Source organism: Canis lupus, chromosome X, assembly GCF_011100685.1.
Source record: "Canis lupus familiaris isolate Mischka breed German Shepherd chromosome X, alternate assembly UU_Cfam_GSD_1.0, whole genome shotgun sequence".
NCBI lineage: Eukaryota > Metazoa > Chordata > Mammalia > Carnivora > Canidae > Canis > Canis lupus.
Genome location: NC_049260.1, coordinates 57643720 through 57767633, shown reverse-complemented (window position 1 = coordinate 57767633; position 123914 = coordinate 57643720). Strand labels below are relative to the sequence as shown.

The following is a 123914-nucleotide window of genomic DNA, read 5'->3' as shown; positions in this document are numbered from 1 at the left end:
TAGAACAAATTTGGAAGTTTTCCATCCATTTCTATTTTTCAATATAGTTTGAGAAGAATAGGTATTAACTCTTCTTTAAATATTTGGTGGAATTCCCCTATGAAGACTTCTGGCCCTGGACTTTGTTGCGAGATTTTTGATTACTGACTCAATTTCTTTGGTTGTTATTGGTCAATTCAAATTTTCTATTTCTTCCTATTTTGATTTAGATATAAACTATGTTTCTAAGAATTTATCCATTTCTTCCAGGTTGCCCAATTTGTTGGCATATGTTTTTTCATAATATTCTTCTATAGTTGCTTGTATTTCTGTGGTGTTGGTTGTTATTTCTCCTCTCTCATTACTGATTTTATTTATTTAGGGCCTTTCTCTATTCTTTTTGATAAGTCTGGCTATGGGCTTATCAATTTTACTAAGTTTTTCAACTAACCAGCTCCTGGTTTCATTGATGTGTTCTCTTTTTTTAGATTATTTATTTATTTGTTTGTTTGTTTATTTATTTGTTTATTTATTTATTTACGAGAGAGAGAGAGGCAGAGACATAGGCAGAGGAAGAATCAGGCTCCCCACAAGGAGCCCAATGTGGGACTCAATCCCGGATCCTGGGATCACTCCCTGAGCCAAAGGCAGATGCTCAACCACTGAGCCATCCAGGTGTCCCCTCATTGATGTGTTCTATTGTTTTTGTTTTAGTTTCTATGTCATCTATTTCTGCTCTTATCTTTATTATTTCCTTCCTTCTGCTGGCTTTAGCTTTATCCGTTGTTCTTTTTCCAGCTCCTTGAGGTGTAGTTAGGCTGTTTATTTGAGATTTTTCTTCCTTCTTAAGGTATGTCTGTATTGCCATACTTCCCTCTTAGGATTGCTTTTGCTGCCTCCCAAAGGTTTTAGACCATTGTGTTTTCAGTTTCATTTATTTCCACATTTTAAAAAAATTTCTTCTTTGATTTCCCAGTTGACCCATTCATTCTTTAGTAGCATGTTATTTAACCTCCATGTATTTGTGTTTTTTCTTTTTAAAAATTATTTTATTTATTTGAGAGAGAGAGAGAGAGATTAAGAGAGCACAGAGGCAATGACAGAGGCAGAGGGAGAAGCAGGCTCCCTGCCAAGAAGGGAGCTGAGCCCAACACTTGAGCCCAGGACCCTAGGATCATGACCTGAGCTGAAGACAGATGCTTACCCAAACTAAGCCACCCAGGCATCCCTGTATTTGTGTTTTTCTAAATATTTTCTTGTGGTTTCTTTCTAGTTTCATAGCCTTATGGTCAGAAAAGATGCATGGTATGATTTCAATCTTTTATATTTGTTGAGGCCTGATTTGTGACCTAGTATGTGATCTATTCTGGAGAATGTCCCATGTGCACTTGAAAAGAATGTGTATTCTGCTGTTTTAGAATGAAATGTTCTATATAGGGCAGGCTGGATGGCTCGGCGGTTTAGTGTCGCCTTCAGCCCAGGGCCTGATCCTAGAGACCCAGGATCAAGTCCCACATCAGGCTTCCTGCATGGAGCCTGCTTCCCCCTCTGCCTGTGTCTCTGCCTCTGTGTGTGTGTGTGTGTGTGTGTGTCTCATGAATAAATAAAATCTTTTTTAAAAAAGAAATGTTCTGTATATATCTTTTAAGTCCCTCTGGTCCAGTATGTCACTCAAAGCCATGGTTTCCTAGTTGATTCTCTGTTTAGTAGAAGATCTGTCCATTGATGTAAGTAAGGTATTAAAGTCCTACTATTATGGTATTATTATGAATGAGTTCCTTTATATTTGTAATTAACTGTTTTATATATTTGAGTGCTCCCATGTAGGGTGCATATAGGTTTGTAATTGTTAGTATTTCTTGTTGGATTGTCCCCTTTATTATGATATAATGCCTTTCTTCATCTCTTGTTGTAGTCTTTGCTTTAAAGTTTAGTTTCTCCGGTGTAAGTATTGCTACCCCAGCTTTCTTTTGATATCCATTTATGTGATAAATATTTCTCCATCCCTTCACTTTCATTTTTTAAAGATTTTATTTATTTATTCATGAGAGACACAGAGAGAGAGAGAGGCAGAGACATAGGCAGAGGGAGAAGCTGGCTCCCCACAAGGAGCCTGATATAGGACTCAATACCGGATCCTGGGATCAGGACCTGAGCCAAAGGCAGATGCTCAACCACTGAGTCATCCAGGCGTCCCATCCCTTCACTTTCAATTGGCAGGTACCCTAGGTCTAAAATGAGTGTCTTGTAGGCAGCATATAGATGGGTCTTATTTTTTTAATCCATTCTGATGCCCCATGTCTTTTGATTAGAGTGTTTAGTCCATTTACATTCAGCTTAATTATTTATGCATATGTATTTACTGCCATTTTATCACTTTTTTTGTCATTGGTCCTGGAGAGATTTTCTCTCTTCCTTTCTTGCATCTTTTTACATGTATATTTTTCCACATGATTTAAGGGATCAGGTTGTCTAGTTCAAAAACCAATCAAATAAAGAAACCATGTAAGTATATTTGTTAGGAACTGTTAAATTGTCAATTAAGAAAAAATGACATCTTTATAAATTATTTTCTGAAAATTATCATGAAATATACATAGATGCTCTGCTCTAATAGAGCATATTTTTAACATATACAGTAATAATAATAACAAATCAACGTTCATTTACCCACACTAGAAATACAACTAAAAGTATTACTTTCACTATTGTTTATTCTTTTTTTTTTTTTTTTATGATAGTCACACAGAGAGAGGGAGAGAGAGGCAGAGACACAGGCAGAGGGAGAAGCAGGCTCCACGCAGGGAGCCCGACGTGGGATTCGATCCTGAGTCTCCAGGATCGTGCCCTGGGCCAAGGCAGGCGCCAAACCACTGCGCCACCCAGGGATCCCCACTATTGTTTATTCTTAATTAATTAAAGAATTAATTCTTAATTCATATAATATTTACCATCTCAACCATTTTTCCAGCTTTATTAAGGTATAATGAACATGTAAAATTACATATATTTATTTATTATTTATTTATTTTAAATTTTATTTATTTATTCACGAGAGACAGAGAGAGAGAGAGAGAGAGAGAGAGGGAGAGACACAGGCAGAGGGAGAAGCAGGCTCCATGCAGGGAGCCTGACGTGGGACTCGATGATCCCGGGTCTCCAGGATGACGCCCTAGGCCGAAGGCAGGTGCTAAGCCGCTGAGCCACCCGGGAATCCCCTTATTTTTTTTAAAGATTTTATTTATGTATTTATTCATAAGAGACGCAGAGAGAGAGGCAGAGACACAGGCAGAGGGAGAAGCAGACTCCCTGTGTGGAGCCTGATGAGGGACTTGATCCCAAGACCTCAGGATCACGATCTGAGCTAAAGGCAGAGCTCAACCACTGAGCCACCCAGGTGCCCCAAATTACATATATATTTAATGTGTACAACTTGATGATTTAATGTACATATGCATTGTAAAATGATTACGACAATCAAGTTAATTAACAAATAACCTCACAATCGCCTTTTTATTTATTTATTTATTTATTTATTTATTTATTTATTTATTTATGTTTGGTTAGCATGCTCAAGATCTATTCTCTTAGCAAGTTTCAAGAACACAATACAATGTTATAACTACAGCCACTAAGTTGCACATTAGATCCTCAGAACTTATTCATTTTATAATTGAATGTTTGTTTCCTTTCACCAATATCTCCCCATATATGCCCCACCACTCAGCTACTGGTAACCATCATTGTACTATTTGCTTCTGTGAATTTACTTTTTTTTTAAGATTCCACATATAGATGACACCACACAGTATTTGTCTTTCTCTTTCCAGCTTTCTTCGCTTTATAATGCTCTCCAGTTTCATCTATGTTGATGCAAATAGCAGAATTTCCTTCTTTTTCACGACCAAATAATATTCACATTTTCTTTTTTTATTAAAGTATAATGGAGATACAATATTATATTAGTTTCAGGTGTAGAACACATTAATTTAGCAAGTCTATATGCTACTTAATGCTGCACAATAAGTGTAGTCAACATCTGTCATATACAATGTCATTATAATATCATTGACTGTATTCTTTATGCTGTATTTTCATCTCCGTGACCCTCATTTTCCTCATCCATACAACACTTTGTTTCCATGTCTTGGCTACTGTGAATGATGTTTTAGTCAACATGGGGGTGCAGATATCTCTTTGAAATCCTGTTTTCATTTCCTTTGGATATACACCCAAAAGTGGGATTGCAATGTACAATGTACATTGTAATTATACTTTAAATTTTTTTGAAAAAAAAAAATGACTATCAATTTACATTTCTACCAGTGTACAGGGGTTCTATTTTCTCCACATCCTTGACAATACTTGATATCTTTTTTCTTTTTTATATTAACAATTCTGTCAGATAATATTTCATTGTGATTTTGATTTACATTTCCGTGATGTTTAGTGATATTGAGCAATATTTCATATAACCTGTTAGCCATTTGTATATCTTTGGAAAGATATTCAAGTCCTTTGTCCATTTTTAATCAGATTATTTTTTGCTATTTAATTCATTGTATAAATGTTTTATATATTTTGGATATTAACACTTTATCAGATACATAGTGTGCAAATATTTTTTCCCATTTTGTAGGTTGCCTTTTCATTTTGTTGAACCATGTAAAATTTGCCCTCATGTGTCTGGGTTATTTCGCTTAGCATAATATCTTCAGGGTCCATCCATCTCATGGTACATGTCAGAATTTCCTTCCTTGTTAAGGCTGAATAATATTCCATTGTATGTATATGCCACATTTTATTGATTTATTCCTCGTTGATGGGCACTTTGGTTGCTTCCACCTCTTAGCTACTGTGAACTATATATGCTACATACAAATATTTCTTCAGAACCCTACTTTCAATTATTTTGGATATATCCCCAAAAGTGGAATTGCTGAGTCATATGCTAATATTATTTTTAATTTTTTGAGGAGCTGCCATACTAGATTTTTATCTTTATTTTATCTTTGAAAACTTTTTGTCTTTATCCTCAAAGCCCAGGAAATCACTACCTCTAGGGCAAGATGTTTTATCACCAGTGTATGTAGAGAACTTTCTTAATTTTAGGCATTCACTGAATTAAAAACTGAATCACTGCTACCCTCATATAATATATCACCTTCATCTCTAGTGTCAATGACATTATTATTTTCACAAAGTGCACACAGTTTTCACTGCTCTTCATCAATTCATTATATCTGATCTAGTATCTGATATCATTTTTCTCTTCTTGAAGAACATTCTTTAGAACTTCCTTTAGTTCCACTGTTCTAGTGGCAAAATCTTTCAGTTTTTGTTTCACTGGAGATGTCCATTTTTATCTTATCACTACTATTTTTGTCATGCCAAATCATTTACTTTCTATTCACATTTTTATTATGAAAAAATTCAAACACAGAAAAGCTAAAAGAATAATGCAGTGTACTCTGTATACCACTATGTGAATTCAACAAATGTTAACATCTTGTCATATTTGATTTAATGTCTCTCTGTTCATGTGTGTGTGTGTGTGTATGCATGTGTATGTATAAAATCCATGAGGAATTCATAGAAACAGAAAGTAAAAAATGGTGGTTACCAGGGACTGAGGATTGGGGGGAAATAGAGTTATTGTTTATTTTTTATTTTATTTTATTTTTGAGAGTTCTTGTTTAGTGGGTGTGGAATTTTAGTTTTGTAAGATGAAAAACTTCTGACTGGATTGTGTGTTTTTATCCATTCTTTTAATCTCTGTGAATATACTTAACACTACTGAACTATACACTTAAAAGTGATTAAGATGGTAAAATTTATGTTAACGCTTTTTATCACAATTTTTTAAAAACCCTAGAAAAGTTTTTTTATGAATATCTAAAGCACAACAAAATACATGGCTCTACAAATATATGGTAAGAAGAAAAATTGGGGGAAAATATGATGCTGTACCAGTCATCTTATCAATCACAACATTAATTCTTCCAACATAGTTCCAGATGGTCTAACTTGTACTCTGTTATGAATATAGTGGCTTAGAGTCATCTGTATTTAAAATGGAGCAGTGGTCTAATAAGCTGTAATGAAAGGGGATATGTTACTTCTTGTTCACTCTCGTCCCTGGGGTGCAGCTTTTTGAAGTCTGTGCTGCTCCTGGCTGTGTTTGCCTTCAAAACTATTCTATTTTTCCTGCTCTCAGCCTCTTGGAGAAAAGTCTCCATGGTTGGGAGGAAGAAAGATGCCAGGGCATTTCTCTGAATTTTGGGCAGCTTCTCTGGCAGTGACTCATTTCTCTATCTTCATTTCTTCATACCTTAGTCAATAAGATATAACTGTACTGAATCTTTTTTTAATATATAATTATATTTTTGTTTCCTGTAAAGTTTCTTGATTTAAAGTCTATTTTGGGGGCACCTGGATGGCTCAGTCAGTTAGGCAGCTGTCTTTGGCTCAGGTCATGATCTCAGGGTCCTGGAATCAAGCCCCATGTCAGGTCCCTGCTCAGCAGGAAGTCTGCTTCTCCCTCTGCCCCGTCCCTGCCTGTGCTTTCTCTCTCTCTCTCAAATAAAAGTAAGTAAGTAAATAAATAAATAAATAAATAAATAAATAAATAAATAAATAAATAAAATATTTGTAAAAACAGTTTTTAAAAATAAAAATAAATTAAGTCTATTTTGGCTGATATTAGTATGGTCATCCCTGATCTCTTTTGGTTATAATTTGCATGGAATACCTTTTTCCATGCTTTCACTTCCAATGTATTTGTATCTTTATATCTAAAATGAGTCTCTTGTAAGAACAAACTGATGGTTACCAGAGGGGAGGAGAGTAGCCGAATGGGTTAAACAGGTGACGGGGATTAAGAAGTCCACTTGTTCTGATGAGCACTGAGTCATGTATAGAATTGTTGAATCACATGAAACTAATATAACACTGTTTGTTAACTGAGTGAAATTAAAATAAAAACTTTTAATTAATTAATTAATTAATTGATTTAAAAATTAATCTCTTGTAGACAGTATATAGTTGGCTCGTGTGTTTTTATCCATTCTTTCCTTTTGACAGAGTTTAACCATTTACACTTAAGGTAATTACTGATAAGGAGGGACTTCTGCATTTTACAATCTGTTTTCTATATATCTTATAGCTTTTGTCCCTCGTCGCATGCATTACTGTATTATTTTGTGTTTAGTTGATTTTTGTAGTGAAATGTTTAATTTCCTTCCTCATTTCCTTTTATGTATTTTCTGTAGCTATTTAATTTGCAGTTACCAAGGGTTACATTTAGCATCCTAATTTTAATATATAACTGCTTAACTTGGGGATCCCTGGGTGGCTCAGCGGTTTGGCGCCTGCCTTTAGCCCAGGGCGCGATCCAGGAGTCTCGGGATCGAGTCCTGCGTCGGGCTCCTGGCATGGAGCCTGCTTCTCTCTCTGCCTGTGTCTCTGCCTCTCTATCTATCATCTATCTATCTATTATCTATCTATCTATCTATCTATCTATCTATCTATCTATCATCTCTATCATGAATAAATAAACAAAATCTTTAAAAAAAATAACTGCTTAACTTTGATAACATACAAAGATTCTGTTCCTTCACAACTCTATCTCCACCTCTTTCAGTTGTCAATGTGACAAAATTATCTTTATACACTGTGTGTCACAAAACACAAACTAATAATCTTTTAAAATGTGTTAGCTTCTTAAATCATGTAGAAAAAATTTTGGAGTTACAAATCAAAGTTATAATAATAGTACCTCTTATAATTGCCTATTATTAAAATCTTTAGGGATGCCTGGGTGGCTCAGCGGTTGAGCATCTGCCTTTGGCTCAGGGCGTGGTCCTGGAGTCCTGGGATCCAGTCCCACTTCAGGCTTCCTGCATGGAGCCTGCTTCTCCCTCTGCCTGTGTCTCTGCTTCTCTCTCTCTCTGTGTCTCTCATGAATAAATACATAAATTCTTTTTAAAAAAACTCAGCTTTTATCTGGGAATGTCTTAATTTCTCCCTCACTTTTGAAGGACAATTTTACTGAATATAGAATCTTTGCTTCCTGGGACTTTTCTTTGAATATATCAGGATACCGCCTCTGATCTCCAAAGTTTTTGATGAGAAACCTGCTGATAATATGTATTGAAGATTCCCTTGTATGTGATGAGTTGCTTCTCTCTTGCTGCTTTCAATATTCTCTTTTCCTTTGGCATTTGTAAGTTTGATCCCTTTGAGTTCATCTTACTTAGAATTCTTTGAGCATCTTGGATGTTTGTATTCATATCTTTCATCAAATTTGGGCTATCTCCAGCCATTATTTCTTCAAATAATCTCTCTGCTCCTTTCTTCTCTCTTCTCCCTCTGAAACTCCCACAATGTGTAAAAAAGCTTCTTAATGGCATCTCGCAGGTCCCTTCAGCTCATGTTCACTTTTCATTATTCTTTTTATTTCTGTTAATCAAACTCAATACCTTCCATTGCCCCATCTTGAAGTTTACTGATTATTTTTTATGTCTGTTCAAATCTGCCTTTGAATCCTTCTGGTGATTTTTAAATTTTAGTTATTGTGCTTTTCAGCTCCAGAATTTCTTTTTTGGTTTCTTTTTAGATTTTTTCTTTTTTTAAGATTTTATTTATTTATTCATGAGAGACACACACACACACAGAGAAGGGGGCAGAGACACAAGCAGAGGGAGAAGCAGGCTCCATGCAGGGATCCTGATGTGGGACTAGATCCCAGGACTCCAGGATCACACCCTGGGCCAAAGGCAGGCGCTAAACCACTGAACCACCCAGGGATCCCCCCTTTTTAGATTTTCTGTCTCCTTAATGATACTTCCATTTTGCTATTCATTATTTTTATGACTTTCTCCACATCTTCCTTTAATTAACTGAACATCTTTAAGACTGTTGCTTAAAATATTTTTCTAGTAGATTTGACACCAAGTGTTTTTCAGGGACAATTTTTGTTGATTTTTTTCCCTTTGAATACTTCTTTTCTTTATATGGCTTGTGATTTTTTGTTGTTGAAAACTAGACATTTGAATCTAATAATGTAGTAATTCCAAAAATCAGATTCTCCCTCTTCCACAGATTTTGCTGTCTTTTGCTATAATTGTTTTAGGCTGTCTCTATGCTGAGTTTCAGCCTGTGGTAGGAACTTAAGATCTTCTCATGTCTTTTTTGAGCCTTTCTGTGGGCATGCATGCTCACTCTCTAATTTCCCCATACATAAAGTTGTTTTTACATTTCCTGATCTCTAATATCTGGCTCTCTAAAGGAGAAAAATGAGGAATCAAAGGGGAGAGGAGGGGAAAAGGCACCAGCCCTTTAAATCCACTGAGAGTCACTTCAGCCAAAGAGGATGGGATTTGTAACAATACAGGGAGATGCAACAACAGTGGCCACTGCTTTTTTGTCTGTATCTCTATGATTCAAACCAACAGTTGATGATCAGAAGGCAGATCACTGATAGTTGGAGAACATGGTCTTTTTTGCCTACCATGGCTCCTGCAAGCTGTGTGTAAGCTGCTCCAGGGACACATGCATAGCTGCCTGCCTTTGGCTGGGGATGGGAAATGAGTGGCTGCTACCATTTTAAGAACTGAAATTGACCAAAATTAACTTCAATTTGCTATCCAAGCCTTCCCCTGGAAGTTTTGATCTTTCAATACACTCCAGAATTCCAAAATAGTTACATCAGACAGTTTCTGCCAGTGCAGTTGTCTAGGAGGGAAGACAGATTCCTGATGCTTCCTACCCAACCATCTTCCCAGAATCCTCTCACCCAAGAGCCCTAATGTTTAATACACTTTAATTTTTAGAAGTGTTAGACTTACAAAAAAAGGGGAATATAGTATAGGGAGTCACCATATACCTTGCACCCAGTTTCCCCTATTATTAACAGTTTTTATCAGTATGGTACATTTGTTATAATTAATGAACCAATATTGATACTTAATTATTAACTAACATCCATAATTCATTCAGATTCCCTTACTTTTAAACTAATGTCCTTTTTCTCTTCCAAGATTCTATACAGGATATCTCATTATATTTACTTGTCATGTCTCATCATGACTCATCTTGACTGTGATCATTTTGACACTTCCCTTATTTTTGATGACTTTGACAGTTTGGGGGAGTACAGGTCATATATTTTGTAGGAATCCTTTCTCTCAGAATTTATCTGATGTTTTTCTCAAGATTAGACTAGGGTTACATGTTTGTAGGAGAAAGATGGCAAGGTAAAGTGTTGTTTTAATCATATTATATAAAGGGTACAGGGATGCCTGGATGGCTCAGTGCTTAAGTACCTGCCTTCAGTCCACGGTGTGATCCTGGGGTTCGGGATCAAGTCCCACATTGGGACCTCCTGAGGGGAGCCTACTTCTCCCTCTACCTGTGTCTCTGCCTCTCTCTTTCTGTATCTCTCATGAATAAATAAAATATTTTTAAAGGGTATATACTTCAATATCACTCATCATCACTGAACTGCAAATCAAAAACTACAATGAGATATCACCTTACACCTGTAAGAATGGCTAAAATCAAAAACACAAAAAAATAAGAAGTTTTGGCAAGGATGTGGAGAAAAAAAAGGAACCCTTGCTCACTGTTGGTGGGAATGCAAACTGGTAAAGTCACTCTGGAAAACAATATGGAGATTCCTCAAAGAGCTTTAAAATAGAACTACTCTACAAACCAGTAATCATAGTACTGGGTATTTACCCCCAAAATACAAAAACACTAATTCAAGGGGATACACATACCCTCATGTTTATTGAAGTATCATTTATAATAGCCAAATTATGGAAGCAGTCCTAGTGTCCATCAATAAGTAAATGGAGAAAGAAGATGTGGTGTATACATACATATAATGGAATATTACTCAGCCATAAAAAGGAATGAAATCTTGCCATTTTCAATGACATGAATGGAACTAGAGAGTATAATGCTACGCATAATAAATTAGAGAAAGACTGATCTCACTCATATGTGAAATTTAAGAGACAAAACAAATGAGCGAAGCAACAATAAAAGAGAGAAAAGCAAACCAAGAAACATACTCTAGAGAACAAGCATGGTTACCATAAGGGAAATGGGTGAGGGGGTAGATGAAATAGGTAATGGGAACTAAAGAATATACTTATTGTGATGAGCCCTGAATAATGTACAGAACTGCTGAATCACTATATTGTACACCTGAAACTACTATACACTGTATGTTAATTATACTAGAATTAAAATAAAAAAACTTAATTAAAAATGTGTACCTACTATCAACATTATTTGTGACTGTGCATGTTGAAATTGATCACCTGTTTTAGGTAGTGTTTGTCAGGTTTTTCCATTGTGAAGCTCTATTTTTTAAAATTAAACTTTTCATTGTAGGACAATCATAGATTTACATATAGTTGTTAGAAGTAATACATAAATATCGCATGTACCCAGTTTTCCCCAATGGTTACATAAAAATATAGTGCAATATCACAACTAGAAAAGTGGCATTGATACAGTCAAAACTCAGACATTTCCATCACCATTTGCATCCTTTATGTTATGCTTCTATAGCCGCACCCACTTTCTTCTCACTCTCACTCCCTACTTAATCCTCGATGATCATTAATTTGTTATCCATTTCTCTAACTGTATGATTTCCCAAATGTTACATAAACAGCATCATACAGTATATGATCTTTGGGAATTGGCCTTTTTTCAGTCAATATTATTTCTCTGGAGATTCGTCTACATTTTTTTATGAATTGATAGTTTATTCTTTCTTATTTTGAGTAATAATGCATTATGGCTATACTACAATTTGACCATACACTCATTGAAGGGCAGCTGCATTGTTTCCATTTATTGGCAAATAAAGCTGCTATAAGCATTTGTGTACAGGCTTTTTTACGTGAAGTATTCATTATTCTGGTTACATGCCCAAGAGTACAATTGCTAGGTTGTATGGTGGTTGCATGTGTACTTTTTAAAGAAGCTGCCAAACTATTTTCAAGAGTGGCTGTACCATTTTATATTCCTACCAGCAACGTATAAATAATTCAATTTCTCTACATTCTTGCCAACATTTGATGTTGCCACTATTTTTTTTAATTTTAGCAACCCTGATAAGTATGTTGTGATATCTTACTGTGGTTTTAGCTTGCATTTCCCTAGTGGATAATGATATTGAATATCTTAATGTTTCTTTATTTGACATCTGTATATTTTCTTTAGTGAGAAGTCTCTTCATGTGTTTTACCCATTTTGTAACTGGGTTGTTCAAATTTGCAACTGTTGAGTTTTAAGAGTTGTTTTATATATTCTAAATACTAGTCCTTTCTTGGATATGTGGTTTATACATATTTTCTACAATTCTGCAGCTTGTCTTTTCATTCTGTCTGTTGGATATTTCAGAGCAAAAGCTTCAAAATTTCATGTCCAATTTATCAATTTTTCCTTTGGTTGTGTTTTTGTTGTTATGCTTAGGAACTCATTACTTACCCATAGATCCCAAAAACTTTTTTTCCTAAAAGTATTATAGTTTACATTTTACAATTGAGTGTGTGGTTGTTTTTAATTGATTTTTGTCTAAGATTCCTTTTTCTTTACTCCATTAAACTGATTCTACTCCTTTTTTAAAGATTTATTTATTTGTTCATGAGAAACACAGAGAGAGAGAGAGAGAGAGAGAGACAGGAAGAGGGAGAAGCAGGCTCCATGCAAGGAGCCCAATGCAGAACTCGATCCTGGGACTCCAGGATCATGCCCTGGGCCGAAGACAGGCGCTAAACCACTGAGCCACCCAGGTATCCCCTGATTCTACACCTTTATCACAGTTCAGTTGGGCATATTTATAAGAATCGACTTCTGTGTTTTCTGTTCTATTATATTGATCTACACATATCTATATCTCCACCTATACCACTCAGTTTTGATTACTATGGCAATTAAATAAGTCTTGAAACTGGATAGACCAATTGCTCCCACTTTATTCTTGTTTTTCAAAATTGTTTTAGCTATTCTACTTCCTTTCCCTTTGCCTGTAAGTGAATAATCTATATATACAAAAAAAATCTTGCTGAGATTTCTATAGGATTTGCATCAACTTGTTTCTCCATTTATTTAGGCCTTTGATTTCTTTCATCAGCGTTTTGTACCTTTCAGCATACAATTGTTTTTTTTCAGCATACAATTATTGTACATGTTTATTAAATTGACACTTAGATATTTCTCTCTTTTGAGTGATTAAAACTAGTATTCCTTTTTTAGTTGCAGTATTTGTTGCTAGTATATGGAAATACAATAGATTTTTGTGTTTTTCTTCTATCTTCCAACTTTGTTGAAATTATTAGTTCTAGGAAGGGTCTTTTGGAGATTACTTGGGATTTTCTACATAGACAATCATGTCACCTGCCAACAGGAAGAATTTTAGTTGTTTCTCTCCAATTTGTATGCCTTCCATTTCCCACTATTACCTTATTGCAGTAACTTGAACTACCCTCACTATGTTGAATAAGAGTCGTGAGAGCTGATATCCTTGCCTTTTTCTTGATCTCCAAAAAAAAGCATTCTGTCTTTCACTATTAAATATGTTAACTGTAGTTTTTTTTTGTAGATGTTCTTTATCATGTTGAGGAAGTTCCCCTATATTCCTATTTTTCTGAGAGCTTATATCATGAATGAATATTGGATTTTATCAAATGCCTTTCCTGCATTAATTTACATGAGTATGTGGTTTTTTCTTTAGTTTATTTATACATTGGCTTATATTTATGGATTTTTGAATCCTGAACCAATCTTGTGTCCTTGGGAAGAAATCTCATTTGGGTATGATATATAATTCGTTTGATATATTGCTGAATTTTATTTGCTAATATTTTGTCAAAGATTTTTGCATTATATTCATAAGAGATATTGATCTGTGGTTTTGTTTTTTGTTCTGTCATTGTCTAATTTTTTATTAAGGTAATTCTAGTTTTATAAAATGTATTGGGAAATGTTCCTTGCTCTTCTATTTTCTATATTCCCAGGCTGCCTCCCCCCGGACCTTTGGCTAGTGAAAGTGGACTTCTCTTGAGGCTTTTTATTGGTGTGAATTGGTATGAATTCTTTCTCAAAAATTTGATAGAATTTTACAGTGACATCATATGTGCCTGGAGATTTTTTGAGGGGGAATATTTATTTACTAATTCAATTTCCTTAATAGCTGAAGAGCTAGTCACATTACCCATTTTATATTGGGTGAGTTGTGATAGCTTGTGTTTTTCAAAGAATTGGTCCATTTCATCTAAGTTGTACAATTCATGTGTGTATAGTTTCTTATCATAATCCTTTATTATTCCTTTGATGTCTGCAGGCTTGATAGTGATATCCCCTATTTCATGCCCGATATTGATAATTTATCTCTCCTCTTTTTTTTTCTTGGTTAGTTTTGCTGGAGCTTTTATCAATTTTTAAAATCTTTTCAAAAAGCCACTTCATTACTGATGGGCTTTCTCTGCACAGCACTCCAACTGAGATGCTGGGGCACTTTGTTGCAGCATTATCAGGGTAAGCCTAGGCTCCCCATTAGGCTTTTGCTGGTGGTGGGTGGGGCCATAGTTTTACTTGTGATGTTCGGCTGAAGTAAAGCAATTATTGTATAAAAGTTTTCTATCTTTCTAGGCTGCCTCTCTCCTGGTCCTTTGGCTAGTGAAAGCAGGCTTTTGTTGGGCCTTTATTTCTGTGCCTGTTAAAATTTCTTCAGCTTCAAGTTCAGGATATATGAGGCAAAAAAAAAAAAAAAAAGAAAAGAGAAAAGAAAACAGGGAACTCACTGCAATGTAGTTCCTTTGATCCAAAGGCCTTTACCCATCTTTTTCTATCTTTCAGAGTCTTCTCATGTTTGTTTTATAATGTTTGAGGTTTCTACTGCACTGAATGGGAATAGGTAAAAGTGCATCTATTCAATCTTCTTGGAAGAAGAAGCCCCATTAGCCCTATTTTAAGATTTATTTATTTATTTATTTATTTATTTATTTATTTATTTATTTATTTAATGAGAGACACAGAGAGAGGCAGAGACATAGGCAGAGGGAGACATAGGCTCCCTGCAGGGAGCCTGATGCGGGACTTGATTCCAGCACCCTGGGATCATGACCTGAGCCAAAGGCAGACGCTCAACTCGCTGAGGTGCCCCCTTATTTTAAGTTAAAGAGATGTTCTGTTATTTCGTTTTTAAATTAGAAAGGAACTTGAATTTGATTAAAATTTTTTTTGCCTCTATTAAGATAATGTGCTTTCCAGTTTGTATCTACAAATATGAGAATATAAACAGCTTTAACTGAACTTCTGTGGTGAATGTTGTTTATCCCCAAGCATACAGCAAAGGTTATAGACTCAAGCAACTAGAGGAGCCTGGCAGGTAAAGTTAATGAGAAAGGAACTGCTTGTTGGGTTTTTGCAAGATTATGGGGAAGAGGGGATGGGGACATGTGACCTGCCTATAGGGAGAAAATGCTACTCACCTTCAGCTGAAAGCTTCCACCCAGAAATGGGTGACTATTGCTTCCTGATCTTTATGTTCTAGAGAGATCAGAAATGAGAATTTCTACAGAAAATGTTGCAATTTTTAAATGTTGGCATCTAATTCATGAATATTGTTAAACAACGTGTAGGTCAGACTAAACATAGTATGGATCTGATTTAGTAAAAGGGCTACCATTTTGTAACTTCTGACACAGGGATACTAATGAGTCAAAGTAGGGCTTCCTTTCCTCCCAAAATAGAAAAAAAATGCCCAGAAGGAATGTAAAGAAGACTTCAATGTTAAATGTGTTCTTTAAAAGCAACATAGTGTATTTTCCCCCTCCAACTCTGGGCCAATCTCCTGAGGACATGGGAAATGAAACTCCAGATTGTTTAGGGGGATTCAAATGCAGAGATCTGTGTTTCTCCTTTCCTAGAGCTCAGCATGAGTCTCAGTGATAAGACTGGAGAATTGTTTGGCTCAGAGTGATATAGGGGTTTCATGTTGAGTCTTAGAAGATTGAAATGAGGATTGCCTCACTTAGGGGCTGAGAGTGTGAGTGTGCCGGAGTTTATCTTGTTGCAACAGCACACAAAGACAGAATCAATTTCTAAGGAACCCAATACAGTCACAGAAGTTGAAACTCAGCTGCACTGAAGGGATCTTTTAGATGGGAATGAAAGATTACACATGAAGTTTTATGGAGATTCATAAAAGAAATTGGCTTCAGTTATAAAATCAGTTAAATTTCCTTGACCTCATGAGTTTATAGACCAAAAATTGTACCCTGTACACTATCTTTTCTAATATAAATTCTATCATATCCTAGGCATGACATGAAGTTATTACTTTACAAATAATTTTTCTATTACAACTTCAATTATAGTTACTTCTCCCATCCCAGGTTTTATTTAGAATTTAAAAGTACCTTTTCTAAGTTATAGATTCTCAATTGTTTTTCAGATTTGATTTTTTTAAAGATTTTATTTATTCATGAGACACACACAGAGAGAAGTGGCTCCACGCAGGGAGCCTGATGCGGGACTGGATCTCGGGACTCCAGGATTACACCCTGGGCTGAAGGCAGACGCTTAACCACTGAACCACCCAGGCATCTCTCAGATTTGATTTAAGAATAGATTCCAGCATTTGAAACAACATTTTTATATCTGTGACAACACACTTTTCAGAAACTCCTAAATATAAATATAATTTTCCTATCTATGCAAATGGATCTTTTTAATCGTCGAAGTCCCAATCAATGTTTAATGTCAATGTTTATATTTGTTCTCTTAGATTTGAAAAACATGTAAGTCCAAACTTTGTCATAAATATGTTTATGTCAACCACTTGCTGTTAAGGTTTTTTTTTTTTTTTTTTTCATTTCTCATTGCTCTCTCTCTTTCAAAACTACTTACATACATTATACACATTTTCTGGTTTATTTTCATTAAAGTGTATACTCTATGTAGGGCCAGATAGAGATATCTTTCAACATTATTTAAAAGCTAATGAAATCAGATAATTCAAAGCAATCAATATATAGTAAAGTTAAAATTACTTTGGCAAGGTCATAGACATTTTTAGAATCAGCTTTATTTATCAATGAATCTCTGAAGAAATGTCACTTCCTCAGGGTGCCTTGTGCATCTAAGACAGAAACACATGTCCCCTCCCCAGCACATTCTATCCTTCTACCTGGTGTTTTTTTTCTCTGTAGCAATTTATCTTCACTGACACTCTATATTATTTGTTAATAGATTCTAGGCCTATGTTCCCAAACTTGATCTGATTTGTTCACTGATATATCCCCAATTCCTCCATAGTGGCTGGCACACAGTAGTAGTTTGTTACATGTTAAATCAAAGTATGAAGACCCTAGAAGTTGCCTAATGCCTAGTATGACTGTCCAATAATCAGATTCACCAGTGGCGCGGAAACACATTACAGTATAAGACATCTAAAAGTGAACAACTTTTTTTGAGATTTTTCCAGCCGTTTCCTCCTTCAACGTGGTAATTAAAGCTCACTGACCTGGAATTAGCCTCCATTTATCAACTTTTGGTCAGTGAAGAGGTTTCAGAGAAAATAATACAATTATCAATCAGTAAACGGAAGAGGGGGAAGACAAAGGGGAAATATTAAGCGGTGGCCTCAATGGGGCATTCCCGGGCCAGATGTCCCGACTCGCCACAACGGTAACAGTTGACTTCACTCGTTTTGCTGCAGTTGATGGCCACGTGGCCTGTCTCGCCACAACGGTAACACTTAACTTGGGTGCAGTCTTTCTGAATGTGGCCATATTCACCGCAAGAGTAGCACTTCTGCTCTTCCTGACGGTCACAATCACGAGCCAGATGGCCTGGTCGGCCACAAGTGTAACAGCACTGCTCTCTCTCTCTTTTAGGCTCAATACAGTCTTTAGCGATGTGGCCACTTCTCCCACAGTTGTAGCAGATGTCCTCGAGAAGGTCACAATTCTTAGCATGATGACCAGACTTACCACAGCGGTAACAGATGTCAGGTAGGTTGGTGGAACTGCACGGAGAACCTCTGCCACGGCCTCTAGCTCCGCGCCCTCGACTCCCTCCTACTCTAGGGCATCCCCTGGCCCAGTGGCCAGAGCGTCCACACCTGAAACATTCTTTACTGCTCATGGTGGCAGTGAGATCTTAGGGTGAGCGGGCCCACCACTGCCCCGGAGGCTCAGACGCAACTCCCCTTAGGGCGGCTTAGAAACAAGTGGCCGTTTTTCTCTAGGGGCCTCAGCAACGTCACACAAGGTTTGCGTATGGCCCCAATTATGTGTCACCGGCATTCCAGCTGCCCTTCCCCCCCTGACTTTTTCTATCCTTGAAGCCAAAAGCAGGGCTGAGTGTTGGTGTTTTTTAAAATGATAAACACTTGGATCTTTAAGTTTGTTTGAATCCCTCCCAGTCCAGAAAATATACCCTGTACGGTTCCTTGTAATTAAGAGTTAGGTCTTCTTTGTGATCTAGTGGATGACGTTTTTGTATATTCCCTACGTACATACGAAAAATCTGTATGAGATTAATCTAGTAAAGGAAAGAAATTATAGCAAATTAGACTAACGTCCTTTTTGTTTTAAAAAATAAAATACAAATGTTCATAAAGATATAAGTAAGGTATGTAAGGTAGAAAAAATCTTTAAAATGCCACGGTAAGGGGCACCTGGGTGGCTGAGTCAGTTAAGCGCCATAGGCTCAGGTTATTATCACTGGGTTCCTGGATCCAGCCCCCAGTCAGATTCCCTGCTTAGCGCAGGATCTGCTTCTCCCTCTGCCTCTCCCCCTGCTTCCTGCTCTCTCCCTCTCTCTCTGTCAAATAAATAAATAAAATCTTTAAAAATAAATAAGAGACATCCCATGTGGCTCAGCGGTTTAGCTCCGACTTCAGTCCAGGGTATGATCCTGGAGTCTCAGAATCGAGTCCCATGTCAGACTTCCTGCGTAGAGCCTGTTTCTCCCTCTGCCTGTGTCTCTGCCTCTCTCTCTCTGTCTCTCATGAATAAATAAATAAAATATTTTTAAAAAATTAAAAATAAATAAATAAATAAAATGCCACAGTGGGATTTACTCACAATCTTTCATATTTTATTGAAGGAATCCTAGTTTTCAACATAATCATCACCACTTAAGTTAAAAAACATAACAGGGGTGAAGCAGTCAGTATAAAGAACAGATTATTAATTGGAAAATAAGTTATACAACCATAATTTAAAATTGGACACATTTCCTCTTTATTGTTTTCTAAATTGTTTGTCTTATATAAACTACATCAAGATTTACGGACATGTTCATTTATATAGATATACAAATAAGTATGGAATATTAGACACTGAAATATCAACCATAGCTATTTTGGGTTTTTATGATTGAATACAATTTTTTTCTTTGTATTTTCCTTCCCTGTACTTTACTATTTTTGAAATGAGTTTAGTTTGTTGGTAATTTAAAAAACTCACAATAAATATTTTTCTTTAAGTTACTAGTTAACTATATGTTTTGCATCTGAATTTTTATCAGACAGGCAATACAAACATATTTGGTAAAACACAGACATAAGAATCGCATGTGTAGCCGTTGGTCTTTATTTTCAAAATGACTTGGTTGGAATGTGCCACCAGTTCCATAAATGCAATGACAAAGATAAATATTTTCTTTTTTATTTACTTTTAGTTTTTAAATTTTTTTATTGGAGTTCAATTTGCCAACATATAGCATAACACCCAGTGCTCATCCCGCCAAGTGCCCCCCTCAGTGCCCATCACCCAGTCACCACAAACCCCCGCCCACTTCCCCTTCCACTGCCCCTTGTTGATTTCCCAGAGTTAGGTGTCTCTCATGTTTTGTCACCCTCACTGATATTTTCACTCATTTTCTCTCCTTTCCCTTTATTCCCTTTCACTATTTTTTATATTCCCCAAATGAGTGAGACCATATAATGTTTGTCCTTCTCTGATTGACTTATTTCACTCAGCATAATACCCTCCAGTTCCATCCACATCGAAGCAAATGGTGGGTATTTGTCGTTTCTAATGGCTGAGTAATACTCCATTGTATACATAGACCACATCTTCTTTATCCATTCATCTTTCGATGGACACCGAGGCCCCTTCCACAGTTTGGCTGTTGTGGACATTGCTGCTATAAACATCAGGGTGCAGGTGTCCCAGTGTTTCACTGCATCTGTATCTTTGGGGTAAATCCCCAGCTGTGCAATTGCTGGGTCATAGGGCAGATCTATTTTGAACTCTTTGAGGAACCTCAAAGAGTTCAAAGCCACCATTTTCCAGAGTGGCTGTACCAGTTCACATTCCCACCAACAGTGCAAGAGGGTTCCCCTTTCTCCACATCCTCTCCAACATTTGTTGTTTCCTGCCTTAATTTTCCCCATTCTCACTGGTGTGAGGTGGTATCTCATTGTGGTTTGGATTTGTATTTCCCTGATGGCCAGTGATGTGGAGCATTTTCTCATGTGCTTGTTGGCCATGTCTATGTCTTCCTCTGTGAAATTTCTGTTCATGTCTTCGGCCCATTTCATGATTGGATTGTTTGTTTCTTTGCTGTTGAGTTAATAAATTCTTGATAGATCTTGGATACTAGCCCTTTATCTGATAGGTCATTTGCAAATATCTTCCCCCATTCTGTAGGTTGTCTTTTAGTTTTGTGGACTGTTTCTTTTGCTGTGCAGAAGCTTCTTATCTTGATGAAGTCCCAATAATTCATTTTTGCTTTTCTCTTGCCTTCATGGATGTATCTTGCAAGAAGTTGCTGTTGCCAGGTTCAAAAAGGGTGTTGCCTGTGTTCTCCTCTAGGATTTTGATGGAATCTTGTCTCACATTTAGATCTTTCATCCATTTTGAGTAAAGATAAATATTTTCAAAAATTAATGAATGTTTACAGCCAAAAAGCATGAGCTGTTGCCATATATACATAGTAATGAAAAGAGTTTTATTCCTAACAATTAAATGATGCTGCATAAATGGTTGCAAAAGGCAAAAATTCTCTCTGTGGTTCAAAACTTGATATATACGTATTAAATTAACCTTATTAATTATCACATTTATATCTCCCTTAAGGTTTATACTTTTATAGAAGTAATATATGTCCATAGCTTAAGTATTGATTTTCAAACAATTTTAAGACATGAAGATATGCATATTACATCACAATAGAAGATATGTGTGTTAGAACTCAAAAAATTTAAGAAAAAAATTTACTTTTAATGTGTGCAATGCACTTTGATGTTTTTTATTTTAGATATTAAAAGAATCATTTATTTATGCCAATAAATTTGATAACCTAATAAAATGGACAAATTTCTTATAATACACAAACTACCATAACTTGATACAACTAGATACAACTAGAAAATCTAACAAGTTCTCTATCCATTAACTATTTTTTTTTTAATTTAGGGATGCCTGCATTGGCACCTGTCTTCGGCCCAGGACATGATCCTGAAGACCTGGATCGAGTCCCACATCGGGCTCCCTGCATAAAGCCTGCTTCTCCCTCTGCCTATGTCTCTGCCTCTCTCTGTGTGTCTCTCTTGAATAAATACATAAGACCTTAAAATTTTTTTTAATTTAGAAATTTCCAATATATTTAAAATATTTAAAATAGACTCACCTAAAAATTAGGATCATATAATAATGTAAGCTACACACACTGGAATGTGCATACGGCATAATAGTGCATACGGCAAAAGGGAACTTAAAATGATGAAGTAACTATGAAATTTATATGTCTATATCTATATATCTTAGGTTCATTATACCACCAGCTGTGTTTCCTAGCCTAGGACTGCTGGGTAAGAAAAGAAGAAAGAGGAAATAATATTCATTCTATATGTATAGAACACTAGACACTATGACATAAAGTTTGAATTAGGAGAGCAAATTATTTCTTTTTTAAAAAATATTTTATTTATTTATTTGAGAGGGAGAGCCAGAGCTGGGTGAGAAGCAGAGGGAAAAGTAGACTCCCTGCTGAACAGAAAGCCCAACTGATGTGTGGCTGGATCCCAGGACTCCTGGACCATGATCCAAGACAAAGGCAGACACTTAACCGACTGAACCACCCAGGGGCCCCACAAATGATTTCTATAAGGAAATATATTCTTTCCTGTTTTTCTTGAGACTTGAGATCCTGAAAATCTAATTCAGTTTAATATATGGGAAGACAACATGAAATTTTGGATTTAGGTGATGAATTTGTGAGCACCCGCAACTCTTTTCCCCCCTTGAGGCAAATACCTTTTTATTTTTTTTCTTTTTAAAGTTTTAATTAAATTCCGGTTAGTTAATATACAATGTAATATTAGTTTCAGGTGTAGAATTTAGTGACTCTTCATTTACGTGCAACACCCAGTGCTCATCACTACAAGTGCCCTCCTTAATACCCATCATCTATTTAACCTGTCCCTTGACCTACCTCCCGTTCAGTAACTCTCAGCTTGTTCTGCATAGTTAAGTCTGTTTCCTGGTTTGCCTCTTCCCCCCCCCAACAATGTTCCTCTGTTTTGTTTCTTAAATTCTATATATGAGTGAAATCATATGGTGTTTGTGTTTCTCTGACTGACTTATTTCACTAGCATACTACTTTCTAGCTCCATCCACTTTGTTGCAAGTGGCAAGAATTCATTCTTCACACCATTTATATATATACACATATTCTTTATCCATTCATCAGTTGATGGACATTTGGGTTCTTTCCATAATTTGTCTATGATATTTTCTATTCATGTTGTAGTAACTGCTGGTGGTGACCTATTAAACTGATCTCTCAAATACATTAAATGATTGTAACTCACAGTTTAAAACACTGATTTAAAGAGTCATAACTATAAATACTACTTATGAGTTCTTGATGTTACAACTTTAGATGTTTCAATTTATATATGATTTTTCATTTCAGAGAATGAACATTTAGCCCTCTCTTACCTATACCATCTTTTGGTCTACACCAAAAGATGTACACTTACACTTACACATTTCAAATTCTCCACCCCAACCCCCTCCACCACCACTGCTTCACCTTTCTCTTTTTCGTGGCCAGTCCAGCTAAAGATTTTTTCAATTTTCCTGATCTTTGAAAAAGCCACTTTTGGCTTTGTCAATTTTCTCTAGTTTTTTTTTAACTCTTTATTTCATTTATTTTCACTCTAATCTTTATTCTTTCCTTCTGCTGCTTTAAACTTAGCTTGATCTTCTATGTTCAGTTTCTTAAGGTGGAGGATTAGGTTATTGACTTGAGATCTCTCCTGTTTTTATTTTTATTTATATATTTTTAAAGATTTTATTTATTCATGAGAGAGAGAGAGAGAGGCAGAGACAGAGGGAGAAGCAGGCTCCATGCAGGGAGCCCTATGTGGGACTTGATCCAGGTCTTCAGGATCATGCCCTGGGTCGAAGGCGGCGCTAAACCGCTGAGCCACCCTGGCTGCCCCTCTCCTGTTTTTATATGGGTATTTACAGCTATATATATCCCTCTGAGCACTACTCCCATATTTCACTGCTATGTCCTCTGAGCTGCATGCCACAAATTTTGGTATGTTGTGTTTTCTTTTCCATTTATCTCAAAGTGTTTATTAATTTTCTTTGTGATTACTTTTTTAAGCCATTGGATATTCAGGACTGCAATATTGAATTACCACATTTCTGTAATTTCCCCAAATTTCCTTCTATTATTGATTTGTAATTTTATTCCATTATGATTAGAGAATATATTTTGTATGATTTCAATCATTTTACATTTATTGAAGCTTGCTTTATGGTCTAGCATATGGTCTGTCTTGGAAAATGTTTCATGAGTGCTTGAGAAGAATGTTTGTTCTGCATTCCCTAGCATGTTATTTTGGAGTATTCTCTAGATGTCAATTAGATCAATTTGGCTGGTAGTATTGTTCCAGTTTTCTATATCATTGCTGATTTTCCGTCTACTTGTAGGATCCATTATTGAGAATAGAATATTAAAGTCTCCCATTATTAGTGTTGGATTATTCATTCACCTATTCAATGTTGTCTGTTTTTTCCCATTTGGGGGATCTTTTGTTAGGTTCATATATGTTTTTAGTTGTCGTGGTTTCTTGATAAATCACCCCCTTTATCATTACAAAATGCTTTAACATTTTAAATATTTCTCTAAGGCATAACATTTCTCTCATCCCACAACTCCTCTAAAGCAGGTCTACATTATCTCTTAACCAAGTGATTTTCTAAAATGCAAAGTTGACCACATCATTCTCTTGCTTAAAATCTTTCTCTTCAATAATTACTAGATAAACTCTGTTAAGCCCAAAAGAAGAAGTAATCTTCCCAAGATCAAGTTAAGACAGTGACAGAGCTAGGACTACATCTCTTGTTTCCCAACTCCCGGTTGAATAATCCCTTTATTGTATGTACCACTGAGCTGGGTACTCTGAACTGGCTTACTCAATCTTCATTTAATTATCCTTCTTTTTTTAAGATTTTATTTATTTATTCATGAGAGACACAGAAAGAGAAGCAGAGACATAGGCAAAGGGAGAAGCAGGCTCCCTGTGGGGAGCCCAATGTGGGACTTGATCCCAGAACCCTGGGATCATGCCTTGAGCTGAAGGCAGACTCTCAACCAATGCCACCCAGGCGTTCCTTAATTATTATTCTTGTTTGAGAAGTTGGAAAGTCAAAAAGTCCACTTTCTGTACTCATTTGTAGCCATAGTTCTGGAAGTAAAATAGGGTTTATCAATTAGAAGAATTGATGTTGCAGTTCAAGTCTAAAGGCTATGTGCTGGCAGAATTCTCTCTTGCTTGGGGAAGGTTAGTCTTTTCTTCTATTCAGGCCTTCAACTAATGGATAAGGCCACCCACCTTATGGAAGGTAATCTGCTTCACTCAAAGTCCACAGATTTAAATGTTAATCTCATCCAAAACCACCCTCACAGAAACATCCAGAATAATATTTGACCACATATCTGGGCACCATGGCCCAGCCAAGTTGGCATATAAAATTAACCATCACATCCTCTAAGAGAGGGTATAAGGTGAGTGAAAAGAGGGAAATATAGCCTCAGAATGTTAGCCTAAAATGGGCAGATACACCAGAGGTCTCCAAATTTCTCCTTTACCACTTCTGAGGAACTGCTTATGAATTGGAAAGTTCAGACAAATAGGTAGGCCCAAGACTCTATTTTATAGGGTTCAAAATTAACAGCTTATGCCTCCTTTTTAAATTTCTTTTCAGATGGGACCATTGTAGATTAGGGAAATTTTATCAAAAGGAAGAGAAGTGGAAAGAGCAAGTAACTACATCTGCAAGAATTATTATATGCTGACTTCAATTTTACAATACTTAAAAAATGAATGCCCATTTATTTAAAAAGATAAATATAAGAATTAGAAACATGGAAAAATAGTTAGAATGACACATTGTTACAGTTATAAAAACAAAAATGTCGATGTTAAAACATTACATGTTTAAACAAAAATGTAAAGAACACAAAGATACGTTAATAGTGTGAGGTTTCTTTTTCTAAGGGAAATTCTAAAATGGTGGTGATGGCTGTACAACTATGTCAATATACTAAAATCCATTGCATTGTACACCTTCAGGTGGGGCACTGTATGACACAAAATTATATCTCAATAAAACTTACGACGAAAAGAATACAAAGAGCAAATAAAGGCAGCCAACAGGGGACTTAGCAATGAAACGCTGAGCTAAGAATAGGAGAGGGATTGACAAAGGGAAAATGGGCTAAAGAAGGGATGGTGATGGAGGCCGGTGAGACCAAGGAGAGGAAAAGGTGAAGAAGCAGGATAGGCTAGAGCCCTGGGCCCTGGGGAAAAGGTGAAGCGGGCCAAAAGGTTAACCTCGGAAAAGCGGTAGTGGGTGGGGGTGGAGAGAAGAGGGCGTACTCAGCGCATGCGCCAGACGCAAACTGCGGCGACCCTGGAGAGGCAGTCCTTTAACTGGCATCAGCGCTGCGGCTGGAGGCGCGGGTGTCGCTCAGTTGACTGTCCAGTTCTACCTTGGTCTGTGCAGCAGCCCTAGATCTGCGAACTCTGTGCCGCCGCTCCCTGTACCCTGTCTTGAGGCAGCAAGCGCTAAGAATTCATGCTACGACACTCGATTCTGCCCGGAGGTAGGAAAAGAACATGGAGGGCGGCGGAGGGAACTCGTAGCAGGGAGATCCTTGATCTGTGTGTTCTTCCGGTTCACAGGAGGAAAAAGTGGGGGAGAGCATGGGTTTCAGACCTACAAAAGGATGTTGAGCGTTTACTTTCTACTGTGAAAGACTATAGACTCCTCTCCTCTCTAATCAGGGTTGAGGTACATGAGCGTCGGTATTTTTCATAATGTTCTGTTTAAAAATTTGGGGTTCCTCGTATTCAGCAGAAAGTGTATTTAAAGGATTGGTTTAGGACTGGGCTCATCCAATTATGAGAGCTTTCTCTGCCTTTGTTCTGGGTGGTGGATCTAATTAGGGACTCTGAGGATACTCCAGCTCCTCCCTGGGGGCCGGGGCGGATTCCATCTAGATTTGCTCTCTGCGGTTACCAGCAATGCCGTCTTTCCAGTATTCCACTTCCCTAGTTTATCACACCTACCCCAATGAGGAAATGCTGGTAGTGTCTCTCCTTGAGTAGTGAGGCACAACTATGGCGAGAAATACGTCCAGATAGCATCAGGCGTGTATATCTAAGAAACGTAGGAGGGAGGGCAGGGAATAGGAGAGGCTCGTGTTGCTGCGCATGTGTATTTGAGAGGTTGGGGGAGGCGCGGGATCGCGCTCGTATATTTGAGAAGGTCTGATGTGAGGGGGAAGGGGCCCCAGTTGGGGAGAGTGGGAGGTAAGCACGCCCAAGCTTGGGGCGTTGGGGGCGGGGGCCGTCAATTGCATATCTAAGAAAGCAAAGTTTCTAGTACGCAATTGGCAGCCGCAGTTGGGAGAGTGAAGTAGCGCATGCGTATTTGAGACGACATTGTGACGGTTGGCTTTGGGAGGAGAGAGTAGCGCAGGCGTGTTTCAGACGGAATGACGGGGAGGGGAGGCGCGCACCCTAGTGTAATTAAGATTGCAAAATGGCGAGGGGGTAGGTAAGTTGTCTTTGCTTGGCCATCTTGGGCTAGGGAGCCCTGCAGAGAAATAGAATCTACCTTTCTGGTTGGGTGATCTACTGAGTGGGAGTTGTCCTAGGCTGTGGCCAAATCCACTAGAAATTAACCCAGAATCTAAGCCTTTCGCTGGCCCATTGATAAGTCTGGGTTTGAAAATGCAGAGGCGATGATGACTCTCAAAGGTTTCGGCAGCTGGCTGTGTGTGGAAAACGGAAGCATTGGAGACAGGCCACATTCCAGCAATACACATTTGGAGGGCTCTGTCAGACTTTGGGCCGCTGTACTTAGCTCTGGACACGTTCTCTCATCCCATCAGAGTAGCAGAACACAGTGATTGCAGTATCGTGAGAATTCTGTTATGTTGTCAGAAGCCCTTGATTTCCACCCGCTGCAGAATATAGGGGTGAGGATTTGGCTGTGTTTAAACCTAGGATTTGGGTAAATGGTAATGATGGTATGAAGGTGACCAGGGTTCATATCCTTTCCTCTAAATTATTTTTTTCTCTGAAACTGTAGCCTAGGGGGAAGATTTTTTTTTTTTTTTTTTTTTTAGGTTGCTGTACCGTTGTGGATCTCAGAGGGCTGTCAGTGAGGATCTACTGTAAATCGCTAAAAATAATAGTTTAGCGCTTAAATATGTAGCACAAACATTCAAAATTGAAGAGACAGTTCTTTCCCAGTAATCCTGGCTGTGATCTCATATTGGTTCTTTTCCTTCCCTGGGTCTATTTCTCTGCTTATAGTAATAATTATATTTAAACGTCTATAGCACTTAAAACTATGTGCCAGGTACTGATCTACGTGCTTTTTACACATGCCTTACCTCATTTAGTACCCTTGACAATCTTATGAAGTAGCAGTGCCATTATTTATATTTTAAAAATGAGAAATATGGGGGACACAAGATCAAGTAACTTGTCCAAGGCTTTACATCCATTTGGATGGCTGAAACTGGATTTTTATCCAGGTTGTATGACTTCGTAATGCTGTGCTCTTAATTATGCTTTAATCGCCTGAGATGAGGGTTCACATTTAAAGGACCCTTTTATGATTTCAAATTTTGTTTGCAATTTACCTATGCTTTTTAAGCTAGGAGACCTGTTTGCACTTGGCTACTTTTTTACTCAGTGCCTCATACAGGGTTACATATGTAGAAGACAAAAAGTAACGAATTGTTGGTTGGGAGCCTACTGGGGTGGCTATCTTCATCTACCCTTGTCTTCTATGCTTTTTGTTCTGCAGAGGGTTTAAAATGGCCGACTGCCGCAGACTGGACACACCCTTCTTGTTTTGCCTGATTTGAGATCTGGTCAAATGCTTTTGACACAGCAGTCTTTTGCTGCAGTAGAGATTTTTTTTTACACATTATTAATATTTTGGTGTGGTAATACAAATGTCCAATAATAAAGGAAAGGTTATTGCTTTTTTTCTTACAATAAAATACTGAAAATACATGCATTTCTTTTATTATTGGTTGGAATAGATTCACTGAAGGGCAATTACTATGTCAACACCTTTAACAGTATGTATTGACAGATTTCATTCTGTAAAGGTCGTACCAATTTTTACTTAAACAAGCATTGAGTGGTGTTTATTTTTAAAAAATATATATGTTATGGACAAAAACTAGTATTATTTTAATTTTGCATTTCTTTGGTTATTAGTGAGTTTGGATTCCTTTTTCCTCCACGTATTTCTTAGCAGTTTAATTTTCTTTCATGTGATGTTAGTTCAGATCTTGTACTGATTTATCTGTTGGAGTTTTAGTTTAGTGTTATTATTATCTGTTTGAAAGTGTTCTTCAAATAAAGGGTATTACTCAGATTTCTGCAATGTTATATACTCCATGCTATTGTTTGCCTTTTAATTGTTGTATTTAAATTTTGGATTAGGAGAGATTCAAGCAAGTGGTCAAATCTTTTTCCTATTCTGTGATTTTTCTTCCATTGTTTAAGTTTGAATAGTTCCCTCAATCTAGAAATTGGTAGATAGTCATTGCAGCTTTGTCTGAGGATAACCATCAAGTTTGGGGGAAAAGGATCTGTACTTTGACCTCCTAGAGATAACCCTGTGTTTATAAATGTGTTCACATCTTTTCATTCCCTGCATTTTTCTACAGTTGATCATAAATTTGTACTATTTTATGTTGTGTTTTGTTTAACATTATAACATACATTTTTCCACATTAAACATTCTTTGTAATTGTCATCTAATGGTTTCATGATATCTTGTTGTATGGAAATATTTTTAAATTTTCAGTATTTTAAATGATGTGATGAATGTCTTTTCATTTTCATTTAGTTTTATTGTTTACCTATTTTGAGTTATTTCTTTATAGGATGGAGTTCCAGAATTAGAATTGTTCATCAAAAAGTTTGAACATTATTAAGACTTGCTATAGTAACATTCCAGAATATTATGTCATTTTTTTTGTACCTGGTTATTTAGAAGAATTTTTTTGCTACCCTGTATGTAAGAGAATGGTATCTTTGTTTTATTATCCACTTCTCTGATTCCTGGTGAGACTGGATTCTCAAATGTTAATTATTAGTTCTTCCCTTTGTGAACTATTCAGTTTGGGTCTGAATGTATGTATTTGTAAGAGCTGTATATTGTGTGTTCTGTATAAGGATTTATTATCCCTTGTCATTTATTGCAAATGACAAAAGCGGTTTGTTGCACATATACTTCTGGCATGTATTGCCATTGAGTCTTAAGAAATGATGTGATTCCAAAGACAACTGCTTTGTGGTATACATGTCAGATTCTTGCTATCCACTTGGTGATAACATTTGTCTTCCTTTAAACAGATAGCCATGTCTTTGGCTATGGGTGTGGGAAGAAGACATGGCAACATCTTGTCTTTAAAAAGAAACCAACTTAGACAAGACACAAAACAGAACCTTCTCCCCCATCTGATCTGGGACTGATCTTCCTTTGAATACTTCTGAGTGATCTGGAGGAGGATGTGGACATAGTGTAACATCCACATTTATAGGTAACATTAAGCTCTGGGGGTGTAAAATGCTAGTAGGAACAAACTGCAACACAAGAGAAGGCATTGTGAGTGTGGGCTGACAGTGGCAGAATGGAACAGTGTAGGCAAGAGCAATATAATGACTTTGGGGGGAAAATAGTATATTAAGCTTATAAAATAGTGGCCTCAGAGACAGGGATCTCAGTGTAAATGGCAACAATCTGTTGATGTCATCAGCTCAATTTGCTGGCAAAGGGACAAAAGAGCCATTAAAACCCTAGGCCTTATTAAGAACAGTATGGGACACAAAAATTCCATCCTTTGTATAAAACCATCTGAACCAAATGACTAGTTAACACCAGTAATCTCTCCTCAAGGAGTCTCTTACTATTATCACTCAATGTTGAAAAGCAGTTGGGAAGAGTGTATTGCCTCCTTTCTTATTTATTTTCTTATTATATAGGTAATTTAGAATAGATATTCTTAAAGGTTTTGGGGTGGGGTGTCTTAGAAGGTTTCCTGAAACTGGGTCTGTTATTTGTGGTTCGGAGAATCTGTTTAATTATATTTATTAAGTAAACCTTTCTAAATTATCATTCCCAAAACATGAGCTATGTACTATCTTATATATTTAATAACATTCTAATTTTCACTTTTTCAAAAGTGAAGGGTGGGAATTATAGGATTTAGAAGTGCCAAGTGATTTGTTACTTATTGCTCCTTGCCATCCAGTTACACTGGGTTATTCCAGTTATACATAAGCTCCATTTTTCCATTTTTCAGCATTTTGTTAGTTGCAGATGTTAAATGAGGCTTACATGTATGGGGGTGGTCAAGGGATGTATAATAAGCAAAACAAAACAGCAGAGTTTATACTGTAGAGGAGGTGGTTGAGAAGATTCTTTAATGGATGTCTTTGCTTATTTTAAGTGTAGGAGTCCCATTTTACAACAAGCCAGTGTCTAGTTCCCAAACCCATCTCTGATCAGGAATTAGGGAGAGCCTGAATATTTGAAATAGCCTAAAAGCCTTTAACTTTTGATATTTATAATTTGTTTTGTTCCTCCCTTCTCTTGATGTTACAGCCAGCAGCAGCCTGGAGCAGCGCCCTCTGGGAAGAAATTTTACATCGGCCATTATAATACAACCTGATAAGTGTTGTAGCACTTACCAGGTTGTATTGTAATTGTCTGTGTATATGCCTGTCTCCCTTCCTGTGTTCTCAACTAGACTGTAAGCTCCTTGAGGGCAGGGACAATGTCTTCTTCTCCAGAGCCCAGCCTGGCACATTAGTAGGCCTCAGTAAATGTTTATTGGATGAATAAATGAATGACTCATCAACAAACATTTATCGTGTGCCTGCTAAGGTGATCTCCACAGGCTCTGGACTGTCAACTGTTTAATCAAAATGCATGTGGTCAGAAGCTTGCTATTTCTTTCTAGTTCTGTATTTGTCTTAGGAGTTTTTCTGAGATGATGCTATTTTTGTGTTTGAATTTCAGTCCTTGGTATTTACAGATGTTGCTATTGTTGCTGCTGCTGACCATCTCTTCCTTGGTGGGGCCTGGGTAACAGATCAGGAGCCTCATCCTCACTGCCCAGTGTTTGCTAAATGGTTCCTATCTGTAGATTCATCTCCTTTTCACTCCTCCTCATGTCATCCTTCAAATGGTGTTCCTAGGTAGAGCTGCACATTCTAGATCAGGGGTAGGTAAATACAACCCATGGACTGCTTGGTTTTGCAAATACAGTTATACTGGAACACATGTTATTTGTTGATATTTCTCTGTGGCTTTTTAAAAATTTTATCTATTCATAAGAGACAGAGAGAGAGAGAGAGGCAGAGAGAGATGCAGGGAGCCCAATGCAGGACTCAGTCCCAGGATCCCAGGATCATGCCCTGGGCCGAAGGCAGACCCCCAACCGCTGAGCCCCAGGCGGTCCCTCTTTGTGGCCTTTTTTGGCCTGCAACAGCAAAGTTGAGTAGCTACATCAGACCTGGTGGCACATAACACCTGTCCTTTACAGAAAAAGAATGCCTCCCTGATGGTTTCATGTTCCTCTCCATTCACCAAAGATATTTTTAGCATCTCAGAAACTCATTTATTTATTTACCTCATTTGTTATTGCTTATAACAGGTCTTTTTCCTATTTTGCAGGTGGGCCTGCTAGAACACACTTCAAACTAGATTGATTATAAGGCCTTCACCAGGGTCCTACAGTTAGTCAGTTATACCATGTACTTCAACATCAAGTTTGGAGCTTCATTTCTAGAAATTCCTTTTGTTATATCCTAACCTGAAGAATTCACTTCGTTCACCATATCATACCTTGGTGCCTTATCCCTTAACACCCCCCCCTTCCTACACAGCTCTTTGCCATGAGAATATGGAAAGTAACAAACTGATGTGAGATAAGGCAGAATGGTAGGCCAAGGCAAATGTTTACAGGGTCTGAATGCTAATACACAAAGAAATGGAGTTTCTGAAATACTCACTTACTTAGACTTCTTAATACAGTTAGGAAGCCTAGACTTCCAAGAGCTTAGGGCCTTCCCCATTACCCTCCCTAACCTCCCACACATTGTCTTGGGAACCTGCCTGTGGGTATATTGTGATTCATTTCATGTCATTAAAAAGTTGAGAGCTCCCAAGTCCCAAGTCAAGAAAGCTAGATCTAAAACAAAACAAAAAGGAAAGAATATAGTCTCATTCTAGGAGTAAAATAGGGCAAAAGGCCCTTACAGCCTTGTTTTTCAAGCTGCTTGTTGGATTTTCCCCTGTATTGTCTTATGAAAAAAATCAAATATACATATAAAGAGGTTGAAAAATTGTACATTGAAACCTATCTACCTACCAACTGGATGTTACAATGAACAATTTGCTATATTTGCTTTATTGCATACCCATCCATCTTTGTTGGATAGGCTTTTAAAATGCTTGTGGTAGTGTCCAATTTGAGCTCATCTGTATCTGACTCGTGGTACTGAAAAAGTTTCTTTTTATTCTTATCTGTATTTTTCAAGTTGGAATGGATACTACTGCAGCCTAACAATGCATAAGCAGATCTGCCTGGCAGTGAGATTGCAGGAAGAGAAGCCATTTGGTGTCTGAAAGAAAGTGATTACAGCTCACTGTTTACTGGAAATGGTAGGAAAAGGAAAGATGGAAGTCCAGGCCCAGAGTCAAGTGAAACTTTCCCATAATACATTGCCCTATTTCATTCACTTCACTGCCTGGGCGGAGGGATGACAGGTCATTTTCTGAGCAGCTTCTACTTGGTGCTTAACTTTTAGACTTGATGAAGGAAAACAACAAAGTCACATCAAAATACCACTGAGGTGATTTAGCATTAGTACAATTCCTTGGAATTTTAGCAGATAGATTTTTAACTTGGAGTACTTTCAAATAATATTTTTTTTAGATCTTTTCTATTAGCAATAGATGCAGAGTCAATTTAGGAAGCACCATGAACTGAAATTTTAATTTGTCTCCATCATGAACATAACAATGGTAAATGTTACCTGTTTGTGTCTGTCTCCCTTCATTTAAGCTCAAGGGCAGAGACTGTATCTTACTCGTCTTTGTAATTCTCTTAAGTAATAAATGTTTGTACTCATAAAAAATGCATTATGGCATTTGATATCTATCACATGGGCAATTATTAAAAAATGCTATACTAGTGTTGGTGAGGTTATCCAGTTTGAGTGTAATCCTTCGTAGGGGCAGTTTGGCAATACATGTTGTAGCAGAATAAATATTGTATGTCTTTTGACCATGCAATTTCATTTCTAGGGGTATACCCTGAAATATGCTAAAATCCTAAAGAACTATTCTAAGGATATTCTAAAAGATGTAGGTTTGGGAATGTTTACAACATTCATAGCAATAAAAATGGAAGGAAAACTTAGCTATTCATGAATAATAATTTGGGTAGATAAATTTTGATGTATTCATGTGATATTACAACGTGGCGTTAAAAATAAAAAGTAGTCTTGTAGATGAATATTTTACTTGGAATATTTTCAAATATATTAATTGAAAAAGAGCTAGAGAGCAGTAGTATGGTTTTCAGCCAATTTTTGTAAAATAAAAATCAGTGTTTGTGTTCATGAAAGTAATTGGAAGAACATACTCTGAGTGTTAAACATTCTGGAATTCTGGATTTTTTTTCACAGTGTGCATTTAGGACTTTCAAAGTTAGACAAACATTGAAAGTATTTCTATTTTGAAATTTGTTGACCTAAACAGAAGTGAAATAAATTGGGCAGCAAGGGGGCTGGAAACCAGAGAAGTTAGTTTAGTTTAGAAAAGAGCCAGGTGGAGTGGGAGAAAGGAGTGGTGGAAATCAGATCTCTGTCTTCAGAAAAAGGCACTAACTACTTGGCTTGCTTCTTTGTGCAGGCATTTCACGGTAGTGAGTCCACATTTACATTTACAGTTACCATTTCTTTCCCAAGTATGCCCTCCACAAATTTCTTTCCCATTCTTGTCCCCATGGGCTTTAATAAGCTAAATAATTGCTAGTGGCAGCTGCCACTTTGTAGGTGTGCAGATCCTGCTCTAGTAATGGCTGCTTTACTTTATCCAACAAAGAGATGGCTCAAACTCCTCAAGGCTTCTGCTCCCCTTCCCCAATGCTTGGCAGCATGAAATCTTCCCCACTTAATGGCAGGAGAGCTTTCTGCCTGGCCCTTGTGATTAGTAGATTGTAAGACAGTTTACTGATGGGAAATGAGACAGTTAAAAATGAGCCCTGAGAAACGGCTCCTTGAATTTTCCTGGGCCTCGAGGGTTGTCTGCCTCACTGGGTAACAGGAAACGAAGTTTGCATTAGCTGGTGTTGTCAGCATCTAATGATTTTTTAAAAGACTGTATTTATTTATTCATGAGAGACACAGAGAGAGGGAGAGGCAGGCTCCCTGCATGGAGCCTGCTTCAGGACTCGATCTTGGGAGTCCAGGATCATGCCCTGAGCTGAAGCCAGACACTTTAACTGCTGAGCCACCCAGCCGTTCCGCATCTACTGATTTTCATAGCCATTGCTGGATTGCCAGATTTCTGTGTTGCTTTTCATGCTAAGCAGCTAGGGACTGGGAAACTTAGAGGCAGTAGGTTGCTTTCTTAGAAAGAAAGGACCCTTGGGGATCTTTGACTTATCCTGTGTGGGTCTTAGGTCTCAGAGTCCCGTTCCTCCTAGTTGTTGAATCTTAGGGGAGTAGCCATTGGTCTACCTAGGGCCCTTTGATCATTTTTGTAACCCAGGCAGCTCATAAGGCAATAGATATGTTCAGTTCCTTTTAACATACAGGGAAAGTGAGTCCTGGTGGGATTTGAGATTGTGAATGGCAGGCCTTGGCCCATAGCCCAGGGTTTTGTTATCTTTCCTCATTAGTGTGAACCAAATGCCATCCACTGGCTAGATAGATGGAGGTTTCATCCACTTTAAGGGAACTCTTTAAGCCAGGATTATAGAATGGAGGGTCATTCATAATTGCCAGATGCAGAAGGGTCCCTAAGAAATCAAGTTTATCCTCCCTCAGAGGAGGGATATTGAAGTCTAAAGAGGGGAAAGACTTGCAGGCAGCTAGGAAGATCAGCATTAGAATAGATGAGTTCTAACCCTTGGAGACAGCCAGTTACTTGGTGCCTCTGTACCCAAGTTATCTCATTTAAAATGAATATAAGAATCCTTATTAAAAAATAGTTGTAGAAAAAAATAGTTGTGGGTATTGCAGCAGTCTGCCAGATAAAAACAAAGTCTGAGGTCCATGGTATGGGCTGGGTTACTTGACTAAGGTGGTAAAAGTAAATCGAAGCTATATCTCAAACCTTGGCTATTCTGCCTTACATTTGTTTCTTCTTCCTTCTTTCTTATCCTACAGGTGACACCAGATGTGATCAGAAGCCATGCCATTGGTGAAGAGGTATATTGAGCCCCGTCTAGCCCAGTGAGGTTACTAGAAAATTGGGAGAGGCTTAAACCAACATCCTGCACATGGTTATCAAATCGTTGTGAAGTCTGGTAAGTGGCTTTGGCAGGCTAGCCCAGTTAGTGGAAAGGTGCAGGGAAGGTAATGTTAGTAGGTATTAGGCAATTAATTGATATTTTCCCCATTGTGGTATGAATAAAAAAGGTCTTAAAATGTTTAGACTACACTAGAAAGTAATGTATCTAACCTTTCATTTTTTTCATTCTCCCATTTTTGCTGATGGGGGAATTGCTTATCGTGCCTAAGATTATAACTAGTGTAGGCAGTGGATTTAAATATAAGCCAGGTACTGTGTCTTCTACCCAGTGCTTCCTTTAGGTTCCATTTGAGTCCAGGGAAGCCATGTGAGACAGAAATGTTTTCATTCCAGGACGCTTGGGTGGCTCAGCTGTTGGGCGTCTGTCTTTGGCTTGGGACATGATCCTGGGGTTCCGGGATTGAGTCCCACATCCGGCACCCTATGGGGAGCCTGCTTCTCCCTCTGCCTATGTCTCTCTGTCTTTCATGAATAAATAAATAAAATATTTTTTTTAAAGAAATGTTTTCATTCCACAGTGAAACATTTTTTTTATAATAGCCTCTGAGATTGTTCCTGCCCAATGAAGGAAATGTTCATGGTGTAAAATTTGTTTATGCAGAAAATCACCTAGGATGCCTCTAAAAATGCAGATTCCTGGGCAGCCAGAAACCTTGTCCTTGGTCAACACTACCACCTACCTGTCACTTATATTGCGGCTTCCTGCCCAGTGGGTTCATCAGCAAGCCAGAATGAATCTCCTCCATTGCCATAGATGTCCTTGTGAGGTGGAAGCCTTGGTAAGTTGCCAGTGGTTTGGGTGGGGGTTCCCTAGTTGGTGGTAGAGAAGAGATGGTTGTGATGTGGCACTTTTTCCCTTCTTTCAACAGATAGTTATTAAGTGCTCACTAGGGGCCAGAGACCATTCTAGATATTAACAAAGTTCTGCCATCGTGGAACTTTTATTCTCATGAGAGTAGACAAAGGAATAACGAACTACTAAAAGCATAAAGTATCATAAATGTTACATCACAAGTTTTTCCATTACGGTATAAAAATTATGTTTAAAACGGGTGGTTTGGACTAAGGAACACCTTGTGTTTTTTCTCTGCTTCTCATTCTCCCTTCTTTTTAAAGGATTTGATTTATTTATTTGAGAGAGAGAGCAAGTGAGTGAGCATGAGTTAGGGGAAGGGCTGAGAGAGAGACAGAGAGAGAGAATCTCAAGCAGATGCCCCACTGAGCTCAGAGCTCCACATGGCGCTCGATTTCATGACCCTGAGATCATGACCTGAACCAAAATCAAGTTTCTCGAGTCAGACGCTTAACTCACTGAGCCACACAGAACGCCTCCCTCCCCTCTCCATTCTTCCTTTTAATACTTGCTACTGTCTTTTAGTACAGTGGAGGCTGACCGAGCTGAGAATGGGAGGGTCATAGATGATGAAAGCAATCTTTTTCCTTCTTGTAACCCCTCACTAGACTGAATTCTGAAAGATGTCTTTTGGAAAGTGTTTTAGAAGGTCTACCAGCTCTTCTACATGAGTCCACGTGTAGCAGAAGAGGGGATATTCTTGGTGAATAAGGTAACACAATGAATTAGGTAGATAGGGGAAGAAAGGATGATTGCCTTGACTCCTGTCAGGGAAACTCATAGAAATGTGATTTTCAGGAGCCAATACCTTTAAAGCCTATAGTTTATTCTGTAGTATATTCTCCTCAAAACAATTGGGGGTAAATTACATGCTTACCCAGTCTGTGATCACCCCTACAAAGGATTGGAACTAAAAGGGTTCCCAAGTATAATACTAATAATACTAATTATATTCTCCTTATGGGGAGAGTCTATTCTTTTTAACCAGACTTGTTGGGAGTTTATATTGAGAGTGGAACTTTATACATGTTGTCAAAATTCTGGCCATAGCAGAGGCTCATTATTTCAGCATCAGTGAAGTATATAGCACTTTGGATTACTAATTTCAGAGGCAGCAGGGTCTTCTGGATTGCACTCAAACCATTTGGACTGGTATTCATTTTTGGCTCCTAAGGGGTCAGTCCCCTGATAGGCTTCAGGGAGCACTTAAATGATCCAGAGTTAAAATAGACAGCATATATAATATGACCATTCCTGTGATATCTCTGCAGAGGCCACCACTACTTTAAGCTTTTTTAAGGAATGCCAGATCATTCCTTGGTGTCTGCCATTTTTATAAAAGTAATAAGGGTCATCTTTTCCTATGAGCATGGTCTTGAGATGGTGCCTTCATAGCATAAGTTCCTTATAAACTCTCTGGAGTATTTGGATAATTCCTACTGACAGAGTTAGATCATTAGCCTGCACAGGGAACCTGAATGATAGGAAAATGGTCTTTTCCCTAAGGAGAAGCCTGAGACAGTCTGGTTTTTTTTTTTAAGATTTTATTTATTAATGAGAGACACAGACAGACAGAGAGGCAGAGACACAGGCAGAGGGAGAAGCAGGTTCCATGCAGGGAGCCCGACATGGCACTCGATCTGGGGTCTCCAGGATCATGCCCTGGGCTGAAGGCGCTAAACCGCTGAGCCACCCGGGCTGCCCGATAGTCTTTGATATAAAGGGAGTTTCCACGTTCTATGTCCTTCACAACTTATATTAAAATGATGTTGGTTTTGTATAAGGATATGAATGTTAGCATGCTGTCAAAAAACAAGTCTTCCGTCTTTCTCTATATGGGCCAAAATCGGTTGTATAAATCTGGCTTCTATCTGAACTCCAGTTCTTTCCCTGGGGTTTCCCTGTCCCCATTATCTGCTCTTTATTTTCTTTTAAGATTTTTATTTATTTATTGGACAGAGTGCACAAGGAGGGGAAGCTGCTAAGGGAGAGGAAAAGCAGGCGCCCCACCGTGCAGGGGAGCCACCAGGACCATGGGATCATGACCCAAGCCAGAGGCAGATGTTTAACCGACTGAGCCACCCAGGCGCCTCTGCTTTTTATTTTTGCGACAGCAAGTCTGTTGTGGTTCTTTTTTTCTTTTGTCTCTCTCTTTAGATTAGCCATTACCCCTGTAGTAGCACTCATGCACAACTTCTGAAAATTTTCTGCCTGAGGTCATAATAATAACGGTGATTATCAGTTAGTTATAAATGCCTTTTAATGTTCTAAGTGAGAACTTTACACATATTTGTTGTCTCATTTTAACTTAACAGTAACTCTGGGAAGTATGATTTGTTTCTACTTTACAAATAATAAAACTGAGAATTGGAAAGGTGAGGTCACCAACATGCTACAGGGAGCCAGTGGTGGAGCTGTATGTGTCATACTCCAAAGATCTTAACTACCTTACTATACTTGAAGCACTAGAATGTAGCGAGCATATTTCTTCGTTGTTGAGAATGCCTGCCTCCTCATGGGTCCCTTATCACTGTCTTCTTCCAGTACATAGGGGCACATGTGAAGAGTTTGTTTTCAAAGGTGGATTCAGATGTGCAAGAGAGATGGCACGAGGGATGTGTAGGTCCCTTTAGTTTCTAGAAATAACCACTTTGGATGAACTAGTATTTATTTTTTCCCCCAGCTATGCACTGTGTGCTTATCTTTGTCTTTTCACCTTTTATTATTACTCCCATCCTCCTGCATGATGTTTATGTCAGAAAATTTCTATGAGGCTATGTTTTCCTCTATACCAAACAAAAAGGAATAGCAAGAGTTGGAGTCACAACTGAAAATCCATTGCTTATAGAATGTTAACTCAGGTGCAGGTGCATCAAGAGCTAGAGCAGCTTGCTGTGCAGATCAGTATGTCCCAGCTGGAATTCAACATAAACATTGCATTCTGCCAGCAAACAGTGCTGATAAAATTACTCTGTATGTATCAAGTGGAAAATAACAGGGATACCTATCAATTAATACTTAGGTAAATTTTGTTGCTGGTAAAGTGATAGTGTCCAGATAGTTGGCATAGACTAAGGTCTAGCATTCTATAGCCCACATGGCAGCAACTTGTTTTTGTAAATACAGTTTCACTGGAACACAGGATCATGCTTGTTCTCTATTGTCTGTGGTTGCCTTTTGTGTTACAGTAGTGTTGAGTAGTTGTGATGGGCTGTATGGGCCACAGCCTGAATTATTATCATCTGGCCCTTCACAGAAAGTTTCCCAACTCCTGGCATAGGTTAAATGTACTGTGTCTACAAATCTTTGTCTTCCCCCCACTCACCCCCATCCATTTTTCTCTTCTGTGGGACTTGAATTTAGAACTAGCTAATCCTAGAAAGTACAGAATTTCATAATGGTCAGTTTGCCTCTGGATTTCTTCCCACTCAGATTAAGTTCACCAAAAACAGCACATTCCCAAATTGGTCTGTGTATACAGAAAGAACTGTTTTTATATGCCTCATTGTAGTTAATAATTTATCATACATGGTTCCCCCAGTTTTTCCCTTTCAGGAATAACCATTTTAAAACTTAGACATTCTCAGGTATCCAAGAAGTTATAACTCATGTTTCCTAATTATGACTTTATCTAATTTTAATACATCTCCCCACTCCATAGCATGAAAGCAGATGTAGACAGTATGGAAACAAATGCGCAGGGCTGCATTCCAAGAAAAATGTCATTTACAAAAACAGGCTGGATTCAGCCCATGGGTATGCCATCCCCACTCTACATGATACATATGAGAAGAACAAGAAGATTTGAGGTGATACATTAAGGCAAACACTGAAGGTGATTTTTATTCATAACTCCTGTGATACAGTAACACAACTGCACTTGCATCAGCACTGAAAAGTGTCTTGTGATCTGTGCATGATGCCCATGACTTAAAAGTCATCTAAATATTGGCTTGATTTCTTGGTAGAGTAATAGCATTTTCATGGGGCATGTTATTACCATCCCTTAGAGGATCCTCTTCCTTGCCATGGAGTTTCCTTTATATATTTTTTGATGAAGTCTAGTTGACACAATGTTACATTAGTCTCAGGTATACAACATAGTGATTTGGCAAGCCTATATGTTACACTGTGTTCGCCACAGGCATAGCTACCTTCTGTCACTATACAATGCCGTTACAGTACCATTGACTGTATTCCCTATACTGTACCTTTTATCCCTCTGACTTACTCCTTCCATAACTGGAAGCCTGTATCTCCCACTCCCCTGCACCCATTCTGCCTGTCCTTCTACTCTCCTCCCTGCTGGCAAACACTAGTTTGTTCTCTGTATTTATAGGTCCTTTTCTGCTTTTTGTTCATTTGTTTGTTTTTTTAGATTCCACATGTAAGTGGAATCACATGGTATTTGTCTTTGTCTGACTTATTCTGCTTAGTGTCATACCCTCTAGGTCCAAGTTGTTGCAAATGCCAGGATCCCATTCTTTTCTATGGCTGAGTAATATTTGTGTGTGTGTGTGTGTGTGTGTGTGCGCGCGTGTGCACACATACACCCTGAGATCACGACCTGAGCTGAAACCAAGAGTCAAACAATTAACTGACTGTGCCTCTCAGGCACCTCCCACCATGTAAATTTTAGTATTATTCTAGTTCTATAAAAAATACTGTTGCTATTTTGTTAGGAATTACATTGAATCTGTAGATTGCTTTGGGTAGCATGTACCTTTGAACTATTAATTCTCTCACTACGTGAGCATGGGATGTGCTTCCATTTGTGTCGTCTTCAGTTTTTTTTTTTATCAACATTTTATAGTTTCCAAAGTACAGGTCTTTCATCTCCTTGGTTACGTTTATTCGTATGTATTATTTTTGGCATAGTTGTAAATGGGATTGTTTTCTTAATTTCTCTTTCTGCTACTTCATAATTAGTATATAGAAACAGAACTGATTTCTGTGTTGCTAGGGCTTTCACTACTATGTTGAATAAAAGTGGTAAGAGTGAACATCCTTGTCCTGTTCCTGCTTTCAGTGGAAAAGCTCTCAGGTTTTCACAATTGAGTATGATGTTAAGGTTTTCCATATATGGCTTTATTTATGTTGAGATATGTTCTCTCTAAACCCACTTCATTGAGAGTTCATGTCATGAATGGATGTTGAATTTTGTCAAGTGCTTTTTCTGCATTTATTGAGACAGTCTTATGATTTTTAGCCTTTGTTTAGTTAATGGTGATGTATCACATTGACTTTGCAAATATTGAACCATCCTTGCCCCCTGGAATAAATCCCACTTGATCGTGGTTAATGATCCTTTATTGTTGAGTGTGATTTGCTATTCGCCTGAAGTTTTCTTTTTTTGTAGCATCTTTGTCTGGTTTTAATACAGTAGGTTTTTCTTTGCATGACTCGGAATATATATGCCATTTTTTTTCTTATCCTTACATTATCAACTCTATAGTGTTTGTTTACCTTCTTCACCAGCCTATATATTCTACACTACTTAGGCCCATAAGTGAGTCTAACACAGAAATTACATTAGATGTATCACTATCCTAAGTCAAGGTAGGAGGCTGTGATTTGGGTAATTTGCTGTGTCAAAACCTAAATTTCTCATTCGGGATAGGAGGAATTAATCCTTCCAGTGATACCCAAAAATGTGATCTGGACAAAGGAACAGATATCTCAGTCACGTAAGTGATTATTTTGACATGGAAGTGAATTTTTTTACTTTTTGTTGTATTATATTTAATAGCTTTCTTAATAATGAACTTACCTTGCATTTCTAGAAGAAAAGCTTTTACTTTTCAAGGATTTTTAAGTAAGTTTCCTAAATTTGCTATTCTCAATGTTATTTTTTATTTTTATTTTTATTTTTTTTTTACTATTTTGTTTCTGTTTTGTTTGGAGCAGCAATCTTTTTCATTCAGATTTTTTGTAGAATTTAGGATCATTAATGAAATCTTGTTGCCTGATCTTTTCAACTTAGCAGATCTCAAACATGTGCCATGCCATTAAATATACTTTAATAACATTTTTTAAATGACACATAATATACTACTACATTAATGAAAAATTTTAATTTTTATTGGGTTCTTGTTCAATTAATGCTCTTTTAATATGCAAATGATACTGATGTGAATCTCTCTGTACATAAATCTCTGCACGTATCCATATTTGTTTCCTAAGGTTTAATTACATGTACACTCCCTCTAATAACGTAGGAAAATGCCTATTTTTTTCATGTCCTCCCCAATACACTGTATTAGAGTTTTGTAAAAATCTGCCAATTGCAAAGGTGATGTCTTAGTTTTTATTTCTTTGATTCTGAATGAGAGAAAAATTTAAAAACTTCCTTGGGACTTCTTTTTGAGTTTCTTTTTCATTCAGATTTTTTTTAAAGATTTTATTTATTTATTCATAGAGACAGAGAGAGAGAGGCAGAGACACAGGCAGAGGGAGAAGCAGGCACCATACAGAGAGCCTGACGTGGGACTCGATCCGGGGGTCTCCAGGATCACGCCCTGGGCTGCAGGCGGCGCTAAACCGCTGTGCCACCAGGGCTGCCCTTCATTCAGATTTTGAATCTGCTATATGTTGCAAATATTTTCCCCAATTTGGTATAGAAATTGTTTTTTATTTTATTTGTTTTTATTCAAGTATAATTAAACATACAGTGTTATTAGTTTCAGGTATACAATGTAATGATTCAGCGATTCTGTATATTACTCCATGCTCATCATGGTAAGTGTTCTTTTAATCTCCTTCACCCATTTCTCCCATATCCCCACCCATCTCCCCTTTGTCAACCACCAGTTTGTTCTCTATATTTTTAAGAGTGTTTAGTGATTTGTTTGTCCACTCTTACTACTCTGCTTGTTTTTGGCCCTGCTTCATTTCTTCTGGCTTCTAATGCATCCATTAACAACTGGCTTCTCCACCTTCTGGGGTTTCAGTTGCAGATGCCTATGGGGTCAATGTGTAACATGTTTCTGATCTTTATTTTCTTTTTTCTTCAAATGCTGCTTAAGGGTTTTTGTGGGGGGGTGCAGGGGAGCTTTTCTTTTGTTATCTACTTTTGATAGAGACCTTGGAAAGGGATTTCTCTACTCTTAAAAACAAGAGTACAAATTGGATGGTAAAGAGCAGCTGATACTTCTGAAAGGATTAGTAGGGAGTGTTTGGGATTGTGGGTCCATGGAACAGGAACCTTTGATACAAAGGAGGTCATTATTCCTTGGCTCGATTGTTGCCTAGTGGGAAAACAGCCCAATATTGACAGGATTTTCAGCTCTCTACAAGGAGCCTGACTTTGAGCTATTAGTCTGCTTTAAAAAAAAATCCACAGGCTAACACAGCATGTTTATAAATGCTTTTATGACCTCATAGCTTCTGCTGCTTCATAATTTTGGCTTATTCATAGTGTTCCCTTTTTCACATATGGTGTGAAAAATGGGCATGTCACACTACCCATTCAACTTCACCTGGGGGTTGGCAGTTTCCCTTTGGTAGTGTTCTTTAAAACTAGGTCACGGGCACCTGGGAGACACAGTAGCTGAGCATCTGCCTTCAGCTCAGGTTGTGATCCTAGGGTCCTGGGATTGAGTTCTGCATCGGGCTCCCCACAGGGAGCCTGCTTCTCCTTCTGCCTAGGTCTCTGCCCTCTCTCTGTGTCTCTCATGAATAAATAAATAAAATCTTTATAAATAAATAAATAAAATAACTAGCCTTTCCATTTGACAAGATTTAAAAACAGATTAACTGTGCTATCTTGACATAATTCACTTTAGGAGGTAATCCTCTTTGCCCATTATCAGAAATTAAAGGACTTGCTGTAACCTCTTTGATGCACTTTCCTGGTAAAGTTTAAAATGTTGAGGAACCTGGGTGGCTCAGTTGGTTAAACATCCAACTCTTGGTTTTGATTCGGATCATGATCTTGGGATCAAGCCCTGGGTCAGGCTCCCGCTCATCAGGAAGTCTGCTTGTCTCTCCTCCTCTCTGCCCCTCCCCTGGTTCATGTTTTCTCTCTTTCTCAAATAAATAAGTAAATCTTTAAAAAATGTTGGTATCTGCACACCAAAATGTTCACATTGCTTATCTTCTGATATGGGATTAGATAATTAATTGTTGTTTTGGTTTCCTTGATTCTCTTATTCTTAGTGAAAATACACTATATTGAGAGAAAGTGAATAATGTACTTATTTGGTAGTTTAACAATGAGAAATTGATAGTGTTCTGACACCATCTGACTGTCCTGCAATTAGTTCATTTCTGAGGCTAACTACCCCAAGTTAATGCCACATCCTATAGTTAAGGGCAGAACCTTCCTAAAGACTGCCTTCCCTTCAGCAAGTCTTAGGTCCACGTATTTCTGACCAACTGGCCAAATTCAGAGGTTCCCATGATCATCTCAGGTTTGTTAATTTGCTAGGACAATTTTCAGAACTCTCTCAAAGCTCTATACTTAAACAGTTTTATTATAAAGGGTATAGCTCAGGAATAGCCAAATGAAAGAGATAACACAGAACAGGGTCTCAGGGGCATCATAGATAAGGAGCTTCTGTGCTCTCTTGCTTTGGACTCTAGTACCATCACCTTTTTGGCACATCAATGTGTTTACCAATCAGGAAGCTCCTTGAGGTCTGGGTGTCCAGAGATTTATTGCGTCTTATTATGTCCTTGGCCACTTCATTAAGTGCAGTCTCCAGCCCTTCTCTCCTTAGAGGTCTAGGTGGTGGGGTTGAAAGTTCCAGCCTGTGCTTGGTCTTTCTGGCATGGCCATCCCTTCTCTCTGGAAACTATCCTAGGGCCCACCTTGAGTCATCTCATAAGCATAAACTCAGGTGTGGTCAAAAGGGGCTTCTGATTAATAACAAAAGAATATTCCTTTTCTCTAAAGTTTTTTGGAGCTCTGAGCTACCAAAAGGGGACAAAAACCAGACTTATTATACAGTTTCATCCAACCGGAGGGGGGGGGGTGTCATAATTTGCAAGGCTACAGGGGATAACGGGAGGTAGGGATTTTAGTGGAAATCCATGAAATGAACCGGTGAGTAGGTTATACCTCCCTGGGATGAGAACTAGAAAACCATCAGGAAATGGAGACATTTGGAAAACCCCTCTATATTTCTTTATTGGCCATATTTGGTCTGCATTTCTGCTCTGTCATCACCTTGCCTCTGATTGTTTTTGTTCCCTCCCCATCTCCTTCTTTACCATAGAGCTTTTGCTACCTCACAGTTTCTTTTTTTAATTATATATTTTTTTAATTATATTTTTTACATTTTAATTCCAGAATAATTAACATATAGTGTTATTAGTTTCAAATGTACCATAGAGCGATTCAACAACTATATTTAGTACTCAGTGCTCATCAAGATAAATGTACGCTTAATCTTTTTAACCTATTTCACCCATCCCCTACCCACCTCCCATCTGGTAACCAATTTGTTATCTATAGTTAAGAGTCTGTTTTTGGCTCTCTTTTTTTTCATTTGCTTTGTTTCTTAAATTGCACATATGAAAAAAAATTAAAAAAAAAAGAAAAAGAAAAAAAAAATTGCACATATGAGTGAGATCATATAGTGTTTGTCTTTCTCTGACTCATTTTACTTAGTATTATACTCTCTAGCTCCATCTGTGTTGTTGCAAATAGCCAGCTTTCATTTTTTTCTTTTTTCTTTTTTCAATTTTTTAATTGGAGTTCAATTTGCCAACATAGAGCATAACACCCAGTGCTCATCCTGCCAAGTGCCCCCCTCATTCCCCATCACCCATTACCCCAACCCCCCGCCCACTTCCCCTTTCACTACCCCTCGTTCATTTCCCAGAGTTAGGTGTCTCTCATGTTTTGTCACCCTCACTGATATTTTCACTCACTTTCTCTCCTTTCCCCTTTATTCCCTTTCACTAATTTTTATATTCCCCAAATGAATGAGACCATATGGTCATCAGAGAGGGAGACAAAACATGAGAGACTCTTAACTCTGGGAAACGAACTTGGGTGGTAGAAAGGGAGGTGGGCAGGGGATGGGGGTGACTGGGTGACAGGCACTGAGGGGGGCACTTGATGGTATGAGCACTGGGTGTTATTCTATATGTTGGCAAATTGAACACCAATAAAAAATAAATTTATAAAAAAGAAAAAAGAAGCCAAAAGAGTAACTGATGTTAATCAGCATCAATTTAGCAGTATCTTACTATTTTTAGATACTCATGTCCTTGACCTAAATAATTTCACTTCTCAGTACCCACAGAAATAGTTATACATGCACAAAAATATGTCTAAAGGTGGTCATTTATTCTGCATTTTTTTAAATACTAAAGAAATGGAAATGCCTTTAACATTCACCAATAGATGGGAATCTAAAAATACAATAATCTATCTATGGAATGAAACACAACATCTACAAGAGGATTTTCTAGGGCACTGTTAAGTGAATAATTTATTATGTAAAAATCATATAAGTGATATATGTATGCAATGCATAGAAAACAGCCTGTTGACATACACACCTTGTACTGCATTAAATAGTGTCCCGCAAAAATTCATGTCTTTCTGGAACTCTAAAATGTGATCTTATATAGAAACAAGAGTCTTCACAGATAGAATCAGCTAAGTAAAAATGAGGTCACAGGATTAGGATTAGGGTGGGCCCTCAATCCAATGATTGGTATACAAAGGTCATATGAAGACCTACAGGAAAAAGGCCATGTGAAGATGGAGACATGGTGTGACATTAGCTACCAGTCAATGAATGGCAAGGCCTAATGGCAACCACCAGAAATTAGGAGAGAAGCATGGAACAGATTCTCCCTCAGAGGCGCCGGAAGGAACCAACTTTGCCAATACTTTACTTTGAACTTCTAGCCTCCTGAACTGTGAGAGAGAAAAAATCCTGTGTTTTTTAAGCCACTCATTTTATGGTAACTTGTTATGGTAGTTCTAGGAAGCTAATTATATACCTGTTTAACAATGGTTTGCTCTAAGGAAGAGATTCTATGTATTTCTATATGCTTGAACATTTTACATTGAGAGTTTATTATTGCATTCCTCACTTTTTGCCAATAAAAATAAATTATCCAAAAAAATAAATAAATAAATTATCCACAAAAAAAATGTTTGTCCTTTTCCGATTGACTTATTTTACTCAGCATAATACCCTCCAGGTCCCTCCACGTCGAAGCAAATAGTGGGTATTTGTCGTTTCTGATGGCTGAGTAATATTCCATTATATACATAGACCACATCTTCTTTATCCATTCATCGTTCGATGGACACCGAGGCCCCTTCCACAGTTTTGGCTGTTGTGGACATTGCTGCTAGAAACATTGGGGTGCAGGTGTCCTGACATTTCACTGCATCTGTATCTTTGGGGTAAATCCCCAGCAGTGCAATTGCTGGGTCGTAGGGCAGATCTATTTTGAACTCTTTGAGGAACCTCCATACCATTTTCCAGAGTGGCTGTACCAGTTCACATTCCCACCAACAGTGCAAGAGGGTTCCCGTTTCTCCACATCCTCTCCAACATTTGTTGTTTTCTGTCTTGTTAATTTTCCCCATTCTCACTGGTATGAGGTGGTATCTCATTGTGGTTTGGATTTGTATTTCCCTGATGGCCAGTGATGTGGAGCATTTTCTCATGTGCTTGTTGGCCATGTCTATGTCTTCCTCTGTGAAATTTCTGTTCATGTCTTTGGCCCATTTCATGATTGGATTGTTTGTTTCTTTGCTGTTGAGTTAATAAATTCTTTATAGATCTTGGATACTAGCCCTTTATCTGATAGGTCATTTGCAAATATCTTCTTCCATTGTCATTTAGTTTTGTGGACTGTTTCTTTTGCTGTGCAGAAGCTTTTTCTCGTGATGAAGTCCCAATAATTGATTTTTGCTTTTGTTTCTCTTGCCTTCATGGATGTATCTTGCAAGAAGTTGCTGTTGCCAAGTTCAAAAAGGGTGTTGCCTGTGTTCTTGTCTAGGATTTTGATGGAATCTTGTCTCACAGTTAGATCTTTCATCCATTTTGAGTTTATCTTGTGAAAATGTCCACGCTACCCAGGGCAATTTACACATTTAATGCAATCCCTATCAAAATACCATGGACTTTCTTCAGAGAGTTGGAACACATCATCTTAAGATTTGTGTGGAGTCAGAAAAGACCCCGAATAGCCAGGGGAATATTGAAAAAGAAAACCAGAGCCGCGGGCATCACAATGCCAGATTTCAGGTTGTACTACAAAGCTGTGGTCATCAAGACAGTGTGGTACTGGCACAAAAACAGACACATAGATCAATGGAACAGAATAGAGAATCCAGAAGTGGACCCTCAACTTTATGGTCAACTAATATTCGACAAAGCCCGAAAGACTATCCACTGGAAAAAAGTCTCTTCAGTAAATGGTGCTGGGAAAATTGGACATCCACATGCAGAAGAATGAAACTAGACCATTCTCTTACATCATTTTTTATGGCTGAATAATATTCCTTTGTGTATATATACAAGATCTTCTTTATCCATTTATCTATAGATAGATAATTGGGCTGCTTCCATAATTTGGCTACTGTAAATAATGCTGCAGTTGGGGATCCCTGGGTGGCTCAGCGGTTTAGCGCGTGCCTTCCGCCCAGAGTGTGATCCTGGAGTCCCAGGATCGAGTCTTTTTCTCCCTGTCTTTGCCAACACTTGTTTCTTATGTTGTTGATTTTAGCCATTCTTACAGGTGTGAAGTGGTACCTCATTGTGGTTTTTGACTTGTATTTCCCTAATGATGAATGCTGTTGAGCGTCTTTTCATGTGTCTGTTGGTCATCTGTCTATCTTTGTTTTTTTTTTTTTTTCATCTGTCTATCTTTGAAGAAATGTCTGTTCATGTCTTCTGCCCATTTTTGATTGGATTATTTGGGGGCTTTTGTGTTGAGTTGTGTAAGTTCTTAATATATTTTTATTCTAACCCTTTATCAGATGCATTTCTATACACTAATAATGAAGCAGCAGAAGGAGGGATTAAGAAAACAGCCCCATTAACAACTGCACCAAAAATAATAAAATACGTAGGAATAAACTTAAAGAGGTGAAAGACCTATACTCTGAAAACTATAAGACATTGATAAAAGAAATTGAAGATAACACAAATGGAAAGATACTCCATACTCATGGATTGGAAGAACAGGAATCGTTAAAATGCCCATACTGCCCAAAGCAATCCACAGATTCAGTCCTTTTTTTTTTTTTTAATTGATTCAGAGAGAGAGAGAGACAGAGAAGACAGAGACACAGGCAGAGGGAGAAGCAGGGAGCCCGACGTGGGACTTGATCCCGGGCCTCCAGGATCACACCCCGCAGCTAAACCGCTGCGCCACTGGGGCTGCCCCACAGATTCAGTCCTTATCAGAATGCCACAGCATTTTTCACAGAGCTAGAACAAACAATCCTAAAATTTGGGACACAAAAGACTCTGAATAGCCAAAGTGCTTTAATCTTGAAAAAGCTGGAAGTATCACAATTCAAGAGTTTCAGGTTATACTACAAGCTGTAGTAATCAAAACCGTATGGTGCTGATACAAAATAAACACACAGTTCAATGGACAGGATATAAAGCCCAGAAACAAACCCATGATTATATGGTCAATTAATTTTCAACAAAATAGGCAAGAATATACAATGGGGAAAAGATAGTCTCTTCAACAAATGGTGCTGGGAAAACTGGACAGCTACATGCAAAAGAATGAAACTGGACCACTTTCTTACACCATACACAAAATAAACTCAACTGGATTAAGGCCCTAAATGTGAAACCTCAAACCATAAAAATCCTGGAATAGAGCTCAAGCAGTAATTTCTCTGACATTGGCCATAGCAACATTTTTCTAGATAGGTCTCCTGGACAAGGAAAACAAAAGCAAAAATAAATGATTGAGACTGCATCACAATAAAAAGCCTCTGCACAGCAAAGGAAACAACAAAACTAAAAGACAACCCACTGAATGGGAGAAGATTAATTTGCCAATGGCGTATCCAATGAAGGGTTAGTATCCAGAATGCTTATTCATGATTTATCTTCCTCACCAAGTAGATCCAGTTCTAGTTCTTACTTGGCTATGCATATTAAAACTTGAGTGCTTATCAGTTGTAAGCCTTTCATTGTGACCCTTTCTCCTAGGCTAGTCAGCCAGGAATTGGGAATACTAGTCTTGGGCTCGGGAGACAGAAACTTCCCATAGAAGCCAAGTGAAGACAGGCTTATTACAATGGAAATCACTTCTAAAACAACATTAAAATATTATTCTTTAAAGAGTACCTAAAATATTAAGGATATTAAGGTTGTCCATCATTTCATAATACCAAAAGCAAAATTCTTAATATAAAGGATTGATAAATGTCATGACATAAAATTTAATCAACTTGGAAATATTACGTGTTTGACTTTGTATTTTTTTTAAGATTTTATTTGAGAGAGAGAGCAGATGCAGGGACAAGGGGTAGAAGGAGAGGGAGAAGCAGACTCCTGGCCAAGCAGGGAGCCTGATACGGGGCTTGATTCCAGGACTCTGGGATCATGACCTGACCCAAAGGCAGATGCTTAATTGACTGAACCATCCAGGAGCCCCTGGATGTATTTTTAGAAGCAAATTCTAAATGCCAAGACCAAGTCATACTTGCGAAACCATAGTTTAAAATGAACAATGAGCCTGAACAGACAATGCATAGAAAAACAAACGACAATGAAACCTATGAAAGAAAGTTCAATCTCATAAGAGGAATGTAAAATAAAACTAAAGAAATTTAACATTTGAGAACTTTATTGGAAGGAATTATGGGAAAAATGGCATTCATGGAATGTTTGTTGTAGAGCAAAATTGTATAATTCTTATAGAGGGCACGTCCGGAGATATTTATCAAAATTGTAGTTGCCCCTCTTCTAGAAATTATCCTACATATCTGAAAATGTGAAACAAATTGCCTGTGTAACATTAAAGAATGTTTTATAATAGCAAAAGATTGGAAACAATCCAGGGGCCCATCCATGTGGGACTAGATAAACTAGTACATTAACACAGTGGAATACTAGGTAAAAATGAATGAGGAAGCAGTCTGGCACTGGAATGTCTTTAAGTGAAACTAGTGAAATATACATGCTTATGTTTGAAAAAAACAGATTATATAAAAGTGGTTACCTGTTGCTGCTGGGGGAATGGGGTGGGTGCATCCAAGGATAATGGCAAGGATTTTCTATATATAATTTTTTGGAGGGGGAAGGTAGCAGAATTGATACGTTTAGAAGTTTCCAGTGACAAAATACACCTTTAATTTTTGCTCTAACTTTCATATATTTGTGTATATTTCTAAGTGGATTGTATTCACTGACCTATTGATTTCTTTTACCTACTGGTCTTTAATATGTGTTGGTTTTTTTTAAAGATTGATTCATTTATTCATTAGAGACACAGAAAGAGAGAAGCAGAGACACAGGCAGAGGGAGAAGCAGGCCTCCCGCAGGGAGCCTGATGTGTGGGACTTGATCCTGGATCCCGGGACCATACCCTGAGCTGAAGGCAGATGCCCAACCACTGAGCCACCCAGGTGTCCCTAATATGTGTTTTTTTTTTTAATTGTAGGTATGGTCTCTCATTTACTTGACTAGCTTTTTGTTCAACTTGTATAAATTCAGTGCCTCCCATGCCATGGCTACTGGACATACACCTGTGCATGTAGTAATTTCTAAGTTTTCTCAGAGTTCAGTAAGCTAGGGGAAGTATAATAGAGTTAAGTGTAAGGTATGTAGGAAGGTTGCCTAACAGTATAGAAGATATAAAGCCAAGGTAGAAAGGACAGGAAGACTTTGTAACGTTGTATCTCGGGAATTTTTACCAAAGTGACATACTAAGGTAGAATCCCACTTTGGAAACAGCTAAGCAGGCTAACATTGGTAGATCTTATTATTCTCTGAAGAACTTCTGGTATTGTCACAATGGACTTTGCACTATATATATATTTCAACTTTTAGAGGTTCCAGAAGACCTGATTTTGTACATTAGGTGTTCTGCTAAAATTACTGTAATTTTGCATAAGCAATCATGTCCTATCGTAAGTGAAGCCTTCGTGATGTCCCTAGATAAAATTTTGTCCATTTTTATTTCATGTTAAGCTGTTGTTGGTCATCATCCATTCCTTTCTCTCGGAGTCATGGTACTTTGGTAACCTGGAGTAATTTCCAGATTATTTTCATTTTGTAGAAATTTAAAAACCTGTTGAAGTAATGTTAAGTGTCTGACTTAAGTTCTGCTTGGGCATTTCTTTGACCCAGAATGGTCCCTCTGACATTAGGCCAAATAAAGATCCCAAGGGGTCAAGTAGTAATTTTAGGGACTGATCTTTAATTGGTAATTTGATACTTTGGGATTATTTTCTAATTAAGAGACTACATGATATGTCTGTCAGTACCTGGGATCGAATAATTGTTATATTATCTAAGCATTATAGCCTGAATCTGAAATTACATCGTTGTAATGTAAGCTATAGACTTCACCACTTTCAATAGGTCATATGAATCTCTTAAAACCAATGAATTTCTACCAGAGTCCTGGAGGTCAAAGGTATTTTAGAATTTGTAGAAGTCTACTAAGCATTAACACTCGAGACTGGTTAGGTTGGAATTATATAAGGTGGCCTGCCATGTTTGGTGTATTTTTGTAGAACACCTGATTGATTTGGTAACCTAGTGGCTATTTGGTTGCTGTTGCTGATATATAAGCTTCTTGATGATATATACAAGGATTTGTGCATTTGTAGACAGAGGATTTTTGTCCTTTTAGAATGTTGTGATTCTCACTCTTAAAACTGCCCAGCATGTAGTAGATGCTCATTAAATGTTGAATAAACATTAATATGGCTATAATACATATATATAGGTATCATATATATTAGTATCATACATATATATATATGATACTATGTGTATCATCCCTTAAATGCAAACAATGTGTTGCACATTTATATTTTTACATATCTTATATAGTTGTTTTTGGGTAGTTGCACTAGTAATTCTATATCATGATTTATGAGTAAAGAGTATGTAGTTTTAATAATTTGATTCATTAGGTTGCTGGATATCCTTTGAAATGTTCCAGTTGTACTCTCATACATTATTAGTGTTTTCAAAAACAATAGTACATGCACATGGTAAATAATATAAAATTAAATTTGCAAAAAAAAATTAAATTTGCACTAGAGTTAATATAGTTAAAAGTTTCCTTTCCACCTCTGGTTTTCTAGTCCTCAATCTTCTTTTTTTTTTCTCAATCTTCCTTCTTTCCAGATACAAGTATTGTTACTAATTTCAGAGATAGTCTCTGCATGTATAAGTCAATAGTCGTTATAAAGTCAGCATATTGTAGAAAAATAGCCTGATAAAAACTGAAAAATAAATCTGTAGACCAACTTCTGGTAGTGATATACAAGCAAAGAACCCAAATATAAATTTGGTGAGAAGAATCCACAAGCAAATTCATGAGTAGTATACAGGAAAGTGATATTCATGCCAGCAGTGCAAGGATGGTTCAGTTTTAGGAAATCTGTGAATATAATATAGGACATTGTAGGTCAAAGGAAAACCCATCATATGAGTAGCTCTACAAGTTGAACTTCTTTTTAGTATTTTTATGGTTTAATTAAAATTACTGCTGCATTTGTATCATATTTTGATGTCAGTCATCATATAATCTCACATTTGATTTTAAAGGGCCAGCCATTTATCCAGTACTATGTATTGAAAACCTATCCTTTGCTTACTCATTTAAAATTATATGTTAAAAAAAGTAAATAAAATTATATATGTTAAATACTAAATTCTCATAATTTGAGTCTCCTTTGGGGCTCACTGGTTTCTGTCGTTAACTCTTTTCCTGTGACAGTTATGGAATTATTTTGATTTATAAGTATTATAAATGTCACTAATAGCTGTGGCCATTTGCTGCCTGTCCATATTTAGATTCATTTGTGATGCAATTTCGTATATTCCAAATTTCTTGGTTCTACACAATAATGACTATGCATTGTGATCCCTGACTTCCTCACTTCAGCAATTTACTAAAATAGGCTCCATCTTGACCTTTTTCATTATTCTATTTTGTGTCAATTCTGCCAGGGTTTTGTTTTTTTTTAAGGATCTTATTTATTCATGATAGAGAGAGAGAGGCAGACACAGGCAGAGGGAGAAGCAGGCTCCATCCAGGGAGCCTGACGTGGGACTCGATCCCATGTCTCCAGGATCAGGCCCTGGGCTGAAGGCGGTTCTAAACCGCTAAGCCACCCAGGCTGCCCCTGTTCCTTTCTCTTTCACAGAATGATATGCTTCTAATGATCATAAGATTATTTTACCCTTTTAGTTAGTTTTTCCAGCACTTCCTACCAAATTCAACTGTTTTTTTCTCATTTCAGTACTTCTTAATTACTTCTTATCTATTTGTTCTATTTCAGAAAGGCAGCATTCCATTTTTTAAAAAGATTTTATTGTATTATTTATTCATGAGAGATACAGAGAGAGAGGGAGGCAGAGATACAGGCAGAGGGAGAAGCAGGCTCCATGCAGGGAGCCTGATGCAGGACTCAATCCCGGGACTCCAGGATCATGCCCTGGGCCGAAGGCAGGCGTCAAACCACTGAGCCACCCAGGGATCCCAGCAGCATTCCATTTTATGCAGTATTCTTTTTCTATAGTAGTCTTTTGGTAACAATAGTTCACTTTAACTGAGCACACGTGATAAGTGTTACACACTGTTGTATGTGTCATTCACTCAGTTTTAATGCTCAGGAGTACATTCTAATAATTATCTCCTATTTTTTCATATAAGGTAATTGAGGTCAGTTACACTTAGTAACATTGCCCCCAAATGTCACAGTCAGGCACTTTGGCCTCAAAGTCTCTGTTCTTGTAGGCTCTCTTTTTTAAAAATGATGCTTCAGTTGTGAGTTAAAAAAAAAAAAAAGGTCCTTTTCAGTATCTGGTGGTGACTGTGCTCCTAGGAAGATCAGTAACTCTTTTTAAGAATTGCCTTTTAAAAATATATATACTTATTTATTTTAGAGCAAGCGAGTGTGGGGGAGAGAGAGAATCTCAAGTAGACTCCCCGGTGAGCATAGAACCCAAAACAGGGCTCAATCCCACAACCCTGAGATCATGACCTGAGCCAAAATCAAGAGCTTAGACGCTTAACCAGACTGAGCCACCAAGGCGACCCAAGAATTGGCTTTTCTTTTTTTTAAGTGTAAATGCTGGGCCAGTGTAATAGTTACAGTCAGAGGAGTTTATAGGATAGGTGTACATATCAGAAGATGATTGAAATTGGTCCAAAGTCCTTTTAGGTCACTGTCACTACCAGAGCTGTTTTGGTTTGGACAGTGCTTCTCCCAAGCCTCAAGGTAGAGGTGTGCAGTTTGAGAGAAGGAATACAAGTCCATAGTCTATAGAGTATTACATCTAAATAGATGATTGCGTGATTAGGCCTCAGCAGTTTTTATGTGTGAACGCTGAGGTTTGGGGTAGCTTGTCCAGCCTTCCTTGGGCTCAGTTAAAAACTGAAGCAAACCATGTGAGCCCTTCCAGTATTTTTGCTTTTGATGTTTAAGGGGTTTTTAGAATCTTGGCTTCCCATCTAATAAAAAACAGGAGGGAAATAGGGAGTAAATGTGGCATAGTGAATAGCTGGTCAACATTTCCAGTCATGCAGGTTGATGCTATTAGGACTTTTTATTTGAGTTACTGGGTAGGAAAGATGCCTAGGGGTGAGGGCCTGAGGGTTTGAGACAAGAGGGAAAGAAGAGGAGGGGATGGAGGATCCAGATGGATCTTGTTTCAAAGAAGAGAGGCAGTGTTCTAAAGAAATCAAGCATCAGAGTCCAAGAAGAAATGTGATCCCAGCAGCCATCTTCACATCACCCCATTTCCTTGTCAAGGCCCAGCTTCACCTCTGTCTCCTTAATGGTTCTATGTTATTTGTGGGTCAGTGATGTTCTGTAACTGGGTGAATCCAAGGACTGGGACAGGAACCACTTCTGGTGGTCACTTAGGCCCCTCGAGTAGTAGGGGAGAAGTGGTTTCCTGTGGGATGGGGAGCAGCAGAGATCAGTGTGATGGGGAGCAGCAGAGATGTTTGGGGCAGCATGGAAGAAAGGGTGCATATCCTGTAGGAATCGGGGCACAGGTTTTTGTCACCTAATATGTGCCCCCAAAGTCAGAGATGGTTGCAGCTCTGTTACCCAGCTCTATCTAGTAGACACTGTAGTTGTGAGCAGTGACTATGAAAAAAACTATTCCTTTGCCACATCACAGTTTATAACTCCAAAACTTCTCAGTATTTTGAAAAGTTTGTGGACCATCATCTTGGAATAGTCAAGTCCCAACTTGAGAATCCTCCATTATATCTGAGCATCCTCGCTTCCCTTTCCCTGTCTTGTGCGTTATGAGATTGATGGGCCAGGCTGTGTCCTACCACAGTGTTGAATTTGGAGGTTGATGGGAGAGGAGTCGAGGACTACAATGGGGAATTCGGTGTGGTAAGATCTTAACATTTTTTTGTGGACTTCTCATGCTTCAAAAAATCTTACAGGATATTTAAGCAACAAATAGAACTACAGACATTAGATTGTGGGCCATCTGCTTCAGTAACTTGACTTTAAGCACTTCTTAGTTCCTATGGTTTATACTGGAGGATAAGGTTAAGAGAAGTAAACTTACTAAGAAGTTTGAATTGAAGCTGAAACTGTATTTACCTGAGATAGGAAGCCAGTATTCTTCAAAGATAAGAATGCCTCTACAAGGTAGTGGGAACCACCACCCAATGTTTGTTCCCTTGGGAGTGGTATACTATGTAAACAAGGCCCTAGGTCTTCTAAGGGTTCTCTTATATATTGATGAAATTCCAACTGTCTTTTGGAATGGATGTCCTTGGCTTAGCTGTACTTTGACTGGCTTCTACTTATCAGGACCAGAAGGTTGTCCAGATAGATGCTGCTTTACTGAACGCTTGGTGTTCATCTCAGGGACTCACTACCCTAGTGCCTTTTAACTAAGTGCAGTAGTGCAGTGTGTAAGGAGATCTTGGATAAAATTCCAAAATAAAAGATTTAAGAAATCCCATAGCTTATTTTAGAATGAGAGCATGTGGTAAAGAATGTAGTGAGGGGGACGCCTGGGTGGCTCAGTGGTTGAGCGTCTGCCTTTGGCTCAGGATGTGATCCCGGGGTTCTAGGATCAAGTCCCACATTGGGCTCCTACATGGAGCCTGCTTTTCCTTTCTCTGCCTATGTCTCTGCCTCTCTCTGTGTCTCTCATAAATAAATAATAAAATCTTAAAGAATGTAGTGAGGTGGCTTTTAGCCAGCAGGATGTTGTGGGCAATGACCTCAAGAATAATCCAGAACAGTTTTGCAATAAAATGAACAAAAACTAGCCCTGCTTTCATCGGGAGGAAGGATAAGCCTGGTGCCTTTTGTTTGTGGTACACTTAGCCCAAAATGCTTTTTAATGCCCACAAACATTGGTAAAGGTAATTTTTGATAACTGCCAGCCAGAATGGCCAGTTCACTTTTACCTTCCCTATATTGAGTTGTCTGCCCCTTGGATGAGGTACTTTTACTGTGCTTGGCTTTTAAAAGGGCCCTGAAAGGTTCCCTTTCATTTCCTGGCTCACATCTCGCCATCAATTACCTGTCAAAAAGATTTGGTTTATTTTAAGCTTTAAAAGTGATAGTGGCAGAGATGGGAATAAAACCAGCTTCTGAGTTGTCAGTTTTAGACTCCACAAAATAGAGAAGGAAAAAACAGGCATTTTTAAATGAAAAGCATCTGGTTTTATGCATGGGTTAACTATAAACTGGGCAAGCTTTCCGCAAGAAGGGAGGAATATATATTTTTTTACCATGTCCTTGGAGTGTGGGTGGGATTCATGAATACACTTCCGCTACTTGGCCATTTTAATGATTAAAAGAAGCCCCCCCCCATGCTGTGCCTGAAGATTTCATGCTCAGAAATTAAGGTTAGTTTACCTTCATTGCTCCCTTCCTATTTTTTACTAGAGTATGTGAATCCGAACACATAGGTTGGGGTGCCTGGATGGCTCAGTCAGTTGAATGTCTGCTTTTGGCTCAGGTCATGATCTCAGAGTTTTGGAATCAAGCCCCTCCACAGGCTCCCTCCTCAGCGGGGAGTCTGCTTCTCCCTCTCCCCCCTATAAGTTCTCTTGCTCTCTCTCTCAAGTAAGTAAAAATCTTTTTTTTTTAATCTATTTTTTTAGTGGCGCCTAGAAGGTTCAGTGGTTGAGCATCTGCCTTTGGTTCAGGGCGTGATCCCAGAGTCCTGGGATCAAGTCCCATATTGGGCTTCCCATGGTGAGCCTGCTTCTCCCTTTGCCTATGTCTCTGCCTCTCTCTCTCTCTCTCTCTCTCTCTCTCTCTGTGTGTGTGTGTGTGTGTGTGTGTGTCTCTCATGAATAAATAAATCTTTAAAAAAATAAAATCTATTTTTTTTAAAAAAGGTAGGTCTCCCAGTAGTCTGGGACCCATACATACAATGGTTCTTTCTAGGACCCCTCGGCATATTGTGAAGTACCTCCCATCACACCTCAATACTAATAAGAAATTAGAATTGCCTAACATCTCTTACTATTAGTAGCCATTGTTCCTTTCAAGCATTCTCCTGCCTAAGACATATTACTTAAATTTTCATAAAGTTAAGATTTTATAGCCAATTCCCTACATTGGTAGTGCAACTAAGCCTAGCAATTTTTTAATAAATGCTTTTGGAACATTTTGTTTTCTTGAAAGTGTGCTGCTGCCATGCCTCTTTTCTGATTATCCATCTGTCCTTCCTAAGTATGCTCTTGTAGACACTCCTTTGTTGTATTGCCAACAGCCACCTCTGGAGAATTGCTGTCCTGAAATAGGATGCCCATCTCAGACATGGTGTGGCTTTTATTTTTCTAGCTTAATTCGTTCTTCAGACAGGATTTAACACCTGGTCAGCAGCTAAACTCAGCAAATAATTATCTTGCCATGTATATGGTTGTAATGAATTTCCAGTTTTGGTGTCTTTGTGGACAAATGAGAAGCAAATAAATATTTTGTATGTAATTGTGACCTTGTCCTTTGGAAATTTCTAGTGCACAGCTCTGTTCCAAAGTTTAGACCTAGTAAACATTTTTTTCCTAGTAAAATTTTAGTAAAAATTTGCTGCTTCTTAAAAAAAGACTGTTGGATCTTAAGGGCTTTTGATTTTTCATTCATATACATATAAACACATAGCAATACACCAGTCACTATATTTTTAGGTGCAGTGTTTAATTTTACTTAGAAAACCTATTACCTAGTTGGGCTGTTTCCATCCTGGGCAAATAGTACAGTCATGTTACCCAATAAGGTTACAGATTGGACACCCATTTTCAAAATATTGAGACATTAACTGGATTTTATAGTGCAATAATACAGAGTTTTGCTATCAGATACCAGTATTCTGTGGGAAATTTGGCATTCTCATCAGACACTATGATAGATATATAAAAAACCTAGATAGCTATACTTTTACATATTTATGTATTTACACTAACTCGTATTACTAATGTCCTATACTATGACTTCAGTCCTCTTTCCTTTATTTGACGATGTTGTCTCAAGACTTACAAATAGCAGTGTGGCTTTATGGAGTTCTCATGGTCCACTCTGCCTTGTCTCTCTATGGGTGGCATTACATGTCAACTTTTCAGGGTATTTTCCAGTTGCATTTCCTTAGAATCCCTCAATTCTATACCAATACAATGAGGCTTTTAAAGAATTTGCTGCAAATTATTGTGCTTTAATGTTGTCACCTATGTTGCTCAGCACATTATAATGTGTCATGTATATAACTGTTCATGGTTTACCTTTAGTTCAGTGTTGCTATTCTAACAGTATTAACTATTTAGCTGCCCTTTGCCCCTTCAGTTGACTGCCTGGGATTTTGTCTATTAGTAAAACATTAAGTATTAGGTAGGATCTGCCACCTATGGGTTGAGTGGTTCTGGAAGTACTGTTATTTGCCGTTTTATGAAACCATAGGTCCGTAAGTTGTTAATACTGCTGCCATTGTTCACTTAATCAAAAAATGTACCCAGAATTTTATCATGGTGAGCCATCATTTGTTGAATAGTATTAATCTAAACCATAGTCACCAAGATGATTCAAATATATTTGGTAAGTCTCAGAGTTTTTCCACATTAAGAAGATTTTGGTATTCTGTTGTCTTGTTTGGTTGTGAGTTGTCATATTTTCCTATCTGCCAGAAATATATGCTGTCTAGTTATTGATTCAGCAGTTCCTCTGTATTATAGATATGATCCTGCTGAGATTTTTCTTTTTACCACCTGTGGTCAAATGTAGGCATACCTTCTGTTTTTGAGGTTCTTTTAGTGACTGTTCTTTGTCAAGTCTTGACTCTGCTACTTCACTACTAGATTGTTATTTAGCCCAATTATAATATGGGATCATCTTTTGACTTCATGATGTTAAAACTTAAATCATGGAAAACTGTCATGGAAAACTTACATCTCCTAGTGGATGAAAACATTTCAATGATAGGGCTGATCTCCATGTGGTATTTATCTCTAATCTTTGCTTACATGTTTACATGTTATGCCTATTACCGGGCAGTTTGATGCTTAATACTTTACTTTCACTCATGGCCAGGATACTGGTAACCACTATTTGGAGGCAACCAGTCAATGGAGTTATAGCTAACAAGTGTCCTCTCAATTTTGTAATAAGATTAAATGTCTATCTTAGCAACCCTGCTAATCAGTGTGACTGAATATGGCAACTAACTTCTTGTAAAGAATTATTATTATTATTGTGACATAATTCATATACTATGAGATTACTCTCCACATTTCAGTGGCTTTTAGTATATTCACAGAATTGTTGCAATCATCATTTCTATATTACTGTAAAACATTTTTATCACCTCAGAAAGAAGCCCCATTAGTGGTAATTCCTCATTTTCTTCTTTCACAATCTCTGCAACCACTAATCTAACTTCTGTCCCTATGGATTGGTCTATTCTAGACATTCATTTGAATGGAATATATGGCCTTTATGTCTGGCTTCTATCATTTAGCATGTTTTGGTGGTTTATCCATATTATAGTATATATATATTCATACTTCATCCGTTTTATGTCTGAATAAATTCTACTTTATGGATTTAACGTCATTTCATTTATTCATCTGTTGAAGGACATTTGGGTTTCCACCTTTTGTCTGTTATAAATAGCACTGTAAACATTCACATACAAGTTTTTATGTGGACATATTTTCATTTCCCTTGGTATACATACACTTAGCAGTGGAATTTCTTTGTAATATGGCAACTCTGTTTTAATGTTGTAATTTTGACAAACCTTATTAAAGTGGCTGCACCATTTTACAATATCACCAGCAGTGTATGAGGATTTCAACTTACTCCCTTCTCCCTTGTTACTTTCTTTTATAATAGCCACCCTAGTGGATGTGAAGTATCTCTTTGTGGTTTTGACTAGTATTTCTGTGTTGAGCAACTTTTTATCTGCTTATTGGCCATTTGTATTTCTTTGCAGAAATGTTTATTCAAATACTTTGTTCATTAGAATTGGGTTATAGGTCTTTTTGTTCATTGTTGTGAGAATTCTTTATATAACTGGATAATAGACTCCTACTGGGTATGTGATTTGCAAATATTTTCCCCCATTTTCTATGTTGTCTTTTAACTTTGTTTACAGAATGTAAATTTTTAATATTGATGAAATCCATTTTACCTATTTTTTGGTCGCTTTTGATTTTGGTGTCATAACAAAGAAACAAACCATTATCTTACATTGAAGTCTAATCCATTTGGCATTTATTTTTATATGTGGTGTGAGGTAGAAGTACAACTTTATCCTTTAGCATGTAGATATTTAATTGTCCTACCACCACTAATTGAAAAGACTATCCTATTGAATTATCTTGACACCTGTATTGAAAATTCATTGATTCGAAATTCAGGGGTTTATTTTGGGCCTGTAAGTTCTTTTTCATTTGTCTCTATATCCTTATACCCAGATCACACAGTTTTGATTATTTTAGTTTTGTAGTAAATTTTGAAATCTGGAAATATGAATCCTCCAACTTGGTTCATGATTATTGGATGCTGAGTTTCCATATGAATTTTAGGATCATTTTGTCACTTGCTATAAAATATCTGGAATCTTGATGAAGGTCGTGTTAAACTTGTAGATTGCTTTGTGGAATATTGCCATGTTAACTCTCTCAGTCTGTTAATATGGGATATCTTTCCATTCATTTAGTCTTTAATTTCTTTAACATTGTAATATTTAGGATAAGAAGTATTGCATTTCTGTTTTAAAAAAGTATTCTAAATGTTCTGCTTTTCTTATGATATTGAAAATAGAATTGTTCTCATTTCATTTTGATTGTTCATTGCTAGTATATAGAAGTAAAAATATTTTTAATTGATATTGTGTATTCTAAGCTTTTTGAACTGCTTAGAGTTGCTTCTTTTTATTCTAATAGTTTTAATATTAGGTGGGGTATGGTTTTTTTGGTAGATTCCTTAGGATTTTTATGTATAAGATTATATCCCCTACAAATACAGATCATTGTACTTCTTTCTTTCTAATCTCATTGAGTTTTATTTCTTTTTTCTGCCTAATTACTCTGGCTAAAAATCTCCTGTACAGTATTGGCAAGAGCAGTCTTCCTGGTCTTGGTGGAAATACACTTACTTTCTCCCATAAATCACAATGATGGCTATACGTTTTTTGTAGATGTCCTTTGTCAAGTATAGAAAGTTCCCTTCTGTTGTTTGCTGAGGTTTTCATTTTTTAAATCAAGAGTGGTTGTCATGAAATTTATCAAATGCTTTTTTTCTACATTTGTTGATATGATCATGAGATTTCCTCTTTATTCTGTAACTACAGTGTATTTGATTCATTGATTTTCAGATATTAAACCAACTTTGCTTTACTGAGGTAAATCTGACTTGGTCATGGTATATAATCATTTTCGTTTCTAGATCTAGTGTGCTAGTGTTATACTGGACGTTTTTGGAAATCTGTACTCAAAAGGTAGCTTGCTCTGTAGTTTTCTCATTTTATCTTTGGCTTTGGTATCAGACTAATACTGACCTCATAGAATGAGTTGAAAAGTTTCCTTCTCAAAATTTTTTTGAACTTTAAGCAAGGGATTGGTATTAAATCTTTAAACGTTTCACTGAATTTACCATTAAAGCCATCTGTTCAAGGACTCTTCTTTTGGGGACTTTTATGGATTGATTATCTAATGTATTTTTATAGTCTATTTAGATTTTTCTTCTTGAGTCAGATTCAGTTGTTTGTGTCTTTCAAGGAATGTGCCCATTTCATCTAAGATATCTAATTGGCATACACTTTTATATAGTATTTCCTTGTGATTCTTTTATTCCTATAAGGTTGGTAATGTCTCCTCTCTTATTCCTGGTCATATTTATTTGAGATTTTTCCTCTCTTTTTCATGAACAACCATGAAAAAAAATGTTAAAAAACACAGTAAAAGAAACAAAGGGAAAAAAAGAAACAAAGGAATTAAAATGGTAAAGAAACTACTTAACATAAAAGGCAGTACTAGATGAACAGAGAAACAAAAAGACATAAGACACTAGGAAAACAAATAGGAAAACAGCAAACATCAGTCCTACTTTATCAGTATGTTTAACTATATTAAACATAAATCTGCCCCACCCGCGTGTCTCTCATGAATAAATAAGTAAAATATTTTAAAAATTAAAAAGGATATTTTATTAAAATGGAAGGATCAATCCATCAAAAAATATAAGCACCATAAACATATATATATACACACAGTATGTAATTGTATATACTGTAGCTGTAATTACCTGTATTAAAATGAAGATCTCCAATCAATAAGCAAACTTCCTTAAGAAATTTAAAAAGAACACACTAAACCAAGTGAATCAGGAAGACGGAAATAATACAGTTGGAATAGGAATAAATGAAAAAAAGAATAGGAAAAAAAAATCGGGGGAACTAAATTTGGTTTTTTGAAACCATAACAATAAAAGACAAACCTGTAGCTAATCTCCCATTGTTATTGCTGAATTATCTATTTTTTTCTTGTTTCCATCTTTTTTTTTCTTACTTTAGTTGCTCTTTTGTTAGGGGTGTGTGTGTGTGTATGTTTATGGTGCTTATATTTTTTGATGGACTGATCCTTCCATTTTAATAAAATACCTTTTTAATTTTTTAAAGATTTTACTTATTTATTCATGAGAGACACACGGGTGGGGCAGATTTATGTTTTTTGGGGTTTTTTTAAGATTTTATTTATTCATGAGAGACACAGAGAGAGAGAGAAGCAGAAACACAGGCAGAGGGAGAAGCAGGCTCCATGTGGGGAGCTTGATGTGGGACTCGATCCCGGGTCTCCAGGATCACGCCCTGGGGCAAAGGCAGATGCCAAAACGCTGAGCCACCCAGGCTGCCCAGATTTATGTTTAATATAATTAAATACACCGATAAGGTAGGACTGATATCTGCTGTTTTCTTATTTGTTTTCCACATGCCTTATGTCTTTTTGTTTCCCTGTTCATCTACTACTGTCTTTTATGTTAAGAAGTTTCTTACCATTTTAATTCCTTTGTTTCTTTTACTGTGTTTTTTAACATTTTTTTCATGGTTGCTCTGGTATTTCAATTAGTATCTTACCTTAAAATAATTATTTTCAGATTAACACCAAGTTAATTTCAATTGTGTACAAAATTTGCCCCACTATATCTTTGTTCCCTCCCCTCTTTGTGCTGTTATTATTATACAAGCATACATTTGTATGCAATGTAAACACTTGAACACAAATCCCTTGTAGGACATGTCTGTTAGCACTGAATGTTTTTAATTTTGGTTTATCTGGGAATGTCATAATTTCTCCCTCATTTCTCAAGATTAGTTTTGCTGGATACAGAATTCTTGGTCAGCATTCTTTTCTTTTTCCTTCAGTAGTTTGAATATAATCATCCCACTATTTTCTGGTCTCTATGGTTTATGAAAATTTATGTAGTATCCGTTATATATGATGAGTAGTTGTTCTGTTGCATTCAAGACTCTGAAGTCACTTTGACCATTTGATTATTATGAGTCTAGATTTGATTTGAATGTCTTTGAATTTATCCTTTTGGTATACATTGATCTTCTTACATGATGTATATAGATTAATACTTTTCATCAGATCTGGCGAGTTTTGGCTGTTATTTATTCACATATTCTTTCTGTCCTCTTTTCACCTTTAACTCCCATTATGCTTGTCATCTTTACTGAGTAATTCTTTTTCATTATTTTTTAATAAATAAGGGAACATCAGGCTCTATGTAGTACTGGCTGAATCTCAAAAGTGGTGTTTTTGTTTTGTTGTTTGTTAAGTGTGTTTGATCATAATTTACATTTCTTTTCTGACCCAATAGTTATTTACTGTGATTCTTCATGTTAAGAATTTCATTTCTGGTCTGAACTACCTCATAGATACATGACATATGTGTTATATAATTATGTATGTATTATATATAAAGCATATAATATGTAAGCTTATATATCTTTATAATTACATATAAAATTATATTTAAGGTATATTTTATCACATTGTGATTAGTATGGTACACTAATTTTTTTTAAATTGTCTTTATCCTCATGTGCTTATTCTTCCAGGAGACCTTTAGAAACAACTTGTCAAGTCCTCACCATGAATACCATTAGAATTGCAGTTGGAATGGCACAGATTAATTTTTGAAGAGCTGTCATCTTTATAATCTTCTAATACATGAATGTGGTATGTTTCTCCTTTTATTCAGGTCTTAAATAATCAATGTGTGTCTATTACACTTCTTATCTTCAATATTTTTCCTAGTTTCTGAAAGAAATAGGCAGATGTCCTAGGAACTGAGGTTCTTTTGAGAAAAGTACAGAAGATGTCATCTGCATAGACTAGATTCTTCAGTATAAAAGGTCATACAGGGATCCTTGGGTGGCGCAGCGGTTTGGCGCCTGTCTTTGGCCCAGGGCGCGATCCTGGAGACCCGGGATCGAATCCCACGTCGGGCTCCCGGTGCATGGAGCCTGCTTCTCCCTCTGCCTATGTCTCTGCCTCTCTCGCTCTCTCTCTGTGACTATCATAAATAAATAAAAATTAAAAAAAAAAGGTCATACAAAATGTAGTTTTTGATATGATGGTAACATTTCTTCCATGTGGCCCTAGGAGTCTGAATTATTGATAATGTTCCATATCCTTGTTTTGTATTAATTACAGAGGTGATTTCTAATAATAGGGAAATGATGTACTAAGCCATTTATTTTTAGTGCTGTCAGCATCCCTTTGACCCTCTTCTTTCCCATTTAGAAGTGCTTCCTCCATCCTGCAAGCTTCTGGGAACTCAGTGCCCATTGTATACAGGATATGTATCCACTGAAGACCATTATGCCCTCCAATATAAGGCTAACTTGTGTTCTCACTACAAAAGTTTAGAATCAGAGAGGTAAGAGTCCTATTCCACTTGATGGTTCTGTTTTAATTTTAATAGCACCCTCCAAAAGGGAGCTAGAGAACATCTGGAATTCTGAGAGGGATTTGAGCTTGGATAATATCCATGAGAAGCATTATAGGAATTAGTGCTATTTAGATTGTGGGAGACAATACGTCCAAAATAAAGACTTTAGGCATCTGTTTTCAGATCTTTTATAGAGTCAGGAATAGTTGATTTTGGCTGCTTTTGAAGGCAGTACTAGTTAATGGATAATCAGATTTAGGAGCCATCCAAAGATGAAAATATTCTTGGAAGTGATATCTAGTGGTTTCTATGACAACTTGGAATGGAATTTGAGAATCTTCTGCATTGTAATGAGAGGTTGGATTGCATGCACTAAAGGTCACATTTATTTCTGGCATTCTGACTATTTCAATAAGGACAATTGAAACTGAGTGTGCCTACTTTACATGTTGTGTGCCTACTTTACATGTTCCCATTTAATCATCACTACAAGTCTCTGAGGTATCCCAGAGAGGTTGAATAAATTTGTTAAGATAACTCATTAAATGAATGGCAGAGTTTACTTCTCTAGTACATCTTAATTTACAATATATCTCCTCCAGTATATCTTTTTTTTTCTCCTCCAGTATATCTTAATTTACAGGAGTAATTCCTTAAATTTGTATAGGACCTAGAAACCTTTCAGAAATATGGTTTTATTTGGCCCTTATAAAAATTTTGTGAATTTGGAAGAACAGACTTCACATGTTTATTTTATAAGTGGAAAAACATAGGTTTAGAAACTCTTTGAGTTTCTTTGGGGTAAGAAGGATCTGGGAGACCATTCAATACAATCTCCATATTTTGCAGTTGAGGAAACTGAGAACAAGAATTAAAAATCAGTGTATTTTGTGCGTATTCTTTGATTTGTGTTGGAGGAAGGAAAAGGTCAGGCTAGATGATTTCTGGGGGTGGGGGTACAGAAGGGATTGTGTTGCTATTATCTGTCGTTTAGTATACACTTGATGAATGCCAACTCACCACATTAGATTAAATGGCATTTTAACAGACATTAATCAAAGGCACTAAGGTTTAAGGAGAAAACTTCAGGCTTTAGAGAGCAGGTTGTGGAAGATACTTTGGGTCATGAGATCCTTCTTGCTAGGCCTGCTCCAGGTTCAATGGACACCTGGGAAGCAGGGCACAAGAGAATGTGTTATGTTGTTAGTTTGCAATCAGTCTAGTATGGATGGGAATGAAGCCTCAGCCCTTGCCATGATTCTGGGAGCCACCAGTCCCCCTTGGGTCTATGAGGTAGGCTCAGCGTAATGGCTCTCTTCAATATGGTATAAGGTTGCAGATTTAGAACCTCAGGAATGGAAGGACCTTAAAAGCCTCAGAGCCAAACCGGCTTATTTCACTTTGATCCTAATTCAAATTCTTTTAAAATATACCCCGAAATGGCCTTAAATTTCGCCTGTGGGTCAACACAGTTAGAAATGGGGAACTTCTTCCTAAGTCAGCTTGTTTCTTCTTTGAAGATCTCTGTGCAGTATTGAGCTGAAATATGTTTTTTTACAGCTTCAACTTAATCAGTATATTTGTATTGTACCCCAACTCAAAAAAATAATTGCTTTATTGTTCTCTCTCCTGCATCTTCAGTTTCTTCTCTCTGCTGCATTTTGAGCTGCCAGGCACTGTGCTAGATGATGGGGATATGGAGACGGACTTAGACAGAGTCCCTGCCTTCAGGAGTTCTTAGTCTAGTGAGAGAGTTCGACGTGTGCACAGATAATTACAACAGTATGGTATGCTCTGCAATGGAGGTATGTACAAGATACTATGGGGTTGAGAAGAGAAATCATTTGATTTAGTTTGGAGATGCCAGAGGTTGAAGGAAATAATTAGCTTAAGTGGGTTCTTAAAAGAAGTAAAGCTTGACCAGGAAGAAAACAGGGAAGGTCCTTTTAAGCAAAGTCGTGGACATTGGAAATAGAATGATGTACTGGGGGAACTACAAGTAGTTCTTGAAATTAGGTTAGAAATGTAGGCTGACAATAGATCCTTACATAGTATTCCATGAAATGCAGATCCCATTTTGTTTAAGTAGGAGATGCTTTTGATGGTCACTCTGGAAGTGCTATATAGTGTGTTCTGGAAGATTTTCAGATCTGGACAGGGAGATTAGTTAGAAGGATACCATAGTAGGGTTAAGATGATACATGATCTAAGGCCAGAAGGAATGGGAGTGGAGAAAAGGAGATAACCTCTTAATGAGAAGCTATAAAAATGTGGACATAATAGAACATGAGAAAATTAATAGAGGGGGAAATTAAGCCTCTCAGACTCTGGAGAATGTGCATTCACCTACCTCCATCCCTGGCCTTGATGAGAAATCCTTTCATGTTTTTTAGATAGGCATCACTATTGATTTCTTTTGGACCAGGGCTTAACTACCGTTTTTGCAAGTTTCTTTTTGGGATGGCAGCTGTATATGAAAAGTTGATTCTCAGACATCTGAATAGCTGCAGACTTCTAATAGGATCACTTAGTTCCTGGTCCTTCTCATCAGTAGCAGCCCTCTCTATCACATGTTACCCAAAGTCAAAGTGGAGGCTTTTATCTCTAAAACCCACTCAAGGGAAGAAATGGCCCTCATTGTTACTGTCTCAATTGTTTTATTTTGCTTACGGGATTTCACAGTACTTATGGTTACACCTCTAAGCAAAATCTATTCACTGATCAAAAATCTGTACATGTTGTGTTTATTTCCTCTTTTTTCAAAGCAGTATGAACATGTCCTTTGGAAAATTCTCCACCTAGGTTCAGAATAGTGGCCTTGGGGATTCAGAGAATGGATTTCTGATTAGAATGATTAATAGGAGACTATATTTGAGTAGACCTTATGTATTTTCAGTCGACCTTGTGTAAGTAGCCATCACAGAGGGCAGTCAGGGAAGAAGGGTTGGGAGAGGAAGCTCTGAGTAGGACAGCAAAGCAGGACAGTAAGAGTTTGGGCCTTGGGACTTAAATAGCCTAGACTCAGATTTGCTCTTACATTCACCAGTGTGGCGTCAAGCATGGTTTTTCACCGCTCTGGAACTGTCCTTTGTCTTATTTAAATAGGAGTAATAATCATTTTTTGCAATGATTTGAGGGGGTGGGTATAAGGATTTAATGGGATTACTTGTGTAAATTGCTTTGAACAAGTCTGAAATATGCTAAATGCTCTATCAACTATAGTTGCTGCTGATAATGATGTTGACAGTGACAAGGATTAAAAGAAGATAGTTAACTAGAGGTGCTTATATTTTACATTGTCAACAAAGCTACTGGGGTTTGAGAAAGAAAGGAAAACTAACTGACATGAAGGTTTTCAATGGTATGCTAGTATGAAGTCAATTCTCTGCCTTCTTTTTCTTCTCTGCCAAATAGGTTGGAAAACCAGATGAATTTTGTCCATGCCCTGATCACTAATCTATTGCCTTTGCTCTTATTTCCAAATAGAAACCTGTTGAAAAGTTGTGTTACACCTGAATAAAGGTTATCCTAAAAATGTAGAAAAATGCTTTGGAGTTGGTCAAAACTGGACTTGAAACCTGACTCAACTACTTACTAGCTGTGTGATCTAAGGCATGTTACTTAACCTCATTGAACCTCAGTTTCTTTATCTAATAAAATAATTAATTTGCAGGGTTTCTTTGAGGATATTAGTAAAGTGTATGTCGTAAGCACTCTATAAATTATAGCTATCATTGTTAGTTCTTGGGATACTCACCACGTGACAGAAACAACAGCAGGCCCTGGTGGCTGGGAGGACTGCATGGATCCAACCTCAACCTGGAGTTGTGCTCTTCTGAAGAAATCCTACTCGGATGGATATAATACAACCTGCTAAGTGTCCTAGCACTTATCAGGTTGTATTATCATTGTCCGTGGCTATGGCTCTCGTCTACCAGACTCTAAATTCCTTACAGGCAAGGACAGTGCCTTATTCATCTTTGTATTCGGTGCCTAATCCCGTGCACATTGTAGGCCTCATTAAATGTTTGTTGAATGAAAAAATGAATCATCAACAGACATTAATTGGGCGCCTGCTCTGTGATCTCCATGGGCTCAGCTTTTCCCCGCCAGTTGCCTACAACGTCCAAGCTGTCTTCAGTATGCTTTCTCCTGAAACTTCATTACTCCTATCTTCTAATCCTTTTGCTGAGGACTTTTCTGTGTAGTGTAAGGATAGCAAATATACTTCTTCTCAAGTACTATCTCCAATCGATTGGTATCACCTGCCTTGATTATGTTTTATAAAAAGGATTCTGAAGCCAGGTATCAGTTCAGTGTGAAAGAGAGTTATAACTGATCAGTGATGTTTGCTGAGGGTGGGAGGAGGGGGAGTAGCTGCACAAGTGCCACATATATGTCATATTTGATACTATGTTTTCCATGAAATACTCTGTTTCTATGCCTGCATTTTAGTCTTGGCTACTTGCAGACGTTGCATGGCTGCTGCTGCTGCTACTACTACTACTACTACTACTACTACTACAGTTGCTGCTGGTTGCTCCTTGGGTAGGACCAAAATGATCATTGATCAGAAACTTCATCCTCACAGTCTGGGGTTTGCTCCTGTGGCTGGTATTCACAGTTTCCCCTTTCAACTTTACCTCAGCTATCCCCTTACCTACACTGACAGGTAGGCCTCCCCTTTCCGTTCACCACCCAACAGGCTCATATTTCTTTTCTTATTTCATATGATTAATTATTCTTATTCCATGAGAAGCCTTCTTTCTGTTAGAAGATGTGACAACTAGAATACAAGTTAAACGATTCCATCAGGGTGCTACAGTGAGTCATAGAAGTTTCCCCTTTACTGTGGGAGAAAATTGCAGACTTTGGGGCAGGAAGAACTGAGAAGGGAGTCCTCGTAGATGTGGGAGAGAAAGCTGGTAACAAATGGAATAAGATCCTGAGAGGTGATGTGGGTTCGGAGGGTGAAACCTATGGCTTTAAAATATGGGTAGAGAGGAATAATAGCCTTAGTTGAAAGAAATTACCTCCTCACTGGAGCATAGGGATAGGAGTTAGGAAGAGTACCTAATAAGGGTGTTAAAGATGTGTAATTGTGGAGGTGAATGATGGAGAGAAAGCTGACCAGCGACAGGATTTTGGAGACAAACCAGAGTCTAAGGAATATTCGGACCAAAAGGCTGGAGTTGGGCCTTTTGGTATGTTCAAGTGAGGTACTATTATATTATATCAACTTATATATTCAGTTTAACTGAGAAACTAGCTTGAAACTCGATTAGAAACTCAGGAAATTAAAGTGGTTTTAGGCCATTGTCACAAGTAAACTTGTTTGCCTAGGACTGACCTATACTGTTTGAGGAGTAGACAGCTAGTGAGAGAGGGATTACACAGAAATGAATTTGAAAATCCAGACTATATGTGTAAGGCAGTTAGGTCAGAAGTGAGCTCAAAGTCTGAATAAAAAGAGGACTTAATGTGATCAAGATGGGTGTTGAATGGTTGGAAAATTGGAATAATAGGACCTACGATCAGAGAGTGGATTTTGAAACCTTGAGATTTCAAAATTGGAATGGTCAAGATACTTGCAAAGCTAGGATGTCAGATGGTCAGTTATATAAATATTGAAGTGACCCAGGATTATAGCAGAAGCTGCGCTGGGAATGGATGCTGTGGGCCAGATATAATAGGCTTCAGTGACTGAGGAATGATTAGAGGTTGGCTCATGGCAGCTGTGCAGATGCAAAAGAAGAAAGGGTGTAGTGAGATAGTAGTGTGAGCCACAGAAGGGTGGTAGGGATTACTAGAAGTTACAAAAATTATGATTTGCACATTGCATTGCAGTGTGGGCTTGCAGAATGCCCAGCTAAAATGATCCCCTCCTTTACTGAGTGAGTGCCTGCTGTATCCTCAGCACCTTGCCCTGTGCTAATCCATTTACCCCTTTTGGGTCTGTCATCTAGCAGGTATGAGAGAATGAGCAGCAGTCCCAAGCAAGGACAGCTAGGGGAGCTGCTGGCCCTTAGAACTGATGGAATGCTGTGGTCATATCTCAGCAGACTGGTCAGCTTGATGTGACCCAAAAAGGTTTCTTTAGGATCAAAATTTTCCCTGACCTTGACCTAACTTTATTACATGGTACAAGCTTGTGTTGGCCGTTCCATAATGAACTTTGGCTTCTGAGTCGCTGAGTTGAGGAGGATGCTGGTACTGTCCTTTAGGAAAAAACAGGCACAACACTTTAAAAACACACATATTGATGAAGTAGGACAAGACCGTCTGGTTATCTAATTGAGCTTTTAAGATAAAGGATAGATGAAAGAAAGCTCGCATCGATGGGGGAAAAACAAAACCACTTGGTGAAAGCCACTCTAAAGTCAGGATACATCCAGTTTTGTGGACATACTGTTGATATCAGCTGTGCCTTTGCAAAGGAGGGCTGGAGATTGATGCAAAGTCCCTTAGGACTTTGAAGGCCAAGTGTAGGAGAAGAGAGTCCTATGAACCCTGTGACATTTCATGTAGTCATTGTTCTTTAGTTATAGTCTTCATATGAGTCAATATTTCAATGAAGGTTTAGAGCCACTGTGATAGAATGACCAGGCAGGCCCTCAGACAGCCCATCCCCTCCTGTGGGGTCTGCTTTATATTTATTCCTTAGGAGGATCTGGTAGAAGACTTTGTGCAAGGCAGAAGAAAAGGAAGGACGTGGAGAATGACTACCGCCTGTCTTCATCTCAGCTTCACAAAGCATGACTCAACAGAAGGATCATTCTCTTGAGACTCTCCAGACCACAGGTTGCTCCTTTCATTTTCACTTGCTTGGCCCCCTCAGCTACTTTCTCTGTTCAGCAATTGTACTGTGTGTGCATATATGAACTGTCCCTTCCCGTAAAGAGTACTCCATTTTCACAGGAAAAAAATACCTAAAATAAGGTATGAGGCTTGCTTTGTTAGGTTTCAGTAGTCAAAAATGGTTGGATCTCCATTGCTAGAATATAGGCCACCAGGGAGGAGTTTGGGTTTCAGCAATAAGACCCCAGCTTCATGGACTGAAGACAGTCAATTGACTTGAAAGTAACCCCTATGCCTGCACTCATTATTTCTTCTTCCTTCAGCTCCTTGACTAAGAGATCACTGATGACAGCAAACCAAAGCCATACTCTGTCCTTCCACTGGCACTTTTCTGGCCTCAGTATATGCTATTAGGAATCACTCTCTTTCATTAGCACTTCCTTCTTCCATCTCTTAAGACCCAGAGAGTCATGAATACTAGAATCGGGATCGAATTTGTCATACTTGACTCTGCAGTTGGAGAATACTAATGTTAATCAGCCTGATACCCACTCCCACCTGCTATCATGGCAGCTACAGGAAAAGCTGTAGCCAAGGCCAGTAACCCTATGGACCCCAGGACTTAATCCTGATGTCTCAGCTGATTACAAAATACTAGTAGGAGGGCCTACTCTTCTGCCCCCCTTCTGCACACTCCTTGCTCTCACTAACCACATTTTATTCCCTGCCCACCCTGATGATTTCAGCAGGTGTTTTTTTTTCTTTTCCTTTCCTCAGGCCATCTGAAGCAGCCATCATCTGGGAGAAGCCTTGTTGTGAAAGAGTAAATGAAGCCTCAGTGAGTGTTTGGAGTGGCACCCATGTTTTTCTCTGGATATAAGGAGAGAGAAGAAGGCTGTGAAATACCATACTGGAGTAACAGAAATTTGACATTTTAGTAGATAACTGGACCTAGAAACCTACATTAATGAAGGAAGCAAACCTGAGATCTCTGATGTTTGTGAGTGAAGATAGGAATGAACTCCTTATTACCCTTAGTAATGGAGAGAGGGGAGAAAAGTGAGGGAGGTCATAAAATCCTTTATGTCCCTGGAGGAGGCCCTGAGATTTGCTTCATAAACCAGTTTTTAAGGTGGATTAAAGATGAGTTGTTGCACTACTTCCATTGCTCTTGGTGTGAGAGTCTCTGCTAAGCACTCTTCTCAGGTACAGCTGCCTTTGTGAAAATTTCTGTTGTGACCCCTATTGGGAAACAACCCAGAACAAGGTTTGCAACTTAGAAATCTCTGGATCAGTGACAGAGTTTTAAAGGAGTTGAGGACAGAGGACATAGCACAAATAGTATCAAATAGCTCGGATTTTTTCATCTAGGATGGATGGGGTAGGGGCAGAGGGCACAGTGGTTCTAGGCAACTCCAAACACCTGGTAAGGCAGCTATAAGGAAACAGTACAATGAAAGGTCAACCCTTAGACCTATTATTTGTCAATCCCTAGAGCATGATAGAATATCTAACAAGAAGAGCTGCTTTGGAGACAAGTCATAAAAGATTCTTTCATAGAAGAGATTTAGAAGAGGGGAACTTGGGACTCCTGGGTGGCTCAGCAGTTGAGCATCTACCTTCGGCTCAGGGCGTGATCCTAGAGTTCTGGGATCGAGTCCCTGCGAGGAGCCTGCTTCTCCCTCTCCCTATGTCTCTGCCTTCTCTGTGTCTCTCATGAATAAATAAATAAAATCTTTTTTTAAAAAAAGGGGAACTTCCAGTTATGTCATATGGGCATTACAGCTTTTAAAAGCATCTGTTCCCTATATAGGTCATGGAGATTGACACTAATCTCAGCTTGTGTGCTGACTAGGCCAGTATTGACATAGAAGTTTCATGCTCTTGGAGAGATACTGCCACTCTCTTGCTTTGACAGGTGTTCATCTGTAGTATGAGTCCAGTACTTGAAGGAACAAGAGGACAACAAGCATCCAGGGGACAACAGTGTGGTCTTCTAAGTAAAGATGGCAACAGAAAAGATCATGGACTTGGCTAGATTGGGCTGGGCTTGTTTGTTGTTTCAGAATTTTAAAAATACTTATTTTCTTGATGATAAAAGTAACATGATCATTGTTGAAAAATCAGAGGTGTAAATTAAAAAATAAAGAACACCTATAAAAAAAAAAAGAACACCTATAATCTTATAACCTAGAAAACAACTCAATATTTGAGTATGTTTCCTTTTAAGTTTTTATTTTAATTCCAGTTCGTATACAGTGTTATATTAGTTTTAGGTGTATAATTTTAAAGCAAAATTGACATCATACTGTGTATGTTGTTCTCCATCTTTTTTCATTTGAAAATAAACAGTGTATTTCCATGTCATTACCATCCTTTGAAAACACAGTATTGTGTTACATAATATTTCATATGGATCTCACAAAATTTAGGTAGATGATTACATGCTCCTGGACATTTTGCATATTACCAGTTTTGCCTATAAAATGTAATAAACATTGTACATTAATCATTATGTACATTCTTAATTATTTCTTTGCAGTAAATTTCTAGAATTGGGATTGCTGAGTTTCAGTGATGAGACCATTATTTGGGCATCTGAAAGATGTTGAATTGTCCCCAATATAGTTGTACAAATTATATTCCCATCAGTGGTGTATAAATGTGTGTATTTCTCTACACATTCATCAAAATATGACCTTTCTCTCTTTTCATAAATCTCTGCTCATTGAATAGGTAAAAATATATATCTGTTCTATTAGAGATTTTTATTTGTAATTTACATACAGTAAAATTCAGCCCTGATTCATAGTCCTATGGTTATTTTTTTTTAAGATTTTACTTTTTTGAGAGCACGCAGGAGCAATGGGGAGGGGCAGAGGGAAAAGCAGACTCTCCACCGGGCAGGGGATGGGGTGAGAGAGGCTGGCTCCATCCCAGGACCCTTAGATCATGACCTGAACTGAAGACCTATGCTTAACCCATTGAGCCACCCAAGCACCCCATTTCTATGGGTTTTGACAAGTATAATCATGTATATATACTACTTTAGTATCATTCAAAAACAGTTTTATTACTAATACTTTCTCTCAATTTTTCTTTTTGTTGTAAACCTCTTTCCCCTTTACCAATCCCTGAAAACCACTGATTTGCTTTCCATCCCTATGGTTTTTCCCTTTCCAGAGGTCATATGATTGAAATCATGCAATATGTAGATATTTTGGTCTGGTTTCTTTCACTTAGTGAAATGCATTTAAGATCCATCCATGTTATGAGAATTATTAGTTTATTCCTTTTTATTGTTATATTTCATTGCATGAATGTACCACAGTTTTTTATCCATTCACTAATTGATGGACATGTAAGATGTTTCCAGTTTGGGCAATTATGAATAAAATTTCTATAAACTTACAGGTACTGGTGTGGTGTGAACATAAATGTTCATTTCTATAGGGTAAATGCCTAGGAGTGGGAATGAGTACCAAGCTTTTCCAAACTTCCTCTGTCATTTTGCATTCCCACCAGTACAAGTTCCAGTTGCTCCACATCTTCCCCAGAACTTGGTATTATTATACATTTTTTAAATGTTTAGCCATTCTGCTAGGTATATAGTGTTATCTCATTGTAGATTTGATTTTCAGTTCTCTAATGGCTTAAGAGTTTGAGCAGCTTTTCATATGCTTATTTGCCATCTGAATATCTTTTTTGGTGAACTATCTGTTCAAATCTTTTACGCCCCTCCCCACTTTCTATTGGGGTGTATTTTTCCTACTATTGAGTGTTTAGATTTCCTTATATATTCTTAATTTTTTTTAAAGATCTACCTGTTTATTTTAGAGGTGGGGAGGGGCAGAGGGAGAGGCAGAGAGAAACCCAAGCAGAATCCACACTGCATGTGGGCCTCTACACAGGGATTGGTGCCATGACCCCAAGATTATGACCTGAGCTGAAACCAAGAGTCAGATGGCCAACCTACTGCACCATGCTGGCACCCCTATTATTTTAAGTTTTTAAAATTCCAGTCAGTTAACATACAGTGTTATATTAGTTTCAGGTGTACAATATAGTGATTTAACACTTTGTACAACACCCTGTGCTCATCACAAGTGTCCTCCTTAATCCCCATCACCTGTTTCACCCAGCCCCTCTCCCCACCCCCACCCCCACCCTGCCCTCCTCCCCTCTGGTAACCATTAGCTTGTTCTCTATAATTAAAGAGTCTGTTTCTTGATTTGTCTCCCTCTCTTACTTTTTTCCCTTTGCTTGTTTGTTTTGTTTCTAAAATTCCACATGTGAGTGAAATCCTCATATATTCTTGATACAAGTCTCTTGCCAGATGTTATTTGGAAATGGGTTTTCTGAGTCTGGCTTGTCTTTCCATTAATAGTACTTTACTCAGAGCAAAAGTTTTTAAGTTAATGAAGTCTACCTTGTCAAATGTAGGACAATGTAAGTTGGGATGGGTATAAATGGAGTTGAAGTGTAAGTGTTCTAAGCCACTTATATTATCCAGGAGGTGTTTAATAGTAACAAATATTTATTGTAAAAGTATGACTCTAAAGGTAGATCTGAAAGATCTATCGTGATCCTTACACTGTGTGATCTCTTCCCCTTAAACGTGGGCAGGATCTGTGTCTTGCTTCTAACCAACAGGGTATGGCAAAGTTGATGGGATGTTACTTCCTTGAAAATGTCATGTGATATTGCATATACATTTAAAAATAGCCTGACAATATACAAAGCATTAATAGAAGTCTGAGGAGAACTTGAAAATCCACCAAGTGAACTAATTCAACACCTTTTCAATTATTGAGAACTCACATATACAAATCAATAGCATACAGAAGATTTACACAACCCAACTCACAAGCCTTACCAAATGGAAATGGAAATATATGCATTTCTGTTTTTAAGAATTCTAGAAATAATCCATTTGAAACATTTGCAACAGTTACAATAACTGATTCTGCATTAGATCAGAAAAAAAATTATTTACTAATGTAAAGAATTGGCATAGGATTCATGCTGTCTTACACACTGCAATTAAGTTATATATTAGTAAAGGTAAATAAAACATCTATGTGTATTTCATAATTTAAAGCACATTTCTAAATACAGTATTTTTCTCTGTTGGGTTTATTTCACTTAGCATTATACTCTGTAGCTCCATCCATGTTGAAAAGGCAAGATTTCATGCTTTTTAATGTCTGAATAATATTCCATTGTGTATATATACTACATTTTCTTTATCCATTCATCTCTGGATGGACACTGGAGTTGCTTCCGTATCTTGGCTATTGTAAAGAATGCAATAAACGGGTTCACATACCTTTTTGAATTAGTGTTTCCATTTTCTGTGGGTAAATATCCAGGAGTAGGGAGTGCCCAGGTGGCTCAGTTGGTTAAGTGTCTGCTTTCAGCTCAAGTTGTGATCTCAGGGTCCTGAGATCAAGCCCCACACCGGACTTCCTGCTCAGTGGGGAGTCTGCTTCTCCCTCTCCTGTCTCCCCAGCTTGTGCACTTGGCTCTCTCTCTCTCTCTGAAATAAGTAAATATTTAAAAATGTATATACCCAGTAGTGGAATTACTGGATCATGTGGTAATTCTTTTAATTTTTTGAGGAACACCCATCCTGTTTTCACCAAGGTTGCAGGTTTTTTCCCCATCAACAGTGCCTGAGGGTTCCTTCTATGGATCAAGTAAGAAATCATGAGGGACATCTTAAAATTTAATGATAATGAAAACACATTAAAAACCTGTGAGACATGGTGAAAGAATGTTCCAAGGGAAATTTAGAGCCTTAAATACTTAAAAAAAAGGGGGGTGAAAAATTAATGAGCCTAGTATCCCAGCTAAGAATATAGTAAGAACTATAGGAAAAGGAAAAAGGAGGTATTAAAGGTAAAAGCATCAGTCCATGAAATATAAAACAGACACATTAGAGAAGATCAGCAAAACCATACCATACATTTAAAAAAAAAAAGTGAGGCAGCCTGGGTGGCTCAGCGGTTTAGCGCTGCCTTCAGTCCAGGGCATGATCCTGGAGACACAGGATCAAGTCCCACGTCAGGCTCCCTGCATGGAGCCTGCTTCTCTGCCTGTGTCTCTGCCTCTCTCTCTTTCTCTGTGTTTCTCATGAGTAAATAAATAAAATCTTTTTAAAAAGTTTTTTTAAAAGTGAAATAAAACCCCACGTTTGTTTAAAATTAATAAGGAGTGCCTGGGTGGCTCAGTCGGTTAAGCATCTGCCTTTGGCTCAGGTCATGATCCCAGAATCCTGGGATTGAGCCCTCCCTCTCCTGCTTCTCCTCCTACTCCTCCTACTTGTGGTCTCTCTCAAATAAATAAAATCTTTTTTTTTTATAAAGAAAAAGAAAAGATTATTCAGGTTCATCATCCCCTTTACCTATCCACCCACCTCCCTTCTGGCAACCACCAGTTTATTCTCTAAGAATCTGCTATTTTGTTTCTTTTTTTCCTTTGTTAATTTGTTTTGTTTTTTAAATTCCACCTAGGAGTGAATTTGTCTTTCTCTGACTTACTTCACTTGGCATTATACCCTGTAGACCCATCCATGTTCCTACAAATGGCAAGATTTTATCCTTTCTTACAACTAAGTGATGTTCCATTTGTGTATCTTTATTCAGTCATCTAGATGGACATGGTTTACTTCCATATTTGGCTATTGCAAATAATGCTTCAAGAAACATAGGAGTGCATGTGTCTTTTCAAATTAGGGTTTTTATAAATAAAATCTTTTTAAAAAGGTGGGGGATCCCTGAGTGGCTCCGCGGTTTAGCACCTGCCTTTGGCCCAGGGCATGATCCTAGAGTCTCGAGATCGAGTCCCACATTGGGCTCCCTGCATGGAGCCTGCTTCTCCCTCTGCCTGTGTCTCTGCCTCTCTCTCTCTCTTTCTGTGTCTCATGAATAAATAAATAAATTTAAAAAAAAAACAAATTAGGGTTTTTATTTTCTTTAGGTACAATGTTTTCTACTCATAATTTTTATTTTATTTTTTTTAAAGAATTTCATTTATTTATTTATGATAGTCACACAGAGAGAGAGAGAGGCAGAGGCACAGGCAGAAGGAGAAGCAGGCTCCATGCACCGGGAGCCCGACGTGGGATTCGATCCCAGGTCTCCAGGATCGCGCCCTGGGCCAAAGGCAGGCGCCAAACCGCTGCGCCACCCAGGGATCCCTACTCATAATTTTTAAAATGAGAACTATTCTAAACTGACCAAAAACAAGTTAATAATAATGTGCTCATTATCTTGAATGATGATAGTTTCACATATGTAAAAACTTATCAAATTGTACATTTTAGACATATGCACTTTATTATATGTCCATTATTTTTTAGACATTTTATTTATTTAAGAGACAGATCATGAGCAGGGAGGAAGGGTCCTAACTCGGGACTGGATCCCAGGACCCTGGGATCATGACCTGAGCCAAAGGCAGACGCTTAACCGACTGAGCTACCCAAGTGCCCCTATTATATGTCAAATATACCTAATGTCAATTCTGTTAATACCTTATATCAATTCTGACTTTAAAAAAAAACACCACTTAAAGGAAAAGAAATGTCAAGACAAAGGTTGGGAGAAAAAAACAAAATTAAACATCTGATAAAGAACTTATATCCCAATTAAAATAACAGTTTATCAACATTGCTGCCTGAAATAACAGGGAAAGAAGAAAATGTGTAAGGTGTTAAAGTTGTTGCCTGGTTTTTTTGATGCTTATGATGAAATGTGAAGGATGAAACTAAAAGGAGTATTAGTCACTAAGGAGTTTAGACCTAATGATTTGAACATTTTTTAGCATTCCCTGAAAGCCAAATATGTTAAAGTTAAGTAATGGCTTCTACGTAATGATCAAATCCAGGGTTTTGCCAGGAAAATATGGTCTCAAGGTGAAGCTGAAGCTATGGCTCTAAAATTTTTTGTCAAGGTATCAGAGAGATAAAATATTGTGCCTCAGAATATTAAGTTGGACAAAAGCACTTTAAAGAGCTTAAGAGTGTGCTTAGGAGAATTTCTTCATCAAACAATAGGGCTTTTAAGAAATGTAAAGACTATATTATACAAACCTCCCAAAAGAAAATCAGAGTGAAGAAAAGCTGAATGGAAGAGATTTCAGGGTGTGATGTGTATTTACAGATCAAAAATGATTTCGAAAGAATTTTCTTTTCAGACACATCACCAACTTTTAATGACAAGGACAGAAACACCACAAAAAGAAAAACAGGACTTTGGACCCCCAAAACCTTTTGCAAAAGCTACACAGTTGAAAATACAGGCTGCCTATCATATTTAAAAAAGGAAGGATAACATAGAGGTTGGAACAAAGAACCTGAGAGAGAACCATGGAAAATTACTTTTGGGCAGTAATGGGACCACGTCCTAATAAAGAAACTTATACAATTTTCCTGCTTACATTTCAGAATTTCTATGTATTCCTTTGTGCCTCACATTTTTTCCCTATTTGAATAGGAATGTCAATGGGGTTTTCTTTAGATACAGTCTCACCCTGTGTGTTGAATAAATGAAATGTACACAACTTCAAATTCTGGGGAACCATACTTGAGGTTATTTATTTAACAAAGTACACCTGAGAAACTTCATCTGCATATGAATCTGATTTAGATGATGAAATCATAGGCTTTGAGCTAATGGTGTAATGAGATGTAATGAGAGGAGGCTTTTGTGGGCCTTGGTAGGAGTTGAGTGTATTTTGCATGTGGGAGGGTTGTAAATAACTTGTGGCCATAGAAAAGCATATAGGGTTTTTAAATTCAGATAAATTTTACATGACATAAAATTCACCATTTTAAATAATTCAGTGGTTTTTGGTATATTCACTAGTGCAACCATCACCACTATCTAACTTCAGATCATTTCAATGGACAACCCCCCAAAAGAACCATACCTACTAGCAGTTAGTCCAAATTCATCTTTCCTCTCATATGCTAGCAATTACTAATCCATTCTATGTCTATGAATTTGTCTATTCTGATTATTTCAGAATAATGGCCTTTTGTATCTATTTTTCTTAGTGTAATGTTTTCAAGGTTTATCTATGTTGCAGCATGTATCAGCACTTCATTTCTTTTTATTGCTGAATAATATTCCACTGTATGGTTATGCCACATTTTGTTTATCCACTCAAGAGTTGATGGACATTTAGGTTGTTTTCATTTTTGGCTATTATGAATAATGCTGCTATAAACCATCATGTTTACATGTATATATACAAAATGCTACAAGTATAAGGGAAAAGGTGTCATAAGCCCAAAATATAATAATACTGTCTTTTACATTTACCTATTTAGTTATCTTTCCTGCTGTTCTTCATTTCTTTATGTGGAGTTGAGTTACCATCTAGTATCCTTTCATATCAGCATAAAGGACTCCTTTTTTTACCATTTGTGGAAGGGCAGCTCTGGTAGTGACAAACTGGGTTTTTATAGGTCTGGGTATCCCTTAATTTCTCCTTCATTTTTCATTGTGGTAAAGTATATGTAATCTTTTAATCATTTTAACCATTTGTAAGATTCAGTGGCATTAAATATATTCCACAATGTTCTATAAGGATCACCACTAAATCAATACCCAAAACTTTTTCATCATCCCAACAAAAACTCTCTACCAGGTAAACAAAGACTTGCCCTTCCCCCATTCCAGTCCCTGGTAACCTCTATTCTACCATCAGTCTCTATGAATTTGCCTATTCTAGGTATGTCTAAAAGTGAAAGGACACAATATTTGTCATCTGTGTCCAGCTCATTTCACTAAGCATAATGTTTTCAAGGCTCACCCATGTTATATCACACATCAAAATTTCATTCCTTTTTATGAGTGAATAATATTCTATTCATGCTGGTTCCATCTTTTGGTTATTGTGAATACAGCTGCTATGAACATTGTACAAGTATCTGTTTGAGTCCATGTTTTGAATTCTTTTGGATATATGCCTAGGAGTGGAATTGCCGTGTCATATGGTAGTTCAATGTTGAGCCTTTTGAGAAGTTGCCAAGCTATTTTCCACAGCAATTCTGCGTTTTTACATTTCCACCAGCAGTGAATTCACAAGAGTTCCAAATTCTTCATATCCTTGCCAACACTTGTTTTCTTTTTTTAACTATAGATCCTTATAGGTGTGAAATAGCATCTCATTTTAGTTTTTATTTACATTTCCCTAGTGATGCATAATGTTAAGCATCTTTTCATGAGCTTATTGGAAATTTATTTCTTTTTTTAAAATAAATTTATTTTTTATTGGTGTTCAATTTACCAACATACAGAATAACACCCAGTGCTCATCCCGTCAAGTGCCCCCCTCAGTGCCCGTCACCCATTCACCCCCACCCCCCACCGTCCTCCCTTTCCACCACCCCTAGTTCGTTTCCCAGAGTTAGGAGTCTTTATGTTCTATCTCCCTTTCTGATATTTCCCACACATTTCTTCTCCCTTCCCTTATATTCCCTTTCACTATTATTTATATTCCCCAAATGAATGAGAACATACACTGTTTGTCCTTCTCCGATTGACTTCTTTTTTAAAAAAACATTTTATTTATTCATTCATAGAAACACAGAGAGAGAGAGAGAGAGAGAGAGGCAGAGACACAGGTAGAGGGAGAAGCAGGCTCCATGCAAGGAGCCTGATGTGGGACTCGATCCCGGATCTCCAGGATCATGCCCTGGATGGAAGACGGCACTAAACCGCTGAGCCACCTGGGCTGCCCTGGCAATTTATTTCTTATTTGGAAAAATGTCAGTCATTTGCCCAATTTTGAATTGGGTTTTCTTTTTGTTGTTGAATTTTGGGTGTTCTTTAAATATCCTGGATACTAATCTCTTATCAGATATATGGTTTAAAGGTTGTTTTTCTGGTTTCTTGATAGCATCCTTTGATGTACAAAATTTCCTAATTTTCATGAAATCCAATTTGTTCTTTCATTCGTTTCTTGTGTGTTTGGTATCACATCCATGAAATCACCAGATCCAATGTTATCAGGATTTTCTGCAGGGTTTTCTTCTAAGAGTTTTGTAGTTTTACCTTATAATTCTAGGTCTTTCATGCATTTTTTAGTTAATTTGTGTATATGTTGTAAGTTAAAGATCTAATTTTTTCTTTTATTTGTAAATATCCAGTTTTTAAAGCACATTTGTGAAAACTGTCTTTTCTCTCACTGAATGGTCTTGGCAACTTTGTAAAAAATGAATTAATCATATATGTGAGAGTTTATTTCTGGGATTTTTGTCCTATCCCATTGTTCTATATGTCTATCCATAATAACTCTACCATACTGTTTTACTTACCGTAGCTTTGTAGTAAGTTTGGAAGTTCAGAATTCTGAGTCCTCTGAATTTATTCATTTCTTTCTAGATTGTTTGGACTAACATGGGTCTCCTGAGATTTTATATGAATTTTAGGATAGGTTTTTCTATTTCTACAAAGAGAGTCATGGAAATTTTGATATGGATTACATTGAATCTGTAGATTATCTTGGGTAGTATTCTCATCTTAATAATATTAAGTCTTTCAATCCATAAACACAAGATGTCTTTGCAATTATTTAGATCTTCTTTAATTTCATTCAGCAACGTTTTATAGTTCTCAGTGTACAAGTCTTTTGCCTCCTTGGCTAGATTTACTCCTAATGATTTATTTTTTTATTTTTTTACAGGTCTCATTTAGGAAAGTATGCACCAAACACATTAAAATTTCTTTTTTTAAACAAATGACAAAGACTTAGTTTACCAGTTTCACTTTTTTAAACGTAAGCTTAATGTTAAATATTTAAACAACTGTCAAAACTTGCTAAGTTGCCAGTATTCACACGCAACTAGAAAAATCCTCAATTTACATTAAGCCAGACTTGTATTACCATTAATAAATTAATATTTTTCACTACTAAATACTAAAAATAATTGAAATTATTTTTATGGGAGATTCATCCTGGCACTATTAACTAGAACACTGGCACTACTTAGCTCACATTTGAAACACAGTGGAAAAGCAGGTCTGTGCTGGTGTTCATGAATCAAAAAGCAAAGTACATATAGAGATTTACAACAATTTCAAAGATTAAAAAAATGCTACTATCATCTCAACAATAAACCCAAAAGTCTATGACAAATAGGGGCTCTGTTGAGCTGTTCATAAAAACTTTAGATGAGGCGCACTTATACTGAGAGTTGAATTCTTTTGAAATCTTTTTTTTAATGTTCCTGTTAATCTTCAAATGATGCTTATTATAGTTTAATATTTCTGTTAACTGCATGCATTGAATTACATGTTACCCAAGTATAGCCACTGCTTCTTGCCATTTATTGTTAAGAACTTCAGCTGATCCTCTTTCTTTTTCTTGAGCATTTTTGACAATTCTCTTTGTAGTAATTTCTCTGCCATGAGCCATTTTAGTAGAAGCTGATATAGATTTAAAGTTGCTCATCCCACTACCACCAAATGACATGGAAGAAAATGAAGTGAGCCCCCCACCCCCATTTCTGACCTAGTAAAACAAAGGAAGTAAATCCTGAATCCAAAGAGAAAAAACTCACCTCCAAAAAGCAAAAATCCACTGAAGGCAGAGAAAAACAACCCTGTGCCTTATCTCCTGCTCCCACAGTGAGGGGGCTCTTTTGATTCCCAGAAAAGTCTTCAAAAGGGTTTCTGAGGAAGCCAGATGAAAACAGGGGTCTTCCACCACAAAATTCCCTGAAAAGTCATCTGGATTATGGAACATTAAGCCAAACTGAAGCAGACTGCCAAAAAGACTTCTTACATTTCCACCTCCATAATTTATTCTTTCTTTGCATATTTGTCATAGATGTCTCATTTTTAAGAATCTGTTAACACTTTATATGCCTCAGCCACCTGTTTGAATTTTCTCTCTGCTGCTTCTTTATTCTTGGGATTTTTATCTGGATGCCATTTCAGTGCCAGTATCCAATATGCCTTCTTATTATTCTTGGCTGAAGCGTGTCTCTGCATGCCTAAGAACATCATAGTAATTCATATGCTTTAACAGGCTGTTGGAATGAGTCTGAATATGCAGGAGCAATTAGCAGAAAAGAGGAATAATGGGGTGGCAGCCTGGGTCTCCCTTCGGTTCTGGCATAGCTGCTCTGATGACAATATCAGAGGCCACAGCTTCTTCTGCTTTACTCCCTTTAGATCTAATGTTTTAAAATATTATAAATGGAACTGCATTCTTCATTTTTGGAATGTTTGTTGCTGGCATACAGAAATACAAATTATTTTTATGTGTTGATTTGTACCCTGCAACTTTTAAGAATTTGTCTTTTGGTTCTAGTAGCTTTCTAGTGGATTCTTTGGGATTTTCTAAAAATTGGATCATATAATCTATGAATATAGGTAGTTTTGCTCCTTTATTTCCAGTTCTGATGCCCTTTCCTTTTTTCTTATCTAATAGCTCTGACTAGTACTTCTGGTAAAACATCGAATTGCAAATGGTGACGATGGGCATTTTTGTCTTCCTAGTGACATTAGGAGTACAGTTTTCATTGTTTCACCACTGAATATGTTAATTGTGAGATTCTCGTAAGTGCCCTTTCTTACATTGAGAAATTTCCCCTCTACTACTTTTCTGAGAGTGTATATCATGAAAGTGTGTTGGACTTTGTCAAATGCCTTTCCTGAATCAATTAAGATGATCATCAGGATTTCTTCTTTTGCTCTACCCATGCGATATCTTACCTTGATTTCCTTATGTTGAAACACCCTTGCATAGCTGAGATAAATTCCACTTGGTCATGGTGAGTGATCCTTTTAACATGCTACTGGATTTGGTTCACTAATATTTTGTTGAATACTTTTGCATCTATATTCATAAAGGATATTGATTTGTAACTTTCTTTCTTGTGGTGTTTTTAAAAATTATTTATTTATTTGAGAGACGAGGGGAAGGGCAGAGGGAGGGGAAGGGAGAGGATCTCCAGCAGACTCCCTGCTGAGCAAGGAGACCCATGATCCCACAACCCTGAGATTATGACCTGAGCTGAAACCAAGAGTCAGACACCCAACCCACTGAGCCACCCAGGTGCTCCTCTTGTAATGTTATTATTTGACGTGGGATCAGAGTAATGCTGGCCTTATGGAATAAGGTAGGAAGTGTCCTCTTCTCTTAATTTTTTGAAAGAGTTCTAAAAGTACTGGTATTATATCTTCTTTAAATGTTTAGAGAAATCACCAGTGAAGCCATGTAATTCAGGATTTTATTTTGCTGGAGGGTTTTATGTTAGTTATTCAGTTACTTGTTATGTGTCTATTGAGATTTTCTATTTCTTCTTGAGTTAGTTTAATTAAGTTGTGTATTTCAAGGAATTTGTCCATTCTTCTGTCATCTAATTTGTTGATGTACAATTTTAAATTCCAGTTAATATATAGTATGTTAATTATATTAGTTTCAAGTGTACAATTTAGTGATTCAACATTTTTCTAACAATTCATTTAATTTTGTTAAAGTCAGTAGTAATGTTGCCACTTTCATTTCTCATTTTAGTTATTTGTGTCTTCTTTTTCTTAGTCTAGCTAACCATTTGGTGATTTTGTTTTACTTTTCAAAGAATCATCTTTTGATTTCATTTATTTTCTTTATCAGTCTTTATTTTGTTTATCATCACTTTAATCTTTATTATTTCCTTTTTCCTATTAACTTTGGGCTAGTTCAGTCTTCCTTTTCTGGTCCCTTTCGGGTTGAAATAAGATTATTGATTTGAGATCTTAATTCTTTTTTGATGTAGACATTCACAGCTATAAATTTCCCTCTGAGAACTGTTTTGTCTTCATCCCATTGTTTTGATATGTCTTGTTTTCATTTACTCTTGTCTCTAGGTATTTTTTAATTTCCCTTGTAAATGCTTCTTTGACCTATTGATTGTTTATGTTGTTTAATATATTTATGTATTTTCTAGTTTCTTCTGTTATAGATTTCTAACTTTATCCTGTCATGGTCAGTTAATATGTTTTATATCATATCCATCTTTGTACATCAATTGAAACTTGTTTTGTGGTTGACTATGTACTCTATCCTGGAGAATATTCCATGTGCCTATGAGAAAATGCTTATTCTCCCATTCTTGAGTTGAGTGTACTTTATATGTGTGTTAGTTTTATTTGGTCCAGTGAGTTGTTTGAGTCTTCTCTTTATTATCTTCTGTTTGGTTGCTCTATCCATTATAGAAAGTTCTTATTGAAGAATTGTTTCTCTCTTCAATTCTGTTGATTTTTGCTTGATATATTTTGAAGGCTCTGTTATTAGGAGGGTAATTGTTACATCCTCCTCATATAGATGTCCAACAAACACATGAAAAGATGTTCACCATCACTGATCATCAGGGAAACGCAAATCAAAACCACAATGAGATATCACTTCATGCCTATCAGAATGGCTGGAATCAAACAAACAAGAAATAACAAATGTTGCCAAAGATGTGGAAATGTCAATTGGTACATCCACTGTGGAAAAACAGTGTGAAGTTTCCTCAAAAAGTTAAAAATAAAAAAAAATAAAATAAATAAATAAATAAAAGTTAAAAATAGAAATACTATATAATCCAATAATACCACTACTGGGTATTTACTGAAATTAAATTAAAACACTAATTTGAAAAGATATATACACCTCTTTGTTTATTGTAGCATTATTTACCATATATATATTATTTACTATATATATATATATATATATATATACACACACACACACACACATACATACACACGAACACACACACAGAGGAATAAAAGTTACAGCATAAGGAATATATTCAATGATATTTTGATAGTGTTGTATGAGGACAAATGGTAGCAATTTTTTAGAAGTTTTTATTTAAATTACAGTTAATAGACAGTTAGTATGTTAATTATATTAGTTTCAGGTGTACAATTTAGTGATTCAACACTTACATATGACACCCAGTGCTCATTAGAACAAATGCACTCCTTAATCCCCATCACCTATTTAACCCATCCCTCCCACCCACCTCCCTTCTAGTAATCATCAGTTTGTTCTTTATAGTTAGGAGTCTATTCTTGGTTTGCCTCTCTTTTTTTCCCCTTTGCTCATTTGTTTTGTTTCTTAAATTCTACATATAAGTGAAATCATATTGTATTTGTCTTTCTCTAACTTATTTCACTTAGCATAATGCTCTCTAGCTTCATTCACATAGTTGCAAATGGCAAGATTTCACTCTTTTTATGGCTGAGTAATGTTAATATAGTACATATATACACAACACTTATTTACCCATTCATTGGTTGATAGACTTTTAGACTCTTCATATTTTGGCTATTTGGACATTGCTGCTGTAAACATTAGGGTGCGTGTGCCCATTCAAATCAGTATTTTTGTATCCTAGTAGTGCAATTGCTGGGTCGTAGGATAGCTCTATTTTTATTTTTATTTATTTTTATCTTTTAACTTTTTGAGGAACCTCCATGCTATTTTCCACAGTGGCTGCACCAGTTTGCATTCCTACCAACAGCGTAAGAGAGTTCCCCTTTCTCTACATCCTCACCATATCTGTTATTTCCTGTGTTGTTCATTTGAGCCATTCTGACACATGTGAGGTGGTATCTCATTGTAATTTTGATTTGTATTTCCCTGATGATAAGTGATGTTGAGCATCTTTTCATGTGTCTGTTAGCCATCTATATGTCTTCTTTGGAGCAGAAGTGTACATCCCCTCCATCTATTTCCCCCATCCCCCAACCCACCTCCCTTCTGTTAACCATCTGTTTATTCTCTCTGGGTTTTGTTTTCTTTTCTTTTCTTTTTGGTCTCTCTCTCTTTTTTCTTCCCTTTGTTCATTTGTTTGATTTTTCTTAAATTCCACATATGAATGAAATCAAATGGTATTTGTCTTTCTCTGACTAGCTTATTTGACTTAGCATTATACCATTTAGATACATCCATGTTGTTGCCAATGGCAGGATTTCATTAATTTTATAGCTGAATAGTATTCCATCTTCTTTATCCATTCATTAATCCATGGACACTTGGGCTGCTTTCATAGTTTGGCTATTGCAAATAATACTGCAATAAACATAGGGTGCATATATCACTTTGACTCAGTGTTTTCATATTTGTGTAAAAACCTGGTGATTGGGCAGCCCCGGTGGGGCAGCGGTTTAGAGCCACCTGCAGCCGAGGGCATGATCCTGGAGACCCTGGATCGAGTCCCACGTCAGGCTCTCTGCATGGTGCCTGCTTCTCCCTCTGCCTGTGTCTCTGCCTCTCTCTCTCTCTTTCTGTGTCTCTATGAATAAATAAATTTAAAAAATCTTTAAAAAAACCCTGGTGATTACTGGATCATATGGTAATACTATTATTAACTTATTGAGGAACCACTATAACTTTCCATAGTGGCTGCACCAGTTTGCATTCCCACCAACAGTGCATGACTGTTCCCCTTTCTCCATATTCTTGCCAACACTTGTTTCTTGTGTTTCATTTTAGCCATTCTGACAGGTGTGAAGTGACACCTCATTGTGCTTTTGATTTGATTTCACTGATGATGAGTGTTGTTGAGCATCTTTTCTGTGTTTTTTGGCCATCTGTATGTCTTCTTTGGAGATATGTCTGTACATGTTTTTACTTGGATTATTTGTATATTTTGTGTTGACTTGTATAAGTTCTTTATATATTTTGGATACTAATCCTTTCTTAAAAGATTTATTTATTTATTTAAAAGAAAGAGGGAGACAAGCAGACTCCCCACTGAGCAGGGGGGCCTGATGCAGGGCTCATTTCCAGTACCCTGAGATCATGACCCAAGCCGAAATCAAAAGTTGATGCTTAACCAAGTGAGCCACCCAGGCACTCCAGTAGGTTTTCTTTTAGTTTTGTTCATTGTTTCCTTTGTTGTCAAAAAACTTTATTTTTATGCAGTCCCAATAGTTTATTTTCACTTTTGTTTTCCTTGCATCAGAAGTCATATCTATAAGATGTTGTTATGGCCAATGTCTGAGAACTTACTGCCTGTGCTCTCTTCTAGGACTTCATGATTTCGGGTCTCACATTTAGGTATTTAATTCATTTTGAGTTTACTTTTGTGTATGATGTAAGAAAGCGGTCTAATTTCTTTCTTCTACATGTAACTGTCCAGTTTTCCTGGGGCACCATTTGTTGAAGCAACTGTCTTTTTTTCCCATTGCATATTCTTGCCTCCATTGTTGAAGATGAATTAATCATGTAATCACTGGTTTATATCTGGGATTTATATTCCATTCCATTGATCTATGAGTCTATTTTATGCCAGTACCATATTCTTTTGATTACTACAGCTTTGTTATATGAGTTAAAATCTGGAATTACAATACTTCTGGGTTTGTTTTTCCTTCTTTTTTTTTAAGATTTTATTTATTCATGACAGACACAGAGAAAGAGAGAGAGGCAGAGACACAGGCAGAGGGAGAAGCAGGGCTCCCTGCAGGGAGCCTGAGGTGGGACTCCATCCCCAGTCTCCAGGGTCACACCCTGGGCTGAAGGCGGCGCTAAACCACTGAGCCACTCAGGCTGCCCGTGGGTTTGTTTCTTTGTTTTTCAAGATTGCCCTAGCTATTTGGGGTATTTGTGATTCCATACAAATATTAGGATTGTTTCCTCTAGTTCTATGAAAAATGCTGTTGGTATTTTTTTTTTTTTTTTTTTTTTTTTTGCTGTTGGTATTTTGATAGAGATTCCATTAAATGTGTAGATTGCTTTGGATAGTATAGACATTTTTACAATATTTGTTCTTCCAACCCATGAGCATTTGTCTTTCCATTTGTTGATGTCATCCTCAATTTCTTTTTTTTTAAGATTTTATTTATTGATGAGAGACACAGAGAGAGGCAGAGACATAGGCAGAGGGAGAAGCAGGCTCCATACAGGAAGCCCGATGTGGGACTCGATCCCAGGACTCTGGGATTATACCCTGAACCAAAGGCAGATGCTCAACCACTGAGCCACTCAGGTGTCCCTTCAATTTCTTTTATCAGTGTTTTATAGTTTCCATAGTACAGGTCTTTCACTTCCATGGTTAAGTTTATTCCTAGGTATTTTATTATTTTTGCACAATTGTAAAAAGGAGTTTTCTTAATTTCTCTTTCTGCTGATTCATTAAAAACACAAATTCAAAATGATATATGCACCCCTATGTTTATTACACCATTATTTTTAATAGCCAAGATAGGGAAGCAGTCTAAATGTCCATCAATAAACGAATGGATAAGAAAGATGTGGTATATATATAATGAAGATGATGTATTATATTGATTGATATGCAAATGTTGAACCACCTTTGTGTCCCTGGAATAAATCCTACTTGATTGTGGGAGAGGATTTTTTAATGTATTGTTGAATTCAGAGTAATGTCTTCATATAAATTTGGAAGCTTTCCTTCCTTTTCTATCTTGGAATACTTTGAGAAGAATATGTATAAACTTTTTAAGTGTATGGCAGAATTCACCAAATTCTGGTCTTAGAATTTCATCTGGTCCTGTTCAAATTTTCTATTTTCCCTGTTTCAGTTTTGTGAGGTTGTGTTTCTAGGAATTTATTCATTTCTTCCTCGTTGTCCAATTTTTTTGGCATATAGTTTTTTATAATATTCTCTTAAAATCCTTTGTTTCTGTGGTGTTGGTTGTTATTTATCCTTAATTTCTGATTTTATTTGAGTCCTCTCTCATTTTTTCTTGATAAGTCTGGCTAAAGAGTTCTCAATTTTATCATTCCAAATAACTGGCTCTTGGTTTCATTGATCTTTTCCATTTTTCTTTGTCTCTAGTTTATTTCTGCTCAAATCTTTATTATTTCCTTTACTACCTTTGGCCTTTGTTTATTTTTAAAAAGATTTATTTTAAAAATAAATATTTAGGGAGAGGGAGAGAGAAAAAAATGGGAGAGGAGCAGAGGAAGAGAATCTCAAGCCAACTCTCCCCCCCGCCCAGCACAAAGCCCAACATGGAGCTCAATCCCATGAAACCTGAGATTATGACCTGAGCCAAAACCAAGAATCAGATGCCCAACTGACTGAACTATCCCAGTGCCCCTGCTCATTCTTTTTTCTATCTCCTTGAGGTTTAACATTAGGTTGTTTATTGGAGATTTTTCTTGTTCCTTGAACTAGGTCTATATTGCTATAAACTTCCTTTTTAAAACTGCTTCTCTTGCATCCTAAAGGTTTTGACCATTGTGTTTTCACTTCCTTTTGTCTAAGAAATTTTTAAAATTTCTTCTTTGATTTGTTGGTTCACCTATTCATTGTTTAATAGCATTTTGTTTAGCCTTCATATATCTGTGTTCCTTCCAGATTTTTTCTTGCAATTGATTTCTAGTTTCAAACTGCTGTGGTCAGAAAGGATGCTTGATATGATTTCAATCTTTTAAAATTACTTGATAATTGTTCTGTTGCCTAACATATGATTTCTTCTGGAAACTGTTCCATGTGCACTTGAAATGAATGTGTATTCCTCTGTATTTTTATTCAATGTTCTGTATATATCTATGAGGTCATTCTGTTCTAATGTGTTGTTCAAAGCCTCATTTTCCTTACTGATTTTCTGTCTGGATGATCTGTCCATTGATGTAAGTAGGGTGTTAATATCCACTACTATTATTATATTACTGTGAATTTCTACTTTTATGTTTGTTCACATTTTTTTAATCTATCATGGTGTCCCCATGCTTCTTGCATAGATATTTATCAGTTATACTCCGTTCTTCATCTGATCTCTTTATCATCATGTACCACCTTTCTCTCTTGCTACAGTCTTTGTTTTAAAGTCTATTTTGTCTGATATAAGTAATGCTACCCCCGATTATTTTTTTGCTTCCATTTGCATGGTGTATGGTTTTCTATTCCTTCACTTTTATTCTGTGTGTGTCTTCAGATCTGAAGTGAATCTTTTGCAGGCAGCATATAGATGAGTTTTCTTTTTTTTCTTATTTTTCTACTTTATTTTTTATTAGTTTCAGTTGTACAATTTAGTGATTCAATATTTCCATACAATACTCAGTGCTCATCACAACAAGTACACTCCTTATCCCCACCACCTATTTAACTCATCTCTCACCCACCTCCCCTCTGGTCACCATTAGTTTGTTCTCAATAGTTAAGATTCTGTTTCTTCGTGTACCACATCTCTTTCTCTCATTCCCCCCCCCCATTTGCTCATTTGTTTCTTAAATTCCACATATGAGTGAAATCACATACTATTTGTCTTTCTTTGATTGACTTATTTTGCTTAGCATAATACTCTCTAGCTCCATCCATGTCATTGCAAATGGCAAGATTTCATTACTTTTTATAGTTAATATTCACACACACACACACACACACACACACACACACATCACATCTTCTTTACCCACTCTTTGGTCAAACTGTTTCCACAGCTTAGCTACTGTAGATAAAGCTATAATGAGCATTGGGGTGCATATATCCCTTTGAATTAGTATTTTTTTATTCTTTGGGTAAATAACTAGTAGTGCAATTACTGGATCACAATAGTAGTTCTATTTTTAACTTTTTGAGGAACCTCCATAGTGTTTTCCAGAGTGGCTGCGCCAGTTTGCATTCCCACCAAAACTGCAAGAGGGTCCCTAAAAACATTAGGGACCTAATGTCCCATCCTAATGTAACCTCAAAGACAGAAAAAAAAGTGGTTGCAGATCTCATATTTAGGTCTTCAATCCATTTTGAATGTATTTTTTATGTGGTGTAAGTAAGTGGTCCAGTTTCATTCTTTTGCATGTTGCTATCTAGTTTTCCCAATACCATTTGTTGAAAAGGCTATCTTTTTCCCATTGGATATTCTTTCCTGTTTTGTCATAATTGTGGGTTTATTCTGGATTTTCTGTTCTGTTCTTGTGCCAGTACCTATGTGTCTGTTTTTGTGCCAGTACCATACTGTTTTGATCACCACAGTATTTGTAATATAACTTGAAGTCCAGAATTGTGATGCCTCCAGCTTTGCCTTTCTTTTTAAAGATTGCTTTGGCTACTTAGGGGTCTTTTGTGGTTCCATACAGATTTTAGAATTGTTTGTTCTAGCTCTGTGAAACATGCTACTGGTATTTTGTTAGGGATTGCATTCAATGTGTAGATTGCTTTGGGTAGTATAGACATTTTCATAATATTTATTCTTCAAATCCATGAGCACAGAATGTTTTTCCATTTCTTTGTGTCATTTTCACTTTCTTTTATAAGTGTTCTATAGTTTTCAGAGTACAGATCTTTCACCTCTGGTTAGGTTTATTTGTAGGTATCTTTTGGTTTTTGGTGCAATTATAAATAGAATTGGTTATTTGATTTCTATTTCTGCTGCTTCATTATTGGTATATAGAAATGCAACAGATTTCTGTATATTGATTTTATATCCTGTGATTTTATTGAATTCATGTATCAGATTTACCAAAATTTTATTGGAGTCTTTTGGGTTTTCTATATAGAGTATTATGTCATCTGCAAATAGTGAGTTTGACTTCTTGCTGATTTGGATGCATTTTACTTCTTCTTCTTGTCTGATTGCTATGGCTAGGACCTCCAGTACCATGTTAAATAACACTGGTAAGAGTGGACTTACCTATCTTGTTCCTGACCATAGAGGAAAGGTTCTCAGTTTTCCCCATTGAGGATGATACTAGGTTTGTGTTTTTCATAGATAGGCTTTGTTAGGTATATTCCCTCTAAACTTATTTTATTGAGGGTATTTATATCATGAATGGACATTGTATTTTGTCAAATGCTTTTTCTGAATCTATTTAAAGGGTCATATGGTTCTTAACTTTCTTTTGTTAATGTAGTGTATCATGTTGATTAATTTGCAAATACTGAACCACCCTTGCAACCCAGGAATAAATCCCACTTGATCCCAGTGAATGATTATTTTTACTGTATTGTTGGATTCAATTTGCTAGAATTTCATTGAAAAATTTTGTGTCCATGTTCATCAGGAATATTGATTGTAGTTCTCTTTTCTAGTGGAGTCTTTTTCTGTTTTTTTTTAGGTTATTTATTTTTTAGTAATCTCTATATCCAATGTGGGGCTCAAACTCATGACCCTGAGATCAAGAGTCATATGCTATTCATATGAAATGAATGAAAGAACCAGCTAGGCACGTTTTTATCTGGTTTTGGTATCAGGGTAATGCTGGCCTTATAGAATGAATTTGGAAGTTTTACTTCCTTTTCTGGTTTTTGGAATAGTTTGAAAAAGCACTAACTATTCTTTAAATGTTTGGTAGAATTCACCTGTGAGGCTATCTGGCCCTGGACTTTGGTTTGTTGGGAGATTTTTGATTACTGATTCAATTTCTTCACTGGTTATTGGTCTTTTCAAGTTTTCCATTTCTTCCTCTTTCAGTTTAGGATTTTTAAAATATATATATATATACTTATTTATTTCAGAGAGAGAGAGAGAACAAGCAGGAGGAGCAGGAATGGGAGAAGCAGGCTCCCCATGGAGTAGAGAGCCTAATGGGGGATTTGATCCCAGGATCCTAGGATTCCAGGATCATGACCTGAGCCAAAGGCAGATGCCCAACCAACCAAGCCACCCAGGCTCCCCTCAGTTTAGGTATTTTATATGTTTCTAGGAATTTATCCATTTCTTCTAGGTTCGCCAGTTCATTGGCATATATTTTTTCATAATATTCTCTTATATTTTTTTGTATTTCTGTGGTGTTGGTTTTTCTTTCTCCTTTCTCCTTTATGATTTTATTTATTTGGATCCTTTCTCTTTCTGATAAGTCTAGCTAGCTAGAGGTTTATCAATTTTTTAGCGGTCAATCACTTTTACTATTTTTCTCCATGTACTAGCTCCTAGTTTCATTGATCTGTTCTATTGTGTGTTTAGTTTCTATATCATTTATTTCTGCTCTAATCTTTATTATTTCACTCCTGCTGGCTTTAGGCTTTGTTTGTTGTTCTTTTTATAGCTCCTTTAGATATAGTGTTAGGTTGTTTGAGATTTTTCTTGTTTCTTGAAGTAGGCCTGTTTGCTATATACTTCCCTCTTAGGACTGCTTTTGCAGTATCCCAAAGGTTTTGTACCACTGTGTTTTCCTGTTCATTTGCTTCCATGTATTTTAAAATTTCTTCTTTGATTTCCTGGTTGACCCATTCATTGCTTAGTAGCATGTTGTTTAACCTCCATTTATTTCTGGTCTTCCCAAATTTTTTCTTCTGGTTGACTTCAAGTTTCATAGTGTTGTGATCAGAAAAGTTGCCTGGTATGATCTCAACCTTTTTGTATTTGTTGAGGTCTGATTTCTGACCTAATATTGATCTATTCTGGAGAATGTCCCATGTGCACTTGAAAAGAATGTGTATTCTGTTTTAGGATGGAATGTTCTGAATATATCTGTTAAGTCCATCTGGTCCAGTGTGTCATTAAAATTCTTTGTTTCCTGGCTGATTTTTTGTGATTATCTGCCCATCAATGTTAGTAGCGTGTTACAGTCCTTTACTATTATGATATTATGAATGAGTTCCTTCATGTTTATTATTAACTGTTTTTATATATTTGGGTCTCCCATTTTGGGTGCATAAATAATTAAAATTGTTAGACCTTATTGGATTGTCCCCTTTATATATATCATAGTATAGTACCCTTTATCTCTTGTTATAGTCTTAGTTTTAAAGTCCAGTTTTTCCAGTATAAGTATTGCTATTCCTTTCGCCATCGTTCTGTGTGGTAAATATTTCTTCATCCTCTCATTTCAATTGGCAGGTGTCTTTAGGTCTAAAATGAGTCTCTTATAAGCAGCATATTTTTTTTTAAATCCATTCTGAAACCTTATGTCTTTTCTTTTTTTATTTTTTTTAAAGATTTTATTTATTTATTCATGAGAGACACACACAGAGAGAGAGAGAGAGGCGCAGAGACACAGGCAGAGGGAGAAGCAGGTTCCATGCAAGGAGCCGGATGTGGGACTCGATCCTGAGTCTCCAGGATCACACCCCGGGCTGCAGGCGGCGCTGAACTGCTGCGCCACCGGGGCTGCCCACCTTATGTCTTTTGATTGGAGCATTTAGTCCATTTATATTCAGAGTGATTATTGATAGATATGAATTTAGTGCCATTGTATTACCTGTTATTTCATTGTTTCTGGAGATTTTCTCTGACACTTTCTTGTCTTTGTCACTTTGGGTCTTTTTTTCCCACTCAAAGAGTCTCCTTTAATATTTCTTGCAGGGCTGGTTTAATGGTCATGAATTCTTTTATTGTTCATTTGCCTGGGAATCTCTTTCTCCTTCTATTCCAAGTGATGACCTTGCCAGATAGAATATTCTTGGCTGCAGATTATTCCCATTCAGCATGTTGAATATATCATGCCACTTTCTTCTGGCTTGCCAAGTTTCTGTTGTGAGATCTCCAGCTAGTATAATGCGTATTCCCTTGTAAGTTAAGGACTGTTGTGCTGCTGCTTTTGAGATTTTTTATCACTGTATTTTGCAAATTTAATTACAATATATCTTGGTGTTGGCCTGCTGTTGTTTAGTTTGATGGGAGTTCTCCGTGCCTCCTGAATCTGGAAGTCTTTTCTTTCCCCAGATTAGGGAAGTTTTCAGTTATGATTTCCTCAAAGAAAGAAATTCTCTGACCCTTGTTTCTCTCTTCTTCTTTTGGGACTCCCATAATATGAATGTTATTATGTTTGATGGAGTCATTGAGTTCCCTAAGTCTAGTCTCATGTGTTCCATAACTCCTTCTCTCTTTTGTTCAACTTCATTGATTTTAATTATTTTGTCTTCTTGGTCACTAATTCCTTCCTCTGCTTCTTCCAGCCTGCTGTTCATTGCAACCAATCTATTTCTAATCTTGTTTATTACATTCTTCATTTCTGACTGATTCTTTTTTAACTCTTTTATCTCTGTGGTAAGGGTCTTCCATTCTTTCTCAAGCCCAGTGAATCCTAATGCTTTAACTTCTCCATCAGGCATGGTACTTATATTTGTTTCATTTAGACTCCTGGCTGTAGCCTTATCTTGTTCTTTCATTTGGAATGAATTCCTCCATCTTGGCATTTGTCTAAGTGTCTGCCTTCTCCTGTGTGTTAGAAATGCCAGTTTTGCTTACTGTCCCTGAGAGTAATGGCTTTATGAAGAGGTCGTGTAGTGTCCATGGCCTGGAGCTTCAAGAAATATCTCTATTGTGTGCTGTGTAAACTCTGGTATTGTATTTTGGCTGCTCTATCCTTCAGACCAGTCATCTGCAGAAGATCTCTTGCCTGCAGTGGGCCAGTATTTAGTCCTTGGCCTGAATGCAGCAAGTTTTAAGTTGGTGTGCTCTGGCCCGCTTGTTACATGAGACCTGAAATTACTTCCACTAGAACTGAAGCCCTGTAGAATTCTCTGTTTGGGAGATGTGTTACAGGCAGGGTCTCCTGGGAAAGGATCCCACCACACTGGGACTGAGGCAAGCTTGACCAAGAAGGGCAGTCCAATCAGGGTGCAGGTATGTGGGGCTTGGTTTAAGCAAGTTAGGCAGCCAGTGTCAGAATTGCAATGCTTCCCACAGATGGCTCTGTGTTTATCCTGAGGAGCAACGGAGGGAAATGGTGCTAACCAGCTCCCTAGTCCCTGGAGAAGTGTCTCTGTAAATATTGCCTCTCAGGGATGCACTGGGAGAACAAATAATCTACCCTCTGTGTGCCCCAGGTCTTCTTCATATAGCTGTTTCCATGCTGTCTGCCTCCAGGTTGTTTGCCTGCCTTCTTTCCAGGAGTAGGCCAGTACCCCCAGTGCTCTATCTCAGCCAAACCTGCTGACCTTTAATGTGATTGAACAATTCTATAAGTTAATCTTACAAACAGTCAAACCTTCAAGATAATAGTAGTCTGAGCAGACTCCCTATTTTCAATAGCCCAAGAGATGCTGTGCCAGAAATACCAGTTAAGCTATACCCAAATTTCTAACTCCTACGAACTATGTAATTAATGTTTGTTCTCTTAAGCCACTACATTTTGGGGCAATGTTTGTTACATCACAGTAGATATTTCATAAACCCTCTTATAAAGAAAAAAAGATTAAACTTTTAAGAGTAGTCCTGAAAAATATACTAGATGGTAGTAGTTTCCAGTGCTAATAAAATATTATTAGAATACATCATAGCCTCTTCAAATGGATTCTAGAAATAGTTCTTGACAATTATCTGTTATACTTCTGAAATGATCTTTATAGAGAAGGAGACAACATTTATAAGCAGAATCAGTTTCTGTAGTGAGTTTGTAAGTCTCTGGCCAAACTAGGAAAAATATGTGACCACAAGGTGGCAGTAGCATACCACGAGCTTTGTTCAGGTAGTACTTTATAGATTTCTATGAAGAATAGGGAATGGGTTAGTTCCTTACAGCATAGGACCTTCCAGAGTCTCACCACTCAGAAGACGAGGAGGCAAAGAAACTTCAAAGAAAGAAGGGAATAGGAAAAGGGTCTTACTGTCTATGTAATACCATTCAGCAGCAAGATGGGACTCTTGCTGGGCAAGAGTCCACAGGGCAGCAGTGGCTTGGAGTCGTTTATAGCACAGGGTTTATCTTATCTGTGGCCAGATTTACAAGTGCAGCTTTACAAAGCATGCAGATCAGGCAAGTCCCAAACGGCTAAACATATGCCGTTATAAGGGCTGCATTTAAAGCAACTGCATAAAATGTATACATTTGTAAAAATTGTATGAATTTTTAAATGTGTAAAAAACTGAGTTTGCCACTAGTGGGTGTTTAAGCTAATTGTTCTGGCCTGCTGTGAAGGAAATACAGGACTAATACACAGGGGCCATTTTTGGTTTATTTATATAACAGCTTGCCATCCACTTAATATGAAGACAATCTTCAGTGATATAGAGGTCTTCGTAAGTATATTTAATATTTAGAATATGTCATTCAAGACAAAATGGCCTCTTCCCATTGTATGTCATGGGAATTCTTCATTTGGTTCTCTATAGGGTAAATCACAATTAAATATTTACCTTGGGAAAGGATTTTTTGTTGTTGTTGCCAACATAAATTGTTATCAACATTAGTAGGTAAGAAATTAGGGGTTGCCTTATGATTTGTTTGCTACAAACTTATTTTTAAAAATGATGGACCAAGGGGTGTTGTTACCTAAACATATTTCCCAGACTTAAGAAAATACTCAGCTACTATGAATTCTAAATGTATATAAAATAATTTACTTGCTTTCCAATGTTTTTATTAATGCCTGCAATTGCAATTTACTCTTCAATAATTGGCATATTTAATACTGTTATAGTAAAAAACACAAAACATTTTTTATTTCTATTAGTCTACAAAAAATCTTGATGACAGACACTTGTGAATATATTAGGAAATATTTTATTTGGAGAATATAGTATCATTAATATAGCCCAACTTAAAATTACTGCTAAGCTGGGACACCTGGGTGGCTCAGGGTTGAGCATCTGCCTTCGGCTCAGGGCGTGATCCTGGAGTCCTGGGATCGAGTCCCACATCGGGCTCCCTGCGTGGAGCCTGCTTCTTCTTCTGCCTATGTCTCTGCCTCTGTGTGTGTCTCATGAAAAAATAAATGGAATTTTTCAAAATTAAAAAAGTACTGATAAGCAGTTATAATGGTTCTTAAAAATAAATTTTCCAGAGTAGGGTATAACTGCTTTACTGGTAAACCTTTCTTGTTCATTTTTTAGAGGGGGAAGGGGCAAAAGGGAGGAAAAGAATCTTAAGCGGGCTCCACACCTGGTGCAGAGCCCAATGCAAGGATCAATCTCATAACCAGAGCCAAAATCAAGACTTTTAAAGTTAACATTTGACAATATTATGAAATAGAAATGAGGATTTTAATCTAATTGTTAAAAGTCAGTCTTCCAAAATTAATTTGAGCATTCTAAGCCCTGAGATTTAAATTTGTAAGTGTTGTTTCTTACTACTTCGAGTTACACACCCATAGAGTTGTTGTATTAGTCAGGGTTCTCCAGAGAAACAGTGTTCTGTTTCTGTTACATATATACACACAACTTTATGTGTTATATACATACTTATGTACACACAGACATATATATACAAATGTGTAAAAGACTTATTTTTTAAGATTTTATTTATTTACTTGAGAGAGTAAAAGGAGGACCAGAGGGAGAGGGACAAGCAGACTCTGCACTGAACACACAGCTGGACGTGGGTCTCAATCCTACGACCCTGAGATCATGACCTGAGTCAAAATCAAGAGTGGGATGCTTAACCAACTGAGCCACCCAGACTCCCTGAGAGAAGATTTATTATAGGATTTGGTTCATGTGGTTATGAATGCTGTCTGTCAACTGGACAAATGGAAAATCTGGTGGTATAATTCAGTCTGAGTCTGAAGTTGTGGGAACTAGGGGAAACAATGGTTTAACTCTTAGTCAAGATTGAAAGCCTAGGGGAGGGGCAAGAGGTGCTGGTAGAAGTCCTGGAATCTGAAGCCTGGGAACCAGGAGCTCAAATGTCTGAGAAGGAGAGAGAATTCCTTTGCCTTTATTATTATTATTATTTAAATTAAATTCATTAACATATAATGTATTATTGGTTTCAAAGTTAGAGCATAGCATTCCTTTGCCTTTCTGTTCTATTCACTCCCTGAACAGATTGGATGGTGCCCATCCACAGAGTTGTAAGATATTATGTAGCCTACTCATTCAAATATTAATCTCTTCTGGTTACACTCTCACAGACACACTCAGAAAAAAATGTTTTAACAGCTATATGGGCATCACTTAGCCCAGTCAAGTTGAAGCCTGCTGTAACTTTGTTAAATTAACATTTGTTAAGAACTGCAGGTTGTCAAATGGTGATTCACAGCTCAACAAAAGACTGCCAGGGGAAGTAAAATAGATAACTTTGTTATTCACAGGTCCTGGTGGAGGTACATAGCATCCTCAAGGGGCCACACAGGAGAGTTCAAGGAAGGGTGCAGGCAGAGACAGCAGGGAAGGAGCTGGGGCACATGCCTTTATTAGGATCTTCAGGTAGAGTGCTTTGGGGTTCTCAGGCTACAGCCAGATTAGGCAATGCAAAACAAAAAGAGCAGGGTTTTGGTCAGTTTCTTGGAGGTGTTATATAAGGTGCACAAGGGGAAGGCTCTGGAAGATGGGGAGAACACTTATCAAAAGGGCAGTTGAGGTAGTCATATCAGGAACTTATATTTAGTTGTAACTCTATGCGCTGTTATCTAGGGCATGCATTCTTGGGAGGACTAGTGTCAGTCAAGGTTCCTGCAGACTCTTGGCCATACAAAATGGATGCTGAGGCAGCAAAATTATGGAGTTTAGCAAAAGTCCCCAAAACACATAAATTAATCTCATGGTAGTCACTACATATTACTTCTCATCTATCCTCCATTTAAAAAATACATCTGCAATGGGAACATGGAGAAATAAAAAAACATTCTGGTAAACAAATAAGAAAATGTATAATAGAATATATAACATTTTAAAATATATGTATGAAACATGTATGGTATTAGGTCATGATACTGAATACAATTAAATATATTTTATAATCATATGATACCCTGCACTGAATTTTTTAAAAACTAAAATCTCACATATTAATTCAACAAATGAAAAACTGATGTACAATGAAAAGCTCAAACTTAAAAATAGGTTCTACATAAAAGGTTTACTTATAATGTATTTTCTTTTTTAAAAAAGATTTTATTTATTTATTTATTCATTCATGAGAAACACAGAGACAGAGAGAGGCAGAGACACAGGCAGAGGGAGAAGCAGGCCCCATGCAGGGAGCCTGACATGGGACTCCATCCCAGGTTTCCAGGATCAGGCCCTGGGCCGAAGGCGGCGCTGAACCACTGAGCCACCCAGGCTGCCCTGTATTTTCATTTTGTCATTGATTTCATCACTGAATCATACAAAAATATTTATCGAACACAACTTAGTAGGAGGGCACTGTACTAACTTCTGAGATTGTGTTTAGAATACTGTTAATTCTACTGATCAAATTGGGGAAAACTGGCATCCTTACTACACTGAGTCTTCCAATCCATGGACACACTATGTCTCTCACCTAATTTAGGTCATTGACTTTCCACCAGAATTTTGAAGCTGAAAGGTTATTTAACTATAAATTTAAGTGCTTTCATTAATATGGACTTATTTAGATTTTCTGTTCTTTGGAGCGTTGTAATAGTGTTTTAATATTTTTAAATATTTTTGGGGTATTAGTAATGTCTCCTCTTTTACTCCTAATTAGAATAATTTTGTATTGTCTCTTTTCTTGCAGATTTTGGCTGGTAGCTTATCAAATTAATGATTTTAAAAACTTAATGCTTTTACCAATTTCCCTTCAGTGTTTCCCACTTCCCAACTTCTTGGTCTTTGTTCTCATATTTATTATTCATTACTGTTGTTTGCCATCATTTTGTTTTTTCTAGCTTTTTCAAAGGAAAGTTTCAATTGATTTAAAACCTTTCTGTAATTCCAATATAAGCACTCAATGTTAAAAATCTCCAAGTTCTATGTTAGAAACATCCCAGTTTTGATATATTTCCTTTTCATTCAGTACAAAATATTTTCTAATTTGCACTGAAATTTCTTAAACCAATCAGCTTTTGGTTGATTGGTTACTTTCCAAATGTTGTGGTAATTATTAGATGTTTCTGTTATTGATTTCTACTTTAATTCCATTATTGCCACAAATAATGCTTTCTGTGACTATATTACATTTGATCAGATTTTCTTTTGGTCAGGCATATGGTGAATACTGCTGAATGTTTCAAGTGAATGAATCTGCGATCTACTGTTGTGGAATGGAGTATTCCATAAATGTCATTTAAGTCAAGTTGATTGATAGTGTTCAGACTTCCACATCCATTATATTTTCTGTCTATATGTTTTAATAAAGAAAAATGAGACAACATATGAAAAAAAAGATAATAAATTAATGAATAATGAAAGTATAGTTAAAGTCTCCTAGAATAATTTTGGATCTATTTCTATTTTGATTTTTTGTTTCATGTATGTTGAAAACCTGCAGTTAGCTGCAACCAAATTTAGGAATAACATAAGTAATTTTCTCTGTTCTCAAGTCTTGTCATGCCATCCTTCTTTTGATTCATGTTCACAAGGTTTATAATTTATCTTCCTATTACTTGTAACATAACTTTGTTATTCTATTTAAAGTGAGTATTCTTTTTCTTCTGGGTGATTTATATTTTTAACAAGTTATATTTAAATAATCATGCAGACACATAATATTGCAAAGACAGTATTGAAAGTTACTCATACCTCTCATCTAATTTTCCCCACAGTTAAAATTTTAGCATAACTATAGTACAATATCAAATCCAGAAAATCAATATTAATACAAAGTTTGTGTATAATTCCATGCTATTTTATTTCATATGGAGATTGGTGTAGCCACCACAGCAATCTAAATTCAGAACTATCCCATTATTGCAAATATATCCCTCGTGCTACTCCTTTATAATCACGCTCACCAATACCCTCTGCCATACCTAACAGATGACAATAATGTTTCCATCTGAATAATTTTATTAAGTAATCATGCATATGTGAGCGTTTGAAACAAGTGTTTCCTTCATTAGACTACCCCTGAGAAATATCCAATTTTTGGTGTATGTCAATATTTCATTCTTTTTATTGCTGAGTAGTATTCCATGGTATGGATGTACCACAAAATTTTAACCATTCACCTGTTGAAGGAAATGTAAATTGACTTGTTTGTGACTATTCCAAATAAAACTGTTGTAAATATTTAAATATAGGCTTTTGGGTAGGTACTTTTCATTTCTCTAAGATAAAAACCCATGACTGCAATTATTGAGTATTACTGTGTGTTCAGTTTTAAAAGAAACTTCTAAAGTGGTTTCTAAAGAGTGGATATACAATGTGATATACCTATCAGAGATGTATGAGTGACAGTTTCTCCACATCTTCATCAGAATTTTGTATGGTTAATTTTATATATTTTAACTTTTGTAACAAGTATGTAATTTTATGTCATCATGGTATTAGTTCAGATTTCCCTAATTGCTAACAATTTTCAGTATCTTTCCATGTCCTTAGTAACATTTCTCTAGCCTTATCAGTAAAATGCTTTTACATGTCTTTTGCCCCAATTTCTAACTATATGGTTTGCATTTTGATTGTTGAGTTTAAAGGTCATTTATGTATTTTAGGCACAAGTCCAGTAACATATTAGTGTTTTGTGAATATTTTTTCTGAAAATGCAGACTGTCTTTCCATTTTCTTCATAGGAAACTATGCAGAGTAAAAGCATAAAAGACGTAATCCAACTTATCAATTAATTTTCTTTAATGGATTGTGCTTTTGTTTTCATGATTAAGAATACCTTGCCAAGCACTAGATCATATATTTTCACCTATCATTAGATCTAAAAGTTTTATTGTTTTGAATATTTAAGCTTATGATCAATTTTGAGTTAATTTGGGTAGAAGATATATGAGGCTTAGGCCAAGGTTTATTTTATTTATATTTAATTGATCCAGAACCTACTATTGAAAATACCATCTTTATTCTATTGAACCGCTTTTAGAAATTTGTCCAGGGATCCCTGGGTGGCGCAGCGGTTTAGCTCCTGCCTTTGGCCCAGGGCGTGATCCTGGAGACCCGGGATCGAATCCCACGTCAGGCTCCCGGTGCATGGAGCCTGCTTCTCCCTCTGCCTGTGTCTCTGCCTTTCTCTCTCTCTCTCTCTCTCTCTCTCTCTCTGTGTGTGTGTGACTATCATAAATAAATAAATTTAAAAAAAAAGAAAAGAAATTTGTCCAAAGCAAGTCCAAAATAGGTATATTTCTGTGGTCCCATTTTTGGGTTCTCTATTCTGTTTCATTGATATGTCTCTTTCCCCTCATCAAAACCATGCCGACCTGATAATGGTGACAATTCAAAGTCTTAAAATCAGGTAGACTGATAACATGCACTATATAAATCTTTTAATAAATTGTTTAAGCCATTTGAGTTACATTTTCTTTCCTACTGAGGGACATAGCAGGTGCTTCCAAGTTTGGGCAATTATGAATACAGCTGCTACAAACATACATTTGCACATGTGTCTGTGGACATAAATTTTTAATTCCAATGGGTAAATAACAAGCACAACTGGTGGGTCATAAGGCAAGAGTATGTTTACTTTTGTAAGAAGCTGCTGAAGTATCTTCTGAAGTGGCTGGCTAAACCATTGTGTAATCCCACCAGCAATGTATAAGAGCTCCTATTACTACAGACCCTCAAGAAAATTTGGAGTTGTGTTCTGGATTTTGATCAATCTATTAGGTGTGTAGTGGTATCTCCTTGTTTTAATTTGCATTTCTCTGATAGCATATAATGTGGAATGTCTTTCATGTGCATATTTACCATCTGTGTATCTTCTTTGGTGAGATGTAAGTTAAATTCTTTGGCCCATTTTATTTTTTAAAAAGTTTCTTTCTTTCTCTTTCTTTCTTTCTTTCTTTCTTTCTTTCTTTCTTTCTTTCATGAGAGACAGAGAGAGAGAGAGAGAGGCAGAAACAGGCAGAGGGAGAAGCAGGCTCCAAGCAGGGAGCCTGATGTGGGACTCGATCCTGGGACTCCAGGATCATGCCTTGGGCATGAAGGTGGGCACTAAACCGCTGAGCCATGCAGGGATCCCCTCTTTGGCTCATTTTAAAATCAGATTCCATTCTTATTGCTGTATATTTTGGCTAATAGTCTTTTATCAGATGTCAGTGTCTTGCAAATATTTTCAGTGTCTTTTACCAGTGTCTTGCAAAGCCAGTTTCTGGGTTGTCTTCCTACTCTCTTGGCATTGTCTTTTGCAGAACACATGTTTTTAATTGTAATGAAATCTAGCTTTTCAATGATTTTTTTCATGGATTGTGCCTTTGGTGTTGTACCAAAAAAAGTCACTGCCATATCCAAGGTCATTTAGGTTTTCTCCTATCCTACCTTCTAGGAGTCTTATAATTTTGCATTTTACATTTAGGTCTATGATCAATAAGTTAGTTTTTGTATAAGGTGTAAGGTTTGTGTCTACATTCATTTTTTTCACATTGTGTAAGTCCCAACTGTTCCAGCAGCACTTGTTGAAGGTAGGATCTTTGCTGCATTGTATTGTCGTTGCTCCTTTGTCAAGGATTAGTTACCTATATTTATGCAGCTATATTACTGGACTATTTATGCTATCATATTGATCTGTTTTTTTTTGTTTTCTTTTGTTTTGGCCAAAACCACACTGTCTTAATTGCTGCAGCGTAGTAGTAGTAGTAGTAGTAGTAGTAGTAGTAATAGTAGTAGTAGTAGATGACTATCTTCAGTTCTCTGACGTTGCTCTTTGCCTTCAATATTTGTGTTGGTAGTTTTGTCTTTTGCTTCTCCATATAAACTTAGAATTAGTTTGTCAATATCCACAAAATAATTGCTGAGATTTTTTTTGCCAATTTTAAATACAGTTTTATTTAATTATTTTTTTTTTATTGGTGTTCAATTTACTAACATACAGAATAATACCCAGTGCCCGTCACCCATTCACTCCCACCCCCCGCCCTCCTCCCCTTCTACCACCCCTAGTTCGTTTCCCAGTTACAGTTTTATTTAAGATATTGCATTTTCCACTTAACAATACAGTGCTTATAAAGTGCAATGTTGTATTTCCTTTCCCTGTGCACATATTCCATATTCAAGTATCAAGAATGCCCAGTATATTTACTATAGCAGCTTGACTTTAAAACTGCCATGGAATTTGCTACAAATTTGGGTCCTTCAAATGTGTGGAACAATGTTATATCTGTCATCAGGTTGGCTTAATCAACCTCTTCAATGGTAGGCCTAGAGGAGGCACCACCAGAGGAAGGAGCTCCACCACCAGGAAAGCCTCCAGGCATTCCTCCTGGTATGCCTCCTGCACTCTGGTATAGCTTCATAATGATGGGGTTGCAGACTTTCTCCAGCTCTTTCTGCTGATGTTCAAATTCTTCCTTCACTGCAGTCTGGTTCTTATAGAGCCAGTTGATTATTTCATTGCACTTGTCAATAATCTTCTGTTTGTCTTCATCATTGATTTTGCCCTGAAGTTTCTCATCTTCAACAGTTGCTTTCATGTTGAATGCATAAGACTTAAGTGAATTCTTGGAAGACACCTTGTCTCACTGCTTCTCATCTTCAGCTTTGTACTTCTCAGCTTCCTGGACCATGCGCTCAATGTCTTCCTTGCTCAAGCGGCCCTTGTCATTAGGAATAGTAATCTTGTTCTCTTTCCCTGAGCTTTTATCCACAGCAGACACATTGAGGATACCATTAGCATCAATATCAAAAGTGAATTCAATCTGAGGAATGCCATGAGGGGCAGGAGGTATGCCTGTGAGTTCAAACTTGCCAAGTAGGTTGTTATCCTTGGTCATAGCACGCTCACCTTCATAGACCTGAATAAGCACACCAGGCTGGTTGTCAGAGTAGGTAGTAAATGTTTGTGTCTGTTTGGTAGGAATGGTAGTATTATGCTTGATGAGCACAGTCATGACTCCTCCAGCAGTTTCAATGCCAAGAGAAAGTGGGGTGACATCCAATAGAAGCAAATCTTGAACATTTTCAGATTTGTCACCAGAAAGAATGGCTGCCTGGACAGCTGCACCATAAGCAACAGCCTCATCAGGGTTGATGTTCTTATTCAGTTCCTTTCCATTGAAGAAATCTTGCAGAAGTTTCTGAATCTTGGGGATACAGGTAGAACCACCCACCAGGACAATATCATGGATCTGAGACTTGTCTAGCTTGGCATCCTAAAGAGCTTTCTCTACAGGGTCCAGGGTGCCATGGAACAGGTCAGCATTTAATTCTTCAAACCGGGCACAAGTAACAGAGGTATAGAGGTCAATTCCTTCATACAGAGAATCAATCTCAATACTGGCCTGGGTGCTGGAAGAAAGTGTACGCTTAGCATGTTCGCAAGCCATACGAAGACGACAGACTACCCTCTTGTTTTCGCTGATGCCCTTCTTGTGTTTGCACTTGAGTTCTGCAATAAAACGGTTGACTATTCAGTTGTCAAAGTCTTCTCCACCTAAGTGGATGTCTCCAGCTGTGGACTTGACCTCAAAGATCCCATCTTCAATAGTAAGGATTGACACATCAAAAGTGCCACTCTAAATCAAAGATCAACACGTTCCTTTCAGCTCCAACCTTCTTGTCTAAGCCATAAGCAATAGCAGCAGCAGTTGGCTCATTGATGATTTGAAGTACATTGAGACCAGCAATAGTTCCAGCATCTTTGGTAGCCTGATGCTGAGTCATTGAAGTATGCAGGTGTTGTGACAACTGCATTGGTAACAGTCTTCCCAAGGTAGGCCTCTGCAATTTCCTTCATCTTTGTCAAAACAAAACATTGAAGACACCTCCTCTGGATAGAAACTTTTTGTCTCCCCCTTGTATTCTACTTGGACCTTAGGCCTGCCAGCATCATTCACCACCATGAAGGGCCAATGCTTCATATCAGATTGGACAACAGTATCATCATATCTCCATCCAATCAGGTGTTTGGCATCGAAAACCGTGTTGGTGGGGTTCATCACAACTTGATTCTTCGCAGCATAACCGATCAATCATTCGGTGATTTTCGCACACAAGAGTAGGTGGTGCCAAGATCAATCCCAACTGCAGATCCCTTAGACATAGTTGCTTCTGTGTGGGCCGGGCTCAGCTCCAGGAGAGAACAGCCGTCTGCAGATCTGGCACCATGTTCAAGAGACCCATTGCTGAGATTTTTAATTGCATTGAATCCATAGACCAAGTTCGGAAGAACTGACAACTTGGCAATATTAAGTCTTCCTATCCAACATCAAATATCTATTTACTTATTTAATTCTTTTATTTCATTCATCATTGGTTTGTAACTTATTTTAGTAGATTTTTGCAGACCTAATTATTTCACATCAGTGTGTGTGTGTTAATATAAATGATATTGTTTTTAACTTCAAATTCTACTTGTTTATTGCTGATACATAAAAGCATTTGACTTTTAAATATTGACTTTTAACTTTGTATCATGCAACCTTGCTATAATCACTTATTAGTTCTGGGATTTTTTTGTTACTTTGAAACTTCTACATAGTTATGTCATCTCTGACAAAGACAGCTAATCTGAAAAAAAAATTAAGAAAAAGACAGCTAATCTGCATAACTATTATATCCTTTTCTTGTACTATTGTTTGAGTTAGGACTCCCAGCATATTTTTAAAAAGTGAAGAGATGAAATACCCTTGCTTATTCCTGATCTTAGCAGAAAATTGGTATTTTTCATCATTAAATATAATATTGCCTGTAGGTTTTTTTCTAGAAGTTCTTGATAAAGTTGAGTACATTATACTCTATTTTTAGTGTACTGATATTTTTTTTTATCATGAATGGGTTTTAGATTTTGTGAAATGATTTTTCTGTATCTGTTGATATGATCATCTATGACTTCTTTAGCCTATTGTGAATTACAGAAATTGATTTTTGAATGTTGAAACCATCTCACATGAATAAGATCTTAAATGGTTGTGGCATAACATTTTTATGCATTGTTGAATTTGATATGCTAATATTTTGTTGGGAATATTTGCATTATATTCATGAGAGATAGAGGTTTGTAGTTTCCTTAATAATGTCTTTATCTTGTTTTGGTATATGGAATGATGATATCATTGTATGAGTTAGGAAGTATTTTTACAGTTTCTATTTTCTAGAAGAGATTGTAGAGTATAGGTATAACTTCTCCCTTGAATGGTTGATAGGTTTCCCCAGTGAAACCATCTGGACCTTCTGGTTTTCTTTTGGGAAGGTTATTTATTGATTTAATTTCTTTAATAAATAAGGGCTTTTTCAAATTGTCTATTTCTTAAGAAATTCCACATCTATATTTAAGAGATAGTAATCTGTAGTTTAATCATTTTAAAAAAGATTTTATTTGTTTATTCATGAGAGACACAGAATGAGAGGGAAAGGCAGAGAGAGAAGCAGGCTCCAATCAGGGAGCCTGATCACGCCCTTAGCCAAAGGCAGTGGCTCAACTGCTGAGCCACCCAGACATCCCAGTTTAATAATTTTTAACTGCCTTTCCCTTTGGTATAACAATACCACTAGCCTTACAAAATGAGCTAGGAAGTGTTTTTTCTATTTTGTGGAAGAGATCACATACACATTGGTGATAATTCTTTAAATATTTGGTTAATTATCTAGTAAAACAAAATGGGCCTGGAGATTTTTTTTCCTCAGGAGTATTTATTTATTTATTGAGATTTAGTTATTTGACAGAGCAAGAGAGCACAAGCAGGGGGAGCAGTAGATGCTCCCGCTGAGCAAGGAGTCGGCTGCGGATGTGGGGCTCCATCCCAGGGCCCTGGGATCATGACCTGAGTCAGATGCTTAACTGACTGAACCACCCAAGTGCCCCTCCCAGGAGTTTTTAAATTATAAATCTAATTTACTAAGTTGTTATTGGGTACTCATTTTATTTCTTTTGTAACTTATGATAATTAGTGTTGAGAGATTGGCCCATTTTAACATGTCTAATCCAAGCATGATGATTATTCATAGTTTCCTTTTATTAGCCCTTTAAGGTCTTTATGGTTTATTGTTATATCCCATTTCACTTGTGTTATTGAGGATTTGTGGCTTCACTTTTTTGCTAATCTTGGTAGGTTTGTGAATTTCATTAATCTTTTCAAAGAAACAGCTTTATGGTTCATTTTTTCCATTGTTTCATTTGATTCATTTAATTTTGATATCTGGTCTTCTTTTCATTTTCTTCATTTTTCTTGCTTTGGATTTAGTTTGCTATTCCTTTCCCAGTTCCTTAAGGTGTTTTCATTTACTGATTCGAAGTTTTTGTATTTTCTAAGTATTCAGTGATATAAATTTCTCTCAGTACTGATTGGGCTGTGTCTCACATAATTTATATTTTATTTTATTTATTTTTTTTAATTTTTATTTATTTATGATAGTCACAGAGAGAGAGAGAGAGAGAGAGGCAGAGACACAGGCAGAAGGAGAAGCAGGCTCCATACACTGAGAGCCCGATGTGGGATTCGATCCTGGGTCTCCAGGATCGAGCCCTGGGCCAAAGGCAGGCGCTAACCTGCTGCGGCACCCAGGGATCCCCTATATTTTAAATGTAATTAATTTTCATGTTTTTATTTCTGTTAAGACACCATCTTTGAATAATTGCTTATTTATTTTAATTTTTTAATTTTTTAATTTTTTATTTTTAATAATTGCTTATTTAAAAATATGTTGGTTTGTCTCCAAATGTTTAAAAATTTTCCTGTTACCTGGCTGCCTGGGTGGCTCAGTCAGTTAAGCAGTCAACTCTTGGTTTCAGCTCAGGTCATGATCTCAGGGTCCTGGGATAGAGCCCCATGTCTGGCTCTGCACTAAGTGGAGAATCTGCTTCTGGATTCTCTCTCCCTCTCTCTTTCTCTGCCCATCTCCTCACTCCTCACAGAGTGCATGCATACACTCTGTCTCTCAAATATATACATAAATCCTTAAAAATAATTTCCTGTTACCTTTCAGTTATATATTTCTACTTTGATACTGCTGTGGTCATAAAATACTCTATATGATTAAAATTCTTTTCAACATGTTGAGACTTCGTGGCCCAAAATATAACCTATTCTCTACATGGCCTATGTGCATTTGAAAAGAAAGTTTACTTTGGTATTACTGAATGGATGTTCTGTACATGTCAATTAAATCAAGGTAATTCATAGTTTTGATCAGGTCTCTTTATTAATTTCCTAATTCTATCCACTATTGTAAGAAGTGTACTTATCAATTCTATTTGTTAATTTTATTATTTTTTTATCTGTTATTACTTTCTGTATTCTGGACCTCTGGTGTTTGATATTGTCTGGTGTTTGATGCATAAAATTTAACTGTTATATATATTGATTATTTTGTAATACAACCTCATTCTGGCCTCCACAGTTTGATGACAAATCTGTCATTTGCATTTTTTTTCCTACAAGTAATGCACAAGTAATGTCCCCCTCTGGCCACTTTCATGATTATCTATTGTTTTCAAAGCTTTATTAATGTGCCTCAGAACAAATTTCTTTGGGATTCTAAGGATTAGGTTTCAGTAAGTAAATCCATAGGTTTATGTATTTTCAAAAACTGGGGGAATCTTTGGTCATTATTTTGTCAAACACATTTTGGACTCACCCACTTTCTTCCCTCCCTTTTACAACCCCAATGACAACAACATGGACCTCTTTGTTACGGTCTCAAAGATCACTGAGGTTTTCTCCATTTTTTTTTTTTTAGTCTGTTTGCTTTCTGTTGCTCAGTCTTAATAATTTCAACTGTTAAAAAAAATAATTTCAACTGTTTTATATATTAAGTTCACTCTTTTCTCTGCCATCTCCATTCCATTTAGTTACCGATTATATTTTTCAGTTTTGAAATTAAACATTTGTTTCTGCATATCCTCTTTCCTGAGACTTTCAGGTATTTTGTTTCAAATGTTTGTAATTGCTTGTTTTATTATTCTGATAAGAGCTACTTTAAAATTCTCATCAGATTCCAACATCTGTTTCGTCTCTAACGGCAGCTATTTATCGTCTTGTCTCAAAGTTGAAATTCCCCTGGTTTGTGATAATAATGGGTGATTTAATCCTATACTAGACATTTTGGGTATGTGAGACTCTGGAGTTCATTTGAATCTTCTCTTCTTATAGACCTCCGCTGAGACAACTCTGGTGAGGGAGGGAGATTCTAGCATCTAAGTACCAGGTAGAAGTGAAGGATAGGTTCTCTCTTTGGCATTCTTTAAACTCCAAGAGTGAGAGAAAGCTCATTACTGCTGGTCATATGTAGGTATGAGAGAACAGCATATTTTAATTAACACTCCTCAACACATGTCATCCACAGATACCAAGTTGGGTGCATCTTAATGAGGGCCGGATAGCTTCATCGAAGTACGTGGCTTCATCTGACAACCAACAAGGAGCGGGAAGAGCTCTTCATTATTGCTGGATGTGAGTATAAACGCAAGATGTCTGCAAGGCCTCCTCTTATGCTGTGATGGGGTTAGTGTTGCCACTGTGAAGTAAAGACTTTGTTGTCCAGTGGGTTTTCTCTGATACCATCTTGACACTGGTTGAGGGGGTATGAGAGGCTCATTCTAGCTCGGCAATGCTAGATATCCACCCACCCTTTACTGTGGGGGTGTGGAATGATTGATTTTTATCCTGAAGTTTGGATGGAACAGGGTAATATTATCTAAAAGTTCTTTAAAAAATGTTATTTATTTATTCATGAGAGACAGAGAGAGAGAGAGAGAGAGAGGCAGAGACACAGGAAGAGGGAGAAGCAGGCTCCATGCAGGGAGCCTGAAGTGGGACTTGATCCTGGGTCTCCAGGATCACACCTTGGGCTGAAGGCAGTGCTAAACCACTGAGCCACCGGGGCTGCCCCTATCTAAAAGTTCTTATTTGATGGGTTGACACTGTCTAGAGAGAACCCTTTTCTTAGGGTTCTCTGTTTTGATTTTTGTTTAGATCTATTTGCCAGATTCCCTAGCACTTAACCTGAGATATATTAGGAAAAAGAAAAACAAAAATAGGCAACTCACCATTTAGTTTTTTCTTGGGTCTCATCTATCTCTTGCTGACGTCCATTCGTTTCTTCTTCATTCTTTCTTAACTTACAATTTATTTACATTTGTTTTAAGTAGGCTCCACACCCAACGTGGGGCTCGAACTCATGACTGTGAGATGACAAATTGTGTGTTCTACTGACTGAGCCAACCAAGCACCCCTACATTCATTTCTTTTTCAGTCTTTTTATACATCTTTTATATGTAATGTCCAGGTTATTTTTGGCAAATATCATAATGCATCTATTCCACTAATCTTGAGCCAAAAGTTCTAGACCATGTAAAATGAATGTATTTGGTTGGGTTTTTTTTTTAAGATTTTATTTATTTGACAGAGAGATAGAGCACATGAGCACACAAGCAGGGGGAATGGTAGAGGGAGAAAGAGAAGCAGGCTCCTGGCTGAACAGGGAGCCAGACTTGGGGCTCAATCCCAGGACCCTGGATCATGACCTGAGCTGAAGGTACACGCTTAACTGAGCCACCCAGGTGCCCTTGAATGTATTTATTTGGTTGCTACATATTCATTCTTTTATTATTTATCTCTCCACTCTCTAATATTTCATTTTTCTTCTATTCTTTTGGATTATTTGAATATTTTGTAGTATCCTACTTTAATAAATGTTTTAGTATGTCTTCATATTTTTTGAGAGGTTTCTCTAAGGATTACAATACATACACCTAATATTTTCCTGTGTACTAAACATTAATATATTACTACCTTAAATAAAACCTACAAATCTTAGAACCACATATGTCCTATTACCATCTCCCGTGTCATAAACTGTGAACTATGATTTTGCCATACATGCAAGCTAAAAGTAAGCTTGACACAGTTTTATGAATTCTGGCAGAAGACAGAATCATGCATCAGTGACAAAAGATTTTATTATTCATGACACAGAAGCACAAGCATCTTCACATTGATTTCATGAGGAGTCTACACTGTTCTTCAAGCCTCCCACCACATTCCAAGAGGGCAAAGAGAAGTGGTCTATATAGATTCTGCTGCACATGTAATAGATTTGCATCAGGTGAGGAATCTCAAGTTTAGGAAACCTGAATATTTTGGCTTCTCCATATATTGACTTTTCCAATAGGCCCAAGGGACTAATCCAGGTACCACAGGATGTATTAGTGATTGCAGAGGCTTTGCGTTTGCCTCCAATTTGGAACCTTAGGGCAATTCTATCATTCCAAACAATCCTGGCCAATGAGTTGAAGCTGACCTGACTGTCTTACAGGGACTAGATTAGGGAATCTTAGTGACTTAAGCACCCCATTGAGTCAGCTTTCCCTGAAGCTTTGCTTCAGATGGGGGAGCAGGAAATAAAGGTTCCCAAAAAGCTGCAACAGTTTTAAGCAAAGATGAGATAACCCAGGGGCCAGGTTTTCTGCTTTCTTAAAAATACTAATGCCATCTGACAAGGCTTGTTGGGCTCTTCTCCCAAAATGGGTAATCTATATGTTTTAAGAGGTTTCACACATTCCAACTTCTGTCCCAGAAGAAAACATTACTTGGACACTGTAAAAAACAAACTAAAAAAACCTGCTCACTGCTAAAGTTATCTCAGAACACCTATATTATGTGATAATTTTCATACATTTTACATCTAAATATATTGAAATCTCCCTCCAGATAACATTGTAATTTTATTTCCAAGAGTCAGGCACATATAAAAGGAATTAGTAGAAAAAATTATCCTGTTTGTCCAGATATCTACCACTACTGTTGCTCAAACTTTATCCCTGAAGTACCAAGTTTCTCTTTGATATCATTATCTGAAGAATATTCATTATTATTTCTTTTAGAGCATTTCCATGATGAAAAATATCTCTAGTTTTTCCTTCATCTGAGAAAAACTTTATCTTGAATTCTTTTTAAAGGATATTTTTGCTTGTTATGGAATTCTGGATTAATTTTTTACCTTTAGCACCTTAGAAATGTCCCGTCTTTTGGACTCTATAGTATCTGATAAGAAATACAGTCATTCAAAATTACTGTTGGGACGCCTGAGTAGCTCAGTGGTTGAGCATCTGCCTTCAGCTCAGGATGTGGTCCTGGAGTTCTGGGATTGAGTTCCGCATCGGGCTCCTGTAGGGAGCCTGCTTCTCCTCCTTCTGCCCGTATCTCTGCTTCTGTGTCTCTCATGAATAAATAAAGAAAATATTTTTTTAAAAAATTACTGTTATCCTATACGTAATACAGTGAATTTTGGTAGGAACTTTCAAGATTGTTTCATCATTCACTTTCATCAGTTTGATTACATTGTGTACTGGTATGCATTTGGGTTCTCTTCAAGGTCACAAGTCTTCTTGAATATGTACATTTGTCTTTAATTGAATTTTAGAAATTCTTTCCCTGAATATTTTTTTCTGTGCCCATCTCTTTCTCCTATCCTTTTAGAACTCCAATTACACAAATGTTGAACCTTTTGAAACTGTCACATGGATCCTTGAAACCCTAATTTTTTTCAAAATGTTTTTCAGATTTGATAGTTTCTAATTTCTAGGTTCACTGATCATCTGTCACCTTAAATCTGCTATTGAACTCATTCACTATTTTTTTTTATTTTTAAAAGATTTTATTCATTTGACAGAGAGCACAAGTAGGGGGGAGCAGCAGGCAGAGTGAGAGGAAGAAGCAGGCTCCCCACTGAGCAGGAAGCCCAACATGGGGCTCAATCCCAGGACCCTGGGATCATGACCAACTAAAACACCCAGGTGCCCCACTCATTCACCTTTTATAATGAATTTTAAACATTGTATTTTTCAGTTTAATAAATTCTATCTGGTTCTTTTTAAGTTTTATTTTCTAGGCCAAAAAGTTCTCTTTTTAATTCATCTTGAGAGTACTGACATACCATGGATTATAGTACTAATGGCTGCTTTAAAATCTCTGTAATTCCAAAATCTGTAATATCCTGTGTCTGGCATCTATTCATTGTCACTTCTAAGTCATTATTTCCCTGGTTCTTTGTATTTTTGGATTGTGGGGCATTTTGCATATTACACTGTAAGAATCTGACCTCTTTAAAGTTCTCCTGGACAATATGTGTGAATGCCTTTTTAAAAAGGCAATCAATTCAGTTAGGATCAGAGCACAACTTCTATTTCCCCTTTTATGAGATGTGCTTCCAATATCTAGTTTTCAGTCCTTACTATGATCATCTGGGTCTACCTCACATATGATTCTGAGTTTCATCTGTAACATGGGTGGGGCTTCAAATTGTAAATTCTCAAAGCTATTTCTAGGTTTAATTTGGGCTATTATGTGAAGCTTCAGCTTCACAATGAAGATGAACTCAAACTGCCTCAGTTCCTATACAAAATAAGGAGATCCCTTTTTTGCTCTCTCATCTGTATTTTTTAAAATATTTTATTTATTTATTCTTGAGAGAGAGAAAGAGAGAGGCAGGCAGAGACATAGGCTGAGAGAAGCAGACTCCCTGTGGGGATTCTGATGTGGGACTTGATCCCAGGACCCCGGGGTCACGCCCTGAGCAAAAGGCAGATGCTCAACCACTGAGCCACCCAGGTGCCCCAGCTCTCTCATCTCTAAAATTACCCTATTCTCCAGCTCCAAGGGGCATCCTTTTCTCACTCCAAAGTAGACTAGATACATGCTTTCCCTGGATATTAAGCCACTTTTGTTGCAATGCAGATCTGCACAATTGGAGTAACCTTTGGGAAAAGCAACAAAATAAAGAGAATTAACAGGAATTCTATGGACTCTTCTATTTACAGGGTACCCTTTTGCAAGTTGCTCCAATAAAGATGGCTTTTCCTCCTGCAGACTTCAGTGCCTCAGCCATCACCATGATGCACTTCCGAAACTCTAACTGTTCTTAGGGAAAATCCGGGAGGAGGAGGCCAGAAGGGAGAGATAGAGAGAGATGTGGAGAATAAATGTGAATAAGAATTTTTCCTGTATGCCTCAGCTTACAAGTGCCCAATAGCCAATCAACTGACCAGAAAGATAAGGATTCTCTGAGATTTTCTATTTTTGCTCATTTACAGTTCTATACTAGTGATACCTTCAGACCAAAAACAGAATTAATTTATACATTTTTCTAGGTTATCCAATTTGTTAGCATATAATTGTCATAGTAGCCACTTACGGTCCTTTGTACTTTTGTGGTATCAGTTGTAATGTCTCTTTTGTTTATTAACGAGTCCTTTCTTTTTTCTTGGTTAGAATATCTAGTATTCCAATTTTCTCTTTTTTAAAAAAGCTTAGTTTTATTATTTTTTCTGTTGTCTTTGTAGTCTCTATTTTATTTATATCTGCTCTTTATTACATTCTTCCTTCTTTGAACTCATTAGTTTGCTCTTTGTCTAATTTCTTAAGGTGTAGAGTTAGGTTGAGATCTTTTTTATTAATGTAGGAATTTATTGTTATAATCTTCTCTCGGAGCTGCAGCCTATAATTTTTGGCATGTTTTGTTTTCATTTGTCTCAAAATATTATTTCCTTTGAATGTTTAGGCTAATATTTTTCATAAAAAATTGGAAGTTTTGGGACGCCTGGGTGGCCCAGCAGTTGAGCGTCTGCCTTCGGCCCAGGGCATGATCCCGGGGTCCCAGGATCGAGTCCCACATCGGGCTCCCTGCATGGAGCTTGCTTCTCCCTCTGCCTGTGTCTCTGTCTCTTGCTCTCTGCATCTTCCATAAATAAATAAAATCTTTAAAAAAAATTGGAAGTTTTCAGGCATTACTTCTTCAAATGTCATTTCTAACCATATTTTCCCCTCTATTTCTAGCAGCAGCATAATATATATGTTGGTATGCACAATGGCATCCCACATTTCTATGAGACTGCTCTTCCTTCTTTCTGTATTCTTTAAACTGTATGTCTGTCAATCTGTGTTCAAGCCCATTGACTATTTATTCTGACCATTCATATTACTGTTGAAACTCACAAGTGATTTTTTTCTATTTGTTTATACTTTTCAACTCCAGATTGTCCTTATGGCTCTTTTCTAGAATCCCTACTTATTTATTGATACTATTTGATGAGACACTGTCTTCATACCTGTACCTTTTAAAGCACGGTTTCCTCTAGTTCTTTGAACATGTCTGTAACAGTTGATTTAAAATATTTATCTGATAAATCAGATTTATTTTTTAATATTTTATTTATTTATTCATGAGAGACACAGAGAGAGAGGCAGAGACACAGGCAGAGGGAGAAGCAGGCTCCATGCGGGGAACCCAATGTGGGACTCAATCCTGGGACTCTAGGATCACACCCTGGGCCAAAGGCAGGTGCCAAATCTCTGAGCCACCCAGGGAGCCCCTGATAAAACAGATTTAAATGTGGGTTCTGTTGCCAACCTCTTGCTACATGGCCACATCCTTTTCTTTGCATGTCTCAAGTTTTTTTTCTCAGCTCAAAAGTAGGCATTATAAATGATACATGGTAGCAATACTGGATAGTTAACCATAAAATTAATCCAGGACTGGTATTTACTGTTCAAATTTTTAATATGTTTAGTGATTGACTGGACTTTTAGTGAAGTCTATTTCTCCCATGATATGATGGGAGCCTATGATATTGCTCCTCAGAGAGCACAGCCCTGGAAATGCCCATTATCCTAGGATGACAGTGCACAATTTCTCTCTATTCTTGAACATATTGAGCTGCTAGCCTACACTAATTGTAAGTTAATTTTCCTATTGTTTGTAACAATGCTCTGGGGGCATATCTTAGTGTATATCCTAATCCAATTAAACTCGAGCCATTTGCAGGGGCAGTTTATGATGCCAGTCTTTGTTCTTACTATAAGAATGCTGTTCTTAACTCTTCACACATGGTTCCGTGGGAAATTAGCTAGCCTACAGCTTAGCAGGTTGCTCTCATTAAACTTCCAGCTAATTACTTACCACTGAATTATCATTTTTTGAGACTGCCCATAGGCTTGAACATCCTCATGCTCTTTTTTTTTTTTTTAATTTTTATTTATTTATAATAGTCACAGAGAGAGAGAGGCAGAAGACATAGGCAGAGGGAGAAGCAGGCTCCATGCACCGGGAGCCCGACGTGGGATTCGATCCTGGGTCTCCAGGATTGCGCCCTGGGCCAAAGGCAGGCGCTAAACCGCTGCGCCACCCAGGGATCCCCTCATGCTCTTTTAAATAAAAGAACTCCCTATTCTCCTGTTCTGCCTGTTCTACTCAGCAATTTATCATCCAGGTCCACTAGGCTGTGTGTGGCAGGGAGTGGGGGAGAGGGAACAGTGACTACCTTTCCTCAAAGTAACAGCCCAAATTTATAAGGATTAGCTTGTTCTTCTCAACTTGCTTCACCTGGTATGGTACTTCAATGGTCCAAATAACCTGGGGTGAGGAGAAGAGGCTCAGTATTCTGAGCATATCAGACATGAGGAAGAGCTTCTGCAGTATTTGTCTGGGTTGGGAGAACAGAAGTCCTCTTCCTATCAGCTACAATTACCTGAAATTGAGCCTCTATAAAACCGAGCTGTGGGGATAAGAAATTGTGACATCACTCCATTCTGGACTATAGACCTCAACTGTTAGCGAAAAAGAGGGATCCCTGTATTCCTCATAGCAAATACTTGGAGCGGTGACCGTCTTCGTGAATTGAGATGGGAGGACTGAGTGGTGGTTCAAATGCCATAGTCTTGTTTTTATTCAGTTTTTGTACAATTCTCAAAATTTTTTCATTTGCTGTATGCCATTAGAATTTCAAGAAGTGTTAAACTGTTGTAAATTTTGCTCATCTTCACCAGTTATATTTGTTTCACTGGAGAGTGGATTCACAAAATCCTTACAGTGCCATTTAAAAAATGGAAACACCTCAATTTCACAAGTTTTTATTATTACCATTGTCAATTTTTTGATACTTTATTCTTTCAAAGCTATTATCTTTATCTGAG

General features: G+C 37.1%; 1 protein-coding gene, 1 long non-coding RNA gene, 4 other non-coding genes and 1 pseudogene across 22 annotated transcripts; 5 read left to right on the top strand and 2 right to left on the bottom strand.

Annotated features, from left to right (window-relative positions):
• Window positions 1-17455: 17455 nt before the first annotated feature.
• ZCCHC13 (zinc finger CCHC-type containing 13) lies at window positions 17456-18255 on the bottom strand. Its single transcript, XM_038586533.1, has one exon. The coding sequence runs from the start codon at window positions 18151-18153 to the stop codon at window positions 17638-17640; it is 516 nt and encodes a 171-aa protein (XP_038442461.1). The 5' UTR covers window positions 18154-18255; the 3' UTR covers window positions 17456-17637.
• Window positions 18256-25921: 7666 nt separating this feature from the next.
• LOC102157078 lies at window positions 25922-123005 on the top strand. Of its 17 annotated transcripts, none has more exons than XR_005386365.1 (10): window positions 25922-26148; window positions 35987-36126; window positions 36733-36910; window positions 66732-66852; window positions 67420-67555; window positions 69209-69372; window positions 72023-74368; window positions 75143-75365; window positions 116290-116396; window positions 122991-123005. It is a non-coding gene; the product is annotated as an uncharacterized LOC102157078 (long non-coding RNA). The 17 variants fall into 17 exon arrangements; XR_005386364.1 differs by lacking the exon at window positions 122991-123005 and adding an exon at window positions 120764-121152; XR_005386366.1 differs by lacking the exon at window positions 122991-123005 and adding an exon at window positions 117921-117935.
• MIR374A (microRNA mir-374a) lies at window positions 31239-31290 on the top strand. The gene has a single exon (NR_049405.1). It is a non-coding gene; the product is annotated as a microRNA mir-374a (primary transcript).
• On the top strand, window positions 31378-31483 carry MIR545 (microRNA mir-545). The gene has a single exon (NR_049500.1). It is a non-coding gene; the product is annotated as a microRNA mir-545 (primary transcript).
• Window positions 71426-71477, top strand: MIR374B (microRNA mir-374b). The gene has a single exon (NR_049406.1). It is a non-coding gene; the product is annotated as a microRNA mir-374b (primary transcript).
• Window positions 71584-71639, top strand: MIR421 (microRNA mir-421). The gene has a single exon (NR_049407.1). It is a non-coding gene; the product is annotated as a microRNA mir-421 (primary transcript).
• On the bottom strand, window positions 109951-112587 carry LOC100856087 (annotated as a pseudogene).
• Window positions 123006-123914: the final 909 nt, after the last annotated feature.

Coding starts and splice junctions, on each gene's coding strand:
- ZCCHC13 (XM_038586533.1), bottom strand. CDS start 18,153: ATGAGCAGTAAAGAATGTTTCAGGTGTGGACGCTCTGGCCACTGGGCC.